General features: G+C 40.4%; 1 protein-coding gene across 1 annotated transcript; it reads left to right on the plus strand.

Moving 5' to 3' along the window:
• The first annotated feature begins 21,447 nt into the window (after positions 1 to 21,447).
• Qrfprl (pyroglutamylated RFamide peptide receptor like) lies at positions 21,448 to 100,155 on the plus strand. The gene is given in 6 exon segments (NM_001109239.1): positions 21,448 to 21,948; positions 81,359 to 81,517; positions 89,498 to 89,559; positions 95,253 to 95,488; positions 96,724 to 96,821; positions 97,951 to 100,155. Coding segments are annotated over 6 exon segments (1,248 nt in total). The 5' UTR covers positions 21,448 to 21,611; the 3' UTR covers positions 98,307 to 100,155.
• The last annotated feature ends 44,024 nt before the right edge of the window (positions 100,156 to 144,179 follow it).

A 144,179-nucleotide genomic window follows, 5' to 3' on the forward strand; every position in this document is an offset into this window, starting at 1 on the left:
TTCACATCTCTCCTCACAGAGAACATAGATTCCTTTCGGCTCACATTCTCACCAACCTTTGTTGTCATTTGTTTTCTTAATGATAGCTCTTCTGATTGGAGTGGGATAGTATTTCAAAGAGGTTTGAATAGGTAGAATGATGCCGTGCTGAAACCCACTACTCTGTGTGCTAACCTAAAACTTAATTTAAAAAGGAAAATGAATTCTCCAGCAATTTGAAAAGTATTAAGTGATTTGCAGGTCTAGATTTGTTTAAACTATAAACATCACTTGAGAGAAAGAAGTTTAACACTCTTTATGTGTAAAAGACTCTTGGTATAATCCTATTGGCCAAAGGAGGTTTCCCTCCTGTTTAGTGAATGCAGTGGTAACTCACTTCACACTTAATGAAAACAAATTAGAGAAGATTTTCTGCTCATTGTCTGCTCATTGGTCTTTAAGCAGTATATAATTTCTTGACAGTTGTTTCTATCCAAAACGCTGCAACAGATTCTGGCTGTGTGCCTAGCTAAACTCAGAGGATATGCTGGTATGTGCTCTACATGGAACATGGGTTATAGGGCTAATCAGTGATGGTGGTCTCTTTCTCAGATTCAGCTGTGATAATGGGCGAAACATTTTTCCTTCCATTGGACAATAGAACTGTTCACTATCTAGACTCCAAATTGGAGACAGATTTCTTATTTCATGACATTCAACATTTTCAGGAAAATGTAGCATTAATAACTATTTTTATAGTGGTGCCTCCAAAATGGCAGTGGGGAAGAATTTCTGAATAAGCCAATAGTATTTAGGCTATGCTATCCTAGGGATATCAGCAGTTATGTGGTGCCCTCATGATAAGCCAACCCAGAGGAATAATAACAGCTTATGATTATAATCTTTGCATGGGGCATACACATTCTGAATAGAGCAGACTTACCCTTGTGGTTTCAACTGATCTTTTGTCCTGGTGCAGTGGCCATTATCTATTAGTTTACGTGGTTTTGTGGATATTCCCATAGGATGAGAATCCATCAAACAAGCATCATGGATTCAATTCTATCACAACCTAAATTGAAGCCTCTGATTTCTCCCACTTAGGAGTATATCTGAGGTTTGTTTAGGTGTCATTAGTGGATTAAACTTATCTATGACTTTGTTATATAATTGCCTGTTTAATCAACAATACCCCATTATTACTAAAATCAAGGGAGTCATTGTATAAGTGTTTCTCAAACTTGATTACCCATATGTCTTCAGGGGGAACCTGATGCCCACACTCATCCAAATTGACTACATTAGTATCTCAGAGGATGGGAGCCCAATTTCATATGCATTAACATTTCCCAGGTGATTCTAACATGTAGCTGAAGTTGAGAAGTACTTGAAACAAACAGACTGTTAAATGAAAGTGTAATTTAATAATATTTACAATAATAAGGAATCACCGTGTCCCTGCTTTGTATCATGCAACAGTCTCTGGTTCTCATAAATTATTTTGCTATTATCTGTTTTTTACCAATATTATTCATATCCCTCTGATACTATGCAGATCTCTATGTCAAAGCTGCCAAAATAAGGCACAGAAATGAGCTTGATTGAAGTGGCACACATTTTAAGTGAGTCATGATTCTTTTTTTTGCTCCATCAGTTTGTCTGTGAAGCTCTATTATTGTCCCTCTGTTCGTATATCTCCAGGAGTGTAGTTGTGGCTGGGGTGACAGCAGGCACTCCTGAAACGCTTACATTAAAGGTTAATTCCTTGTTGCTTCAAACACAGAAATGAGTGGCAGATACGGGAATCCATCTGCAACAAGCAGCTCTGATTAGAAACTGCTTGGCCTAATACCATTTAGAAACTGTTATGCTCTGTGAATAAACCTCTTTACTCCTCACCTACAATCTTGGGGTAAATTGTAAATTGCTTCCTAGGAAATCTCTTTGACACTACTAGCATGTTTTGTCATACACTAATTGAACATTGCTTTCCAGCATTCTCCATGGGCCTCCCATCTGTTTCCTTGACCACTGGACCTTAAGACACTGAGAAGAGATCTGGTTTAAAAAAACCCAGATGTGTGGAATGAAACAGAAAGGGGCTCTCCTAGTTGTAGACTAATAAGTGGGCACTCTGACTGCCATTTCTGCTACGAATCTATAGACTTCTTTATTCTAGAAAGACACTGAATTCCTATAAGTCCATTGTAAGTTTACAACATTGCATTCAATATGCCTACTAGATGCCACTGGTTAGCAATGCAGCACACTGTAAAGAAAGGGTTGTTAATTTCCTAGATTATGAATCTCATGAGGAACCTTGACTAACTGCACTTCCTGAGATCCTGGGAAGACAGCACCACATGTTGTGCGTCTGGAAATTAAAATACTGTCTTATCTGATTGGGGCTTGCTTTCTCACATCAGGGCAACCATGTGCAGGGACTAACTGTCTATTCACAGTGTCTTGAGTGACTGACTGGCTCCCTGATGTGGAGTCCCCTCTGAGGACTTCAGCTGATGTCACTGAGATGCTGCTGAACTGTTGCCAGCTGTGATAACCTGGAGTCAGTCTTCCGTGAGGCACACAGAGCAGTTCCTCCATGTAAAGCTGCACGTACACTATGTCATTCTTGATTGACCTTTTCCTGTATTTCCAAGTGGCTTGTTAACTTGTTTCATTGCTATACTTTATATTTCAGTTTTACGAACTGGGCCTCTGTTTCCATTTTCTTTATACTTACCTTCATAGCCAAGAATATGACATACCCCTAACTCAAGGCAATGGTCCTTTCCAATTTTCTTAAGTCTCATTGGATTCTGTCATGCCTAATGCTAGCTCCCACTCTGAACTTTCTTCCTGCTGCCTGAGGCCTATAATATCCATTGCTTCATGGTCCCATGTAGGACTATCACCAGGAAAGCCATTGTCCTACGGCCATCTTCCTATTGCTGTCAATGGCATTGTTTCATGATCCCACATCTATTACCAGGCTGCTGTGATCATCTGAGACCTTCTGGAGAGTTTTTACTTTATTATTTCCTGCTGTGTTTTCTTGCTCTGACTTAGTCTACTTTGAGATTCTGGGGTATTTCCAAATGTCATTGTTCTCTATCCAGACCTATCCTGTGGGTCACTTCAGTCTGAGGTTCGGTAGATTTCTCTGCACTTACACTAAGCTTTGTAATAAATTATTTATATTCATATAGAATTTGGTTTCCACTGAGCTATGTTACATACTTTTATTTCTTCTGCTTCCATGGGGGGGCAATAGATGTAGCTGATTCCTTTATTCAAGGGTCCAGATATTATTTATAAGTCATACAAGCACCTTATTTAAAATAAAAAAAAAACCTGAGAAGCTAAAATGTCTCAGTGGGTAAAAGAACTAGCAGAAAAAACAAAAAACAAAATGCAAACATGACAACCTTGGGTTTAGTAACCAGAACCTGAAACCCACTGTAGAAGGACAAAACCAACTCATGACGCTGTCCTCCATATGCACTGTCTGTGGCATGCTCAAGTTCATGTGAAAGAAAAATTTAAAGAGCAAATCTTCAGGCATACATTAATCCTTAGGGCACCAATAGCACAGATTGTCATTTTTCATGCACGCTGCAGTCCTTATCCTCTCTCCAGGATCACTGATGAGTCTTCAATATAATACAGATTCATTATTTATTTTACCATATAATACCCCCACTCCCACTCCCACCCCCACGGCTTTGTCAATGCCACTTGCTAAGCAGTATTCATTCTTCAGGCTGTGGCAGAGAACTGGGGTTGCACTTGGTTCATTCTAAATTAAATCCAAATGCAGCAGGAGAGATTGGACATTGATCGAATAATTCTAATGAAACTTTCAGCTTGGTAATCTTGGACTTAGAAACATTCAGACTTCTTCATTTCACAAGAATGTTTAAAAAAAAGGCTCAGCCACCTAGAATTAGCTACTGTATCCTGTTATTCCTAACACATAACATTCTATGTACCATATTTAGGGAGTACTGATAAAGGACAAAAAATTCACTACAGGTCCATGGAGAGGGGCTTTAACAGGAGCAGAGATAGAATACATGGATATGGGGAATTAACAGTGAGGCATAAAGTGTGGTACAGGAGTAGAATGCTGGGAAAAGAGAGGGACTAGGCAGGATAAACAGAGCTCTCTCACTCTCTCTCCCCCTCCCCCTCTCTCTTTGTGTGTGTGTGTGTGTGCGTGTGTGTGTGTGTGTGTGTGTGTGTGTGTGTGTGTGTGTGTGTAGTCTCTGCAAACACCGGGACAATACATCTCAGTAGCCAGTGTTGGTTCAAACTTCAAAATGTGAAAATAGACAGTTTATTTTAGGCATACTTAAGCATAGCACAATTCTGGAGAAGTTTCCTGATGAGAACACAAACCTGTTTGTACAACAGTGCTTGAGCATTTACATTGAAACTCTTTATAAACTGCATATGAGCTCTCCCATAAAGATGGATTCTATTGACTGAGAAACAATTCTCAAGATAAGATTCTAGGGGAAAGTGACCAAGATAAACCTAAACGTTTGTGGGAGTTAGGTATAGCCTGGCCCCACAAATAGCAGAGAGGGAATCCGGACTCTGTTTCATTTGGAAAGTATGTGTGATATATCCCATAAAGATGTGTTCTATTCACTGAAAAACAATATTCAAGATAAAGGTCTAGGATGCAAAAATCTGGGATAAATATAAAGGTCTGGGGGAATTCAGGTGTTGCCTGGCCCCACAGATAGCATAGGTCACCAGGCCACTAACTGTACCTTCAGTGCCTTCTGGGTAGAGAGCAGGTTATAAACCTCTTCTGTTGAAGAGATGACTCTTGCATGTTTAACATTTTTTTTCTCTAAGAGCTTGTCTGTGAGAACAAGGATGTTGTGCCCTCTGCATAGAGATTTTTCAAAAGAGCTGTATGGGGACACACATTGAAGAAGCTTCCTAAAATATATCTATACATATATAAAAATATTAAAAATGAAATTAGCCAATAGTGAAGTAATAATGTCCCCACCAGAGACCAGAGACTAACAAGTATAGGGCCCAATACCTGAAATGCATTACTTCTTTTGGATTTACTGGCCAATAAGGTCCCACTGACCTCTAAATATTTGAGGCAATGGCCAGTGCTTCTGGCTGCCCTCCAGAATTTGACAGTAAGTTAACCTCTTCCTGAAGATCTCACATACTTGAGTGACAGAACATGGAGAAATCAAGCTGCAACTGACATAGAGGCTTCATCCTTACTACGAGGTCTCATGGTAGTAGCAGGTGTTGTGTGCACTAATGGAGAGGGGGAGGAAGGAAAGGGAGAGAAGGAGGGGGAAAGCCAGAGAGGCATGGAGAGGGTGAGGGAGAGGGAGGGGAGAGGGATAGAAGAAGGGGAAGAAGGAAAGGAAAAGGGAGTGGAGAGGAAGAAGGAGAGTTGGAAGAAAAGGGAGGATGGAGGGTCAGGGAGAGGCGCAGGGGGAAAGGGAGGGGGAGGAAGAGGGCAGAGAGGGGGGAGGAGAGACAGGGATGGAGGAAAAGAAGGTGATGGGTAGAGGGAGAGAGGGAGGGAAGGGGGAGAGAGAAATGGGGGAGAGGGAGAGCAGGAGTAGAGCTAGAGAACAAGATCAAGAGCAAGGGAGAGGGAGGAGAGGGAGATCTCTGGGGAAAATGTCACTTGGTCCTTCAGTTAATGTGATGGATCAGTCTATTAGAGTTGAATTCAAAGTCATTGTTTTAAAATACCCGTTTTAATTTTTTTTAGGGGAATTTAAAATTTGGGAATATGTGCACACCTGGTTATTCTGGACTTCTTATTGCCAGAAGATTTTTAGAGATAGCTCTTCAATTGTATAAATTTTCTTTATGCTTTACTGTTTCCCAACCTATTTCCATCTCAATGTAGAATCAAGAGTTTACTTACACAATAGGCCAACCAAGCTTACTCTCTTAATTCAGCAGCAAATCTACTCACTGCTGGACAAATCTTGCACAGAATACAAGGATCTCATTTTAGTAATCAGCGGAGCTTATGTCACTTATCTCAGATAGAACACAATTCTTGGGTCAAAACCTGGGAATGACAATTCATATTCGGGGCTGGTAGTTTGGGACGTGAATGGTTTCATGTTTCTCTAAATGTGTCAAACCATCAGAAAGCAGCACGCCCGCTGTAGTTTGACTTTGAAAAGTCCCACTCACATATTTGAACACTTAATTTCCAGCTGGTGGCAGTGCTTTGGAAGGTTATACAACGTTTAGGAGGCAGAGCCTTATTGGAGAAAGTAAGTCTTTAGAAGTAGGCATGGAGGTTTTATAGCCTGACTTCTTCTTTTAAGTTGCTACTGGTTTGCTATTTATTTATTCCCTGGGACAGGGAAGTAATTATTGCACATTCTTCATGTTATTCTGCTTCTCCACAGAAATAATTTTTTTCAGAAGTATGATTTGAATTAGGCCATCAGCTTACAAAACAGAATGTTTAATCTTAGAAATAACCACTATAGAATCTTTACTCCCATTATGTACTTCATAGTTTCTTATACAAAAAAATAACAAGGTAAATTCTTTCCCGAGGTCAGAGCTAGAAAAGCTGGCCTCTTCTGGCATGCTGGTTTGTCTCCTCGGTTTTCACATAGTGAAACCTGTGTTGTTTCTTTATATTTCCCTTTTGGTCAGAGGTTGGAAGCTGTTGTATGCTATGTTCCCCCCAGTTTGTAATAATGTCCCCCCTAAACTTCCTCTGTGAGGGAAGGAGATGCTATGCTACTCTCAGGAGGTAAGCAAAAGGAGAAAACTTGGAAGAATCTCAAAGGGCCCTACCAACACGGTAAAAACAAGTTAAACAGTTGCTTGGGGTGGAAACTCTGACCAGCTGAATTTCAGGAAGAAGAGACGTTGGGAGAGCTGAGCTTCCTGCATGCTGTATACATAGCTCCATGGTTGCAGTTTTCAGTCTGCAGGTTGCAGTCATTGGTGTTGGGTGGGTTTTCTGGTGATGCCTGCTCCTGATAAGTAACAAGGCACCCGTGCTCCTGTTAGTAATCATAAAATAAACATGGATTCACAAAATTGGACATTAGCAAAAATCATTACTGTGGTCTGTCACAGGTTCCCTTTCAGGGGGAGAGTAGGCTGTGTATTGTGCTACCCCAGGAAAGGTCTGTTCCAATGATAGTTAAGCCCATTACTCAGTTGCTATAGCTCCCTGTAATCTACATTTACAGGTGCAGTTGCCTACTTCGCTTTTGGACCAATCTTAAGTCATCTTCCTCTTTTTCTCTTGTTTTGTCCTTTTATGTTTTTAAAGTACTTTGCTAGAAGTCAAGATTGGCTGCAATCTTAAAGGATGGATTACTGCTCTTCCATGTATAATCTGAAGTAAAATCCAGTTGAACTATGTGTTTATCTGTAAGATGAAACCTTTTCATCTGTAAGGTAAGATGGTAAAAGCTCATTTTCCCCTTAATGTTTCTCTTTTTCTTTTATTTACTTCCTTCCTCAGTGTTAGATTGTTTCCATTTTTACTCCAATTAAATATTCTTATAATTACTCTTTTGAATTCATCTTGGATTTCACCTAAGTCAGTCTCATCAGAATTAATTTCTATGGAGATGGTATTTGGTGTGGTTTTTGCTTGTTTGTTTCTTGTGTCTCCTCCCTGGGGCTTGCATGTCTGGGATCATCTCACTGGGTTGTTTTTATATCCAACAGTCTCATATCATTGACGTACTTGTAATTCTCGTTTTAGATTATATTGCAGTGGGGTTGAAGTGTCACTCCCTCCAAATAATCTAGAATATTGAAGAAAGAAAACTGAATCAAAGGATGAATTTGAGATATTGTTATGATCAACAGTGATTAAAGAATATGAAAGTTAACGACTCTGGAATCAGTCTGGAGGTTCCTCAGAAAATTGGACATTGCACTATTTGAGGACCCAGCTATACCGCTCCTGGGCATATACCCAAAAGATGCTCCAGCATACAACAAAGACACATGCTTCATTATGTTCATCGCAGCCTTATTTATAATAGCCAGAAGTTGAAAAGAATCCAGATGCCCTTCAACAGAGGAATGGATACAGGAAATGTGGTACATCTACATGATGGAATATTACTCAGCTATCAAAACAACGAGTTTATGAAATTCGTAGGCAAATGGTTGGATCTGGAAAATATCCTGAGTGAGCTAACCCAATCGCAGAAAAACACACATGGTATGCACTCACTGGTAAGTGGATATTAGCCCCAGAGCTCAGATTACCCAAGATACAATCAACAGACCAGATGAAGCTCAAGAAGAAGGATAACCAAAGTGCGGATGCTTCACTCCTTCTTAAAAGGGGAAACAAAAATATTCATGGGGGTTATGGAGGCAAAGTTTGGAGCAGAGACTGAAGGAATGGCCATTCAAAACCTGCCCCAAATAGGTATGTAGCATATATATATATATATATATATATATATATATATATATATATATATATATAGAGAGAGAGAGAGAGAGAGAGAGAGAGAGAGAAAGAGAGAGAGAGAGAGCGCCACCAAAACTAGATAAGATTAATGAAGCTAGGAAGTGCATGCTGACAGGAGACGGATATAGCTCTTTTCTGAGAGTCACAGTCAGAGCACGTCAAATACATAGGTGAATGCTAGCAGCAAACCATTGAACTGAGAATGGGATCCTCATTGAAGGAATGAGCAAAAGGATTGAAAGAGCCATAAGAACAACAGTGCCAACCAACAGAGATCTCAGGGACTAAATCACTATCCAGAGACTACACATGGACAGACCCATGGCTCCAGTTGCATATGTAGCAGAGGATGGCCTTGTTGGGCACTAAGGGAAGGAGAAACCCTTAGTCCTACCAAGGCTGGAACCCTTAGTCCTACCAAGGGGGATGTCAGGGTGGGGGATGGTGGGAAGGGGGGTTGGTTAGGGAAGGGAACATTCTTATAGAAGGAGGGGAGGGGGATGGGATAGGGGGCTTATGTCCGGGAAACCGGGAAAGGGAATACTATTTGAAATGTAAATAAAAATATCCAATAAAAATAATATGAAAGTTATTAAAAGTCATATTTTTGTAAGAAATGTTCATTTTCACAAGGCTCTTTGGTGGTCTCTCTCTGTTTTCATATCCTCAATCTTCATTTGTCTAGTTTCAGATCAGGTCCATTCCGATGCAATGTAATATCATGAACCTATTTCTTAGTTTCTACATTGTTTTTGTCACTAGTTCAAGCCAATGTGGGGATTCCTGGGGTATCACTTCAGGTGGCTGGGGAGAATCTCCCTCCAGGCTCATGGGTCACACTTTCAGTGTCACCTCTACACTGGTGCTGATCCTGTGTTTCTCTGAAGACAGTGTCTTATATGTGTAGAACCAGATCCCTCTCTCCCTGGCACTTCCTGTTACCCTCAACCTGAGCTCTGTAATGCACATGGACACTGGTTTCCTCCTTGACCAGTCTCTTCCTTTGTGGACATGTTACCTGGCCTATGCTTGGTTTTCAGTTATTTCTTACAGGACCCTAGAGACAGCTCTGCCTTATGCTGACAGTTTTATTCATGGCATCATGGCATGTGGGGGCTTCTACCCTACCATCTTACCCACAAGTCCTATTTTAACCTGTTGGCAATTGTAAATCTAACCCATGAATACAAAGTGTCCTCTCACTTGTCTCTTTAATGTCTTTCAATAAAAGTTCGTACTTATCTGAACGAATCACCGTGTTCTTGGTAAAATATAGCCTTAAGTATTTTATCCTTCCTGGTGTCTTTGTGCAAAGAACTACTTTTCTGTTCAGATTGTTCATTGTCAACACACAGATATGCAGTTGATTTTTGAATTGCTTTTGTATCCTCCAACTTGCAGAACCTACATATCAGTTCTACGACTTCATCCAATAGTTAGATACAATTATTTTTAAGCAAAAACCACCTCCAGTTATCTTGGGGGCAAACTAAAATCCTCACTATATACGATTGAACAGTCTTCTTTCCCCCTCTTCTGTAGGCACTTTCACTCACTCAAACATACAAATTATTTTATACTATCCGGAAGTCTTTATTTCTAGATATTTCTGTATTTGCATATGTGTTTATAAGTATAACTCTCTTATATTGGAATAAATATTTGTTCTCCAGCAGTATTGATGATGATTTTATAAACTTTTCAAGTGCCAGTGGATATAATGTCATCATTGTTTTTCATTGTGTTCTACTATGCTGTCAGTAATCTAAATGCCCGTGCCCTTGTATCCTCATTTGTCAACTTCCATTGTGGAAACTGCAGCCAAGGAACCACTTATTCTTTTCTTTGTCACCAGTTTGGCTCCTTGAAGCTGGAAACTCCTATCTGGAAATGTGTGGTGCGATCCATTTGATACTTTCTTGGGCTTCTATCAGTCTCACTTTGTCACTGAAAACTGGACTTCCTACGACCTCACAGTACATGTGATCTTTACTGAAAGAGTTCACATAAAACACACAGAGTATAAGTAGTTAATTACATAATAAAATGCAACAGCTTACAACCATCTGTAGCTCCAATTTCAGAGGATCCGATAGTGTCTCTTGGCCTCCTCAGGCATCAGGGCCATGTGTGGTACACAGAAACATGTGCAGGCAAAACACCCATATTTGAGAGTGGGGCAGGAGCTATCTCTAGCTTAACTGATGTGCTGCTTGAGTTGACTTCAGGATCCTCCTTAAAGAAGAGTTAGACACTGTGAAAGTCCAAAAGTACTTACTGGAAGAGGTTAGCAATTAACAATGCAACAATTGCCTTTCTTAGTGTTTAGGGCACAGTATTGGGCCCATAAAAATAAATAATTCTTATGCTGAGCATAAAAAGGCCGAAATAAAAGGCTGGCCAGAAGCAGTTACAGAGAATAAAGCATGGTTTCTTAATGAGGGAAGAACAAACATTAATACATCATTTAACTGCTCATTTAATCATGTATTTAAGGTTGCTTCTGTGTTAATTTCCCCAAAGGTTTGTGGGATGTATTTCTAGGGTATTTTCCTTCTAAATTCTAACAGAGGATTGATAAATTCAGCCCACAAGTCCTAGTATGGACTTGTACAGATGCCAGGAAGGGATCCTTACACAGAATAATTAGTTGTTCCTGAGGGCCTTCCTGTGAATTCTAACTAGCATCTGTCTTCTCTTTACAAAAACAATCTTCATGCTCACCAAGTGAGTAACACATTCTCTGTTAATATCAACTTTGATGGCCTGTTAGAATCCACTGAATCTATTGGCAAATTGGTTTAAAGATGGATTGATCACATCAGGGAAGAGACTGCATTTACAAAAGGACATCCATTAAGCACCTCAACAGGTGTTAGGCTGAGATTCAAATGAAAGCTAGTATGGACTCTAAGGGGAGGTAGGAAGAATTGCTTGACTCGGCTTCATTTATGCATGTTTTCTAGAGACTTTGTGAACCACAAGGTTGTTACAAATAGCCTGTCCCTCAGTTTAGTGAATGTTCCTTAGAGATTTTTTGGTTATGTTAACAGGCAGAACACTACAGGTAGAAAACATGCACTGACAGAATAGCTTCAAAGCCTTTAAGGGTCTGTATTATAGCACATGATTCATGTTAAACAACCCTCTCTAATGTTACAAAATGTCTGCACGGTACCAAGGATCATTAATGTGACTAAAATGGAGATGTTTTATTCATTACGAAGCTCATGCATTACAGAAGTCAAGATTTTCTTTTCCATACTTCAGTCTGAAATGTATTTGAAAAAATTAAGGATCATTGATTATAACCAACAGAATATCCCAATTTACTTCTAAATGATGGGAGACTGATTGCTGCCTTCAAAGATTACAAAACCAAATAGTAAAGGTGAAACAAGTAAAATAAACTTCAATTTATAATGTAAGATACAAGCCTAAAGGCATATATAACTTTTATACAATTATATGACTTGAAGACTCTTCTAGAAATGCTTGCTTAAGTTACTTTTTATACTCATGAATTTATCAATTACCACATATTGAGAGATATTTTTCTTCCCTACAATAGTGATAACTGGTGAATATTATCATGTCCCATGTGGCATACGCACATTTTTCAAGAAGATAAATATCCTATATTTTCTCATCTTTTCTTAGTTCTTCTAGGATTTCATATATAATGAATAAACTTAAGTCGGATTAGCATATTTCATCTCTCAGGAGGAATGAGGTCTTCAAAATGAATGAAGATAATATCTAATTCCCAGAGGTTTAACTGTAGCTTGAACTATCTGGAAAATCAAGGAAGGACCATTATCACTTTGATGAGACCTTTGGAGGCCAAATGGAGGAATATTCATGTGAAGAACAGCCTGAATAGCTTCAGCAGCTTTAAAAAAAAAGCTACAGTAATCATGTTTTTAGTTCTTTGGTTCTCAGGGTTACTTTATGGTATAAAATCTGGTAATATTTTATTGAAATAGGGTGAAGAACTAGATGGGCTCAGAATCTAATTCTGGACTTTATATGATTGCCAGCTAAGATACACACGTATGGCTAGATGCTGTAGAAATCCACTAGCTACTTTTAAAAAATATATAATGGCTGCTATAGTACTTAGATTCTGTGTAAGTTACTCTCAAATTGCTATATAGACACCAGGACTAAGGCAAATTACAGAAGGAGGAGTAATTTGGACTTACCATTTCAGAATGTTAGTTAGAGCTCATGACCATAATTATATCAGGGAGCATTGAGGAAGGCAGGTATGGCACTAGTGCAGTAACTGAGAGTTTACATCCTCGTCCACTGAGAGATAGCTAACTGAGAGATAGCTAAATGGTGCAGGTTTTAGAAACATCAAAGCCTGATCCCAATAACACACTCAATTCAACAAGGCCACACCTCCTAATCCTTCCCAAGCAGTTCTACCAGCTAGGGACTAAGCCTATGTGAACCTATGGCATCATTTTCACTGAAATCCCTACAGAGTCCCTTTCAAAATATAGACCAGTTCATTGATTCATTTTGTTTTGTGTTATTACCAATTATTTCATGGTATGACTATTGCCTACTATTGGGTGTTTAAGACCATATGGGTGGCTGGAATTTAAGGACTGTGCTTTGCTATTTACCCAGAGTTTTGTAGGGTCTTTTAGGTTTTTGTCATCTGTTGTTCAGGGTCATGCAGACCATATAGCTTCAGTTGGTAGTACTGAGGAAATTTCCTTTTGTAATGACTGTCTTCTTTTTAGAATGTGTCCTGGTTAGAATACAACCTCTGATGTCTCCAGGACCTCTCTAACCAAAGGATGGTGACTTACTGGCATCTAGAACCATTTTAGAAGGGCCCATTGTCCTGAGAACTGGCAACTGAGAGCATAGACCAAAATATTGGTTGTCTTTTCAGCTCCTTTGTCTTCAGAACAGATTTTGGCTTCCAAGCATGGTTTCTGAACATCCAGAAAGCCATTTTTTTCTGTCCTGACAAAGGAGCTGTGGCAAGCGGCTTTTAAAAAAGATTTATTGGGGCTGGAGAGATGGCTCAGTGGTTAAGAGCACCGACTGCTCTTCCAGAGGTCCTGAGTTCAATTCCCAGCAACCACATGGTGGCTCACAACCATCTGTAATGAGACCCGATGCCCTCTTCTGGTGTGTGTGAAAACAGTGACAGTGTACTCATATAATAAATAAATAAATAAATAAATAAATAAATAAATAAATAAATAAATAAAAGATTTATTTTTGTTTTTTATGTTTGTGTATTTTGCCTGCTGTATGTATGTACAGTGCATGCATACCTAGTGACCAAAGATGCCAGAAGAGTGTCCTGTACTGTAGTAGCAGAAGATTGTGAGCCTCCCGTGGGTGCAAGGACCTGAGCCTGCATCCTCTGCAAGTATAGCAAGAACTCTTAACTGCTGAGCCATTTCTTCAGCCTGAAAATAGCCTTAAAATACATCTTGGCTTTGTAAACTCGGTTTGTTTGGTAGTTAAAAGTCTATCAAAGTCAAGGGGAAAAAGTATTTATTTTAAAAAGATCAAGTTTTTAAATGTTAATTCATTTTTATTCTTTTGTGTTTGTTATTTTTGTGGTTTTGTTTTGTTTTTGCAAATGTCACTAAGAGTGGATCAATATTTTTGGAAAATATTACTATAAATAGTGAGTTTCGTTTCAGGGATTCAAATATCAATTTATCATACTTTAACATGAGGAATTTTAAGTAGTAGTCTTATTACAATCCATAGCAACATCTTTCAGAGCCTTCTTTCACAGCCTTTAGCTAGTTTGTTTGCTTTTTGTTTTTTCCCTGTTTAATAGTTCTGTCTGTCCTGGAACTTTCATTGTAGACCAGCTTGGCTTCAAACTCACAGAGATCTGTCTGCATCTATCTCTCAAGTGCTGGGATTAAAGGCATGGGCCACCATATCCTACCATAAACTTTAAAAAACAAAACAAAATATGTTTTGACCTTGTGACTCATCCTAATTTCTATTTTCTTTTTGGAGTATTTCTTGACTTGTAGAGCAAAACTATATTTTGCCATGTAAAAATGTTATGACAAAGCATTTTTTTTGTTTTTTTTTAAAGATTTATTTATTTATTATATATGAGTACATTGTAGCTGCCTTCAGACGCACCAGAAGAGGGCATCAGATCTCATTACAGATGGTTGTGAGCCACCATGTGGTTGCTGGGAATTGAACTCAGGACCTCAGGAAGAGCAGTCAGTGCTCTTAACCTCTGGGCCACCTCTCCAGCCCCGACAAAGCAATGTTTTAAACCAGAAATGTATCTATCTAGCTTTAACTGTTAGGTATCTTTTTAATATTTCCTGGTTTCTTTCTGTCTTTCCTTTACAATATTTTTTGGTGTAAGTTGAGTTTTTAAAACCACCAGCACCTATACATAGGGCATGTCTGACCAATTTTTTCTTTTCTTTTTCTTTTTTCATTTTTGGTTGTTTTATCTATCTAGCTACAGAATCACTGTAAATTTTAAAATATCAGTTACTAGGACTACTCTAACACATAGCAGTCATTGCATGGCCAAATTGTCCATAATCATCAGGAACTTTTATATTACTTGAGATAATTTCTTTAGTAACTTACAAAAGGGATAGAAATAACAACGTTTAAAGTCAGTTAAACCGTTTTTTCTTTTAAAATTTAGAATTTGAATTGTCCTAATCATGGGGAACACTTATGAATGGTGAGTTCATGGGCACATCAAAGGGGAATTAACAACCTAGTAGAGAAAGAAAAAATACAAGGTGCTCATGGAGGAGGCAAGCAGGTGATCTGAGGCACATAAAAACAAATACAGGAAAGGGAGAGATCTCATATCCAGGTATAGAAGTTCATACACAAAGGACCTCATAAACATAAAGGGACAGATAATTCCATGACCTCGCTCCTGTAGGGTTGTCCTACAGGTGAAGGCAGGTACAAGATAGAAGGAGGCCTTTCATTGGATGAGAAGGAAGGATGGGCAGGAGAAAAGTTTGAGGGATAAGGAGGAGACTGGAATGGAAGGAGACTGGAGGAGACTGCGGAGAAGCGGCGGAGAGAACATGGAGGCTGACGTTAAGACTCTGTGTATTTACAGGTTGTTATGAATATTCTTAAGGGATGGATGAGTACAGCGCTTTGTATGCTTAGGTGGACAGTTATATCTTATCGACTGGATCAGAGGTTATTGTGTTGTTTGTTCTTTCATGTAGCTATTTATGTTTAAGAGAGTGTGTGGCGTCTAGAGACACTGGGTCACCACAGAGTTGGGATGTGTGTTTCTGGCAAGATGTCTACCAGATATCTTGGGGCACTGCAGTGCTGGATCTAGTAGGGGAAAACGAAAGTCATTTTTAAAAATAATTTTACAGCAACACACCCCAAAGAAAAGGAGACCATAGTGTGATAAATGTAGAAAAACTATGGCCAGTACAGGAAAGAGGCTCCAGTGGGTGTTTTTGAGGACTCATTCTGCTCTCCCCTTGGCTCCTTGCTCTTTAGCTCTTCATGAAACATCTGCAGACAAAAAACACACTGTGCAGACGCAAATATAAACAGAGTCTATTGTAATGTGGTGCCCAGTGGATGATGTTGAATAATGCCCAATAAAGCACTGTATTAATCTATGCTCTAGACAAATATAGGAAAATTTCTAAATTCTTAGTCTTGTCTAAGTGATTGACAGGCCCATTTGATTTGAGTGTTACAGGAGGGGTACTGTTATGTCCTTAGCAGAAAGCTTCCTGATAGACATCCTTTAGGGCTCAGGGCTCCTGGAATCAGGTGTAGATAGTTTTCTGTCTTAGTGTTTTTTCTATCAGTGATCCTCCAGGTAGTCCAAGATGTCACACCTCTTCCCAGAATCAGAAAGGAGTAAGGTCCCATTCCTGTGATCAATAATTAGGATCCTGTTGTTTCAGTCATTGATTATGAAGGAGGGACCCACCCCCACACCCTCCAAGCCTGATAATACCCAACAGCTCACAAGCTACAGTTATATCATCAATTCTTTATGTGCTGATCAGAATTCAGAACAGAGAACTAATTCTTCTATGGGAAATAAGTATCCTTTCTTTTACTCCATCTTCCTCCTAGACCAACTTATAGTATACTCTGCTTTCTCTAAAAAACAATTTATGGTTATGATTACTTTAGATTCTTAGAACACAACTTCTCTGCTTACTTGTTGAGCTAAGGATATTATGGATATATAACCATTCTGTCATACTGACAGGATCAGAGGCTGTTTCCTATAAAGTATCAAATAGGAAATATTTTTTGCTTTGGGGTGATTTCACAAATGAGCAGCTGATATGCAACTATTGTATAATAGCAATATATGTGTAGGTAATATATGAATCAATGGGCAAGATTATCCTAGTAAAATGTTAAAAGTTTTATAAACAATGAAAATTGAGTTTTATGAAACAGCAGAGAGAAATTGATCTCCACACTCCCAAAGCTGGATGGAGTCTTAGATCCCTCTGGGAATATAATGACACTTGACTTTTATATCACCATGAGACCAGGTAGGCAAAAGGTTATGTATACCTGAGAAACTAAGAAAACTGAAGATGTAGCTTGGCACTTGCGCTTCCTGATAGTCAGGATGCCCCCTTGTGGTGTCAAACTCAAGTGCTAAGAGAATTTCCTCAGTTGCCCCCCTCCCCCCCACACACACACACTAATTTAGGCTTTGTAGATATGGAAAAACTAGCTTGCTGTTATATATGTATGTATGTATATATGTATGTATGTATGCATGTATGTATGTATTTTGCTTTTTTCTTTGAGACAGAGTTTCTCTGTGTAGCCCTGATGTTTTGTAACTTACTTTGTTGACCAAGATGACCTTGAACTCAAGAGATCTGCCTGCCTCTGCCTCTGCCTCTGCATCTGCCCCTGCCCCTGCCCCTGACCCTGCCTCTGCCTCTGCCTGTTTTGGGATCAAAGCTTAGTACTACCATGCTTGTTGCTAAGCTTTATTAGAATTTTATTTGCATTGTGAGTACTGATATGCCTCAGAATAATTTCAAATGAGATATTAGGGGAAAGTACTCTGAAAGGGAGAACTAATTCATGATTGGGGTGGATAAGTCATCTCATAAATAATCATTAAACACCCTCTTTTATCAATAGCCACCTGAGATTTCTTACTGTTACCTGTCCTGGCTCAACTGTCTGGACTATATTGTCACTTTGCTGAATGAACTGGATTCCTCACTTCAAGAAGATAATAAGAGAAAAACTGTAATCCTCCAATATTTAAAGTCAAGGAAGAGAGGACAAAGAAGACATGGCTTAAAAGGGGATATAGAGGGCTGGAGAGATAGCTCAGCAGTTATGAAAAACTTTTGCTCTTCCAAAGGACCAGGGTTTTGTTGCCAGTACCTACAGTGGTGGTTTACAACTCTCTATAATTCCAGGATATTGGATGTTGCTCCCTCTTCTGCCTTTCACTGGCACTAGGTACTTCTGTGGTTCACATCCATGCATGCAGACAAAACATTCATTCCCATAAAATAAAACTAACAACTCTAAAAGAAATTTAAAGAATATGAAGTAATAAAGACTAAGATGTCTTAGATATAGTAAAAAAACAGGAGTTCTGAATTCAAGACCCTCAGGAAATCCAAAATAAGGTAAGCTCAAGAAGTCAGCATGAAGGCAGATGCCCTGTAACTGCTGTGGCAGGATGGAGATATTTTTACAGAGAAACACTCGTGTCCCTCAAGCTGTCTATCTGACTACTGAAACAATATGCCTCAAGAAACTAGAGTTCCTCCAGTGAGAAAACCAAAATCCTGGGCTAGCCAGAGATTGACAACTTGATGACCATTTTCCACGAGTCAAAGATGGTCAATGGAGGTTAGGACAGTGCACGGACTAGAGGCTACTTAGCTATGTACTACTCTGTCTTTAACATCACATCAGGATCCTGAACACAGACTGGGGCTTCATTTTCTTTCTTCACAATTGGATACCATTGAATAAATCCCCCTTTTCCTTCTTTTCAGTATTACTTGGCTCATTTAATTAATTTATCTAGGACAGGTGGCTAAACTTAGCTTGTTGGGGCATAGGCTAGAACCCCAAGTCTGGTAATATCAGCAAAACTTATGAAAGACAAGGACAATAAAGTCTTAATACCAAGAGATGACATCACACCTGCAGAAAGAAACAATCCAAGTAACAATAGGTTTCACCTTAGAGACCACAGAAAACAGACTGAAGTCAGAAAGTCTTTTTCAAATATTGGGAAAAAAAATAAAAAAACCTTCCAATCCAGACATGTCCATAGCAAATGTTCTTCATATACAAAGGGGGAAATTGGGGCATTCCTTACTAAAGAAAAACAATGAGAGATTTTGATTCTAGCATTCTTAAGTAGAATGTCTAACTAAGCAAAAAGAAAATAATAAAAAGGATTATCTAGGGTTAATCATGCTTATTAGGAAGAAGTAAAGGCCTTATAACCCAAGTTTGATCACTAGATCCCACAAGGAGGACTGAGAGAACAGACTCTTGAAAAGTTGTCCTCCAACCTCTTTGTGTATGTTTGTCAGTGTGTCTGCTTGTGTGTGTGTGTGTGTGTGTGCATGTGTGTTTGTGAGTGTGTGTATGTATGTATGTGCATTGTGGGTCTGCACGTATGCGTGTATGTGCGTGTGTGTGTGTGTGTGTGTGTGTGTGTGTGTGTGTGTGTGTGTGTGTGCTTTAAAAAGAAAAGAATTATTCAATAGGAAATACTGGCATAACAAGAAGGAACAGTAGAAACAAGCAGAGTAGGAGTAAATTCAATAGATTTTCCATTTCCTCTTAAGGATCTTGAGCTTTCTTAACAGGTGAATATAAAATTGCTACATTAATGGGTCATTCTAAATGGCTGTAGAAGACATATTTGAGACAGTTATACTTGGAGAAAGCTAAAGAGATGTAAAAAATAAAATTTTTACATTTGGCTCAAAGTAGTACACTAACTTCGCAGAGTGTAATGAGTTGTGTATATTTATGGTCATAAATAAACTATTGATATACTTTTGGGTCCTCTAAATAGTCCCATTGGAGGGGGCACCCCAACTTCAATACTCAAACACTCCCCTCAGCTTTAAAAAGCCAGATAAATCAACATTGCACTTTCTTAAATGTGAGTCAAGGTCAGAGAGGAGAAGGCTGAGAACAGGGCATGGCAGCCAGACAGGCAGTTAGTGTAGGGATCCGTAAGCAGCTCTGTCAGAAACATCCTCAGGCCTCTAGTGAGCAATGCAGCCAAGAACTCTTTATCTTCTGGATGAGTCACCTATCCAAAGACTCCATGTGAAGGTGGGAACTAGAATGCCAGTTCAGTCACCAAACTCATCTACTGAAAAGCTAGTTATGTTTGGACCAGATCTTTAAGTTTTCATGGCAAAATATGTTGTGTCCTCCCCAAGTTTGGGCCATTTTCCAAAAGTGCACACATGTGTGTAGCATTAGAGTTTTATTTTGAACTATAGGGCTCCCAGAGCTTCTTTCTGAATTTCTTCTTCTCATGAAGCTAGAACACAACTGGTGACCCCGGTTTCAATGGTCCAGAATCACCTCAGTAGGTACAAAACATAAGGACGAAAGAAAGCTGAGGAGAAAAGGGTTTATTTTAGTTTCCAATTCTCAAGTCATACTCCATCACTGAGAGAAGTCAGGGCAGGAACTCAAGGAGAAAGCCTGAAGGTAGAAACCGGTCAAAGCATGAAGCGGTTCCACTTACTGGCTTGCTCTCTCATGGCTTGCTCAGCCCGTTTTCCTATGTCATCCAGAATCACCTGCCTGTGTTGGCACTGCCCACAGAGAGCTGGGCTCTCCCACATTAGTCTTTAACCAAGAAAATAGTCCCAGACTTGCTTATAGGCCAACCAATGTACGAATTTTCTCAACTGTGGCTTCCTCCTCATGTGTGCTAACCTGATAAAACAAAACAAGACAAGTAGCCAGGACAACATCATAGACTAGACACACTGCTTGGTGCTTCCTATAATAAAAGTGCAAACTATATCCATACAGGAACCAGTCCATGTTTCTTCAGGGATAGATCAAAGCCGGAGACACCTCAACTGTTTTACAAGGAGGGAACAGTTAAATAAACCAGTTCATGTTAGCCATATATCCCATAACTTGGGTAGATTTGCAATACACCTCACAACTTGGATAACTTTATAGCATATTGTGTCAAGGGGGAGGAGATCACATATAGACAAAGTATTCATTATCTGATTCTGTTGATATTATACTCTTGACAGATGTGCAGAGGTTAGAGATGATGAAGGGAGGAGTGTCACAATGAAGTTCCAGAGTGAGATCTGGGTGGTGATGGAGTTTTGTACGTTGATTTAGGTGCCAGTTTTAGGAATCTAATCCTGTTTATCATAGTGTCTTGTCTGTCTGTCTCTGTCTCTGTATCTGTCTGTCTTTCTCTGTCTCCTTCACTCCATCTCCACCCCCCTTTCTTTGTTTTACACACACACACACACACACACACACACACACACACACACACACACACACACAGTGTCTACGTCAAATTTCTAGATTTGTACTGTCTCATACTCAGTTATGACACAACAGAGAAAACTGTATGTATGACAGCAACTTCTCTTCTGTAATTACTATTTCAGTGCTGAAAAGACTTAAACCCCATTTTGCCATGGGTAGTAGTGGCACATACACGATTTTACAAGAGGAAAACCAAGAGGCTTTCCAAACCTCAACAGCAGTTTTTGTCTTAGCATCATCAGCCTGGGCTGGGGCAGCATGGCTCTGGGTGGCTACAGCAAGGCAGGACACTCCATGCTGGGTGCTTTGCTGCAGGAGGCGGCCCTCCAGGGGCTGGGGAGTGTGCGGAAGGGCGGGGTTCGGCTCCACTAAGGTCCAGAAAACTGGACACTGAGCCTCGCGTGGCGCTGCGAGGTTTCTGAGGACCGCAGCGCCTGGCTGGGAACTTTCTTAGAACTGCAAACAGTTTGGCCGGCAGCTCTGACTTTGCTTTGGTCACTGCTAGCCTCTCTCCCGCGGCTCGCACAGAGGCGCAGCTTCTGGCTTCTCTCCCGTACCTCCCGGACCTCGGACGGCCCCACGCGCGGTCAAGGCGCCTACCGAGCCCAGCATGTCGTGGAACTTGACCGCGGAGCAGCTCTCGGCGCTGCTTCAGCTGCACAACCTGACGCGCGCGCAGTTCATCGCGCGCTATGGGCTGCGGCCACTGGTGCTCACCCCGCAGCTGCCTGCACGCGCCAGGCTGGCCCTCCTGCTTGCTGGCCTGCTCATCTTTGCCCTGGCGCTCTTCGGCAACGCCCTGGTAGTCTATGTAGTGACCCGCAGCAAGGCCATGCGCACCGTCACCAACATCTTCATCTGCTCCCTGGCACTCAGCGACCTGCTCATCGTTTTCTTCTGCATCCCTGTCACCATGCTCCAGAACGTCTCAGACACCTGGCTGGGGGGTAAGGAAGTCCCCGCTAGGCATTCTCCTTTCTGGTCACCTTTTGTTTCTCCATGGAGAGAACCCCTGAATTGTTGGAACTTCTCTGCAGGGCTTACTTGCTGAGGAGGTGTTTGTTTCTTTGTTTTATTTTCTTTGCTTCTTCTGCTTGGAGCCAGCATCTCTCTTTGTCCCATAGATATATTGATTGTGGTAAGCTTTAAGTACAGTCCAGGGCAGCGTGATTCTTCACTCATTTCGACCTCTCATCATAATTACAAGGTTCCCCTCACACGCTGTTTAAAACAAACCATTACAGTTTTAACATAATCTTTCAAATAATAAAACATTCCAAAGGTCATTTTTTTCTCCTTTCTCCCAACTTCCAGGCTTCCTTTCCAGTTATTTATGTGACTCCCAGACAGGTTTTTGCATGTATTAACTAATAACACACAGAGTTAAATCCTTTCACAACAAATATACATTGGAGTAAACATGTCTTGGTTTAGTAAAGGATACGCGGTGAAATTGCTGTTCAGTAGAACAAGGGGTGGGACTGGCAAAGAAATCACATAGACTGGAGGTAATGAGAGAGGCAGTGCGTTGAACTGAAAAAAGGTGGAGGCTGTGTTCTAGGGGCCTCTGGACCAGTGATAATGTTTCTCCCCACTGCTCTCAGAGCACCTTAGGAGGAAATAACAATCCTACCCTTGCTTTCTGGAGGGCTGTATCCTGTGGATACATTGACATCCTTAGAAAGTGGTTATAAATGTATGAGAAATGGATCCTTATGCTTCCTTATGCTGCCATTTCTGTCCCTAGGCTAATGTATTTAAACTACTGCAGGCTCTATCGTCCCACCTTACCTACTACCACTAGGGAATTACCAGCGAATACCTTCAATATTGCTGTTTTTCATGAACTTGAGTTGCACTAATTGTTGGGGATAAGGATACTAAATTGCTGTCATTTCATCTATCATATATTTTCTTAAAAGCATCAAATATTGAGTACATAGCTTTGGCTTGAAAGTGACCCAGAGTATAGAGATCAGTGTAAATAGATTATTGGCTAGAAGCATTTTATGCTCACTGATAAAATAATTGCATTTGGCATTCTAGAGTTACCTGAGATAGCTAATATCATCAATCTAATGGAGGGTTTTGGATTATCAAATACTACATTTTAGGAGAAGTCATAGAGTTACTTCTTTTCCTGCACATACATGTATTTAGAAACGTAGTTGTCCTACTGAGTGGTTACATCACCACCGTGACACTGACCACAAGCACTGAGGATCTCTGCTGGCCGTGGAAAGACCAGGTTTACTACTTTGCTCGAACACAGGCTCGTTGAACATGTCTGGGCCCTGATTTTTAAATAACATGATAAAATCTGAAGAACTTGGTGAGAAGAGTGAGGCAGATCTTCTGTGCCAGGCCAGGTTGAGGGATGTTGTCCAGGAAGGTCACAGATCTTCCCTATGAGGGAAGTCTGAGGATTCTCTCAAACTTTCTGCTTCCCTCCTACTCTGGGAAAGATATGTCATTCTAGATTCCAATTATTAACCAAGGGTCATATGATATTCTTATATTTTATAGAGATGGTGCAAGAACAAAATGTGTTGGAAAAATTGGTTTGTAAAACGTGATTATCCCCAGTTGAGCAGAACATATTTCTAATTTCAGTACTGAGAGAAATAGAGAGGCAGCAGGATTTTATGTTTCTGGCCAGCCTGGGCAGCTTGGTGAAACTCTGTCTCAAAATCCAGAAACAAATCAAAAAAGTTGTCATACGTATTAAGAAGTATTATGGATGGCCTCTTCTTACTTATCTAGAATAAAACTTATAGAATAAATAATATCCCATATATTGAATGACCAACAGCAAAACTTTAGAGGAGGAGAAATTGTCTTCAGAGTGACTGGACAAGGATATGAAAGAGAGGTATCTTGTATATTATACGTTAGGATAGTATTGCAAATTTCCTATGATAAATTAACACAGGTCAACCAAAACTAATGAGAGCTGAAGCTAACTCTTAATTTATTCATCTGATAAAGTGATTAAGATTCTGCTACATGGTAAAGGATTTTTCCTTGTGATCATAAAAACAAAGAAGCTGATATCATCTCTTGCAGGGATTCTCAGAGAATAGAATGTAGCCCAAGGGAGCCAAGACAGTATTTAATATTTAGAAGAAGATCCAATTTGCTCTTGGACCATGGGGGAGTTGGGAAGGATTTCTGAGGCTATGTCATTTGAACTGGGTCTTGAGGAATGATTCCGATCATTTTCCACAGAGAAGAATGATCTATGCTGTAAGCATGGTCCATCCACAGTTTGGGGAGAGAAAGGTCTGATGTTCTAAGAACACTGTGTAAGGTGATTCAGAAACACACAGCTGATATGTGGAAAACGGTAGGAAATAAGGAAAGAAGGCTACTGTAACTGGGGAGGAAAATGTTATATAAAAGTGAAAAATATAAATACCTCTCAGATGCCTCCAGGGATAAAGTGGGGCGGACAATAGGAGGAGGGAGGCTGCTTCCTGGATGGGCAATGAAGCCTCCTCCAGAGCTGTGGGCAGGGCTGTCACATTTTCTAGTGTAGTCACTATTTCCAATTCTTTCCCCCTTTCTTTTCCTAAGAGAAACCATGAACATAGTTTTTTTTTTTAATGATACTGCATCTAACTCAGATTTAAAGAGAAAAATGCACTTGAGCAAAAGAAAGCACCTGTGTATCCGTGGCCATACATAACCCATAAACTCTGAGTTCATGAATTTGCTAACCATTTCTCTCCTAACCGTTTTTGACAGCAACAATCTGTGGATGACTACCTTTCCATCTAGTTCACTTCTCTCCTGTCCAGTTGGCTTTCCATTGCTGGAATACAACAACTCTGAGAGGAAAGGGTTTGTTTGTCTCACATATCTGGGTCTCGGTCCTCCATAAAGGGAAGTTGGGACGAGAACTCAAGGCTGGAGCTTGGAGGAAGGAACTGAACAGTGGGCAGAGAGGAAAACTGTTTCTTCCCAGTAGGCTTGCTCTCTCTACTTGCTTATCCCACCTAAGAACACCTTTCCAGGATGGCACAGCCCCCAGTGGGTTGAGTCCTCACATCTTCCACTACAGGAAGTGCCCTGCAGACTTGCCAGCAGGCAGTCTGACGGAAGTACTCTTTTCTTTTTTTCTTTTTTATTAACTTGAGTGTTTCTTATTTACATTTCGAGTGTTATTCCCTTTCCCGGTTTCCGGGCAAACATCACCCTAATCCCTCCCCCTCCCCTTCTTTATGGGTGTTCCCCTCCCCATCCTCCCCCCATTGCCGCCCTCCCCCCCCCATAGTCTAGTTCACTGGGGGTTCAGTCTTAGCAGGACCCAGGGCTTCCCCTTCCACTGGCACTCTTACTAGGATATTCATTGCTACCTATGGGGTCAGAGTACAGGGTCAGTCCATGTATAGTCTTTAGGTAGTGGCTTAGTCCCTGGAAGCTCTGGTTGCTTGGCATTGTTGTTCATAAGGGGTCTCGAGCCCCTTCAAGCTCTTCCAGTTCTTTCTCTGATTCCTTCAACGGGGGACCTATTCTCAGTTCAGTGGTTTGCTGCTGGCATTCGCCTCTGTATTTGCTGTATTCTGGCTGTGTCTCTCAGGAGCGATCTACATCCGGCTCCTGTCGGTCTGCACTTCTTTGCTTCATCCATCTTGTCTAATTGGATGGCTGTATATGTATGGGCCACATGTGGGGCAGGCTCTGAATGGTATTCCTTCTGTGTCTGTTTTAATCTTTGCCTCTCTCTTCCCTGCCAAGGGTATTCTTGTTCCGCTTTTAAAGAAGGAGTGAAGCATTCACATTTTGATCATCCATCTTGAGTTTCATTTGTTCTAGGCATCTAGGGTAATTCAAGCATTTGGGCTAATAGCCACTTATCAATGAGTGCATACCATGTGTTTTTTTCTGTGATTGGGTTACCTCACTCAGGATGATATTTTCCAGTTCCAACCATTTGCCTATGAATTTCATAAAGTCATTGTTTTTGATAGCTGAGTAATATTGCATTGTGTAGATGTACCACATTTTCTGTATCCATTCCTCTGTTGAAGGGCATCTGGGTTCTTTCCAGCTTCTGGCTGTTATAAATAAGGCTGCGATGAACATAGTGGAGCACATGTCTTTTTTATATGTTGGGGGCATCTTTTGGGTATATGCCCAAGAGAGGTATAGCTGGATCCTCAGGGAGTTCAATGTCCAATTTTCTGAGGAACCTCCAGACTGATTTCCAGAATGGTTGTACCAGTCTGCAACCCCACCAACAATGGAGGAGTGTTCCTCTTTCTCCACATCCTCCCCAGCATTTGCTGTCACCTGAGTTTTTGAAGCACTCTTCTTAATCAAGGCTTCTTCCGACCAGACGACTTTAGCTTGCATCAAGTTGGCACAGAACTAAACTTTCACTTCCCTTCCTAGCGACCACGGCACCTACTGAATAAGCCTTTCCCCCAAGTCCTCAGGTCATGTCTGTGCAGCTGTAAATGGCACTGTATGAAGCTATTCTCAGACCTGCCTGAGTAGAGACTCTTAGAAATTGCTCGGTGTCAGTCCAAGTAACAGTAACTCTCAGCTCACATCCAGCTTGCTCTGACTTTTCGAGGCTGTGGTAGATAACAACTATATGCAGGGATCATGTCAGGATGTCTTGTTGTGGGCCTGAAATTATCTGTAGTGGGAGTATTTACACCATAGATATCAACAGCCACAAATTAGGCCTGCAGAACAGAGGGCCAAACAAATGAAAACACCAGTCAGCCTCTTCTACGGAACCGTGGGGCAGAGATGTTGTTTCTTTTTGATATTACCAATGACAGCTGAGTCACTAAATCTGTAAACATGAGACAATTTGCCTGAGTTTAGGAGATGCACCTGATTTGCAGCAGTTACATTTATGTTCAGCGGGAGGTGAGCTGCTGTGCAGTGCCGTTCATCAAACCAAGTCCCATGCTGTTGTCTTTGGCCCACTCATCACCACAACCCGCCCACCCCCTGCCCCAATTCTCAGAGCTAGCAGGAGAGGAGCTTCTCTGCCTTGGGGTACCTTCAACAGCATATTTTTATATCTTTTACTGAGATGGGTTCTGGGATGTTCTGTCTGCTTTCCTTTGAGTCTGTTTGGTCAGATATCAGGGCTGAATTGGCCTGTGACTATCGTGGGACTATGACATTTACCCGACCTCCTTTCAAGACTCTCCACGTCACCTCCCTTTTCCTTCCCTTTGTATCTTGCTTTGCAATGTGTTGAAGACCAGTTTCACTAACCAAAAGTGTTTCGTTTCTAGATAAATTCAGAATAACTGATTTTGCTCTCACCAATTCTCCAGGGTACTTTCTTCTGGCTTCCTATTGTTCCCTTCACATTTCTATAACCCTTTACTCTTAACACATCTGTCTTAATGCACGAGCACGGAAGCAGCGTGGAATCTCTTCCTTCATATCTTGTCCTTCCGACCAGTCTCAACTACAGTCACACAGTCTGAATCACACAGGTATTCAGCGTTTTGGCAGGTGTGCTGTAGATGCGAGAAAGCAGTGTTCTTGTAGAATATTAAGAAGGGGAGGGAAGTGTTCAAGGAAGAGCTGGGGGAAGTGGGGTGAATTTGTAGCGCTCAGGGTTCCTTGAGTGCACAGCAGGACTCAGCAGGGGATGTTCAGAGCCTGAGGGGCTGAGACTGGGGACAAGGGTGGGTTAAGGAGAGAGAGGTAATAAAAGCTTCAGACACTGCTGGGCTGTTTTGAAGATCTTCCAGAAGGAAGCAGAAAATAGGTTCTAATTCTAGCTACATTTTAAATGCTAGGCATTAATAAATTGAGACAGGAGTGTTTGGGAGAAGCCTGCAGTGGCCTGTGCCCATTTCTTGCTACCATGGGTACAGCGCAGACTAGGGTCAGGAAACGTCTTTTGAACACAGAGCTCAGTGACTCCTCCCACCCTCTTGTGTGGGGAGTGACATTAATTTTTCGAATAATGACTGGAAAACCAACCCAAATCAATTTCAAAACTGAAGACATTCCAAAAAACAAAACAAAACAACAACAACAACAAAACAAAAACCAAAACCTAAGTGGTGGTGGCAAGCTCAAGAGTACTTATCCCAGACGGTTTCCTTTTGAAAGGTGCTCGTAGGGAAAGTAGAGGTAGGACATTGAATTTCCCTATGCCTGATCTGAGGATTCTCAAACAAGGAATGGTTCTTACTTTTGACAACACAGAACACCTTGAGTTTTACAAGATCTAGATATACTGCTTCCTACCCCTACACATACTGAACGAACTGGCATGAGTGTAGATACTGTTACTATGCTTTCAAAGTCTCAGAGATCAGGAATTATGATTTACAGCTAAGACACAGAACCACAGAGACAGCGTAAATGCCTATAGCACCAACCCTGTCAAAATAGTGAAATGATAGGTGCAATGCTTTAAATAGCCCAGTCCTGTCCACATGTACCAGCTACATTTTGATTTTAATTTACTTAAGGAATAGAATTAATTTAAAACTGCTTACAAAATGCAGACGGTGGTGGATATAAGGAGCCCAGCAAAGATTCACGGCAATTGCATCACATGCAGACTGTTCTATCTTTACTGAAGCCCTGAACCATTTTGGAGTCTTTCAAGATGACTTTACAATACTCAACTCAATCTCTGGCCACACGCATACATGCACAGGTGAGCATATTCTGGCACACATGCACACATACCACACCACCACACATGCATCATATATACATACCACGGGCCACATATACTTCAGAGCGCACGCACACACACACACACACACTCACATACACACACACACACACACACACAGAGGGCAGGGTGGGGAGAGGGAAGAAGATAGAGAGAGGGAGAGAGAGAGAGAGAGAGAGAGAGAGAGAGAGAGAGAGAGAGAGAGAGAGAGAGCGGGAGGGAGAGAGAGAGAGAAAGAGGTTGGAATTCAAAATACAGAGTAGAATAACCTCCTTTCTAGAGAACTTAACTTTATAGTAATTAGCCCACCTCATATCAAGGTTTCCAGTCTATTTTCCCTACAGGTGGTAGTGTAGGTGGATGATGCAGGAGGATGCTTCTCAGCCTTCATCAGAACAGTACCTGCATTTCCTATTAACAAGCAGACCTTTGCAAGTGATTTCATGTGAGGTATGTAATAAAATTTCGCTCAAAATGGGGGGAGAGAGAAGAGAGAAGAAGAAAGTCTAAGCCATACACAGAGTATATTGTATTCAACTAGTTTTTAGAAAATGGTATTAATTGGCAAGACCTGTTCAGAGCCAATTTCTAACTTCATTACTTGGAGAGGTGTTATAAAACATCAGGTATGCTTGTTATTAGTTCCCCTTTTTCCTATGACACTTTGCAAATTCACATATGATGACATTGTTGTAATATCAGAACAACCGTGGGTTTTCCTTTTAAAATCTGTTAACAGGAATGACGGCAGCTATTGAGAAACAGTCTTGTTTAAAAAGAAGTATTAAAAAGGGAGCAACGTGAAGGACAGCAGCAGAGTTACTCTTGAAGTGAAGGGAGGAACCGGGCCATGTGGTGAGCCTCTGGAGGCTCTTGGCCACCCTCACATTTTGCAAGGCTATGACACTGTAAGTCAAGAGTCACTAAGTTTTCCCGAGAGACGGAAGCAGCACTAGCAGCCATCAGTTTTTCTTTGGGAAGGCCTATCCACCTGGCTCAACTGTAGTTAGGGTTACATCATGGGAGAAGAGGGCAATGGCCATCTGCTGGAGGTGAGCTTGTGGGGTCCTGTGATGGCCATCTGCTGGAGGTGAGCTTGTGGGGTCCTGTGATGGCCATCTGCTGGAGGTGAGCTTGTACAGAGGGCTGGACTCACTCCTACCTGTATAACGTGGGTAGAATAGGTAGTGTAGACAGGGTTTCTCTGCCATGGCACTCTGGCTGACTTACAAGTTTTCACCCAGACTTCACAGCTTGCAACGTCCAACCCAAGTCTTCACAGGATTTCCAGAGATACCTCCAGGAGCAAGACACTACTCAAGATTGGTTCTTGTCCCTTCCTCTGGGAAACTACTTTCAGCCATCTCCCTACTTTGGTTTCAGTTGCTTTGAGAACTTCTCACCTCAATGCAGGCTGCACAGTGGCGTGGACTACTCGGCTTGTGACTGTATTACCTCAGGTTTGCTGTCTTCCACCACAAACCTGCTGGGGAGGGATGCTGGACTGGAAGAGAAGTTTCGCTGGAGGATGAGAATATGCAGGGTCGTCCAATGTGTTTCCTACGGGAGGTCACATGCATCCTTGGGGCTGAAGATGGTCTCTAAGATCCTCGAACATACATCCTCTGCCTTTGATTTCTTTGATGTTCTTCTTCATAGCCCAAGTCCCAAAGTAGGCTTTTTGAGATCAAAATGAACCCCTGCCAAACTCTCCTACTCTGGGGTGGGTAGGCTCTCTGACACTCCTTTTCTGTTTATGTCCTCAGTTGTGGACCAACGCCTCTGCTCAGTTTCCCTCACTGGCTTTGTTTGCTGAAGCATCATGGTTGGTTAGTGGATGGAGTTCGGTACCTTCTCTGGCCAATTCCCTTTCAGCCTGTGGTGTCTCTAGAAGCTGTGCTCACTTCTATTCACATCTGAACACTCACTGCAGGTTCCTGATGTATTTGTACTGAAGTACACAGATAAAGGCTTATTGTTTGATGTGATTTCACAAAACTAAAATTAAACAGACTACATCTACTCTTTCTATGACTATGTTTTTAAGAAATGTATACTCATACCGACTAGACTGCAAGTCATTCATACAATGGAAATCTAAAAAGATAGTCTGCACCTTTCCTGGGAAAAAGACAAATACGGTGTGGGGCAGAAAAACAAATGTGTCTTGTGGGATCACACAGCCTTGGCTGTCAATTCTGTTTCCCCACTTATTGCCGTATTAACTAGATTCTACACGCCTGGCCTTAAATCATTCCCTGTTAGAGGACAATGCAGAGACGATTTGTAAAATGATGCTCAAAGCTGTCCCCACAGTGCCAGATGAAGCCGCAGAAGAGTTGTATGGCAAAGATGTAAGTTGTACAACTTGCTGAATTTTAGCAAAAAATTCTAATGCGTATCCAGTTCTTAGCATTTTCAGCTTTAAGATGAATGTAACATTTACACCTCGGAGCTGGAGGGAGGAATTGCTCAGTGGTTAGGCTCACTTCTTCTTTCTCTCTCTCTCTCTCTCTCTCTGTGTGTGTGTGTTTGTATGTGTGTGTGTGTGTGTGTGTCTGTGTGTGTTTATTGGATATTTTATGTATTTATATTTCAAATGTTATCCACTTTCTTGGTTCACCCCTCTCTCATCCCCCTCTCCCTGCTTCTATGAGGATGCTCCTCCTCCCACCCATGCACTCCCACCTCAACATCCTGGCATTCCCTTATACTGGGGAAACAAGGCTCACTTATTCTTACAGAAGACAAGAAGTGGGTTCTAAGCTACCATGTTAAGCAACTCACAAACACCTGTAACTCTAGCTCCAGGGGATTTAACACCCTCTTCTGGCTTTCAAGTACTACACACACACACACACACACACACACACACACACACACACACACAGAGACATAAACATGCACACACACACACGATTAAAAATTAAAATAAATCTTAAAATGTTATTTGTATTTGTCACCTTATAGCTCTTTCAAAGCCGAGTTTGATGGCTCATGGTTACAATTCAAGTATTTGGGAGGCCGAGGCAGCAAAACTGATGCAAATTTCAGGACATCTTGAGTTATTGAGTGAGACATTGTGTAAGTAAATGGGGGGGCTGAGGGCTGGGGGAATCTTCAGTATATGCATGAGAAGAGAGCAATATTTTTTAAAAATTCCTTGTGGGACTGAAATACATTTACAATCTGTTAACAATAGAACTTGGCAAAAGCCCGTGTTTGACATTGAGGTAACTATTTAATAATTTTTTAAATATTGTTTCTTCACCTGTACTCTTGGGAAAACATATGCACTTGGAAGGACTGATATGAGAGAAAAGGATCTCATGCATTAAAAGGGCTGAGCACTTATGAACACCTCACTGAAGGGAGACTATACTAGTTACAAAGTCAAAATGTTACTTTGTATCTATTTGGTTTATTTTTGTGTACAATAGATTTTTATCAAATAAAATGATTTTTAAAAAGGAACGTGGGACAAGGATGAAGCTCAGTTGGAAGAATGTTGTTCCAGCATGGTTAAGGCCCTGGGTTTGACCATAGCATCACATAAATCAGGTACACTGGTAAACACCCATATTCCTAGGAAGATCAGAAGTCTAAGGTCATTCTCCACAACATAGTGAGTTCTAGGCCAGGATGTCTAGGCATAAGAAATGGCTCTGTAGTTAAGAACACTGACTTCCAGAAGAGCCAGGATCAGCTCTAGCACCTGTATAGTGGTCACCTCCAGTAACTCCAGTTCTAGGGGACTCAACAGCCTCTTTTGACTTTCCTTAACACTGCCCAAACAATCATGCAGGCAAAACACCCATATACATGAAGACAAACCTCAAATAAAATAAAATGACAAGAGGTTAAAAAACTGTCACTATATAGTTAGTAATTTCTTAAATGTGTACATTATATATTTGTACAGAACAATTGCTTTAATCCTATCCATCTACAGATAATTTATATTAGCATATTGAATACTTATACAACAACCATCTCTTCTAGTCTGAAAGTATTAGGATCCCAACTGGTCCTTTTTACTTAGAAAAAAGAACATAGTGCCACTTTCATTTATAGCAGAGGCAGGGACAGTTCCCTAGAGCAGGATAGTGGGGTGGTGCTGTGAAGGCTTGTTGGGGTTCACATTGCTTCAGTAATACTTGCAAGACTTCTGTAGCTTTCCAGACTGTAACTGATAATGTCGACACACCAGATGAGCTGACTTGTTCTCACTCTTTTAATTGAGGAAAGTCACTTGTGACAACACTGCCTCCTCCACCCTGACAACACACACTAAATCTTCCATTAAAAAGGTACAGGATCATTTTTTTTTTTTTGTGAATGTTCTTGCCACCTGATTCATGGCCTGGAGAGGGGAGTAAGATCTGCTGTCTTTGACCACCCGGTCTAGGCTACTGTGAAACAGTACTGGTTCCACGATGTTGACTGCTTCTCCCCACAGTGCATAGGTTTTCTCCATCTGGACAGTCATGGGTGACCTGACTATGCACAGCAGAGAAGAGATAGTAACAGTGAAAGAATATCCAGCTCAGAGCAGAGCTTACCGTGTACTAGGTACATCATCTTCATTAGTGAGGAAGGGGGCGCTCTAAGGTACTATGTGAGTAATTACATGTCCTGTGTAAAAAGTCACTCAGAAGTGGGTGATTTAAGAAACCGTTGTTCACATTCTGAGAGGCAGCACATTCATTTTGGCTAAAATGAAGGCTTTTTACACTGTTCTCTCTGGAATCACTCACGACACTACATTCAAATAATGACCTGTTTGGCACTCATTATACTTGTCACAAGCAAGGGGCAAACTATCTCTGCCCTAGGTAGTTTCCTTCATCAGGAGAACCCACAGTTTTTTTTAATAAAGATTTATTTATTTTATTTTATGTATGTGAGTACACTGTCACTGACTTCGGACACACCAGAAGAGGGCATCCAATCCCATCACAGATGGTTATGAGCCACCATGTGGTTGCTGAGAGTTGAACTCACGGCCACTAGAAGAGCAGTCAGTGCTCTTATCCACAGAACCATCTCTCCAACACCCCACAGTTTTTTTTGAATGGTACTATTTCAAGCAGGTTAGCACCAATGTTTTGCCTCCCAAGATTTGAAGATGAACAGTGTTAAGCTGGGCATAACTCCTTTGATCCCACCACTTGGGAGGCAGAGGCAGGTGGATCTCTGAGTTTGAGACCAGCCTGGTCTACAGAGTGAGTTCCAGAACAGATAGGAGCACACAGAGAAACTCTGCCTCAAAAGACAAAAACAAAACAAACCAAAAAAATGACCCCCCCCAAAAAAACCCAACTAAACCAAACCAACTAAACAAATACCAAAAAAGAAGTTGTTTCATGTCATCCGGTGACAGAGCAAGTCATATTCAAAGGTCTGAGCAACCTACTTCTTCATGAGAAAGGTAGTCATATCTATAGAGGGGAGGGTGGAATTTGTAGCCTTCGGTTCCCCGTCTTATAGTAAATGATCTGTGCTCACTCAGGAGGGAAGTATGGATGCCAGGATATAACCTGAAGAATGTGCTCCAGTGTGAGGTTTTTTTTTTTTTTTTTTTTTTTTTTTTTTTTTTTTTTTTTTTTTTATTGAAAACCAGTATTTTTATTAAAAGACTGAAAACAAAAGCAGTACATTTAACAATGTTCACATCTTGAAAAACAATGTCAATTTTAGAATTTGTAATCATTACAAATATTTTTCTTGATAGAGGCTCAACTGAAAACATCTCTTGATACATAGTGCTTAACACATGTTTTTCAAAGAAATTTTCAAAGTATAGGAAAATATGAAATGATTCCAAACCCTTGGTTTGAGATAGAATACAAAATTATAGGCAAACAATCTATGAAAAATAGCATAATAATAAAGACTAATAATAATTACTAATTAATAATAATATAATGATTTTTTTAAATAATAAAATGATGATGATGAGAGGAAACCTTTAATAAAATTCAAAAGACAAGATGAAATACTGGAAGACAATAACATACAAGATTGATGATTAGACTTGATGCCAAAGTAACCTTTATTTCCTCAGAAGGAGGGAAGAAACAAATACAGTACACAAGTTGTGAGAATACATGGCTTGGGCAGAACCCAGAACATTTTTTTCATCTTCTCTAACTCTCACCCTGTCTTGTCCAAGAAGCTTCTAGCCATCATTCATATGTTCTAGGCCTAGAATGTTTCAGCTTCTGAGACTAACTGCTGAGTACACTGACCGTTTCTAGTTCTTTCTGAACTCTGGCTGGCTGGTTCAACTCAGCTGTTCTTTACTCAAACTCTTCTTTAAGCTGACTGATTCAATCTTGCTTCTGTCAGCTTCTCACTTAATTGCTCTGCTTGACTAACTCTGGCAGTTTGTTCTAATCTTCTGGATTCTTTGTAGTCTCTGGCTCCAATTACTCCCACTGACCTGCACTGAATTGAATAAACTGACCGCAATTGACTGCCTCTTTTCCCTGTTCTGCCCCTCAATTAGATGTCATTTTAAAACAATGGTTGTTGATGGATATTGATCACACTGTGAACATGATGAAGTGTTATTTACTGAAAAAAAACTATTTCTAGTTATGATATTGTTCCTTATCACACACCTTTAATCCCTCTGACTGGAATACTGACATACAATTAGTATATACTTTTAATCCCAAATGATGAAGGTAAAATTAGTTTGTAGACAGAAGCATCCATGTTTAAAATAATATCCAATTGAGTGACAGACAAAATGATGAATCAGGAAAAGTCTTGACAGAATAGGATATGTCCAATTCTCATGAGAAGAAAGAGGAAAGGGAAGCTACTTAAGAGAGAGCAGCATAGAAAGAGAAGAAAAGTAAAATCCACTTTTACCAGAACAGTTTTACAGAGTCAGGTTGAAGAGAGAAAAAGCTAGACACAAGACAGAATGAACCAGAGAATGAGAAGGAGCCAGAAAATTACAATAGATTGCTAGAGTTCAGTAGAGGCTGAGAAGCAAGTTTGAATAAGTCAGCTTGGAGAAGTGTTTGAACCAGAACAGTTGAGTTGCACCAGACAGACAGAGTTCAGAAAGAACTAGAGAGAATGAGCTTATTCATCAGTAAGTGTCAGAGCTGAAACGTTCTAGGCCTAGAACAGATTATATAATGGCTAGACGTTTCTAGGACTAGGCCTAGGTTAGCAGATAGAGGCAATAAGCCTCAGAGATGACAATTGCCTCAGGAAAATAAAAGCTACTTTTAAATATGTCTACTGCCTTCTACAAATTAAATTTACCTTAAAGTTATGTATGTGCCAAGGGAGTGTTTGTATTCCAACCAGAGTATTAAAGGTTTGGAGCATGCCTGTATTCCAACCAGATTACATAGACATAGTTCTCAGCCACGTTGCTGGCTAAAAAATTTGTCTTCGCTTGAAATATATGAAAATATTTATTTTATGAGATTGTTCACTCCTTTCTTGAAATTTCCTGATTATTTGCTTTAGAATGCATTGCAAATAGCAAAATCTATGGATGCTCAAGTCCCTTAAGCAAAATAGTCAGTATTTTTAAATTACCTATGTACCAGGAGATATATTCCTTGAATTAATATCTGGGTTTCTTATAATGCTTAATACCATGTAAATGCTATATAAATAGGTTTTGGTACTGAAAGGTTTTATGGATTTATAATCGAGAAAAAGGTACTTTTTCTGTATGTCCTAAGAGATGGTGAAATAGAAAGGAATCGTGATTCTGGGTAAAGTGTTAGAGTAGAAGCTGTATGTCTGGCCTGGTGAAGGGGACTCCAAGCTGATCACAACTTCAACTCTGCCACCCTCTTGTATGGGGTAGCATATGGAGCATACACAATCATCAGTACTGGTGAAAATGGAATGGCATGTCTACCCTCAGAACAAACCTCACAAGATGCAGTCAGTTACAGGGTTTGACAAGACAGCGAACCCTTCAGTAATGTAAACCTAAAGAGAATCTCACTGGGCCAGTATGAGGTTTTAACTGTAGTGGTTGTACTAGAAAGTTCTCTCTGTGGCTCATCACCTGCTGCCAGCGCTACCTGTAACAGCTCTTCCCTTGCAGTTAGGTTCTGTGAAGTGAAATGTCCACATTCTTAGAGCTTTTATGAAAACAACATTTCTGTTAACTAACTTTCCTTGGCCCAGCATTTACACCTGTGTACTGTACACATGCTCTGTGTTGACTCAGGACATGGGTAACTGTAGCGCTGCCCAGTAGATGATACTTCATGCATGGTTTTAAATGTTTCTTTACTGCAACAATAAAGAATGTATTTTAATAGCAAGTATTTTATTGAAATAAAAGCTAATCTGAGTATTAATATGAGCCTGACTCAACAGTGACTTCACCAGCATGTTCTGAGGAAGAAACAGGAGTAGAATCTGAGACTTTCTTAATGGTAAATTAACAAAGCCTTAGCAATTAGTCATAGCTTCTGTTTAAATAATTAAATCAGTATTTAATGAAATAAAAGAAAACTCCAGGAGAGAAGTACATTCAGTTACATTTATATTACAGAATAATCACAAAGTATAATCTGTTGGCAAGATGGTGGTTGATTTAGTAAACACATTCAAAATTCAAATTAAATGTATATTTTTAGCATTGAGAAAATAATACATCTGGGTAATTTTATGACATTGTTATGACTTGCTTATCTAGTTTTCATCCCACCTCCCAGTGTATAAGTACTGTAAGGTCAGAAGCAGGTATTTATAATCTAAAATAACCTGTTGAACAGTTCTTAGCATAGATTTTAGACACTTGTATGAATGAATTCATGAATATCATTTTTCCATTGTAGTCATATTTGAAGCTTTTGGAGGGGGTCAATATTCATTTCTATGCTGACCTATGGAATTGTACCTGCTTTTTCTGTATTTTCTATAGGCTTTATTTAGTTGCAAGGAACAAGGATTCAATTTACTTCAAGTAGTTGATGTTATGAGATGGCTAATTTTGTGTCAGTAATGAAGGAGGGTAATGTTTTTTGAATATGAGGCAAGAGGTGTCATGGAAACTGAAATAGAACAGCTCTGTGAAGCTCAGCAGAAGGAATTTGCCATCTTCAGGCTCAACCTCGAATGCAATTTTGTCCTACTAGGCAGCGAGCAAAGGACAACATATTAAAGTCTATCGCTATTTATCACCAATTTCTCTATTTTGATTTCTTCTGTCTTGTTGGATTTCCTAGCGTCTGCATTCATGGAAGGGTGAGTAAATCCTTGGCCTCAAGAGTTTGCTAAAGCACAATGTAAAATTCAACTGAAGTGTGGTTCAGTGAATAGCACTATGTAAATGAATTTTACTGTTTAATTATTTATTGGGAGGAAATTTAGAGGAATTTCAATTTGTTGCTCGTCAGAATCCTAGTCTCCCTCTCTTACTTGAATATATTCAAGTCTTTCCTGCCATGCTCAGTGCCACCCTGCAGCTCCACTTTGTAAGGCTCAAAGCTCATGTGTCTTCTCAACCCACCAGTACAACACAGAGCTGGTGTTCCGACTGGGGCCTGCCTTGATTGTAGGGGGACCTCAAGGACCCACAGCTCCTTAAAGCCAGCTCTGCTTTTCATCCTATTTGAATCCCCTTGATTAAACAAGCTCATTAGGTCATCCTTTGGACTTCTTGGACATCTGATTTTTCCCCTCTGCTATAGTACAGGACATTTTCATTCCCCTCCCTTTGTCCTTCTCTTTACTCTTGACCTCTCCATCCCCAGCTTCACTCATCCAAATATCCCTTCCTGCTTTCTTGACATCAACTACCACTTATTCCACCCACCTGGTTAATTAAATCACCAGCACAGGGAAATCACCATCAAAGATTTCCTTGAGTTAAGAATGGCAGGAGGAAAAGAGGAGGAAACCAGAACTACTCAGACCATGGTGTTAGACTTCGAGCAAATACAAAGGAAACAGTTTAAAGGCACAGACTCCATTTTGCTGCATGGTTCCTGTGCTCTCGTCCTACCCCAGAGGGAGAACTTGACAGCTCAGAGCAGCTTACAGCAGCTTAACTGGCTTCACAGTGGCCACACTGCAAAAGAGATCGGGAGAGCTGTACTGTGGCAGTTCTATTCCACACCCTGCCCCCAGCTTATGGGGGTCCCATGTGGTCTTTGAAATAATCCTCCCTAGAAAGGCTTTCAAAGATCACCAGAGTGTGCCTTGATAATCTTCTAGGCACTTCTTAATCTGTGCAGTTAGCATAATGATTAGGTATCACAGGCCTTAATGAATGTTTTCTGTCTCTGTATTACTATTTTCTCAAATCCCTTTGGCACCATTCATTTTCTCTACATCTTTATGAATTCAGCTTCTATTGCAGCCTCATTAGTTTTTTCTTCTTCGTTTCAAGAAAGACAATTATGAAATGATGGAACCGAGTTTTCAAGTTGATTGGACGAAGAGAGCTTCACATCAAGTTTGTGTTGAGGGTGTTTACCATGTGGGGGCAAAACCCAGAACCATCCTGCATTGCAGGGGGGAGCCCTAATGTGGACTACCGTCTTGGATGCATAAGGGAGAAGTGAGAAGGCAGTGTTAGCCAGCATGCTTCTAGGTTCTGAGTGACTCTGAGTGTCCCTGCTGCTCCTTCCAAATGTCAGACTCCAGCTTCTTCAGCCCTTCACCACACATTCCTTACTTACCAGTGAGTGACTCTCTGCAGAGCCCCCATGTTTTCAGTGTCAGATCAGAACTACTGTGGTGTCCCATTTCCAGGGCTGGAAACCTGATTCTCGGCCTTAGAACCATTGAGATGGCATTGCTAGAATGCTTTGCTCAGTTGTATAAGTCAATGCAAAGAAATCCTCTTTGATAGCTGTATTAGGCAGGGTTCTCTAGAGGAACAGACAGAATGAGAGAGAGAGAGAGAGAGAGAGAGAGAGAGAGAGAGAGAGAGAGAGAGAGAAAGAGAGAGAGAGAGAGATTTGTTAGACTGACTTATAGGCTATGGCCCAAATAGTCCAAAAGTATCAGGCTCCTGATGGAAAATTCAAGAGTCCAATAGTTGTTCAGTCTATAACGGGGTCCTTAGTAATTTCAGAATCCTAAGAATTTGGCTCCTTTAATACAAGTGAAGGAATACCTCTTCAGTAGGATGTATGAGATAGCCATGAGAATGAGGAGAATGAGGGCAAACAGAAAAAAAAGTAAAAGCTTCCTTCTCCCAAGTATTTCAGGTGCGGCCCAGATATAAGGTGGGTCTTCCTACCTCTAGTGATCCAATCAACTAAAAATGCCCCTCAGGTATGCCCAGCCAGTCTTCGTCCACCTGAGTCTGAGCTAAAGTCTTGTGACTAATAGATTAAAGCCTTTTAAAATCTATTAACTGAGCAGATGACTTCTGCCAACTCAGACAGCATCTTGTTGCTGTAGAAAAGCTCCCCCACCCTGACTTGCTGTACCTTCCTCTCTGATGTCAGTCAATGTATTTTAAATTGCCTTGATGTATGACTTTCTTTGTTCTGTAAAACTATAAAAACTTTGTGAAAACTGCTTCCATGTTGGATCAGGGACTTTGGAGTAACCCCAATATCTGTTCCTGGGCAATGGTGACTCCAAGTGCCTCCAGAATAACCTCTCTATTACTCCCTTAAAGGACATCTGTAGTCTCAGCACTGACATAACAATGCCTATGTCAACTGTTACTACTTACCTAAACTGGCTTTACTGCTCGAAGGGCAGTATGTGCTGAGCTACTCTTCAGGGCAAGGCAGGAGGATTACTGGCACTCAGGAGGTAGAGTTACAACACAGTGCTACATCCTCTCTCTCTCTCTTTTCTCTCAGAGGAGAATTGGATTTGCTTCACCCTCATGAGATAATCTGAAAAGGGAACATGTGTTTGGGGTGGGACTCAAAGGAGAAAAGACACTAAGGAAAGGGAAGGTGCTGTCATGATGAAACCATCTCATCTCAGTTAGAACATATAGAATGCCTTCTCCAACATGGTTTAAAAAAACAGGTTTTTTTTAAATTCTGGGACAATACACTTTGGGGAGTGGTTAGGTGTTTGGGGGGATGAATGTACATTATCAGTTGGGGCTGAGGTGCTAGAAATTGTTCATTTACATGAAGAGGAATTTCAGGTGCTTGCTGGACATATCCTTATAGGGAGAGAGGAAATTAAGTCTTAATTTAGCCGAGAGTCTACCTCAATGGTGGTGGAAGTGGAAGTCACAGGGATATGTACACCAGAGGATACAGGCCCAGAACAGGGAGGGAACAGTCTTTACTCCTGCCAGTCTCAAGATGAGACTTCTGGGGTTTGGACACATCTTGACTTCACTCCGGCTTTAGGCCAGTTCCTCCAGTCACACTTGCCCTACATATCCCCCCACCTTTTTTTTTTTTTTTTTATAAAGAGAAGATGTCATCATAGTCATCAGACGCTATGCCGGCAACAGTTTGATATTGAACCAGAACCCAATTGGCAGTGATATTTACAATGCTACTTATCTGCTGTTTTAGAATTTGGATGTGGCAAAGTACCAGGAAAAGTATGACTCTTATGGCCTGTATGGGGTCAAGGAGGGGGAGAAGCTAAGCTATCAGAAGGTTTGAGTGCCATGGGGTGTGAGTGGTGGGCTCATAGCATGCCCAGAGATCTCACCTGAGATCTTTGAGCATTTGTCTTGTTCCACCAGCCCAGATTGATTGACACAGAAGCAATATTCTTCCCTCAACACAATGCAAGTCCCTCCCTGTTCACCAATCATTACTTCCGAGGCCCTCCAGTTTTGGAGAACAATACCCTCTAGAGATCTGTTGTTGAAAGGATTCAAGACTGTCCATATTGGAAGCCACAGCTTGGCCAAGCCTGCCCTGGAGTTCGATGACCAGAGGGCATGGATGAAGGCTGCTCCAGTGGCTTCGGTGGTGCCCAGTCTGATGAGCAGAAGGATGGAGGTCTCTCTTTCCATTTCCTCCCAACTGTAGAGAGAATTCTTTGGGATAATAGAGATAAACCTGGGGAACAATCATTATGGAGGTGCAGAAACCTTGAAAATGGGATTTAATGCAAGAACCAGTAGTGTTGTTGCACCAGAGAAGCGGGGATGGGCATTAGTACATATTGGCTTCATGACAGGGATCATATAGGATGAGAATTTGAAGAATGTCCTATAAGGAGAAAGGGGAAGGGTAGATTGAAGAGAGAAATGTTTTGTGATTTTCATGGGGGTAAATATCCATTGGGTTCACGGAGTGAGATGCTAATGAGAAAAGCTGTCAGTAGTGGCCAGGAAAGTATAGGAAACATTGAGAGGAGTAGGGTGGGAGGTCTAGGGGAAGGCGATCAACTGTATATTGGACATATTACAGTCAGGAGCAAGTAGCTTAGATCTCCTTCTCAGTTTGAATTTCCTGTTGAGGAATGTTAATGTGGGTAACAATTGATTTGGAGGCAGGGTCAAGCTGGCAAGACACATGTTGATTGGCTGTCGGATATTTAGCATAGCCATTACATAGAGCTTACCCATGACTTCCGTACTCCATTGTTCATCCCTGGGATCGTTGATTGAAAGCTGAAAATGAGTTTTAAGGTTGGTGAGCATGGTGACATCATGACTGGTGGATTCAGTTTGGCATCCTCAATGTCTGCAACCTCGATATATGGATGCCTCCTGGAGGCAGTCACCTGTACTACAGTAAGAAAAGCAGAAGAAAGAGCTGGGGATAGTGGAGATGGAATTGGAGTGCAGAGGAATTTCAATCCTAGTCTGGCATTTTTCAAGTGGGCAGTCCTGGGTTCTTATGATTTTGTTGTGTCCATTGTAGGCCTTCCTAGGAAAGAATCTCCAGTGGTGGTTATTGGGAGGGTTAGGGGAAGGCTGGGCAGTAGCAGAATTAGAATGAAGAATAACAAAGGCAGTCAAAAGGAAAGAGGAAAGGGAAGCCTGTGGAGGCCACATGGATTGGGCATCGGTCACCGGATCATGGGTTTCGTTCTAGGAGATCTTGTTCTGTCAGTAGTAGTGACTCCTCTACCTCTTCAGGCCTTTTGCTCTGAAAACATAGAAACCTTTATGAGTAACACTGTAGGTATATTTCTGCATTAACATGTGTATAGAATGTATGGTGTGTACAAATCAGCTCATGATTGCTTTCACTCTAAGTTTGAGCAGGTGATAAGCATCAAACTTTGTAAGTTCATTTGAACTGCATTTCTTGGTAACTTTTAAAATGGACTGTAAATGATCTGACCTCCATTAAATTTATTGAAGACTAAATAATAAAAGCAAAATAAAAGAGGTCAAAACATATCTCCCAGTTAATTTTTGTACCAAGGTTTTTCTGAAGTAACATATTAGGTAGATTGGTAAATAAAAATGAAATAATCCATAGTTCATTTGACCTGTGCAAGGTAGATCCAAGATGATTTTTCTGAAGCTTCAAATATTTTTTAAGTTTACTGAAACCTATACAGTAGGGAAGGCAATGGATTTAAAAAGAACTTTACAATCTCCCAGTTATGTTTTTATAATATTAAAATAAAGTACTTTTGAAGAGTAAAGTCAGAGCATAGCTGTAATGTTAGAAAGCAAACTAACCAAAATACAATTGAGTTCTGGAGCCAAGCAAACCATTTGAATGTCCACTGGCCTTTAGCTGAGAGGCAGCTAAGGAGCAAGTGTGTGCAGTCTGCCCAGGGGACACTGGGTGGTTTGTCCGGCTGTTCAAGTGACCCTTTCTGTTATCACCCATGCCTGGCCTGGATCAAGGGTCTGTACTACTAACTTGTGGCTCAAGTTACTTTGGTTTCAAAAACACTTGGGCTTAGAAGATGTTTCCTAGGCGCAATAAGAAGTCTCCAGGATGCTGTGCATTTCCCCCCTATTGCATGAAGTCAGTTTCATGGGTCAGAAACTTTGGTGCCACTTTTCACTTAGAACACGGTTGAAAACACAACCTCAGTCAACATCCCGAGTGTGCATGGTTAGGTTTCCCACGAGCACTTGTTTCATTTGCTTCTGAAGACTATGGGGCAGATTATTGTTTTCCCATGTACAGGTGAGCTCTAGCTGCTTCTTTTGGCAAATCAGTGTGGCTGCATAGTTCTCATGCTTCCACACTGTACCCGCAGCATGGCTACTGAAGTCATTAGAACTTTTTGTTGGCAGTGTCTATAGTTCCACATCATTATGCCAACAGTTGGTATAAACTTTAGTACACTGTCTGGCTGGCTGTCGGCCTGTCTGACTTATTTACTGACAGACATTTGGATGACCAAAGTTAAGTGTTACCTTTCATATTGTTGTGACAAATAAGCAAATTAAAGGAGGAAAGTTTTGGGTCACAATTTTGTTCTGTTGTATCAAGGGAGGATGGTGATTGGTGGTTTGGTCTATGTAGATCGGAATGTGAAGGGTAGTTTGTTCACATGTACGCATATCATGAAGTAGAGAGCTGGGAGTTGGGCTAGACCCTTCCAGGCATATTTATTGTAGGCTGTGTTTGGCTCTAATTTCCAAAGATGCCACAGCCTCCTAGAATGTGCCAACAGCTACAGACCAAGTGTCCAGCCGCGTGAGTCTCTGGAGAATTTTTTCACATTTAAATCTTAGCAGTAAATAAAAATGTCTTCAAAGCAAATGTAGCCTTTATGGAATTTTTTACTCTGGTATATTTGTTCACTTTTCATTGCTACAATTAAATACCTGGGTCTCAGTGGTGTTTTATTCAACTTACCATTCTGAGGTCCAAGGACCCACATTTAGTAATGGCATTCTTCCTGGTAAATTCTCCAGATAAGGCAGGGTATGACATCACAAGATCACAAGAGTCAGGGAATGGGTGTGTGTGTGTGTGTGTGTGTGTGTGTGTGTGTGTGTGTGTGTGTATGTGTTCTATGATCTTTCTTTCCCTCAAGCTATCTCTTCTCGGTAGTCATGGAGACCTTATGGACTTGTAACCACCTTGGAAGGCCACACTTCTGCGAACTCTAGTCAGATTTGTGGCAGAAATATTGTAGTCAGATTGGTATCCAAGAGATATTGCAGAATTCATTCTTCTGGAGAATGCCATAATCTGAATAAAGGAATTTAAAGCTAGGAGTTATAATCTGGTAGTGAATTAGGAAGTATTTTGGTGAGCATTAGCCATTTAAAAAACTAAGTATATTAAAACAGAAAGCTTCAAACAGCATAGTCATATAAACTTTTAACTGCAAATACACACTGCTACACGTTTGCTGTAATTTGAACCTCAAATATCCTCCAAAATTCTGGTCATGTGTTAAGGGCTTGGTCCTTTGATCATCACTGTTAGGAGATTTTTGAACCTTTCTGAGGTGGGCATTAGGGGTAGGTCTTGGGCCACTGAAGGCATGACTTAGAAGGGCATAGTGAGAGCTCAGCTCCCTTCTTACTCTGTAGCTCACTTCTTGGCATGATGTAAAATAGATTTTTTTCTTCAACATATTTCCCCCATAATGGGCAGTCTTGCCCCCAAATCAAGAACCCACTTCTTCATGTACCAGAAGCTTCAAAATGAGGCAAAATTAACCTTTTTTATTTCTGTTAATTATCTTAGGCTTCCGTTAGGATGATGTAAAATTGGTGAGTACTCCCACTTATACATATACCATGGTCATAATCAAATCCCTAAAGGAATCATCAAATGCACTTGATGTAGGAAATTAAACCTGTCTTTGAAGACTAGCATGAGACCCAGCCCAGAACTGCTGCCAGCCGGCTGGAGGAGTCCATTAGCCTATGTGGACTTCCAGTCAGTTACAGCTGCATCCTCATTTGACCACAAAAAGGAATTTCAGGACAACTTAATACAAACAGATTTGGAGTTTATTAGGAATAAAGTTTGACATAGATTTAAGCATAGGGCAGTTAATAGGAAGAGAGGCTCTTTGGGGACCCTCTCAAAAGCCTGGAAGAAGGCTTCTCAAAGGGCAGCTTTTTTACTGAAGTCATCAGTTATGGGCTTTGGGAATTACAGTGCTCCAAGGGTCTCTGAAGGACACCTCTTTCCATGTGTGTGTGTGTGTGTGTGTGAGTGTATGTGTGTGTGTGCATGTGTGTGTGTGTTTGTAGTGTTTGTATGTATATATATTACATATATTTACAAGTATTTTTGCAGATATCATATATTCTACCAGAATGCTAGTAAAAGCCACCAAAGCATACGTTGAACTCTGCCATAGATTTGAGTATGCATATCTTTGAGACCTGATGACGTGGTCCTGGAACTGCAAGGTATACGTACCCAGATCTCTAATAATGCCACAGGTTCTCTCTTATGCTGCTGTCAGCATTTCAAGGCATTTGGTTTTGTACTAACAACTGCCCTTATCTTGGCATTTGCATTTAGGTGTGGGATCTCTTGAGCGATAAATAAACATACTGATGGCTGTGTATTGAGAATCTGCCAGAGATGAAAAGCATGACTCCAAACAAGTAACCAGTGGTGAAATGGACAAAAAGGAAACACAGTGTTAGATTTTAATTATTGGCTATATAGTATGACAGTAGTGCTTAAAAGGGAAATAATGAAACCAACACAAACACAAAGCAAGGATACAACTGATAAGTTTAGTAAGTGAAGCTTCTGTGACCCTACCAACATTACAGGCAATTGACCCTGCTGCTGGTGCCTGCCAGCACTGGGTAGTAGGACTTCATTGCTGAACATACCACATACCCAGTTTGCAGGACATGGAATGGTCAAACTGGAATTAAGCTGGAATTTTTATTCTTTCTGGTTAGCCCCCATATTGACAGGAACTACTCTGTAGGATATCCATCAGCAGCAAGGTTACTTAGCTGTGGTCCCTGCACAGTACATTGCTAACCAGTTTCTAATTGAATGTGAGGCGACTCCAAAGGAGAGACTTCCTATCTGGCACTATAAACCTGACCCAAATCACATAGCTAAGAGGCCACAGACCCTAGTATAGAAGCCACTGCTGCCAGTTTGTAAACCGGCCATGATAAACCTACATGTTCATAGAGGGGCTGCTGCCAGCCAGCTTCGGTTGGAGAAGCTTCTGATTGCGGTGGGCAGTGATACCCAAACAGATGCATAACTTGTGGAAGTGCTGAAAGTAAGTGACTGCTGAATACTTAGCCATGAGTGAGGCATCCCTGTCACTTCCTGCAAGGTTCAGAGGACATCATGGAAGAGGAGGCAGAAGGAAGGTAAGAGCTGGATGAAGGGATAGTATGACAATGAGTGCTGTCTCCTGGGCACAATGATTTCTTTGTATTCGTGAATTCTTGGAGTCACGGATTTAGCATTCTTTGGACAAGATCTATTTAAGAGTGTGCCCACCAAAATCCTGCCATGGAGAATGGTAGACTCACGAGAACCCATCCCTGCCTGGACACCAGGAGGCAGCTACTGGTTGCTGGTGGAGGAAGAGACATTTTCTTCATTGGCTTAGCTACTTTGAAGCTGCCCAGGATCCTGCAGATAAAAACTCAAGTCCTTATAAATAACCTCAAGGAAACACAGAAAAAAAATAACAAATAAAACCTCATGAAAATAGAAAGATGGGGTAGTTGGGGGAAGGAAGGAAGTAGAAAGTGGACGAAAGCGGTTAGCGTGGTGAACATGGTTAAAGAGACCATATACAGGAATGAAAATGTTACAACAAGACATTGTGTGGAATTAATATATACTAAAATACTTTGTAAAAGAAATAGCTTGTTTTGGAATAAAATCCTTATCAAAGTGTATAACCAATGTAAAATGTGCAGTTTAATATGTTTTATGATTACAGTGAATTCTGTTTTCACATAAACAATCTATATTCACAGCAAGGTATTTTAGATATTTATTGTTTGTGTAAAATACTTGCTTCAGAAGATTAGCTATGTGGAGTAGCTAGCAGACACTCCTGTGTGCAGTCTCTCTGGATGTTGAAATAATAGGTCCACCAAAAGGCTCTCTCCAGTGATCTTTTCATCTGTGTGGACAGAAAATGTCAGAAGACATAAGAGAGCAAGGATCTGGCTCTGGATAAGGAGTGGCCAGGATAGGAAGGATGGCAGGAGAAATAGAGACTGGATAGGATTTAGAGCTGAGTCTAAAGAAAAGTAGAAAGCTATAAAGTACAGGGAAGAGAACCCACAGGCCCTGGTCACAAGAGGCGTTTGAGAGAACTGGCAAGTCTCCAGCTGTGACAGGCACTGCTACCAAGAGCTTAGGAATCACAACTTCCAGACATGGGAACAAGCCGCAGCACCAAGCATTATTACCAGCTGCAACCTAGCTCCCGGAGCTGCTACCTTGTGGACTCAGGGTACGAATATCCTCTGCCTGGAAATCACCTGTAACACTAAAGGCACCATGTGCTGCCACTCACCTTCCTGAGACCAGCACTTGAAGAGCAGCTGATAAACTACTGCAAACTCCACATCCATCCTGCTCTCATTTGAAAACAGACATCTATTTTTTTGTCCTTGCATAATTGGCATCAATGGAAGGGGAGGCCCTTGATCCCCATGGAGGCTCCTTGTCCCAGTATAGCGGGATGCTAATAGGGGTGAGACAGGAGTTGGTGAGTGGGTGAGTACCCTCTTAGAGGCAAAGGGGAGGGGGATGGGACTGGGAAATGGGGACAACATTAAAAATGTAAAAAAATAAAATAACCAATTAATAAAAAAGTAAACAAAACAAACATCTGAAACAACCACAATAATAGATAAAATAAAATCAAACATATCAGAATAGGACAAAACAAACAAAAAGAAAAACAAAGAGGCAAAGAAAAAGCACAAGAGACACATAGACATGGAAATACATACATTGACACACACAGAAATCCCCTAAAACCACAAAATTGTAAATCAGAATGTATAAGTAAATATCCTATGGGAAGAGAGAGAGGAAGGGAGGAAGGGGGGAGAGAGAGAGAGAGAGAGAGAGAGAGAGAGAGAGAGAGAGAGAGAGAGAGTAGAGAAAAAGCCTGAACAAAGCTCTTAAAACAAAGAACCTCAGGAGGAGAAGCTCATGGTCCTACCAAGGCTGAACTCTCCACTCCCCATCCCTCCACCCCCTACCCCCTTGACCCCCTACCCCCTCCACTCCCCACACTTCCCACTCCCTGTAGGAGAATGTCAGGGCGGGAAGGGAGAGGTTGAGGAGGGGAAACATCCTCATAGAAGAAGGGGGAGGGGACAGGATGGGAGAGGGGCTATTGGGTTGGCCATCTACTGCTGGGCTTGAGGCCTGGTTTGCATAGCGAAACTCTACAAAACCCAGTGATATTCTGTTGGAGAAAACTGATTTTTAATTTGTGAGTGGTTATCAATTGGAGATAGCTTGTACTCCACAGGTTTCTCTGGGCTGTGAGGGGATTAATGACGCTCTCTCAGGACTGAGAGTTACAATGTCTCTCCTTGTCCAGCTGTGGGTCTCTGATTCTGTCTACTAATGGAGGAAATGTCTCTGATGATGGCTGAGCAAGACACTGATCTGTGAGCAGAGAACATCATAAGGGGTCATTCATTACTATTTTCCTTTAGCAGAACAATAGTACTTGGTCTTCTCTAGGTCCCTTGCCCGTCTAGTCTCAGGTTCTGGGCCACCTAAGCAGGTATAGATTCTATCCCATAGAGTAGGCCTTAAATCAAATAAAGTATCAGCTTGTTAGTCCCACAAGCTTTGTTCTACACTAGTGCACCAGCAGGTAGGTCACTAATGTCGATCAAAGTATTTGTATCTGGGTTGGTGTATACCTTTCTTCTTTGGTATCTTACAGAATACCTTCCAATATCATGAAAACTAGTCAATAGGAGTGAAAGCTGTAGGTAGGCATCAGCTCAACTTCTCCATGTTCAGTGAGTTATTTAGACACTGTCTTCAGCAATAGGGCCTTACCACTAGTTAGCAGAAAGAGGCCTAGAGTCTTGGCAATAGCGGGGGTGGGGGGAGTTAGGGTTCCCATGGGGCCCTTTTGACCAACCACTTGATTAGATGTAACCCATGAACAAGAGGTGTCATTTGGTGACCATAGATGTCTAATTGGGCCTCTGTCTCCTCTGATATTTGGAGATTCAGTTTCATAGATCACCTTCATATCCATATGCATTTTAGGAAGCTTCTACTATATTAGTCTTCTATGTAAGACTTCAAATGGCCCATCATTTTAGCTCTCCCTCACTATTCCCTTCCTAGCCACCCTTTTACTTACCTCCCCTTCTTTGATCCTCTCCTTTCAGTCTCCTCCATTCATGCATAACTGTACTATTTCTCCTTCCTAGGGTGATTTGATTCACCCCCAGTCCTTTACTTTATACCCAATTTCTGTGCTTATATGGATTGTAAGCTACTTATCAACTACCTAACAGCTAACATCCACATATAAACTACTATGCATTATGTTTGTCCTTTGGGGTTTGAATTACCTCACTCTATGGTTTTGTTTTCCAGCTCTACCCATTTACCTGTGAATTTCATGATTTTATTATTATTATTTAATATTATTAACAGTTAAATAATATTCTATTGTGTAAATGCACCACATTAAAAAAATCTATTCATCTATTGATGGATATCTAATCTGTTTCCAAATTTAGGGTACTACAATTAGGTCAGTAATGAACATGGTTGTGCAAGTGCCTCTCTAGTAGGAAATGGAGTTCTTTGGGCTTACAAATGCTATAAATGGATCTTGACATAAATGCATTCCCAGCTTTCCAAGGAACCACTCTATTGAGTTCTATAGTTACTGTACAAGTTTGAATTCTCACTAGCAATGTACGATTGTCCCCTTTACTCCACATCCTCTTCAGTGTGAGCTGTTATTTTTCTTATTGATCTTGACCATTCTGACTGGTATAATCTCAAATCTCAAGGTGGTTTTGATTTGCATTTCTCTGATGAGTAAGGGTTTTGAACAGTTCTCTCAGTACTTCTCATCCATTTGTGTTTCTTCTTTTGAGAACACTGTGTGTAGATAGGTATCACATTTTAAAGCACCTTGTTTTGTTTTCTTAATGTTGAGGTATTTTTTTAAGTTCTTTATATATTTTAGATATTAGGCTGTATTAGATGATATTAGATGATAGATTAGATTAGGTGATAAAAAATATCTTTTCCCATTTAATAGACTGATGCTTTGTCCAAATTATAGTATGCTTTGCCTTTCAGAAGCTTTTCAGTTTCTTGAGGTTCCATTTGTGAATTGTTAATCTTAATTTCTCTGCTGAGAAAGTCCATTTTGGTTAAAGGCCAATGAGTAAAAAGCCATTCCTCATGTTTACTTCTATAAAATTCAATATAATCGCCTTTATGTTGAGGTTTTTGATCCATTGGGAGTTGAGTTTTGTGCAGGATGATAAGTATGGTTCTATTTTGCATTCTTGAACATGCAACCATCCAATTGAATAAGCACCATTTATTGAAAGATGCTGTCATTTTTCTAGTTTGTATTTCTGATGTGTTTCTAAAAATTCAGGTGTTTGCATACGTGTAGATTTATTTCTGGGTCTTCAATTTGATTTCATTGATCAGTATGTCTGTTTTTATGCCAATACTATACTGTTTTAATTGCTATATCTCTGTAGTACAATTTGAGATCAGCGTGATATCGCTAGTAGTTCTTTTATTATTAAAGACTGCATTAGTAATCCTGTGTGTGTGTGTGTGTGTGTGTGTATTTCCATATGAAGTTGAAAATTATCCTTTCAATTTAGGTAAAGAATTTTGATAGGGATGGCACTGAATCTGTACATTGCTTGTGGTAGGATGGTGATTTTTATTATGTTAATCCTACTGATCCATGAGCATAGGAGATATTTCCCTCTTCTTCTGATATCTTTTTTAATTTTTTTCTCCAGAGACTTGAAGTTTTTATTATACAAGTCTTTATTTGCTTGGTTAGAGTTACCAAGATATTTTATCCTATTTAAGGCTATTGTGAAAGCTGTTACCTTCCTGATTTCTTTTTCCTTGTGTTTGTTATTTGTATATAGGAAGACTAATTGACCTTTCTAAGTTATTTTTGTATTCAAATTCTATGCTAAAAGTATGGATCAGTTGTAGCAGTTTCTTGGTATAATTTTTAGGGTCACTTATATATACAATCGTATAATCTGCAAATAAAAATACTTTGACTTCTTCCTTTTCAATTTGTATGCCATTGTTTTCCTTCCGTTGTCTAATTGCTTACACTGAGAATTTAAGTACTACTCTATTGATTAGATTTAAAAAGAGTGGAAAACCTTGTCTTGTTGATTATTTTAGTGGAAATGCTTTGGATTTCTCTCCATTTAGATTGGTGTTGGCTGTGGGTTTGTTGTCGATTGACTTTATTATATTGAGATATATCTCATATCTCTGATCTCTCTATGACTTTCATCATGAAAGGGTATTGGATCTTGCCAAGCCTTTTTTGCACCTAATGAGTTGATCATGTTTTTTTTAATTTAATTTGTTTATATGATGGATTACATTTATTAATTTATGTATTTGAACCCTACCTGAATCTCTAGGATGAAGCCTACTTGATGATGATGGGTGATTTTTTTTGATATATTCTTAGGTTCAGTTTACAAGTATTTTATTAACAAATTTTGCATCTATGTTCATAAGAAAAATTGGTTTGCAGTTATTTTTCTCCTTTGTGTATTTTTAGGGTTTAGGTATCAGGTTAACTGTGGCTTCACAAAAAGAATTGGGCAGTGTTCGTTTTGCTGTTATTCTGTGGACTACTTGAGGAGAATTGGTTAATCCTTCAATGAAAGTCTGGTAAAATTTGCACAAAAATTCTGGCTCTGGGAATTTGGAGAAGGCGAGAGACTTTTAATTACTGCTTCTATTTTACTGGGTCTATATAAATTGCTTATTTGATCTTGATTTAACTTTGGTAAGTAGCACATATCAAGAATCATTTCTGTTTCTTTTAGATTTTCCAATTTGATGGAATGAAGGTTTTAAAAGTATGTCTTCATGGTTCTTTGGAGTTCCTCAGTGCCTATTATTATATCTCTTTTTTCATTTCCAATTTTGTTATTTTGAATCTTCTCCCTTTGCCTTATGGTTAATAAAAGTTTGTTAATCTAATATTTTTCAAAGAAGTAACTCTTTCTTTAATTGATTCTTTGATATTTTTGTTTTGTTTTTCTATTTTTTTTATTTCAGCCCTGAGTTGGATTTTTCTTGCCATGTACAAGGACATGATTTTCTTTTTCATTCTAGAGCGTTCAGGTGTGACATTAAATTACTAGTATGAGATTTTTCTATTTTTTTAAAATAGTCACTTAGTGTCATAAACTTGCCTCTTCAAAGCACCTTCATAATATCTTATAAGTTTGGGTATGTTGTTTTTTATTTTCATTCAGTTCTAAAACAATTAATTTATACCTTGATCAAATTTTTATTCAGTAAAGAGGTGTTCAGTTTTCATAAATTTGTAAGCTTTCTATCTTTCTGTTTTTGTTGATATCCAACAACAGTCCGTGGTGGTCTGATAGGATACAGGGGCTTACTTTAGTTTTCCTGTATCTGCTGAGATTTGCTTGTTTTGGAGGATGTAATAAGTTTTAGACAAAGTTCCATAAGGCAATGAGAAGAAGGTATATTCTTTGGTGTTTGGATGAAATGTTCTGGAAATTTGGGTTTCTAGGGTGTTGGCTGGTAAGAGAAAGGTCTGGGGTGAGAAAGGAAAATGGTGGGAGAGGATCTGCATGGCTCCCTGGGTGTCTGGCAGAGAGGGAGGAGAAGCCATATCTAGGGAAGGTCTACTCCAAGATGGGGATTAGCTCAGGGATTAGGGGGTGGGAAAGAGAGTGAATATCATCTACCTGGCTGGAGAAGTGACCAGTGGGATTCCAGGGAGGGAGTACAGCAATGAGAGGATTTACACTTCCAAGCAGCTGGATAGCAGGACAGCCAGGAATACATACAGAATGTCTGTGTGAACCAGAATGCCTAACGACATAGACGAGACTTACAGGCACTTCCTTCTTAAGAAAGAAACAAAATGAACAAATCGAAAAAACTTGGAAGAATAATTACAGAGGACAAAAACTTTTGGAAGACAAAGGTCCTTGTGGTAAGTTCAGTTGTTAATGTTAAAAATAGCAAGCAAAACCAAACCAAACCAAACCAAACCAAACAAACAAACAAAAACCCAAACAAAAACTCTGAGTCACAGTGGAGAAGAGGGGAGGGAGATGATGCATGTTCATGGCTTCCTGACAGGACCTGTGTCCACATGTTGCACATGCATAATTCCCTAGCAGGAAGCATGTCCTGCAGTTTGCTTGTACCAGCAAAGCTCAAGAGAGCTTCTGTTATATCTTCTAAGCAAGCTAATGAGAATCTAATTTTAAGGCTACCTTTGATGCTCAGGAGTCTTTAAAGGACACTGCTAACTTTTCTACAGTTCTACAGGAGCAAACAGTTCTGGTTACTCCCAGAATTCAATCTTCTCAAAAAGAATTGCTGGCAGACATGGTCCAGGGGCAAAGCAGGTTACCCAGAATAAGTCCTTCTATTAAAGAAGAGCAAACAAAGGAGATAATACAGAAAGAAGTTAAAAAACTCAACAGAGACAATTCTTATCCTGACCTCAATTGACCCAGTAATTAAGAAACTTGGAGATGTGTTAAGCCCAGGAAAGTGGCCTGAGTGGCCCAGAACCAGAGAAGCTTTTGGAGCAATGCCAGTACTGGGCTGCTTATTAAAGTGGGATGAATGTGTATATCATCATGCGTTTCATCTCGCTGAAAACAGTGCTTGTTTGTGCATCTACATTATGGTGCAGGGAGCTAAACCAGACTGGCCCTTTATGCATGTGAATAGAATTCCAAGGCTGGCACCAGCTTCTAATGGTCAGCTCTGCCAGTACTTCCCAGCTAGAAGGAAATGGAATGTCCTTCCTACCATTCAAATCACTGTAGGTTTAACACTCATTATCTGATACCAGACTGTACAAATTGTCATCTCACCAAGACATGCCTTGAAAGGGATTCAACTTCCAACCAGAAAATGATAGCCCAGTCCTACTGGCAGATAATCATATAGTTTGAAAGCTTAGCCTGTGAAAGATTCTACAGAGCTTACCATGTTGTTGAAATTTAGAATATATCACTTTCATAATGTGAATTTTATTGCTCTACTTAATACCTAATTTTTCAAGTTTGTAATAGGTTTTGTTCACTTTGACTATGAAAAAGTTTAAAGAAGAAGGAAATTTATGAAACCTTCAAGGCATGTTTATTCATGGTTGTTCAACAACAGTGGTCATTGGTACTTCAGCGCAGGGCAGCAGTGCTGTGGGGAGACCTGTGTCTTCCAAACCAGCATTGCCTTCAATTTCCCCAAAGATGACTTGGTGTTTTCTACCCACCACAGAACCAGCAGTAGTCACAAATGTCAAGGCATCATTGAACCAGCCATTTTGAGTCGCTTCTTAATGTCTAATCAGTTTGTTTTGAGAAACATGGTTAAACTCAGGCCTCTTGATTTGAGTGCTACATCGGCACTCATTTGCTTTCAGTAAGAGACGACAGAAGAGGGACCAAAACCAAAACTGATTTTACATGACACACAAAAATCTAGGGCCATGAAGTGGCTGGCAGGCATAAAGCCCTAGTATGTTCAGAGAGTGGCTATGCTCTCAATGCTCTGTGTCTCAGAAAAGAAGAGGAGATGGATGAGGGGAGAGAGGAAAGGTTGGCTAGAGAGGCGGGGGGACTGGGGTGAGGGACGCCCAAGCCCTCACCTTGTTTCAGCACTAAGTGTTAAATCAGGATTGATGAAGACAACATGGAAATAAAAGAAAGCAGAGAGGCTTGTCTAGGAGCAAAATTGGTCTTTAAATCAGAATGACTGGCCACAGTCTCCATGGAAGTGAAACCATGTGGGAGTGGCATGGGACATTGAAGCTTTACAGGACTGAAGTGGGGGAAATTGGGAATGGAAGAATACACGTGCAGATCAGTTCTCCTGTAGTCAAGGTATTGCTATCCACAGATGATATGATAGTTTAATAAGAGACTCCAAAAATTCTACCAGAGAATTCTCCTAGCTGATAAAACACCTTCAGCACAGTGGCTGGATACAAAATCAACTTAAAAAAATCAATAGCCCTCCTTCAGACAAATGATAAATGGGCAGAGAAAGAAATTAGGGAAACAACATCTTTCACAAAAGCTACAGGTAATATAAAATATCTTGGTTTAACTCTAACCAAGCCAGTGAAAGACCTGTATGACAAGAACTTCAAGTATCTGAAAAAAAGAAACTGAAGAAGATATCAGAAGATATAAAGATTCCCTCATGCTCATGGATTGGTAGGATTAACGTAGTAAAACTAGTTGTCTTACCAAAAGCAATCTACAGATTCAAAGTAGTTCCCATCAAAATTCTAACACAATTCTTTACAGATCTTGAAAGAGCAATTCTCAACTTCACATGGAGGCATAAAAAGCCCAGGATAATGAAAACAGTCCTGAACAATAAAAGAACTTCTGGGGGAGTCACCTTCCCTGATTTCAAGCAGTACTAAAGAGCAATAGTTCATGGTATTAGTATAAAAACACATGGGTAGATCAATGGAATTGAACCAAAAACTCAGAAAAAAAACCATACACCTATAGATACTTGATTTTTGACAAAGATGACAAAACCATACAATGGGGCAGGGAGGGGAGGAAGCATCTTCAATGAATGGTACTGATCTCACTGGGTATCTACATGTAGAAGAATGAAAATAGATCTGTATTTATCACCCTGCACAAAACTCAAGTCCAAGTAGATCAATGACCTCAACAAAAAATTGGATATACTAAATCTAACAGAAGAGAAAGTGGGAACTACCCTTGAATGAATTGGTACAGGAGACAATTTCTTGAACAGAACACCAACACACTAAACACTAAGAGCAACAATTAATAAATGGAACCTTATAAAACTGAAAAGCTTCTGTATAGAAAAGAACCATCAACAGAACAAAATGGCAGCCTACAGAATGAGAAAGGATCTTCACCAATCCTACATGTGACAGAAGCTAATATGCAAAATATAAAGAACTCAAGCACAAACCACCCAAATATCCTCCCCCACCAAATGTTGGAGAAGCACTTAAAGAAATGTTCATCATCCTCAGTCATCAGGGAAATGCAAATCAAAACCACTCTGAGATTTCATCTTATACCCATCAAAATGACTAAGATCAAAAACTCAATGTGCTTATTTTGGCAGCACATATACTAATAAAAATCAAACAACAGCTCATGCTGGCAAGAATGTGCAGCAAGAGGAACACTCCTCCATTGCTGGCAGGAATGCAAACTGGTACAGCCACTCTGGAAATCAATTTGACACTTTCTCAGGAAACGGAGAATAGTTCTACCTCAAGACCTAGCTATAACACTGCTGGGCATACACCCAAAGGATGTTCTACCATACCATGAAGACACTTGCTCAACTCTATTAATAGCAGCTTTGTTAGTAATAGCCAGAAACTGGAAATAACTCAGATGTTCTGCAGCTGAAGAATAGATACAGAAAATGTGGTTCATTTACACTGTGGGATACTACTCAGCTATTAAAAACAAATGCATCGTGAAATTTGCAGGCAGAGGGAACTAAGAAAATATCATCCTGAATGAAGTAACCCAGACCCAGAAAGACATGCATAGTATATACTCACTTCTAAGTGGATATTAGCCATAAAGTACAGGATGACCATGCTACAATCCACAGACCCAGGGAAGCTAAGTAACAAAATGGCCCCAAGGAAGGGTGCTTGACTCTCACTCAAAAGGAGAAATAAACTAGATATGGGGGAAGTGAATAGAGAGAGGAAACTGGGTGGGAGAGAGGTTGGGGAATGGATGTTGGGACCAGGTATGGGGGGATAGTGTGGGAGAGAGAGGACTGGGAGAGAGAAGAGAAATCGGTGGGGGATAGTATCAGCTTGAGATCTGAGGATATGGGGTGATCCTAACTGAAATTCCTAGCACCAGGGAATATGGAGCCTGAAGTGTCCACCTCCTCTAGCCAGACAAGACTTCCAGTAGAGAGAAGGAGACACCAGGCCATCCACAAAACTTAGACCAAACTTTGCCCTGCCTATAAGATGTGCAGGGATAAAGATGAAACAGATTTTTGGAATGGTCAACCAATGACTGGCCCAACTTGAGACACACCCTCTGACACTATTAATGATACGTTGCTGTGCTTGCAGACAGGAGCCTAGCACAACTGTCTTCCTGGGAGGTTTCATACAGCAGCTGATGGAAATGGATGCAGAGAGCTACAACCAAACACTAGGCAGAGCTCAGGGAGTATCATGAATAGTCAGGGAAGGAAGGATTGAGAGGGCTAGACGTATCTAGGATACCACATGAAGACCTACAGTTCCAACTATCCTAGGCCAATGGGGACTCACAGAGACTAATCCACAACCAAAGAACATGCATGAACTGAACCTAAGCCCCTTAAACACATTTACCTGATATGGAGCTTGATCTTAATGTGGGTCCCTCAACAAATGGAGCAAGAACCATCTCTGACTCAGACTCTGTTGCCTGCCTTTGGATCCCTTTCTCTTAGTTGGGCTGCTTTGTCTGGCCTCAGTGGAAGAGCATGTGCTTAGTCCTGATGAGATTTGATGTTCTAGGGAGGGTTGGCATGTAGGTGGTGGACTTCCTTTCTCTAAGGAGAAGGGGAGGAGATATGAGGGAAGGGGATGATATGGTGGATCTGGGAGGAGAAATAGGAGTGGGGGCATAGATTGTGATGTAAAGTGAATAAATAAATAAATAAATAAATAAATAAATGACAATACATTTTTATTATCACATTCAATGTATATATTTTTGGAGAAAATTGACATCTTTATAGTGTGGTGACTGTATGATACTGAGTTAAGTTCATAGTGGAAAATAAGATGCTTTAAGGGTTGTTTCCCAACACTTATGCTAATGAGCATACTCCTTTGTACAGCAGAGGAGGCACTGCTGGTACAATTTAGTTATAGATCTGTTGGTGAGGTATGGATTATCCAGGGGCTCATTGTAACTAAGAAGGACATTTATCAAAGGAAGAGGCTGACAGGGACATGTGAAGATTGTCTGAGAACTTGGGCTGATGAAGAGGAGCAGATGAGATTGTCAGTGTGGCTACTTTTTGACCAACAATAGTTGACATAGGTCAACTGACCTACAACCAGGACCATTCTTGACTTAAGAGGTGACTGGGACTGAATCTCCTACTACCTCTTCCCAACATTTTCAGCCACTAACACTACACCAATGAAATACTGAGTCATGGAAGTGAGGAAAAGACTAATCTATTTTGTTTAATTTGTTTTAAATATGGCTTCCAATGAGGTTTGTGGATGATTAGAGCACTGTGTCTTTATTAGATGCTTGTCTTTTGTGCTGGAATGATATTAATATCACTAATGGTGACACTCTTCAGTGTTGTTTCAATTTGACTCCAAGCACAGAACTTGTTCCTCAAAGGAAACTATTTTGCTTTTAGTAATGGACTCATGGATTGTATATAGGTCTGTGATGAGGGGCCCCAGAAAGCATCGTAGAAGAAAATGAGAAATTTTGGTGGAACTCTAGATGTAGAGTCTCAACTTTCTCTCCTTCCCTCTCACTCTCCCTCCCTCTCTTACCTTCTCTGCTTATTTGAACATACATGTTACACAGTGTGTGTGTGTGTGTGTGTGTGTGTGTGTGTGTGTGTGTGTGTGTGTGTGTAGTCAAAAGAAATCTCAGATGTTGGTCCTTCCTTCCCATTTTGTTTGAGACAGGGTATCTTTTTCAGAGATTCTGTTTTTGTCTCCCATCTTCCTGGAAGACTGGGTTATACAGTGCACTGTTGTGTTTGGCAATTATGTGGGTTGTGGGGCTTCAAGTTCAGTGCTGTCAGGCTTGCACAGTAAGAGCGTTACCCACTGAGCCATTGCCTCAGCCCTGGATGCCTTTTAAAAACTAATTTGGAGGATTACAAGATGGCTCAGTAGTTAGTACTTGCTTGCTGTTCTTGCAAAGAATTAGGCTGTGTTCACAGCATCCCCATGGCAGTTCACAACCATCTGTATCTTCAGAGCAACTGAAGCCTTCTTCTGATTTCCAAGGGCACTGGACACACTCATGACATACAGATATACCTGTAGGCAGAACAACTGTATACATAAAATAATATATAAATCTTTAAAAATTATTTGGACTGAGGCATAGTTACCTGTTCTGTTTTTATTTGCTTTGTTTTGTTTTATTTTGTTTTTCTTCATTTTGGTATGTATCAGATCTTCTGAGCTCTCAGGAGAAAATGAAATCTGCATACCAACTGTGGCTAGAACTCTGGTTGGATTTACTTCAGTAACAGAAAAGTCCACTGGAATTGAATGAAATAATAGAGCCTAGGAAGTTTTCTTACAGTGTACCGTGCTGATTTGTCTGCTAATGTTTCTGAAGACGGCTTGATTTCACTCGCCTGGTGTGCTGTGAAAAGCCCATGCCCACAGTGTATTGGCATGGCCATAAGTTGTAAAGATATGCTTTCTGAGAAACATTGTTGATATGCACAATAGTTGTGTCCTGTTTACATCCTGAGGCACCACTTATTTCCTATTCTTGTTTGCTTGCATACGTGTTTGGTTGGTTTTGGAGACAGTCTCATCAGTCTCACTAGTAGGACTAGCTGGCCATTCAGTAGGACTAGTTGGCCATTCAGTAGGACTGGCTGACCAGGAACTTGTGATGTTGTTGCCTTGGACTCAGTGCCAGGTTGACAAGTATAAGCCACCCAGCCCAGTTACATTGCCAACTCCATTTCACAGCTGCTGGAACTCAACAAGCCATTTGATGTCATAACATCAGATGTAGCTTTATACATAAAAAAGTTATACGTTCATGTTTTGGCATGTATTTTCCTTACGAAGAACACTTGCTGAAACATAGGCATTTATGGATTATTTACTAAGCTGATTTTTCAATTAATTAAAGTTATTCTAGCTTGTTCCTTCATGATTAAATCATATTAATTTGAAAGTGGAGTTTTTTCCAAAAACACAATAATTCTAATTATATAGCTTCAGTTATAAATAACTATAGCCATACAAGGTCTTACTCAGGGGCTGATAAATGGCTCAGATGGTGTGTTTGCCTTGTGAAGACCCAAGTTCAGTTCCCAGAATCCACATAAAGAAGGTTAGACACACTGGCACACATCTGTTATCCCGGTATCCCTAAGATGAAATGGAAAGTAGAGTCATTACAACCACTCTGGAAATCAATCTGGAGGTTCATCAGAAAATTGGACATTGCACTACCTGAGGACCCAGCTATACCTCTCTTGGGCATATACCCAAAAGATGCTCCAACATACAACAAAGACTCATGCTCCACTATGCTCATAGAATCCTTATTTATAATAGCCAGACGCTGGAAAGAGCCTAGATGCCCTTCAACAGAGGAATGGATACAGAAAATGTGGTACATCTACACAGTGGAGTACTACTCAGCTATCAAAAACAATGATTTTATGAAATTCATGGGCAAATGGATTGAACTAGAAAATATCATCCTGAGTGAGGTAACCCAATCACAGAAAAACACACAAGGCATGCATGCACTCACTGATAAGTAGGTAGTAGGCCAAAAGTTGGAATTACCCAAAATACCACAGACCATATGAAGCTCAAGAAGAAGGATGACCAAAGTGTGGATGTTCCACTCCATATTCATAGAGGGGATATGGAGGAAAACTTTGGAGCAGAGACTGAAGCATTCAGAGCCTGCCCCACGATGGGTATACAGCCCATATAAATACAGCCACCAAAACTAGATAACATTGATGAAGCTAAGAAGTACATGCTGACAGGAACCGGATATAGATGTCTCCTGAGAGGCACAGCCAGAGCATGTCAAATGCAGAGGTGAATGCTAGCAGCAAACCATTGAACTGAGAACGGGATCCCCACTGGAGGAATGAGAGAAAGGATTGAAAGAGCTGAAGGGGCTTGCAACCTCATAAGAAGAACAATGCCAACCAACCAGAGCTCCCAGGGATTAAACTACTACCCAAAGACTATACATGGACTGACCCATGGCTCCAGATGCATATGTAGCAGAGGATAGCCTTGTTGGACAATAGTGGAAGGAGAAATCCTTGGTCCTACCAAGGCAGGACCTCCCCAGTGTAGGAGAATGTCAGGGGGAAATGGGGTGGTTGGGGAGGGGAACGCCCTTATAGAAGAGGGGAGGAGGATGGGATAGGGGGCTTATGTCTGGGAAACTGGGAAAAGGAATAACATTTGAAATGTAAAGAGAAAAATTCAATAATTAATTTAAAAAAGAAGGTAGAGTGAGAAGAATGTCCCAGTAGCTGATGAGACAGCTGGCTTAGAGCATACAGTGTGGCAGGAACAAGAGAGACCATATCTTCAAAATGAGACAGACAGAAAGAAAGTTGTCTTCAGATAACCATGTCAGAGCCTGTTACACAAATCCATGATCAAGTCATACACATTTGTACGCCTGCATGTAACTAAAATATGAAAGTTTAGGTGGAACACTCAAGTAACACTGTTCCTAATATTCATCTCTTATAAAGATTTTGTCTTTCTTTCCTATAATGTAGGTGGCTAGTGATTTCTACTCTGTCTTCAACTCAATTCTACTTTAAAAATGATACTTCCTATTACTAAAAATTTAGAAAATAATCCAGAAGTGATAATAATTCAGCATTCTTGTGGAGAAAAAAATCACTTTGAATTGTGGAGCTCAATCTCTGAGATTATTAGATATTAGATATTAGATATTATAGAGTAATCTTATTTTACTGAGTATGCTTGGTACTGCAGAAATGTTTAAATTGTGTATTAAATGATTTATTAAGAACCCCTAGGTCTTGTACATATTTAAATTATGTAAATAAGTAGGTAATAAAGAAAGCAATAGAAGATAGTCGTCCCATATTATCATTCATTATGGCTAAATAGCACATTGATTTCTTTAATTCGAACACATTATGTTCCCACCCCCATTTTATTGCTTAAGGCCCAAGTAAGCTAGATTTCCTCTGATTAAAGAAGTGGCTAGCTATTCTTTTATTGTATCTTCCCTGAACCACCAACCTAAGAGCATGCAGGGATTGGACCTAGGCCCCGACACATTTGTAGCAGATGTGCAGCCTGGTCTTTTAAGTGAATCCCCTAACAATTGCAGTGATGGCTGTCTGTGACTCTGTAGTCTGCCATTGGATTCCCTTCCCCTACCTGGACTGCCTGTTAGGCCTCAGTGATAGAGGATGTGCTTTTCTGCTGGGACTAAATGTGCCAGGGTAGAATTATTCCCAAGGGTAGAATCTTCTCTTCTTGGAGAAGGAAAGGGTGTAATGTGGGGAGGGGTTTGCAAACATATGACCAGGAGGAGGGGATGGAGGGCTGACATTGGGATGTAATATGAATAAAAAAATAAATTATGAAAAAAGAGAAGTGGCTATTTTTCCTATATAAACCTGAAAGCAGTTATTTGTGTGGTGTGGAGTTCTCTGGGTTTGATAAAACCTTCCTTACTGAAGGTGACAGAACAGTCCACGTGACCATGGAAAGTTAAGGTTTATTTAAATATGGAACTGCAGCATGGCTGTCTCTTGAGTAATAGAAAGAGGATAGCCAGAGGCATTTATGGAGACTAAGGCTGCCTTGGTTGCCTCTTGGAGACAGAGAGGAGCAAAATGAGGAGAAGTTTTGCCAGTTTTAAAGAGAGCATTTGGGGAGGAAGCTGTAAGCCAGAACAGCCTGGGAACCAACTTAGCCTGGGAGATGAGCAGAGCTGAGAGGCCGGTGGCGTTGGGGCTTTGAAGTGTGCTACAGGTATTCATCCATAGGGACTGAACAAGCCTGAGGGTGAGCATGGAACATTTATGTAAGCAAATGTCCACTTATGTGAGATAGGAAGAGATAATGGGAACAGCTTGGCAGACAGAGCCCCTTTTGCAGGTTTGTAAAGAATGTTTGAGTGTAGGCTTTTATCTCATCACCAGAAACTGTCAGCCGAAGCAGAAACCAGACTGTCATTTTGAGACAGTCAGTGACACTGACATCTTGGAGTTTGGGACCTAACACTTCTTATTTCTGACATAGAGGAGTTTCTGTCAGTTGTAGTAAATGTTCAGTTCACTCAAAGTTGACTCTCCAGAGGAAAATCCCATTGCATCTCCACTGTTAAAAATAAATAGCCCTTGCACAAGAGCAAATCTGACTCACTAACACTTTAATTTACATAGTCATTCTTTGACTTTTGACATTAATTCTGTCTACACAAAACTACAGCTCCCATCTTTAAGAGAATAAGAGGGAGTTTATTCTGGACCCATCTTGAGTAACCATGGCTCAGACACAGATTTAGCTTATCCCAAATTCCATGTTCCAATATGGAAGCAGTTTCATGAAGTTTTATAGGACAAAGAAAGCCATAAATAAGGGTAAATTTAAAATACATTGCTGTGCACATCAGAGTGATGGACACAAGCAAGATGGGAGAGCTTTTGCTCTAGGTCCAAGATCACATCTGTAGCTTTTGGATTGGTAGAACCTGGTGATCTGCTAAGTTAAAGGCTTTTTCTCCATTAGCCACAAGATATCAGCTCTGACACAGAGGTGGCCAGGGAATGGCCATTCTGGAGGGCTAGAGCTAAATGCTACTGCAGTTCTCACCAGTCAGTCTCTGCAACATAGAGAGCTGTGCATTTGGTACATGTACATAATGAACTGCATAAAATCCCTATATGTCCTGTATTTAAAAGACATTTTGAAGGTCACATTATAATACATTTTGTTGACTCAACAGCTTCTTTCTAATGCTTACTCTGAGCATTTCTTTTCATTTCTAAGTATATATTAAAAGCAAACCCCCACCCGACTACTTCACAATGAGTTACTTTAACATTCTCAGCACAATTAAACCATTATTTCTGATTTTTATATTATTGTCCTAATGTTCAATGCATGCTCATTTTAGTCCATTATTTGAATGGTCTAATTTCTTGTCATTAGTGGGAACTAGAAAGTCAATTCAGTTACTTTTAATAGCATTTTTAGGTCTTAGAATAATAAAAATTAGAGGCTACTATTATATTTTATTCTGGTGTATTAGTCTTTTGGCACAGATACACCAAAGACATTTTTTTACAATGTGATTGAAGGAGCATCCCAAGGACAAATACAGAATTCCTGTGAGCTTCAGGCCCACTAGTTGGAAACCTCCAGGTGTGGAATCCATGAGGTCCTTAGGATGGGTCCATCTGTCTAGACCGAGCTGCTTAAGCCACTCGTTCCCAGAGAAAGATACTTCCCTACTCTACTCTTAGATGCTTGAATTTTACAGGTTTGTCTAAGTCTGGAGGGCAGGATCTGAGGACAAAGTGGGGACCCTGCAGTGGTGAGCCAAGATTTTGTAGTGAATCTGTTATAGGTCATTAATATAGCAGACATATTCATATAATGTTCATATAATGTGAGCTTTTCTAAGCATGCTCCTTTGGTTGAATGAGGTCTAGGTAAGGAAGGGCTTCCAGACATTTTTGGTGCTGCTGTTTGTATGTTAATCCTTGGAACCTTTCCTTCCTCCACATTTCTTGTTCTGCTGTCTCATGTGGGCAACCAGGAACTGTTGGACAGTGAAAGTAACATTTCAGAGTAAAGGACTACCAGACTGATGTATAACATTTAGAAAGAAGAGCTTTTGTTTGTTTTGTTATTTTTTATAGAAGGGAATTTAGAAGCAAACATTAAGTTGTAATTTTACTTTAATGAGATATTTTAATAGATATTTCTTCACTTGCTATGTTCCCCGTGGGATTGTTGTCTTCTGAGAGGAATGTGTCATCCACTGTAGATGAGTATATAAAAAGAAAAATGGGGCCAGCAAGATGGCTCAGAACGTAAAACTCACTGACAAGCCTGAGTTGGATCCCTGTAGGCACCTATAGTGGAAGGACAGAATGGACTTCCTCACAGAAAATGTTACCCTCAAACTTAATAAAACATTCTGAAAAATTCATACACACACACACACACACACACACACACACACACACACACACACACATTCTCAAGCTGTCTTCCAAATGAAATTGGAAGAACATCAAGATCACAAGTAATTGCCTTGGAAAACATGGCTGTTATTCTCAAAGGGAGGTCTGTGCTAGGGTTAATGATACAAGAGTAGGATGCAGTGTGCTACCTCATTTGACTCAGTGTGAGATGTTCCCTGCAATTGTTACTTAATAAAAAAGACTGTCTTTAAAGGAGCCAGGAAAGATGCTAAAGGGTCGTTTGGTGTCATGTTGCGAAATCAGATGTTCAACTTCATTTAGAAAATTGGTCTGCAAAACTTAGGCACAGTGATAACCTGAAATGTGTCAAACAAATGGATATCACTTGTAGGCTACAAAGCGAGAGTGAACAAACTTGACCCTGAATGTTGCGCCCTACAATAGCTTCATTTTTCCTGTACCACTGTGCAAAGAATTCTGTAAGCATAACTTGAGACTGAAATGAGGTGCAGCTCTTTAGTTTTGTAGCCTGAAATGACAGCTACGTCTGAAAATCCATCTAGAGGATCCTACCAGGATGTAAAGAAGATAAGGAATGTACCAATTTACCCCCTTCGATCCATTCATCCATCACTGCCCTTCATGCTTACTGTGAATGAAGATATCTTAACTCGTTCCTGCTTCCCCTTTCTCAAGTCTTCAGTTTTCTCTCTTTTTCATGAATTACTGGTCACCTGTTTCCCTATTTCTCTTGCATATTTTACCTGAATCTCTTTACCTGTTTATTAATTTGTATGTGCTAGCTACTTCTGCTTTGTTGGAAACATGTTACTAATATAGAGCAGACGAACACAAACTGTTTAATATTTTTTAAGAATCTTGTAAGAGTTTTGTAACCAGAGACAATGTCAGGTCCAAAGGAAACTCCAACTCCCCTTAGTTCTAAAAGCAGTCCAAATATCCAGAAAGTGTTCCGCTGGCCTACAGGAGGATTTCTGGGGTTTAGAGAGGAGACAGCATTCCTCAGGAACATGTTAAACTGGTCCCTACTACTAAAAGAAGTCATTTTTCTTATCTCTGGCAGAAGGGACATATGGCTACCTGTGGGGCCTATCAGCTTATCTAAGCCCATGCTGGCCTCCTGGATCCCTCAGTGTCACAAATACCTGTTACACAGTTCAAAGTCCATGCTAGTATCCTGCCCTCCTTTACCCTAAACTCTCCAGCTCACAGGCTTCTTCCCCTAGCTATTTATTGTCCTTACCCTGCCATTCTTGATATTCTCTCAGTATCTCTCTCTGTGTCTCTCTGTTTGTCTCCGTCTCTGTCTTTCAGTCCCTGTCTCTGTCTCTCTCTGCTTCTGCTTCTCTCATGATGTTGTCTCCATTCTCTATCCCCTGCTGTTCTCTCCTCTTCCACAGATTGCCTTGGCCAGGTCCAGTCTGATGCTCTGTTCAGTCTACTTTTTTCTTTCTCTGCCATGGACTCTTCTAGATGCCTCTGGTTGTTCTCTCTCTCTTATCGGCAATAATCTTCCCTTTAACTGTAACATGGAGTGATTATGCTGTCAGTTTATACAGGAAATTATTTTAAGAATATTACATATGAAATGATAGTCTTTCTGTGCTTTGATTATACCCAATAGAATCTATAGGGAATGGGATATTTTAAGGGATCAGAACACATTTTCACAGAGACTGCCACACTTTCAGAGATAGGTTACTAAGGTAAACGGCTGTTGCTTGCTTCAAGAATGTAGTGACCTTGCAGATCAGAAGCAATCTTCATTGAAAAGACTTTTATGAGCAAGAGAAGGTGCTGATCAGTGAAAATACAGGTGCTGAGAGTACCTATAAACAAGAGGAATCAGAAGACAAAGGCAGCATTTCTATACAAGGGGATTTATTCTGTAAACATAAAGGATCTGATTAACAGGAATGCCATGAAAACTACAGGAAACTGGCTGCTAGATGTGAAGGGATCACTAGGGCTAAGAAGAAGGAGAAAACAAACAAAACCCCAAATTAAACAAAAAAAAAGAAATTTGTATGCTTCTGCATGCCCTTATTTCAGAATTCTAATAGTAAAGAAATCAATAAAGGCTTCCTAGTAATACACCAGTAGGGTCATAAAGAAATAAAAAGCAGGGTGACAATGCTTACTCATTAGCACTAGGAGTGCATGCCAAGAGGGAGTGAAGCCAGGCCCTCCACACTCTCATTTAAAGGGAAGGCAATATTGAGTATTCCATTATAATAACCATTTTCAAGTAGCTTATTTTGCTCATTTTTCGAAAGTTACTTAGAAAAGACTTGTTAAGAGCAAGAGTAAAATACAAGAAACACATTCACCGATGCAAGGACTGCAAACTGGTGCAGCCACTCTGAAAATCATTGTAGAGAATCCCCAAAAGGCTAAAAAGAAACCTGCCACACCACAGAAGCACACATGGCAATCAGCAGGTTGTTAAGGGCAATGACAAAATGTTTACGCTGTTTCTCCAGGTCACTCTGTTTCAGGGAGCAAGTGAAGTCATGATTAACAAGTAAGTCATACAAGCAGTGCTCTCAGTAAATCACCAAATAAATGAACAAATCAGAATGATTGGTGTTTTCTACCTTATTTAACTTCATTAGCTCTATCATTCCTTGCCACATGCCCAAAAGACTTGACATTCTACTCCAGATATTGGCTCAATTATGTTTATTGAAGCTTTATTCATAATAGCCAGGAAATCAAAACAACCTAATGACCTTCAGCAGATGAAAGGATCTGATAGGGCTTAAGTCCCACAGCTCTTTTTTGTTTTTTAACCTTACTTGTTTTTTTAATGGTATCTCTCTCTCTCTCTCTCTCTCTCTCTCTCTCTGTCTGTCTCTCTCTCTCTGTCTCTCTCTGTGTCTGTCTGTCTATCTGTATGCATGTATGATTAAATTTCTTGTGATTTTTTTCTTAGTTTTTTTTTTGTTGTTGTTGTTGTTTCGGTTTGCTTCATTTTATTCTGGTCATTGTTTATTTATTGACTTGTCTGGCCTGTTTGTTTTCTGAAGAGAGAGAAGAAAAAAGGCATGGAGTTGGATGGATGTGGACATGGGAGGATCTAGGAGGAGAAAAGGGAAGAGAAATCAGAGAAGGGAAATCATGATCAGAATATACTATATGAAAAATATTTTCAATAAAAGTATTGTATATAGGGAATACTATTCAGCTATAATAAAAAATTTAATAACAAAATTTGTTTATAGTGGATTACAGAACTAGAAAAGATTATATTGAGTGAAGTAACTCAGACCCAGAAAAACAAATGTCTCATGTTTATACAATATGAGGTTCCAAGCTACAAATGTGCAGATGTGATCATATAACTAGGGAGACTGCAGAAACCAGGGAAGTAAAGAGAGTATATTGGGGGGTGTAGGAGTGGGAAGCAATAGAGAGGGAACTATCATGGTACAAGTGATCTAATTTGGGGAAAAAGAGCCCCTCATTAGGGAGGGAGGAGATAAGTACAGAAGAAGTATGGGGGAGAGTAAAATAATAGTAACATTATCTGAGAAAGTCATAAGGAATCACATTATTAACTACCATCTTAAAATATCTATAATATATACAAGTGTATATATTATATAATATATAATACATAAGTATTTTTGAATGAGATTTTCCCATTTGGGTTCCCATTGGTAACTAAAAAAAATCAAACAAAAACCTCAATCCAGAACAAGAGAGTTGTTGGTCAGAGCTGTCCAAGAGATGCCAGAAGCATTACAGGTTATTGCTATCACCTTTGGTTGCCAGGGGTAAAAGTTAAAGTCCTATTGGTAAGGACTCCATGCACTTCAGAAAAAGGGCCCAGAGGCCCTTGAGCTATAATTGACTTCAAAGACTTCTCCCTGAGGGCTATCTTTACTGTACCAAAAGGTACCATGCAGGCTTCCTGAAGGAGGGAATCAACCAACAGAGCTACACATCAACAGAACTCTAACATCTATGAACCATATCAATGAGCAGCATGCCATGAAAACTCTACAGGTGCAATAGTGGCACCACATACTTTGCTAGTAACCAACAGCTCTCTAACTACAATTAAGAAAAGCTCAACAAAAGTCTTCCATTAGCAGCCTTTATGTAGAACTCTCAGTTCTGCCTGTACCGTGCTTGCCTAAATGCTGCCATGTCCTACCTTGATGATAATGGACTTAACCTCTGAAGTTCACTCCCTGCTACTGACTTTTGTGAAGTGGCAGGAAGCCTACTCCACAAAAAATACTTTAAAAATCCAGAAAACAGATTTATCTTTCTACTCTCCATATGTGCCCCAGACCTAACCCTGTGGCACAGACCTTAGGACTCAAATCCTGCCCAAACAGAGCTGGTCTCACAGGAGTGCAGTCACTCATAAATTCACAGTTGAGACCAACACTTTTGCTCCAATAATTGGCCAAAGAAGGACCCATCAGGAGATCACTGGACATAGGAATTGTGGAACAGCCCAAGACAGGTTGTTTCCGGTCTCCATCAGCATCCCAGAGCTAACCCTGTGACATAGGTCTCCACACCCAAATCCCACCAATAGAGAACTGGTCTCCCAGAAGTGCTGACACACCTAAGATCAAGGCTCACAGGCTTACAGGCTCACAGGAGGGATAGGCTCCAGTCAGAGACAGAAGGACCACCTGACACCAGAGATATCCAGATGGTAAAGGGCAGCCAGAAAAATGTAAAAAACAGAAACCTAGGCTAATTTGCATCATTAGAACCCAGTTTGCCCAGAACAGCAAGTTCTGGATACCCTCAACACATCAGAAAATCAAGATTTGGATTTAAAATCATACCTCATGATAATGTTAGAAGCTTTAAGAAGGACATAAATAAATACCTTAAAGAAATACAAAAGAAGCCAGGCAAACAGGTAGAAGCCCTTAAAGATAAAACACAAAAATCCGTTAAAGAATTACAGGAAACGACAACCAAAGAGGTGAAGGAATTGAACAAAATCACCCAGGATATAAAAATGGAAATAGAAACAATAAAGAAATTGCAAAGGGAGACAACCTTGGAAATAGAAAACCTAGGAAAGAGATCAGGAGTCATAGGTGCAAGTATCATCAAAAGAATACAAAAGATAGAAGAGAGAATTTCAGGTGCAGAAGATACCTTAGAAAACATTGACAGAACAGTCAAAGAAAATGCAAAACAGAGAAGGCTCCTAACCCAAAACATCCAGGAAATCCAGGATAAAATGAGAAGACCAAACCTAAGGTTATAGGTATAGAAGAGAGAAAAGATGCCCAACTTAAAGAGCCCATAAATATCTTCAGCAAAATTGTAGAAAAAAACTTCCCTAACCCTAACCTAAAGAAGATATGCCCATGAACATACAAGAAGCCTGCAGTACCTTAAATAGACTGGAGCAGAAAAGAAATTCCTCCTGTCACATAATAATCAAAACACAAAATGAACAAAACAAAGGAAGGCTATTAAAAGCAGTAAAGGGAAAAGGTCAAGTAACTTATGAAGGCAGACCTATCAGAATTACACCAGACTTCTCAACAGAGAGTGTGAAAGCCAGAAGATCCTGGGCAAATGTCAAAGAGACCCTAAGAGGACACAAGTGCCAGTCCAGGCTACTATATTCAGCAAAACTCTCAATAACTGTAGATGGAAAAACCAACATATTCAATGACAAAACCTAATTTACACAACATTTTTCAACAAATCCTGCTCTACAAAGAATAATAGATGGAAAGCTCCAACACAAGGAGGGAAACGACACCCTAGAAAAGGCAAGAACACAATCTTCTTTCAACAAACCAAAAAGAAGATAGTCAGGTAAACATGATTCCCCCTCTAACAACAAAAGTAGCAGGAAACAATAATCAATATTCCTTAATATCTTAACATCAATGGACTCAATTCCGCTATAAAAGGACATAGACTAACAGACTGGATAAATAAACAGGACCCAGGATTTTGCTGCATACAGGAAACAGACCTTAGTGACAAATATAGACACTAATTTAGAGTCACAACTGGATAGTGTGAAACTTGTAAAAGGCTGAGAAAAAATTTTCCAAGCAAATGGCCCCAGAAAGAAGCTGGAGTAACAATTCTAATATTGAATAAAATCAACTTTCAACCAAAAGTTACCAAAAAGCATAAGAAAGGACACATACATTTCAAAGAAAAAAATCTACCAAGATGAATTCTCAATACTGAACATCTATGTTCCAAATGCATTGACAACCACATTCACGAAAGAAACTTTACTAAAGTTTGAAGCACCCATTGCACATCACACAATACTAGTGGGAAATGTCAAGACCACGCTCTCATCAATGGATATATCATGGAAACTAGAGCCACAATGAAACTAGCAGAAGTTATGAAAATATATATTTAACTGATACCTGAAGAACCTTTCATCCTAAAAGAAAAGAATATACCTTCTTCTAAGTACCTCATGGTACCTTCTCCAAAATTGACCATATAATTAGTCACAAAACAGGCCTCAACAGACACAAGAAGATTGAAATAATCCCATGGATCCTATCAGATCACCAAGGATTAAGGGTGGTCTTCAATAACAAATCAGAAAGTCCATATACACAAGGAAGCTGAGAAAACTTCTACTCAATAATAACTTGGTCAAGGAAGAAATAAAGAAATTAAAGACTTTTTAGAATTTAATGAAAATGAAGGTACAACATACCCAAACTTATGGGCCGCAATGAAAGCAGTGCTAAGAGGAAAACTTAGAGCTCTGAGTGCTTTCAAAAAGAAACAGGAGAGAGCATACACTAGCAGCTTGACAGCACACCTGAACACTCAAGAACAAAAAGAAGCAAATACACCCAAGAGGAGTAGACTGCAGGAAATAATCAAACTCAACAAGAAATCAACCAAGTAGAAACAAAAAGAACTGTACAAAGAATCAACAAATCCAGGAACTAGTTCTTTGAGAAAATCAACAAGATAGATAAACCATTAGCCACTAACCAAAGGGCACAGAGACAGTATTCAAATTAACAAAATCAGAAATGAAAAGAAAGACATAACAACAGAAACTGATGAGATTCAAAAATGAACAATGACTTTATGAAATTCGTAGGCAAATGGTTGGAACTGGAAAATATCATCCTGAGTGAGGTAACCCAATCACAGAAAAACACACATGGTATGCACTCATTGATAAGTGGATATTAGCCCAAATGCTTGAATTACCCTAGATGCACAGAACACATGAAACTCAAGAAGGATGACCAAAATGTGAATGCTTCACTCCTTCTTTAAAAGGGGAACAAGAATACCCTTGGGAGGGAATAGGGAGGCAAAGATTAAAACAGACACAGAAGGAACACCCATTCAGAGCCTGCTCCACATGTGGCCCATACATATACAGCCACCCAATTAGACAAGATGGATGAAGCCAAGAAGTGCAGGCTGACAGGAACGGGATGTAGATCTCTCCTGAGAGACACAGCCAGAATACAGCAAATACAGAGGCGAATGCCAACAGCAAACCACTGAACTGAGAATAGGTCCCCCGTTGAAGGAATCAGAGAAAAGACTGAAAAAACTTGAAGGGGCTTGAGACCCCATATGAACAACAATGTCAACCAACCAGAGCTTCCAGGGACTAAGCCACTACCCCAAGACTATACATGGACTGATCCTGGGCTCCAACTGCATAGGTAGCAATGAATAGCCTAGTAAGGGTACCAGTGGAAGGAGAAGCCCTTGGTCCTGCCAAGACTGAACCCCCAGTGAACAGGATTGTTGGGGGGAGGGCAGTAATGGGAGGAGGATGGGGAGGGGAACAACCATATAGAAGGGAAGGGGGAGGGGTCAGGGGGATGTTTGCCTGGAAACCGGGAAAGGGAATAACAATTGAAATGTAAATAAGAAATACCCAATTTAGTAAAGATGGAGAAAAAAATCATCAGATGCTACTACAAAAGCCTATATTCAACAAAACTGGAAAATCTGGAGGAAATAGACAACTTTCTAGACAGTTACCAGGTACCAAAGTTATCAAGATCAGATAAACCATCTAAACAGTACTATAACCCCTAAAGAAATAGAAGCAGTCGTTTAAAGTTTCCCAACCCCCACAAAAAACACAAAAACAAAAACAACAAAAGCCTAGAAACAGATAATTTGCGTGTAGAATTCTATCAGACCTTCAAAGAAGATCTAATACCAATTCTCTTCAAATTATTCCACAAAATAGAAACAGAAGGAACACAACCCAATTTGTTCTATGAAGCCATAGTTATACTGATACCAAAACCACACAAAGGAGAACTTCAAATCAATTTCCCTTATGAATATCAATGTCAAAAATACTTAAAATTCTCACAAACTGAAGCCAAAAACACATCAAAATGATCATCCATCATGATCAAGTAGGTTTCATCCCAGGGATGCAGGGATGGTTTAATATACAGAAATCCATCAACGTAATCCACTATATAAACAAACTAATAACGATTAAAAACCACATGATCATTTCCTTAGATGCTGAGAAAGCATTTGACAAAATTCAACGCCCATTCATGGCAAAAGTCTTGGAAAGATTAGGAATTCAAAGCCCATACCTAAATATAGTAAAAGCAATATACAGCAAACCAGTAGCCAACTGTAAACTACATGGAGAGAAACTTGAAGCAATGCCATTAAAATCAGGGACTAGACAAGGTCACCCACTGTCTCTTTCTACCTATTCAATATTGTACTTGAATTCCTAACCAGAGCAATCAGACAACAAAGAGGTCAAGCAATACAATTTGGAAAAGAAGAAGTCAAAATATTACTATTTGCAGATGATATGATAGCATACTTATGTGACCCCAAAAAGTCTACCAGAGAATTCCTGCATCTGAAAAAATCTTCAGCAAAGTGGCTGGATATAAAATTAACTTGAACGAATCAGTAGCCTTCCTCTACTCAAAGGATAACAGGCTGAGAAAGAAGTTAGGGAAATGACACCCTTCACAATAGTCACAAATAATATAAAGTATCTTGGTGTGTCTCTAACCATGCAAGGGAAAGATCTCCATGACAAGAACTTCAAGTCTCTGAAAAAAGAAATCAAAGACAATCTCAGAAGATGGAAATACCTCCCATGTTCATGGGTTGGTAGGGTTAATGTAGTAAAAATGTCTATCTTGCCAAAAACAATCTACAGATTCAAAACAACCCCATCAAAATTCCAACTCAATCTTTCATAGAGTTAGAAAGAGCAATTTGCAAATTTATTCCAAATAACCAAAAGCTCCAGATAGCCACAACTATTCTCAATAATAGACAACTTCTGGGAAAATCACCATCCCTGACTTCAAGCTGTATTACAGAGCATTCATGATAAAAACTGCATATCATTCATACAGAGACAGGCAGGTAAATCAATGGAATAGAAATGAAACCACATACCTATGGTCACTTGATCTTTGTCAAAGAGCTAAAACCATCCAGTGGAAAAAAGCAACAAATGTTGCTGGTTCAACTGGAGATCAGGGTGTAGAAGAATATAAATCTATCCATTCTTATTGCCCCATACAAAGCTCAAGTCCAAGTGGATCAAGGACCTGCACATAAAGCCAGATAAATTGAAGCTAAAAGAAGAAATAGTGGAGAAGATCCATGAATACATGGGTACTGGGGAAATTTTCCTGAATAGAACACCAATGGCTTCTGCTCTAAGATCAATAACTGACAAATTATACCTCATAAAATTGCAAAGCTTCTGTAAGGCAAATGACATTGTCATTAGGACAAAACAGCAACCAAAAGATTGGGAAAAGATCTTTACCAATCCTACATCTGATAGATGGCTAATGTCCAATATATACAAAGAATTCAAAAAGTTAGACTCCAGAGAATCAAATAACCCTATTAATAAATGAGCTGCAGAGTTGAGCAAAGAATTCTCAACTGAGGAATACTGAATGGCTGAGACGCACATAAAGAAATGTTCAACATCCTAAGTCATCAGGGGAATGCAAATCAAAACAACCCTTAGATTCCTCCTCACACCAGTCAGAATGGCTAAGAACAAAAACCCAGGTAACATCAGATGCTGGCAAGGATGTGGAAAAAGAACACTCCTCTATTGTTGGTGGGATTGCAAGCTGGTCTAACCACTCTGGAAATCAGTCTGGCCTTTTTTTCAGAAAACTACCTGAGGACCCACCTGTACCACTCCTGGGCATATATGCAAAGGATGCTCCAACATATAACAAGGACACATGCTCCTCTACGTTCCAGCAACCTTATTTATTATAGCCAGAAACTGGAAAGATCCAAGATGTCCCTCCATAGAGGAATGGATACGGAATATATGATATATTTACACAATTGAGTACTACTCAGCTATTAAGAACAATGACTCCATGAAATTCATAGGCAAATGGATGAAACTAGAAAATACCATTCTGAGTGAGGAAACCCAGTCACATAAGAACACACGTGGTATGCACTCACTGATAAGTGGATATTAGCCCCAAAGCTCAGAATACCCAAGGTACAATTCACAGGTTATACGAAGCTCAAGAAAGAAGACCAAAATGTGGATGCTTCAGTTCTTCTTAGAAAGAGGAACAAAATATTTATGGGATGGGAGGGTTTGAGAGATTTGAGAGGAAGAGAGGAGGGGGAGGGGAAAAGGGGGGTTAAGAGCAGATATGAGAGGATAAGGGGATGATAGACAGAGGGTCAAGAATTTGAAAAGAGGTGTGTAGCAATGGTTGCTGGGGAACTGGGAGTAGTCACCAGCAAGTCCCAGATGCCAGGAAAGCAGGAAGCTCCCAGGACCCAATAGGGATGAGATTAGCCGAAATGCCCACAAGGAGGAGGGAGAACCTGTACTGACCATATCCAGAGTTTAGACAAGGGCCCCAGTTGGGGATGCAGCCACCCCCTCATCTCCAATTTTTTAACCCAGAATTGCTCCTGTCTAAAGGAAATATGGAGATAAAGTGTGGAGCAGAGACTGAAGGAAAGGCCTTCCAGAGACTGTCCCACCTGTGGATCCAGCCCATGTGTAGACACTATTGTGAATGCCAAAAAGTGCTTGCTGACAGGAGTCTGATATAGCTGTCACCTGAGAGGCTCTGCCAGAGCCTGACAAATACAGGCAAATGCTCACAGCCAACCTTTGGACTGAGCACAGGAACCTCAATGGAAGAATTAGGGGAAAGACTGAATTGTTTGTAACTGCATAGGAAGAACAACACTATCAACCCCCCTCAACTTCACCCTTTGAGCTCCCAGGGACTAAACTACCAACCAAAGAGTATACATGGAGCAACCCACAGCTCCAGCAGCATATGTAACAAAGGATGGCCTTATCAAGGAGAGGCCCTTAGTCTTGGAAGGCTGGATGCCCCAGTGTAGGGGAAAGGCAGGGTGGATGTGTGGGAGTGGGTGGGTGGGAGTGGGAGCACCCTCTTAGAAGCATGGGGAGGGGTGATTGGATGGGAGTTTGCAGAGGGGAAACCGGGAATGGGAATCGCATTTGAAGTGTAAATAAATAAATTATCCAATTTTAAAGAAAAAGAAAGAAAGAAAAGTTCAACAAGGTAGAGACCGTGCCTGGTACTCAAAATCTAGATAACTAACCAGTGCTAATAAAATCATGATTATTGGAAGAGAAACCACACCAATAGTTTACTAAACCACATAATCCCTTACAACAATCTATAAAGATTTGTCCTTTTACCCACAGGTCTTCAGCCTTCATCAAGAAAATTTCTTATTGCAATACAGGGAAACTAACATAAAACAACAACGAAAAGCAAAAACATAAACAAAACCCACAACCCATCAATACGTAAAGTTTTGGAGCCAGATTCCAATGGATACATGTAGAAAATACTTTTCACACCTTTGGCTCAAGGAACATTGTGGAAGAGAGGATGAAGGGCTTGTAAGAGCTAGAGTCTCAGGGAGTTTGCTGTGATATTGTGTACCCTAGTAATTCCAGAAGCTACACCTGTTAAAATTTCACCAACATAACCACTCAAATGTGAGCTGAATAGGACACCACGAACATGCCATGTGCATAGGGAGAAGTCATTCCTACAGAAAGAACTACAGGCAAGTGAGTAAAGCTGGGAGCAGCTGGGGTAACCCTCCCTAGGGAAGATCACACCAACTGGTTTTCTAGTGCCAAATGGTCAGCCCTGAAAACATACATATAAGTTATATTGCATGGATTCAACAGGTTATATTTGGGAATATGTATGTTTATAGCACTACATTTATTCGTGAAACAACAACTGCTGAAAAGAGAGGTCATGTATTTGAAGAACAGGGAAGGAGGAAAGAGAAGAGAGAAATGTTGTAATTAAAATATAATCTTAAAAATAAGCCAAGAAACAAAGAAAAAATGTGCAGTGATCTATCCACTACAGAAAAGATGCAGCAGCTTTTAAAAAACCAAAAAACACAGTCACTAACAGGGTCACTAACAAGCTTAGAAATAGATTTGGGATGTTGATCTTAAAGAAGATAGCAGTGGAGTGGGACAGTTCCATTAAAAATTCTATTGTTAATAACCAGGACAACATATGCTCATAGAAACAATAGTGATACAAACAAATATTATGGAGATAACCAACTTCTCTCTGTTGGATTTCATGCCTGCTACTTCAAATCTGAGTAAGAACCCATGGTTGGGGAGCTAACAAGGATCATCCTAATACTGTTTTTATGCTAAATGGACAGAGTACCAAACTGCCCTCTAAATTCATATCTTGGTTTATAAATGAGTCAAGCTCTGAGCCTTCATCAGAAAAGTTTCTCTGTACCTCAGATGGTGGTTAACACGGAAATTCACGATTGTCAAAGTACAGAAAATAAGTAATAGTGGAGTGCTCAACCCAAGATGGGACATCTGTACACCACCTTCCACCCTGAAGTCTTAGCAACCTTCAGGGGAAAAGAAAGACTATAAAAGCCAGAGGTCAGGTAGGACTGGGAAAGGTAGGGCACAGCAGGGTCTTTTCACCCTTGAATTCATAGCAACTGTCATTGCCCTGTACAATGTTTGCATAATATCAAGCCACTCAAAACTCCAGCCTAGAGAGAGTAGTTCCAGATCCCCCACTCCTGACTAGGGGAACTATGAACAATTGTTGGCTTCTGGAGAAAAGATAGCCAGTTTTCTTAGAGGTGCAGTTTCTGATAGGTCACCACAAACCCAGGAGTTTATACCAGGACAAAATGGTCCCAGTGGGTTAATTTTTTTAAAAAATAGAAAACTAAGTTGGGGGATGTAGAGAATACAATGTATCTTGAAGGAGGGATAGAGTGACTATGATTAAAGCACATTATAAGAATTCTCAATAAATTTTAAAATTAAGAAAATATGTTTTGTTGTGAAAGTGGTTGGCTTCATTGTGAAGAAGAATGCAGTGTTGTCCAGAGAAACAGGGAGAAAAACAGTTTTAATGTTGAGAGGCAGGCTCACATTCTCATTCAGGCTGGCATGTTCCATTATCTGCTCTCTGTAATCAGGACGCTCAGGAAATCTGGTGGTGAAGTTCCAGTACAAACCAGAGGGGCTGAGAACCACTTATCTAAGGAAGGGGGAGAGGGATGTTTCAGAGAGCAGTTTTGTTTCTTCAACCTTACTTTTTGTTCAAGTACTCAGTAGATTAGATGTTGGCTATCTACACTGAAGAGAGATGATCTTTATTTAGTTCATTTATCAAAAGGTTGATTTCTTTCAGAAACACATCGCTAGTTATAGTCAGAAATGGTGCTTCACCAGCTGTTCGAGATATTCATTATCCCAGTCAACCTGACATACAGAATTAATCATTATAATGGCACTTGAAGAGAGATTTCTGTGAATTATATGAGGAAGTTATTTTAGAAGGAAAATTTCAAGTATAGAGAAATGCCATTCAAAGGCTTCAGATGGATGTGTACAAAAAAGTAGGCTGCCTTGGAGATGAGAGTAATTTGTAAGAAATTCTTAAAGAATTATGAAATATCTTTAAAATTCTGTGGTTAAAGTGGATTGACCTCATTGTGAAGGTGATCACAGGAATCCAATGTTATTTGGAGAAGCAGAATGGGTATAGCATGAGTTTGAACTACAAAAACTTTCAGGTCTCCTCTGAGTTGCTGGATCTCTGACAGCAAATAGTTAGGAAGAGATAAGAAGGTTACATGCTGCTGTATTCAGTCAGTGCTGTCAGAGCAGGGTTCTCAGCCTTCCTAATGTTGTGACACTTTAATATAGTTTCTCATGTTGTGGTGACCCCCACCCATAAAATTATTTTTGTTGCTACTTTATAACTATAATTAATGTAAATCTCTGTGTTTTATTAGAGTCTTAGGAGACCCTGTGAAAAGGCCATTCAATCCCAAAGGGTCATAACTCACAAGTTAAGAACCACTGCTCTAGAATAAAAGAACCTATAGAATAAACCTTTCTGTGTATCAAAAGGGAAATTATTAGAGTGACAAACAGGCTGATCCAACAATGGCTGGATGTGAATGAAAGTCTCAGAGTCCAGTTATTGCTCAGTCCATGAAACTAGATGTCTCAGCTGGTCTTAAATATGTACCAGAAGAATTGGGCTCTAATGACAGTGAAAGAATGGACTTGCTAGCAATGTGAGAGATAGCAAGCAAAGAGAAGGTTCTTCTTTCTTCCATGTCCCTTATATAGGTTTCTTGCAGATTAGATCTGGCTTAATGGCATGTTTTTCTACCTAAAATCTATAGATTAGTGGTGGATCTTCCTATTTCAAATTAAACAGAAACTTCTTATTTCTTAATTCCACATGTGGTCAAGTTGACAACCAAGAATAACCATCACAGACACACCAAAAATAGCAGACATGACAGAATACAGCTTACGACCCCAATGATAAAGGGCCAGGAGGGACAGATAAATATCTAACACGTTTAGCAATGTATTTAAATACTTAAAAATGTTCACACAGATCAAATGATGTGTGTTCCCAGTGTAGCATCATGCTCAGTCACAGCAGAGAAAATACATTCAAAAGAATAGTGCTAGGAGACTTATATAAAGCATCTGGCAGAAGTCCAAAAGAAAAGTAAAAAAAACAAAAGCTTCATTTTGGGACTCTGGTAGCAGTTATCCCATTGCTATGACTTCGCAGAGAAGCTATAGGGGAGGAAGCAGATGACTCTGCATCTAAGACCCCTTCCTCAAACAGGAGTCATCGCTGTTGTCTTTTATTTTATTTTTGAGTTGAGGTCTTACTGTGTAACTCAGGTTGATTTGGACTTCAATATGTAACCCCAACTGAACTCAAACTCTGGATCCTTCTGCATTTATCTCCTGAGTGCTAGGATTGTAGATATGTTCCATCATCTCTACCTACTCATATGAACTTGTTCCTGCCTATTATCAGTAGCCAGGTACAGATTTGTTCTCTCATTGTTTTGGGAAGCATAATTGCTTGACATTTAGAACATGAAAATCAGTCAGAGAAAGAAGATATAAGTCCAAATACACTTTTTCAATTATGTTGTGTCTGCAATGTTATTATAATTATGAAGCCTCATGCAGAGAGAGGTTCAGAATTAATCTATTGTGACAACTAATAAGAAACAGACTGAATGTCATTGTTTTTCATATATAATATTTTTCTTTCTTTGCTATAGGTGCCTTCATTTGCAAAATGGTGCCATTTGTCCAGTGCACTGCCGTTGTGACAGAAATCCTTACTATGACCTGCATTGCTGTGGAAAGGCACCAGGGACTTGTCCATCCTTTTAAAATGAAGCAGCAGTACACCAATCAAAGGGCTTTCACAATGCTAGGTATGTTTGTCATTTTGTGTCACTGTCACAAAGCACCTGAGTTGAAGAACTTAAATAAAAACAGATTCATCTTTGCTTGTCATTTCAGTCTATGCTGTCTTGGCTCCGTTGTTTCTGGACCCTTGTGTGGTGAGGTAGATCATGTGATGGGAGCATTGCCAGAACGGGGTTCATACCCCATGCCAGTCAAGAGGCAGAAGGACAGAAAGCAATGGACTAGGGAGAACAATGGCTGGTAACCTATACCTTGCATCCAGACTTACCTCTCAATAATTGAACTCAATTTTATCAATGGATTAATCTGCCTTTGAAGTTAGAGCCCTCACTTCTGAAGTCTATTAGCTGATAGCCAAGCCCTTACCATAGGAATCATTAATGTGCATTTCAAATTCAAAGTGTAACACTCAGTAAGACCACCAGGTATATCAACTGTATGTTAATGCCACTACAGAACAAACCATATCTAGGCACTTTTAGTAGTAGCTTCTCACGATGTATATTAGGATGTGATTTGAGGGTACAGTCTTTTCTTTTGTTTTTTTCATTTTTATTAACTTGGGTACTTCTTATTTACATTTTGATTGTTATTCCCTTTCCCGATTTCCAGGCCAACATCCTCCTAATCCCTCCCCCTCCCCTCCTTGGTGTTCCCCTCCCCATCCTGCCCCCATTTCCACCCTCTCCCCAACAATCACGTTCACTGCGGGTTCAGTCTTGGCAGGACCAAGCGCTTCCCCTTCCACTGGTGCTCTTACTAGGCTATTCATTGCTACCTATGAGGTTGGAGCCCAAGGTCATTCTTTGGGTAGTGGCTCAGTCCCTGGACGCTCTGGTTGCTTGGCATTGTTGTTCATATGGGGTCTCAAGCCCCTTCAAGCTCTTTCTGTCCTTTCTCTAATTCCTTCAACAGGGGTCCCGTTCTCAGTTCAGTGGTTTAATGATAGCATTCGCCTATTTATTTGCTGCATTCTGGCTATGTCTCTCAGGAGAGATCTACATCCGGTTCCTGTCATCCTGCACTTCTTTGCTTCATCCATCGTATCTAATTGGGTGGCTGTATATGTATGGGCCACATGTGGGGCAGGCTCTGAATGGGTATTCCTTCTGCCTTTGTTCTAAACTTTGCCTCCCGATTCCCTCCCAAGGGTATTCTTGTTTCCCTTTTAAAGAAAGAGTGAATCATTCGCATTTTGGTCATCCTTCTTGAGTTTCATGTGTTCTGTGCATCTAGGGTAATTCGAGCATTTGGGCTAATATCCACTTATCAATGAGTGCATACCATGTGTGTTTTTCTGTGATGGGGTTACCTTATTCAGGACAATATTTTCCAGTTCCATCCATTTGCCTATGAATTTCATGAAGTCATTGTTTTTGATAGCTGAGTAATATTCCATTGTGTAGATGTACCACATTTTCTGTATCCATTCCTCTGTTGAAGGGCATCTGGGTTCTTTCCAGCTTCTGGCTATTATAAATAAGGCTGCTATGAACATAGTGGAGCATGTGTCTTTGTTATATGTTGGGGCATCTTTTGGGTATATGCCCAAGAGAGGTATAGCTGGGTCCTCAGGTAGTTCAATGTCCAATTTTCTGAGGAACCTCCAGACTGATTTCCAGAATGGTTGTGCCAGTCTGCAATCCCACCAACAATGGAGTGGAGTGTTCCTCTTTCTCCACATCCTCACCAGCATCTGCTGTCACCTGAGTTTTTGATCTTAGCCATTCTCACTGGTGTGAGGTGAAATCTCAGGGTTGTTTTGATTTGCATTTCCCTTATTACTAAAGATGTTGAATATTTCTTTAGGTGCTTCTCAGCCATTTGGCATTCCTCAGCTTTGAATTCTTTGTTTAGCTCTGAACCCCGTTTTTAATAGGGTTATTTGTCTCCCTGCAGTCTTAACTTCTTGAGTTCTTTGTATATTTTGGATATAAGCCCTCTATCAATTGTAGGATTGGTAAAGATCTTTTCCCAATCTGTTGGTTGCCATTTTGTCCTAACCACAGTGTCCTTTGCCTTACAGAAGCTTTGCAGTTTTATGAGATCCCATTTGTCAATTCTTGATATTAGAGCAAAAGCCATTGGTGTTTTGTTCAGGAACTTTTCTCCAATGCCCATGTGTTCAAGATGCTTCCCCACTTTTTCTTCTATTAGTTTGAGTGTATCTGGTTTGATGTGGAGGTCCTTGATCCACTTGGACTTAAGCTTTGTACAGGGTGATAAGCATGGTTCGATCTGCATTCTTCTACATGCTGACCTCCAGTTGAACCAGCACCATTTGCTGAAAATGCTATCTTTTTTTCCATTGGATGGTTTTGGCCCCTTTGTCAAAAATCAAGTGCCCATAGGTGTGTGGGTTCATTTCTGGGTCTTCAATTCTATTCCACTGGTCTATCTGTCTGTCTCTGTACCAATGGCATGCAGTTTTTATCACGATTGCTCTGTAATATTGCTTGAGTTAGGGATAGTGATTCCCCCAGAAGTCCTTTTATTGTTGAGGATAGTTTTAGCTATCCTGGGTTTTTCAGTCTTTTCTTTGAAGACACCCAACTGGTTCTGTTCTTTCTGTCTTAATCCTGGAAATGTGTCATTTTGAATATTTAGTTTAATCTATAAGCTTGTAAGCATTTATTTCATCTAACAAATGCTAATATATCAGGAGCATTGCTACAGTAATATTCATTAGACCAGGAGGCTATTACTTTGAGGTAGCCTTTAAGCTTACAAAAGCAAGTAGATTTTGCCAAAGAGAAAGAGATGTGCTTTTTTTAAAAAAGAAATTGGAAAAGTAACTTACTTTCCTGAGAAGTGCCAGGTATTCAGTATGTGTTACAGAAGGTAGGGGGGGTACTTGGAAGTCACGTAGACTCCTAGAGATGCCTGACAAAGACCAATGCATTCCTCTTCATAATTTCATTACTGAAGATTGGAAATGTTTAGCTTACTGTAGCTGTGCCCAATGTGTAGTGACAAACAACAGCTTTAAGGATGTGTCCTGAAGCCTAGCACAACAGAACAGAAGAGTTTACTACTCACTGATAACAAAAACTCAATGTGCAGATGTTCATCATTGTTTGGCTCTGTCATTTCTAAAGGCCCAGAGCTGTGATGAGAAAAGAGAGGAACTTGACTAATGTTCATGTGGCAGGAATAAGCAGAGTTATTCTAATTACAAGAATGGACCCAATAACAGAATGTAGAATCATAGAAAACACTCCTGAAGTCTTTGTAACCCAAATTTTTCTTTTTAAGCAGTTGGAAGTGAGCAGACAAATCTACAGGAAAAAATGTCATTAGTTACTGTAAAATTTATATCGTATCTTATTTAAAATTAACTCAAATATCTCAGGGCTTCTAATAATTAACAACTTTCCAATATGCCAACACCAGTGTATAGGTGTGGAAAGAGTTTAAAGTAAGGAATACATGGAGAAGGAAGGGTATTAAAAAGGAAGAGAAATAGGGTGAATCTCAATGTCACAAAAGCGAAGATGGTAACAGGCAACTAAAGCTGTTCCAACTAAAATAATTCAGAGAAAATAGCAATGCTTGAAATCCAGGTAACTCATCTCCCTGTGGGGTCTGCTGCGCACTCTTCCCTGACACTTTCTGTCACTTAATATCACGGACCATGCCTGCCAGTCACACATTCTGTGCTTTCTGCCTAAAACTGCCTGGACTCCAAGCTTATGCTGAGGGAAGCATCCAGGCTTTCTCATCCTGATAATGTAACTAAGTGCATCAGTAACGTTCTTCTCACCCAAAGGGTTCTCTATCTGGAAGGTCAGGGGCCCAGGAGAGGCAATGAGTTTCATTCAATTAGACTCAGTCCCTTCAGAATTTGATATATTGGAAAAATGATTGGGCAAAAGATATGCAAGTGGAGTAGAAGAAAGGTTTTATTGATGTGGAGACAGAGACACCCAGACTTAAAAGCCTTTAGAACTGACTTGGATCACTGAATCATGGTGACATTCTATGGGTAATGTCAATTTGTGTATGTCTTTCTAGGAAGCTCCAGTCATAGATTGAGTTTCAGTTCCTTGAAGCTATAAGTAATATCCTGTTTTCTAAACAATACAAAAACAGTTATAAAAAAGGACAAATAAAAATTTATTCCCCTCTTACTCTGTTAAGATTCATAGCCTGAAATGGCCTTTAGTAGTTAATCTATTTTTCTTTGCCAATGGCACATAATTAAAGTAATTTCTTTCAACAGGCTCACAAAGGACAAGCAACATGCAAAGAATGCTGTTTTTCGTTTGTGTTTGTTTTATTAATACCCATTTTCTAAGTAAGTAAAATGCTGCCATATAATAGTGCCCAAGAGAAATTTATTTTTACGTTTCTGAGTAAGATGATGACAGAACACAGTAGCTTCTTTTTCCACAATATCAAACTTTGCAAGAAAAAAGAGAGGGAAATGCTCCACTCACACACTAGCTTCAAAAATGTATCATGGAATAAACCCAACCAGGGAAGTGAAAGACCTCTAGAATGGAGCCTTAGAAATGCAGAAGGAAGAAACTGAGGAGACACTGGACGTGGGAAAGGTCCCCATGCTCATTCATCCATGAGTTAATATTGGGAAAGTGGCTTATATTATCAAAAGCGATCCATGCAGTCTATACAATAATTCCCATCAAAATCCCAATGACATTTTTTCAGCGAACTAGAAAGAGCAATGTTAGAATTCTTATCCACAAAAGGTGCAGACTAAAACAAGCAATGCTATGGGTATCTCAATATGTGACCTCAAGTTATATTACAGAGACACGATTGAAACAGCCCAGTGTAAGCAGAAAACCAGGCATAGAGACCAGTGGCACAGAAGACCCAGATATAACCCACATCTCTTTAGGCACGTAATTAAATTTTTATTACATTTAGTTATTTCAGCACACTGCGTGTGTGTGTGTGTGTGTGTGTGTGTGTGTGTGTGTGTGAGAGAGAGAGAGAGAGAGAGAGAGAGAGATCATAGAATCATTTGCAGAAATCAGTTCTCTTCTCCTTTGTGGGTTCTGGAGCTAAAACTCAAGCCATCAGACTGAACAGCAAGCATCTTTACTTGCTGAATCATCTCTGTGACCCCAGCCACGTGTGAGAGAGGAAAGGTGGCCTCTATCAAATGATGTTTGGAAAAGTGCTTTCTATATGCTCAAGAGTGAAACCACACACACACACACACACACACACACACACACACACACACACATTACACTGCTCAAAAATAAATTAAAATGCATTTAAATAAGTAAGAATAGATCCTGGAACTTAGGAATTGCTGAAGGAAAACATAATAAACCTTTGCTTGCAACATAGTCCAAAATAGTCCTAAGAGCTGACAAATGTGGTTATGTGAAATAACATTCACCAGAGTCTGTATGGCAGCCTACAAGATGGAAAAAGCCTGTGCCATGTACTCATCAGATGGGACTAATATCTACAACATATAAAGAGCTGCAATATTTAAACACTAGAAAAGTTATCCACACATTCATGGGCTAAAGACCTCAATAAACAGTTCCCAAAAGAAACAACACTAATAGCTGATAAATACTTGAAAAGGTATTCATCATCCTTAGCCATGGAGAAAATGAAACTTTAAATTGCCTCAGATTCCATTATGCTGCACTGAGAATGGTCAGCATAAATAAAAAAAAGTGCACCAAACAGTGATGAAGATGTGGGTAAAGGAACACATCACTGCTGTGGGATGTGAAACTGCAGTCACTAGGAAAATCAATCTGCAGCTCTCTCAAGAACATATAGCTAACATGTAAACAGAGTTCTCATGTGCCCCAGCTATGCTACTCAGCCATATTCTATATACCCGAAGGGCTCCAAGTCAACACCCCACAGGCATGCATCCATAATTGCTTTCATTCACCAAAAATAGGTTGTGAGAACAGCCCAGATACCCATCAACACATGCACGGATAAAGAATATGTACATTTACATTTACAAGGGGAATTTTTCAAATGATGAAAATTAAGTTATGCTATAAGGAATGTAAGATTTAATGATTATGTTAAGATATCTGCTTTTCCTTTTATAGCCACATTTCCAGACTCTCTTCTCCTCTCTCTGTACGTGTGTGTTTCTGTTTCTCTCTCAATCTCTTTCTCTTTCTCTCTCAATCTCTCTCTCTCTCTCTCTCTCTCTCTCTCTCTCTCTCTCTCTCTCACACACACACACACAGAGAGAGAGAGAGAGAGAGAGAGAGAGAGATTTTTCTTTTCTAGTTTTTAATTTCTATATATGAGATGAAGAATACATTACTGCTCTGGGGTGTGAAACTGAAGCCTCTAGGGAAATCAATCTGGAGCTTTTTCAAGGGAACAATACCATGTGCCCCAGCTCTGCTGTTCAGCTATATTCTATATACCTGAAGGTCTCCAAGTCAACATCCCTTACAAAAGTATTAGGGGTCTTGCTGTTGGGGTATGGTATGCTAACACTGGGTGTAGGAAGGAACCAGCTGGAGTGGAATAGAATATTGGGGACAGCAGTTGGGAGTGGACCTGATGTACAATGACAACTAAGCCTAAATAATGTAAACCTCATAGATTAATGTAAGATACATGTTTTTGGATGCTAAAGAGATTGCTCATCAGTTAAAAGAACATTATGCCTTTTGAGAAGACCTGATTTCAGTTTCCAGTTCTAGGTCAGATGGCTAACAACTGCTTGTAACTCTAGTACCAAGGAATCTGATACTTCTGGCCTCCAGAGGTATTTGCACACATGTGTCATTCATTCACACACACACACACACACACACACACACACACACACACACTACACATAGATACAAATAATAAAAAATAAATCTTTTAAAATGATACATGTATGTTAGACTTGAAGAATAAAGAAGGTAGTCTGTAAAATGTCTAAAAGTTTTTCATTTCAGCACTGGAGAGATGGTTCAGGGGTTAAGAGAACTGGATATTCTTTTAAAGGACTGGGATTTGATTCCCAGCATCTACATGGTGACTCATAACTGACTTTAATGCCAGTCCCAGGAAATATAGCACTCTTTCTTGGGTGCCCTGGACATCAGGTATGTACTTGGTTGTACATTCATACAAAATACCTATACAAATTTATAAATTTAAAAATTTAGGAAATTATTAATTGGTCCAACAAACATGGATCAATTCCTACTAAGGGATGAAAATTTTCCTTAGATTCTCATTTGGAGAAACAAAAATGTAAGTGGATTGTACTTGCCTCCATGACTTTAGGGGAGGTTGAGAAGACATGAGTAGTGTCATAATGTGGTAGACCCAGAGTCACTAACGAAGTAGTTCATTAAGAAATGACAACAACCTTCAAGTCACCTAGGGAAGGTGACTTCTGAGTTATCTTGGAAACAGATGAACAGTGATGATAGAGTAGCCCATCCAAGGTATAAATATGATGTGGATCAGGACAGGGCATTCTGGGATGCAGGAAGGGACGTGAACCATACATGTCCTTCCCCAGTAGAGTCTAGGTGGGAAGACATGCTCTGGTGACAGGAGAGAATAGAGACCTGGTTAGGCTGTGCTATAGAATTTGGATTCTTACCTTCTAAACAATACAGTCATATAAAAGAATTTTTAACACTTGAAAAATGTAGGGGCTGGAGAGATTGCTCAGTGGGTAAAGGTGTTTGCTGTGCAGGGATGAGGACCTGAGTTTTGATACCCAACACTGACATAAAAAGACAGGCATAAAATGTGCTTGCAATTCCACATGCGATAAGGTGGAAAGTGCTAGATCAGCAGACATGATGTTCTGCTCTAGGATTCTCACACACATGGGAGAGCACACACATAGATGCACAGTACATGCTCCCCACACACACACTGAAAGACCAGAGATAACTGCTGTACTCCATGACAGAGAAGATGGGGACACTGGAGACCAGTCATTTTGATGATTGGAGACTTAACCCATACAATGCCACACTTTATAACTGTCATATTTTTTGCAGGTGTGGTGTGGCTGGTGGCCATCATCATAGGATCACCCATGTGGCATGTGCAGAGACTTGAGGTAAACTCAGGCTTGAAATGTATTCTCATGCCTCTTCCTTTTCATTTTCCTTCTTTCAAGAATATTGTGGCAAAATTTTGACATCATCTATTTCACTGGAATCAAAACATGTTTGAAAATTTTTCTTCTCTGTTGTGTAAGTCTACTGGATTGCTAATATTTAATGTTAAATTTACAAAAAAATAAGTTCCAAATGACCTTCTCCATTTTCTTAGCTTAATGTGTTCTTTCTAGAATATCTTAGTCTTGTTAGGTATGACTGTTTTGACTTTCTTTTAATTCACCTAAAATTATAAGAGAGTGTCTCTTTGCCAGCTGATTTTCCTATTGTCCTAACCACTGACAAACTGAAATGTAAATTAGAAACATGTCCAGTTCTTGAGTTTCTCCATCTTTCTTCTATTTCCACATCTTTTGTGAGATTCTTTTCACTCTTCACATGAGTAAAGGAACAGGTAAGGACAGCAGTTCTGGACAACTGAGCCTATCTACTGAGGTGTACGTTAGCATGGCTTGTAGTTTAATACAGGCATCTGTCTTCAAAGAGACTAGGGCACCGTCATACAGCCTGGAATGTAATGTATGTATGTATGTATGTATGTATGTATGTATGTATGTATGTATGTATGTATTTTAAATCCAAAACACAAGTCAAACTTTCTTTTAACTGCATAAAATTCAAGCCCCCAAAACAGATTGCTGTGATGTCCAGCCAGGGAAAGTGATTTTAATGGAAGTGGCCTGTGGGGGACTTTAAAGAGAATGATACTCTCAAAAACAGTAAAACAATTAGAATTTAGAAGTAAACACTTAGAAGGGTAGCTTACCAGATAGCAATCCTGACCCATTATAAGAAACCAGTTATACAGAACACAAACAGGAGTGTTTCTCTCAGACTGAGCCTAAGGGATTCACACTTGTAATCTCAGCACTGACGAAACTGTAATGGGAAGATTCGCTTTGAATTTAAGGCCATCATGGCTGCATAGTGAGTTCTGGGACAATCCTAACTATACTGAAAGACACTGTCTGTAGAAATAAACAAAAACTATAAGCACACACATGCACGCACGCACACACACACACACACACACACACACACACACACACACACACACACAAGCTAAGCAGAGATAGGAGTAATGTCAACCACCAGTCTAATTTTAGGTAAGACGATGAAGCAGTTTTATGCTGAGCACTGAAGAAACAGCGCAGCGATGAAGCAACCTTCCCCCATTTCCCCATCCCCCCATTCCTCCCATCACCATCTCAGATAGAAGGTACATATACCCAAGACCGCACCTCCTGACCAACATGTAAGGCTTCATTCTGCAGGGGGAATAGGCATTACCAAAACTATCCATCCAGTCATTAAACAACAAACAAAACGATCTCAAAGGACTGATGAAGTGACTTGGTACCCAGAGCTACTGCAGTAATGGAGAGTCCACTTCTGAACCAACAGAACATTACACAAATAAAACAGCACAGTGTGACACACAGAGGCATGAAACCAGTTTTGACAAGCACAAATATGGTGCGGCTTCTATTTCAAGGCTTACTGCACCAAGTCTGGGTTACCATTGTGTAGTATCGGTATGGTGACAGGCACAGTAAGGTTTAAGTGTGACCTGTGCACAAATAGACCCATGCTTCTAAACATTCTGTGCCCAGCTATGTGCTAACTTGGGAGGTTGTGGCACCTTTCCGAGATGGAGCATGGATGAAGCATACAGATAATGCATATAGATTATGTCCACCCTGTGCCACAACTACCCCTCTGCTTCCTGTCTTTGATCGGTGTAAGCAGCCACCGTGATTCCTGCTCTCACGTCCCTGACAGCCTAACCTTCTCCAGGATGAAATCACGAACCCAAACTGTTCCTCCCAAAAAGTGATTCCTGTCAGGAATTTATTTGTCACAGACAGAAAAGTAGCTCATACGAGGACCAGTGGAACTGAATTGGGACACTAGAAATCAATGTTTCTAATCGGTTGATTTCAGAAAGGATACCATATCCTGCAACAGAAAGAGAAAAGTTTCAAGTGATCCTGCAAAAACCTGCAGGTTCAAGTGAAGGACAATGGCATCCTACTCTGCCCACCATTCAAATTAACCCAAACTGTATTTCAGACAGAACACCGAGCGGTAAAATCACATACAACTCATAGAAGAATGAAGAAGCAGAAACTTGAATTAATTTGAATTTATCTGTAGTATGTTGTTCTAAGGATATGTCAGGGAAATAGCAAGCCAGGGGAAAAGTCCTTACACATTGCCAGAATCTTGCATTTTAAAGTCATATGATGATTGTTGGGGGTAGGGTGGTAATGGGGGGAGGATGGGGAGGGGAACACTCATATAGAAGGGTTAGGGGGATGTTGGCCCAGAAACCGGGAAAGGGAATAACAATCGAAATGTAAATAATAAATACTCAGGTTAATAAAGAAAAAAAGAAAAAAAGAATAGCACATGCAGGTGGAGGCTAGAAAGGTAGCTTGGTGGTACAGTACAGATTTAGCATGAACAAGGCCCTGGGTGTGGTCCCCAGCCCTAAAAAAAGAAACACAATATAAAAATGTAGTTAAGAAAAAAGTCCATGTGCAGGAAAATAAACCTTGGAGATGAGAAAGTATTTACTGACACTAGCACTTTGTAAATTATTTTTAATTAAAACTGTAAAAACACCTCTGTAAGATAATGCTTTTTAATAGAGGAACAACATAAGCTAATTTGAAATATGTGCCAACGTCTTCATTATATTTTAACACAGAGAACCTAGACAAAATTGAAATCTTGCAGAAGGTTTTGATAAAGTTATTTGTCTTAAAATAAGTGGAATGTAATTTATAATGCAATGTGTTCCTTTGTACCTTGTTAAATGGAGATAGACAAATGAATCTTTTCAGGGCACACCATGTCCTTTAACGGGGTGAGAGAGCGATTCCAATGTTAGAGTCCTTGTTCACCAAGTGAGGTGCACCCCCCCTCTCTGTGTGCATGGTGTGTGTGTGTGTGTGTGTGTGTGTGTGTGTGTGTGTGTGTCCCCAATATATTGAGCGATCTGGCCTCTGAGAGCAGCAAGTGGCTTTACTCTGTTGCCACCTTTGAAAATGTCACCTGAGAACTTAATGAAATATATATGAAACGTCCAGCAGGCCCTGCAACTCAAGTCGTATAGATGATTAAATTCTTGTGACTTATTTCAGTCACAAGAACAGTATCCACTCTGCCACAAGATGCCAAGGCCAGTGCCGTGGTCACATAAAACCATAATAAGGATCTTGTTAAAACTTGATGATCATGCTGGCAGCACACATATAAAAATTGGAATCACTTAAAAATCTTGTTTTTCCCCTAGCTTGAAATGCTTGTGGGTTCCTGGGTTTGTCACCTCGTCCTCACACCTAGGCACCTCTCTCCGAGAGCAATACAGGGAGGAGAGAGGACTGAGCACAAGGGTGTAGTCCAGGCTGATTCTTTTCTGGGATTCCCGATAACATCTTTGAGGTTCTGAATGTGTCTCCATTCTCCAGCCCTTTACTCATCTCAACAGCCACTGCGGCTGCTTCCTCCTGCTGGTGGCCCACCTATACCAGCAGTATGTTTTATAAATGAAAAAAAAATCTAGTTTCCATCCTGGACTTCCTTTCCTGCACACATAAATTAAACAGATCTTTCATTTTAATAATTTTTATCATATATTCTCCGTGTATAAATCATTTAATTTGTACAAAATGTGTCTGCCTGATCTAATAGGCAAAGCCATGCTTACTGCTAAACACCAGTCAGATCTGATTTGCTTCTTGTCAGGAAAAAGTCAGATTTCAGTTTTGAATTAGATACATTAATGTGCACCCCAGAACCATGCTCATTCCAAAACTCTATTAGAGAGAATGGAATTGAGTGTAGGAGCCAAAGTCTGCTCCCAGAAGACAGGCAGCATCAAAAGCAGCCATTCCCGATGATGCTGTCTTACTCTGGTTTCCCTGGGTTCTCTCAGCAGTGAGTTGACTCACAGCCTACAGGGGTGTAAATGAGAGAATTCAACTAAAATTGTCCCTAATTTTCCCCTCAGTGAATAAATATATGAATTTACAGTACTTCAGACCTTATCAAAATGCTGTGACTCCCTAATTCTGGACTGCCTTGAATAGAAGTTTACTCAGGATAGGGAAAAGCAGAAGGCTTGCTCAGTGGATGTATGATGCCTGGATCAGGACATGAGTCATTCGACTTGTCCTCAGCAGCAAGGCTAAGCTTAAGAGGGATATGGCTGGCTGAGTTGGAGTAGTTGGTGGTGGAAGTGGGAATATAGTTAGAGCTCAAGTCCAGTCACAGTTGTAAACAGTGGAAGATTATAGAGGCGTTTGCTCAGGAAAAAACAAAATCAGGGTCGGGTGCAGTAACTTCTTTGGAGTGCATTTGGCTTGCATGTGTGCAAGGCCCCAAGTTTGATTCCTATGGCCATAAAAAATGACAAAGAGAATATGAAACTGGTTACTGTGAATCCATCTTAAGATGTGTTTGGGGATAATTTGCTTGTCTCTGGCACCATATGAACCCATGTAGAGACCATTTAAGATGTGCTCATACATGGCCTAGGATGTGTCTGTGCATGGGCCATTATGGTCACTAACACTAGGATGTGTCTATGCATGGCCACTATGGTCACTAACCCTAGGACGGGGCATGGCTGCTATGGTCACTGGTCCTTGTGGGTGCTACCCTCATTGAATCAGAAATAATTTCATTTTCACAAATATTTTCATTAAGCTTATTGGTCATAAGTGTTATCATTCCTAGTTGCACTCATGAACAAAACCAACTCAAATCTTCCTAACTTTTGACTTGATGCTGAAGACTGGTAATTAAATTTGCTGGGAGGATAGGCAGAAATCTACCATCTGGAACTCCACAGTGACTGAGATTCAATACGTTCTCTACTCTTCATTCCTGTCCCAGAGATAAGACTTTACTTGGCATATATTTTAACTGCTTACTTTCCCCCCAAAGGAGCCATTAGCATTTGGTACTACCTATCATTGTTGTGGACAGTGAATTTAGAACTTGGAAGATGAGTTCATTGGAAGATTCAGAATATCAGTTATTAAACACATACAATTAAAATATGTGTATATTGGAAATAGGCTAAATCCAGCATCTCATTCACTTCAGTATTTAAATGCTCTGAGCTGCCTTTCCTTTGTAAAGACAGTCTTGTGAGTCTGACATGAAATGATGGCAGAAATACAGCTAGGTTCCTCTTACTCTAAAGCAGATTGGTGCTTGCCAAGGCTATTTTACCAGAAATTAAGAAAGCAAATGTGTCAGCTGGATAAATATTAAACTGGCTAGCATATGATGCACAATATTTTCCCATGTATACTCTCTCAGCAAACTGAAAACTTGCAAACAGTAGAAATAAAAGTTGAAAAAGGTTAAATTAACATAGCAAATGCAGTCCTGGGTTCCATTTAAAATCAAAAAGTAAAAAAAAAACCTTAGTGGTTGAGGAAAGACCTACAATTTTTAGCAGGATAACTATAGAAATTGATTCAAATTTGAAAATTCAGCAGCAGGTAGCATCTGGGAGATCTTAAAAGAAGTCCCAATGGAATGACTTTGGGCTACGTCTTTGCTTTGGATGCTAATTCCTGGGGTTTGTAACTGAATTGTTCTTACTGCAAAGATTAAGTATGACTTCCTATATGAAAAAGAACACATCTGCTGCTTGGAAGAGTGGAGCAGCCCCGTGCACCAGAAAATCTACACCACCTTCATCCTCGTCACCCTCTTCCTGCTGCCTCTGTTGCTGCTGTCTGTCCTCTATGGGAAAATCGGTTATGAGCTTTGGATCAAGAAAAGAGTGGGAGATGGCTCAGTGCTCCGAACTATTCATGGGAAAGAAATGTTCAAAATAGCGAGGTCTGTTTATGCTTTAAAATGTGTTTTATTAATTGTCTTGGAAGGGGCAGTTGCGTGGGTAATTCAGCCTTACCATCATTTATAATTCAATTTGCAAGTAAGGGCTCCTTCGAAACAATGACACTGTGGGGTGGTGTCAAGACCCCCCTGTCCTCCTCCTTCACTGCCAGCAATATCAGTAATATGCAGAAAGCCTTGCTTCAGAGGACCCTAAGAGAACTCACATGTACAATGGCACACGATTACACCTGTCCCTAGTTCCTCCTACTTGAAAACAATATTAAAAAATACTGAGACTGCCTGAAAAGTCTTTGAAACCCTGGAATGGTACGTATTCTAAATGGTTATGATTGGTGCCTGGTATTTTAACTCAAAGGCAGTGCTACCTCATTTTAGTGTCAATTTCAAAAATACTTTATTGCTGTATTTGCAGTTACCATGACACAATCTCTGTCGAATGACTGCTAAAACAAACAAGCAGAACCTTGCCTAGATTAGTGAGTTGATGGTAGTTCATTAATTCTTCAAGTGTGCAGTGACCTCTAGTGCCCAGTTTGTATAAAGAAAACTTTGCTCTCAATATACAATAGAGCTTTGGGACAGGGAGAATACTTCCCCAGAAAAAGAAAGGGTTACCAGACTGAAATGACAGACTGTGAACCTGGACATTTGAGACTGAAAGCGACAAGCAAATGTGTGAATCGGCACAGATGTAAATCTAGTTTCTGAGGAATGAAGAAATTGAATCTATGACTTACTGTATTAAAAAGTTATAGTTCTATACTTGAGGTTCAGCATATTTTATAAGTACTGATGTTTGGCTATCAGAGGTGTGGACTGCTTTAAACACATGCTAAGCAAGTGAAATTCATGTCCTTGAAGAGACATCCCTAAATTCAAACCTAGAGGACATCATTTATTAACCATGCTACTGTGAATTAAACCTCTCTTTCTCAGTTTCTACCTCTGGCTTATTGGGAAAATGAAAGACATACTGTATGTCTGTACTGTAGTAGAGTTCCAGATCTATGCTAAACACGTCACAGGGAAGGGTAAGGTTTGAATACTAAAGATGGGGAATGCTGATAATCTTCCCATAGCCTCAGGAACTCCATTAGTGCGTGAAAACATGTGGCTAAGTGGAGTAGGCTCAGGTAGTTATAATGCATTTGCTATCAACCTGACATGTCTGCGGACACAAAGTTAACCAATGCAATGTTTGTTTGTGGGTCTAGAAAGAAGAAGCGGGCTGTGATCATGATGGTGACAGTGGTGGTTCTCTTTGCTGTGTGCTGGGCACCTTTCCACGTCGTTCACATGATGATTGAATACAGTAGGTCTCTCTCTCTCTCTCTTTCTCTCTATCTCTCTCTCTCTATCTCTCTCTCTCTCTCTCTCTCTCACATATCTAGTTCTTTTTTTCACCAGAACATATGTGAAGTCATTGATTTCTCATTGGCTGCTGTCCACTTGGATAATCAAATGTCAAATACTGAACATTGCTTTTGTACCAGGTCATCACATGCTCGGTGACTGTGCCTGACTAGGACTAAGTTATTAATAATTACAAAAGACAAAGAAAACTCTGCATGTTTCTCAGATCTTCTCCCTCTTTCCCTAAGCTGTCTAGCATTGGAGAGACACCTTCAGAGCCTTTTCTGTTTAGAACCTTGCCATGCACTTTGTGAACTTAATGTATCTAGGATTCAAGTCAAGTGCCTAAGTGCAGTTACCCTTTATGTGTTCTTGGGGGCTCAGCATGATTGTGTTTCTAGGGTTCAGGAGAGCATTTGAAGGGTAACTGAGCTTTTAGGGTATATGAAACTTGGTGTCTTAGGGTTTTATTGCTTGGAAGAGACACTGTGATCATGGCAACTCTTCCAAAAGCATACATTTAACTGGGGCTGGCATACAGTTAGAGGTTTAGCCCATTATCATCGTGGTGGGAAGCATGACCTCTTGTAGTCAGATATGATGCTGGAGGAGCCGAGAGTTCTACGTCTTAATCTGCAGGCAGCAGAAAGAGACTGTTTATCTCTCTAGGCATAACTTGAGCATATATCAGGCCTCAAGGCCCATCTCCTCAATGACACACTTCCTCCAACAAGGTCACACCTACTCCAACAAGGCCATATCTCCTAATAGTGCCACTCCCTGTGAGACAAGCATTCAAATGCATGTGTCTATGGTGGCAATACCTACTCAAACCGCTACACTCGGTATCATTGAGTTGAAAATTGTTGAGTTCTAAAGTATATACCAGGCACCAGCCAAAGCATGGATGAATGAGTACATATTACAGACGTACTTTTATTCAGATGCCAGGTCTCTTTGAGTCATGAGAATGTTTCATATCATTAGCCACTTGCACAAATGCAAATCTTTATAAATATACATGAGACAACTTTAGAGTTATTTCTTGATGAAGTCGGTAAGCATTCTAAAGTATTACTTTATTTCAGGTAATTTTGAAAAGGAATATGATGAAGTCACAATCAAGATGATTTTTGCTATAGTGCAAATAATTGGATTTTTCAACTCCATCTGTAATCCCATTGTTTATGCACTCATGAATGAAAACTTCAAAAAGAATTTTGTGTCTGCAGTTTGCTATTGTGTAATAAAAGAAACCCCCTCTCCAGCACAGAGGCATGGAAGCTTGGGAGCCATTGTGATGCACAGAAGAGTGAAGTTAGCTGTGGGAGAGAATCCTGTAGAGATCAAAGGGGAAGCATTTGGGGGCAGCAACATGGACATCAAGTGGTGTGAACAGCCAGAGAAGAAGAAGAAATCTCAAATGGCTTCTTGTCCTCTTTAGTTCTGAATTCCTGAGAACTCTGCTGTAGACGTGGACACTGACTGTCTTCAGAATGAGGACCTGTTGTACTGTAATCTAAAGAAAATCATTTCGAGACAAAGTCAGAGAGCTTTTCATATTTAAAATGTTGACAAGCACTCGGAAGTCAGGGGCAGGGAGTTCAAGAGATTAAAGTCATCCTCAGCTGCATGATAAGTTTGAGGACAACCTGGGCTACAAGAGACCCTGTCTCAGGAAGCCATTTTAAAACAACCATACTTACTAATGATAATGACAAAGTATTTTTCCATCGAAAACACATATTAGCCGCAATTTTGAAAAATTATTTAACCACACTTGTGATTAATAGGTGGAGTTTAGAAACAATTTTAATGTGTTTTTATTGTATGTATGTGGGTGATAATCTGTGTACCACATACATGCCTGCATTCCCACAAGGGCAAGAAGAAGGCACCTAGTCCCCTGGAGCTAGAGTTACAGATGGTTGTGAGCTGTTGCGTGGATCCTAGGAATCATGTCCGCCATAGGAGCAGCCATCTCTCATTCTCTCTGCTGAGTTTTCAATATCTTGTGTAAAACTCAATGGTCTTAGATAGTAATTTTCTTCTGTATGGTCAATGTGAAATGATTTTCTCCATATTGCTAAATTGAATGAAAGCATTAACAATGCGCTTTCTTCCTAGAATATTAATCTAGTAGATGAGCATCACACATGACTGTCGAAGTTATGCCTCATTCTTTTGCAAAGAAAGCTTGTACCAAAGTCAGTAAGTCCAAGAAAATGGAGAAGCAGCCAAGCATGAGTGAAGTCCAGCCCTCCATTGGTTGGAGCTGCTTACAGCTCAAGGGACCATTTCTGTGGTTACTGGCCTCTCTCTTACCTCCTTTTCAAAAATCTCTGTTTCTGTGCAAATTGACACTGATATCTGCTCTACTTCATGAAGTCACTATGAAACTAAATGTGAGACACATGGAAAATAATTTTGCAGTCTAGAGCAGTCTTGCATTCTGAAGCATTGTACTGCTCATATCTCCAGCCTCTTGTCTCCCTGCTCTGAGTTTATCCTTGACCCTGTCCAACTTTTCCCTCATACGCATATCTTGTTTCTCTACTGAAAGGAATAGTTTAAGGGGCCTCATGTATTGACAGGGTATATATATATATATATATATATATATATATATATATATATATATATATTTAAAATATAATTACTTGAAATGAACTCTACTGGTATGAAAGATCTTTCCTTATATAAATGTAATATATTGATGAGGGTATATGACATTTTGCGGTTCCATGATTGACCCAAGAAATGGGTGAGGATACTCAATAGATTTATATACCCCCTGAAACTTCTTTGTTCTTCTAACTCCCACATGTCACAGACTCAGAGGCCACCATCAGAACACATGGCCCTTTCCTCTCCAACATCTAATACTTTCAAAACCTTGTCGTAGCTTTGTAGCCTAAATGTTTCTTCTGCCTCCACTTTCTAGCCTTGACTCTTCGCAGCTGATAACAAAAATGTCAAGAACACTCAGGCTGTTTTGTGGTTTAAGCTTTAAGACCTGGGAACCAAAAAGTTCAAGCTTCTAGCTCCTCAGTACAGACTGTGAGTGTCAGTGAAACATGCATGGAAACAATGAAGATGAAATAATGTGTGGTATTAGAGGAGAGGAAATGCCAACATGACAGAAAAATTAACAAATCGAAGAGAAGGATGGTGTTTTATGTGTGTGAGAATGGGTTGTTTAGGTCATATTGTGAGCTGTGTGCCTGTTCTGCTTAGCTATCCTGTTACAAAGCATTAAAATAAATCTAAATCATTGACTTTTGGTTACCTTCATTGTTGGCCATATCTATTTGACTACTATTCCAAACATGATAGCAAAAATTATGTAAGTCAGCTGGTAAAGCCTCTCCATTATTGAACATTAAAAGGTTCTCAAGTAGAGCAGAGCTGAGTTTTCACTATTTAGATACTAGAAAATAGTGAATATTTAAAATTGTGGCTATCCTATGAAAGTGTCTTATGCCTAAGAATGTCAAATACTTCTTCAGATGTTCACTGACTAGATAGATAATCTGTATTAATCCCCCAACTACATATTTAACCGTTAGTTCATTTATTGATTGGATTATTAAGGATGTTTAACTTGGGAAGATCCTCACTGATTCAGAACATTAATGTCATTTTATCAAAATGGCAGAAAATTAAAAGATTTTTGTACATTCCCCAGTCCTAGAAACACTCCTTTATATTTTTCTAATATGCAAATTGTTTCTTAATTTAAAATGTTTAATTTAAACATTGATTAAAACATATTAATTCTTTTGTCCTGGGAGCATAATTTTCAAAAAGAAAAATTAGACACTTCATTGAATGGAGATTTAAAAGGTGAAGCATTAATTTTTTTTTTTGGCTAAAACACAGGGAATTAAACAAAAATAAAAGCTTGCCCTGAAATTGCAGCCTGAGTCATTAAAGAGAAAAATGTTCAGATGAAGTGGACAAGCTAACGAAAATGACCTGGGACTCCAGAGAATTGGCTCCTTTGGAATGAGGAGTGTTGGAGATGATGAAGAATGGGAATCGTGAGCAAGGAAGAAAGTAACAGCAGTTGATCCTAAACCAGGAGGCAAAAAGGCCTGAGATAAGCAGAGTTGCTTTTGAAGCACTAAGCATCCTTCGTCAGAAGGTGGTTTATGGGGCATTAAGTTTCTGTGTTCTGAAACTTTTGAGAGCTTTGAGATATTTCTGCCTTCTGCTATTTACTTACTATCCTGGTTTAATTTTTATGGACATTTCCTCTTTTCCAAAATGGCAAAATCTATGTAATACAAACTGTGCTTTTCTAGCTTACAAATCAGACACCTGGACCTGTAACTATTGTCTTCTCACTCTCCCTTCTCCTACGCCAGCAGCCACCACCCTCACTCCCTTCATATGCCTCTGACTCCTTTTATTTCTTCTAAGGGCTTGTTTAAAGAGACAGGCTTATAAGTGACGCAATTGGAATGCATTTCTTTTCTTGTTGTTTTTCATGTTCCCCTCTGATAGTACAGGTGTCACAAGTGAAAGAATTGTTTGCTAAGAATCTGACAGCAAATAGATGATGGGAAGTCTATACAGTGCCTGGTTTATTCTCAATTTCAACATTTCTGACATAAACGTATGACTGCATGTATTTCTGATGTTTCCTCCAGGTGTTTAGTGTACAGTGTCAGTTTGAGAACTTTTAATAGGCATGCTGCCAAAACAGCCAATTACCTTTTGGATCTCCCCATGATTTTTAACTCTCTACTACCCTTCCTTAAACTCTTTCTGGGTGTTATCAGTTTTCTTCTGGAACCAGACAGGGATCTGGTACCTGTGTCATCTCTCAGTTTGCTTCTGATAAATGCTTTCCCTCTACAGACTCTGTTTGTCCTTGGTTTCCAGAATGCTTCTACCCATCAGTACAAAACGAACTTGATATATGAAGCAATAGCAAGTGAACTGATGGTCTTGGCTGAGCAGTTTCATGTTAAATAAGCCAGAGTTTGGCCTCTGCTTGGTGCTTCTGCAATTTTACATGTACTGGATTGAAAGTCCCACAGTGTCACTGGCTGCCTTTGGGGTCCCTAGACATCTGTTGTAAAGAGGAGTTGAGCCTTCAGCCTCTGAGCTGCGTGTATGAGGTATCGAGACAGATATGAATCCTGTGGTCTTATGGCTGTATGTCTGTCTCTCGGTATGCTTGTGCTGTGGGTTGAGTTGTGCTTCCCCTCTTTAGAGAAATGGGAAAGTTAGAGGGGAGTAAAGGGACAACAGATGATCCATGACATAGTCCCTATGTGCAAGACCATCCCAGTGATGGATTTTCCCATGGGGAGCCAAACTTCTTAGCATGTTGGTTTGCATATTTCAAAATGGTGGTTTTTCTTTTCTTTCTGCCATGCGGGCTTTATCCTCTCACTTTATTGCAAAACATTGTGGGACTTCTTGGAGGTAAAACCCATATTCTGTCTCTCCATCAGCACTGCAGAAACGAGTCATTTCCCGTTTATTTTAGTAGTGTTAGAACATTTAGCTTGTGCACATTTAATAAAATGTCAGAGTGTTCACGAGAGCCACCATGTTCAAAGGGCAACAAATGCATAAAAACAAAGCTTACTAAGAATAAGATTCAAGTTTGGTCTCTGAAATGTGATGTCTAAGCAAGCCAAGTTGGTAGAGACTCAGAATCAGCATAAGTTCACAGTGAACACTGCGGTATTCTCTTCTCTGAGGTGATTGCCAGATATATGAAAGTTTGCTTGTTGTTTGCTTCTTAAGAGAATTAGCCTCTCTGGATTTATTTCTTCTTTAATAGCATCATGCAACATTGTTGCTGCAAGGGTTTACATCACAATGTTTATTAAAATCTATTTGTGTGGTGCTTGCAAATTACGCCTGTCTTAGGCTTTCCATTGCTGTGAAGAGACACCATGACCAAGGCAACTCTTAAAAAGGAAGGCATTTAGTTAGGGCTGGTTTACAGGTTCTGAGGTTCAGTCTATTATCATTATGGCAGGAAGCATGACAGTGTCCACGGAGGCACAGTGCTGGAGGAGCTGAGAGTTCTACATCTTCCTTCAAAAGAAGCCTGGTGCAGACTTTCTCACAGGTAACTAGAAAAGGGGTATCAAAGCCCATCCCAAAGTGACACACTTCTCCCAACAAGGCCACACCTCCTAACTGTACCATTCCCTATGAGCCAATCTTGTTCTAACCCCCACAATACCTATATCTGGATTAAAGAGCAGGTTTGGTGCTGGGTTACTTTGATTTTCTATGTATCAGGATGACTTTAAATCATGATCACAGGAAAGAAAAATTCCAGCTCTTGAAAGCATAAACGAGTGATGCGTGTGGATTCACACTCTAATGGGTAAGGCAAATTCATGTGTGTTGAAAATTTTTTCTCACTAATTTTTGTGATAGAGAAAGGGCATGCATGTGGATCATTAGGGGACTCAGTTCTTTCCTTTTACCATGTGGGGACCAGGGACCACAGTCAGGACTTCAGGCTCCACAGGAAGTGCCTCAGCTCTTGAGCAGTCTCACCAGCCCGCAGCAGCGAAGCAAAGGAAATTGACTGTGTCATTCATCTAACAAGATAAGTGTTTTCTTTCAGGTCACAAGTTCATTTGATAGGTCAGAGACTCTAAATTATTAATAGAACAAACAGACAAGGTAATTGTTTTTCAACTGATAGAGAGACGTGTTTTGATAGAAACAATATTTGAAATAATATGGAATTGATAGCAATGACGTTTGAGTAAGAACAGCAAGTGGGTATAGGAGTAGGCAGAATGAGCTCATTCCATAAGCCACTAAAAACAACTCTGATGACCTGTGCTGGTACTGTTAGAGTGGGAAACACTGACATGACACCCGGGGCCCTGACATTGTCTTCTGCCTTTTTACTGGAGCCTGACTCTATATCTCTCTTCAAGAGAAGAATAATTTTATGAGTTAGTATAACTACTAGGAAGAAAAAGATGCTGCCATAGCCTCACCTCATACAACACACCAATATAAACTAAAGCTTCACTTAAATGATTTGGTGCTACTACTAACCACACTATCCTGACTGGAGGAAACCCTTAACCTTGAAAGCCTTCAGCCAGTCCTGTGGTTGGTGATGGGCACTGTTCTGAGCTTCTCAGATGGGCAATGCTACCCTACCAAGTTTGTGCTTTGTATTCTCTTTCTACCAATAATTCAAAGCCATATTCCTTGATCAAAGTGTGTTTCCATTAGGACTATTTTTCTGCCAGGGGCAGAGACAGGCCATGGTAGGACTGGCAGGGAGACCTAGAAGTTTATTTGACTTTTCCTCTGAGTCATCGCCTGTGGTTGAGCTTCAACAGGAGTTGAGCTTTATTCTGTTTTCATGGTCTTAGCTCTTGCCTAGTATGTGCACTGTGTCCATATTAGACCCTCAGCACCAACAAAAGAAAACAAATAAAAACAAAAGCGTGGAAATAAAATGGAAAAAGATAAAATGATAAAACATCACTACTAAATCTCAAAAAGGAAAGTTATAACAAGCAGCTCCCCTCACACCCGACAGAGCATTGTTAGCCAGGCAGTGGGGTTATGGTAAAAAGCACAGTGTAGAAAGAGAAAACTAAATGTTTCTGTTTATAAAATATTCTCAAGTACACACACACACACACACACACACACACACCTAGAAGCAAGTAAATATACAGTTATAAGATAGAAGGTTAACATTCAAGTCAATTTTATATTTTTTGCTAATGAGAGAAACATGTGTTTACACAGAGAGATTTACTTCAAGGAAGCTCACAAGATGGAGAGACTTTTTGAGTCAAATCCAAAGGTCATCTTCTGGAAGGCTGGGAGAAGCTGATTAGTAGTTGATTAAATCCAAACAGAGTCTACCAGAGAAACACCTCATGCTTGGTGAGGCTTTTAACTAATGAGATCCACTTGCATTATTGCATAAAGAATCTGGAAATGGACACACAACTGCTCAGGCAATGCTAACAGAGGTGAGAAGGTAGTTCAGGACAAAGAGGAGCACTTCAGTAGGGGCAGAGAAACAGCTGACAAGCCACTTTCAAAACACCAAGCCTCAAGCCTCAAACTGAACCCTGCAATGTGTGCAGAATTTAACTTAAAATGAATTATGGGATTAAATTCAAATGTATAATGATACAACATTAAAAAAGACAGACATACAAGCCAAGAGTTCTTTGATATGCCCCCAGAAGCATGTCTTAAAAGGGAAAATTGGGAAATTGACAAGATAGAGAAAGATTTCATTAAAGAGGATGGGAGCTCCCAGATAGAACAGATATTTAATGTTCTGAGTCATCAGGACATTGCAATTTAAAAGCAAACTTAGTAGCTTTTCTACACATGCATCTCAATGGTTAAATAAAACATAGTAGTAATGCTGTATGCTGATGAAGATGCTGAGAAAGACATCATGGGTCCACTCCTCTGGGATGCATAGAGCTATACAGTCTCCAAGGGCAGCAGCCTGACTGTGTCTATAAAAATCAGGTTTGAATTGTACTCACTGGTGTCGCCATTTAAAATAAAATCATTTAAAATAGCAAATATTGGGGGTTGGGGATTTAGCTCAGTGGTAGAGCGCTTGCCTAGCAAGCACAAGGCCCTGGGTTCGGTTCCCAGCTCCGAAAAAAAGAAAAAATGAAAAAAAAAGAAAAAAATAGCAAATATTGGATTGGACACTGAGAAACTGGAAGTTTTGTATTGCTAGTGGTTCCTCCAAAAAAATAACTGTCAAGCTTTCATGAGATGAACATATGATGAACAAATTCCATGCCTAAGCACCAGACACAAAGGAGCAAAAGTAGTGTCTCCACCAGGTTGCTGTGCACCACACTCATGGTAACATATCAACAGCCAAAGGGGAGGGCAGCCTAGCTGGCAACAATGAACAAACGAGCAAATGTCATACACGCTTGCAGTGGTGTGCTGCCCAAAATTTGGAAGGGTGGACTCCTATCCATGATACAAACGAATTAGCCTTAAAATACACTGAATAAAAGGATCCAAAGAACAAATACTGTAGAGTGCTTTCTTCTTCCCCTCCTTCTCTCCCTCCCTCCCTCCCTCCCTCCCTCCCTCCCTCCCTCCCTCCCTCATACCCGTTCTCCATTCCCATTTGTCTTTCATGCTGGGAATCAGATGCAGGAAAATGCTGAACCACTTAGCAACATCCCTAGGCTTGTATGGCTCCTCGGACACACAGTCTAGAATGGGGCAAGGGAGGGTCTGAAAACAAACTCAGAGTCTCGGGGGTGGAGGTGCTGCAGAAGGACCACGTTCTGGAGATGGGCGGTGATCATGAGCACTCAGTAATGCGAGTGAACTTGGTGCAGTTTAACCACATACCTAAAGCGACTAAACTGGTGGACTTTATCACGTATGTTTAGCTGTGCACATCAAGGCAAAAACTAGCCGGGCTGCATCTGTGAGATGACGCAGTGGGTGAATGCACTTACCTGACAACCCAAGTCTGTTCCCTGTGGGCTACATGGTACAAGTAGAGAAGAGACTGCCCAAAACTGTTCTCTGTCCTCCACACACATGCTGTGGCACACATGTGTCCCCATTCTACACACACACACACACACACACACACACACACACACACACACACACACACACACACACAAAGCAAGTAAATAAAATATAATGAAAAATCTAAACCAGCAATTATCTGAGACTGAGCAACCGCATTCTGGGATTCTTGAGAACTTGTGCTCAAATGGAACAACACACAAATATTGAGGGATCCTTCACCAGCAACAGTTTAAACTTGAACTCAATTGTTCTCTAAGGGATGACTGGTTACCTAGTATGTGAATATCCTTAATATAATAAAGGTATGCTACTAATTATAACTATCTATATAAATATGGACATGGTCAACATTTGATACGGAACTAAAAAGTAAATTGCTTCAATAATAACAAAAGTTCATAACATTTATAATCTATTATTAGCTTATACCCAGGAAATGGCTGATGACAGTGAGCAGAGGTGAATTTAAACTCACTTTAGGAACGATGTGTTTTGCCCATGAATCCCTGGCAGTTCCCAAGGTACTCTGTGTTAATTTTGACACAGCAAGGATGGGAGAGTTAATAAACTCCTCGCGAGGGCCTGAAGCTTCCCACCTGTAAACCTTTGACCAGTTTACACTACCAAGCATGTATTCTCTCCCATGGAGGAGGCCTCAAACCTATTTAGACATGGTTGGTCACGGAAGAACAAGTTTTAAAACTGGCACTACTTTTAGGTTTTTGCACCTTTCCCCCAGACCCCAACATAGCCACTAGTCTACATGGAAGCCAAGTTACCACATGCAGAGGACATATAAATCTTTGCTGGCCGAATAGCCATCCATTTATGTGACTGCATAGATGATGTCAGATGACTTGGCCTTGGCCTTGAAGTCATCCTGGCAGTGAATCAAATAGAAGTCTCCTTGGGCAAACATGTGAATAGCTCACCTATTTTCGTTTTCAAGGATGGTGTGGTGTTCACTCTATAGCATTAGAAAATGATGCTGCATCACCCAGCTCTTGATCCAACATGGTGGATTTCTTTTTGCTGTTGCTCTCAGGAAAGATGTTGGGTTTTGATTATTTTCCCCTACATGAAAAAGCACATAGCTCTATTTTGTACCAACAGTCACTCACAGGCACAAACACAGCTTCTAAGTTTTGTATTTGAGGTCAGCCAAAAAGGCATTACCTTCACATGGTCTGTTTCAATACTAAGTAGACAGACCCAGGCTCAGCTTCAAGCTGATGACTAAGAGCCATATCATCTGGAGATTATGCTTGGTGGCAGGTTTGACAAGACCAAGAGATGCCGTTTCCGGGAATCATTAGTATCTTGCTATGACTCACTGTGACTTTGGACAGTTCCTTCACCTTTAAATATCAGAGACAGTTTGTCCACATACTGCAACCTTTGAAGAACAGGTGACTAAGCACGAAGAATGACAAATAGCAATAATTCTTCTGACTGTATTCACATGACCCAATATGATGATATCAACCTTTAATTAAACTCTTTTTACCTGATGGTCCTCACTTTAAATAATAAGTATTTTGCTCCCTCTCTTTGTTGGGCACTATGGTAGGTGTCTGAGTGATAACCTTGCATATGAAAACTACAGTAAGAAAAGGTTTTTAACCACTTGGCAAGTGCTGGTTTTCATGAAGACTTTCCGTGGATTATGGGATCAGAATCCAGACTGGAGGGAAGATTAGGAGAGAGGAATGGGAATGAGGGTGTAGATTGTGTACAGACCAAGATAGGGGTGGTTAGAGGAAGCAGTTTCATACAGTTGTTTTTCTGTATTTGATTGATGGGCCTCTACACTTTATTTTTATTTTGTGTTAGTATTAGGATGGAGACATATACTAAGACTAAGATGTGTGAATGGAGACCGTCGAAGGAAACAGTATAGCCACATTTATACTTTGGAAAAGCACTAGAGAAGCTACATTAGGGGAGGATCAAATGAGCAAAGCTGTTGCTGATAGCTACTGAAGCAGAGAGCTATCCCAGTGACTTTCTCAATGCTAAGCCTCCCTCAGGGCCTGCTTCTTGTGATGATGGCTCTTATTTTTTCATCCATGTGTATCCAGTGGCATCATACACCCTGTGTTAGTCTGTGGGGCCAGCATCTTTCCCCACTGTCTTAGGGTTTCTATTGCTGAGATAAAATATCAGACCGAAAGCTACTTGGGGAGGAAAGGCTTTATTTCAACATACATTCAACATCCATCATTGAAAAAGGCACGGTAGAAACTCAAGAAATGAGCCTGGAGGCTGGACCTGAAGCAGAGGCCATGGATGAGTGCTGCTTATTTGTTTGTTCCTTATGGCTTGCTCAGTTCGCTTTCTTATATGGCTAAGAAGTCTGAAACCCTGAAGAAAGACCAGCAGTCTCAATTATCCTGGACCCCCGAGATCTCTCAGACACTGGATCACCAACCAGGTAGCATACGACAGCTGAAATGAGGCCTCCAACACATAGACAGCAGAGGACTCCTGGGTCTGGGTTCAGTCAGAGAAGATGCACATAACCCTCAAGAGACTGGAGTCCCCAAGAAGTTTAGAGGTCTGGTGGAGTAGGGACATCCTTGTGGAGATTGGGGTTTGGGGAGAGTTGCAGGGAGGAGGTATGGGATGTGGAACAGTCAGTGGGGGGGAGTGGATCGGGAGGGTAATAAAATCTGAAGTGTATAAATAAATAAATAAATAAATAAATAAATAAATAAATAAATAAATAGACAAGAAAGAAAGAAACAAAGAAATGAAGAAAAGAAAGAAAGGAAAGAAACCCTGATGAAACACCAATTAACAAAATGAACCCACAGGTTTGCTTATTGACAGAACTAATGGAGGTATTTTCTCAGTTACTTTAACTTGTATCAAGTTGAAAAACAAAACAAACAAACAAGCAAACAAAAACTCAAACAGGACAGGACACCCTTCCCTCCAGAACCCATCCAACTGACTCAACATTCCACTTTCTCCCCCTGCCTTTCATTTAATTCTGTTAACTGTTTTGAATGAGGAATGAAAAATAATTTCCCTGCTGATTCCACAATCACTACTTGTGAGACAAGCACAGATCACAACAGCCCATTCCTCCTGAGTAGCTATCAGTCCCTGAGCTCTTCAGGACGGGTAGTCACTGGAAGTAGACAGGATTATTCCCTGTAAAGCGCACCAGATTTTCAAAAACAAATTAGGCAACTTAGTCATAATAGTACTTACATAGGGAGCTGTCCTCAGTAAATGCCTAGAAACCAGACACTCCACTTACACTGCAGGTCTTCATTGCAAAATACAGAAGGAAGCATAAGCCCATGGGCTAGGTTTCACTGTGAGTGAAATCTGTTGCTAGCACTTAATATGCATATGGCACAGCTTATGATAATTAGTCCCCCGGAGTGCTAGATGGTTACCTCCTGTATTAGTTTTGAAGATCAATTAAAATTATACATGTAAATTACTTAGTTCAGTGCCTGGCCTGAGGTAAGCAGTTAAATGATGTCAGATGTGATCAAGAGTTTCAAATATTACAAGCAGCGTAGAAAGACATAGGCAGAAAATAGCCTTTCAAGTTAGCTGAAATGTGAGCAGCTTATAATTGACATGGATACATTGTTTCAACTCTGAGCAGGAGACCTTATGTTCTCATCTGGCCTATCATGTTCTCAAATATCTGGCCCCGAGAGATGTATCTCTAACCTGATGCAGAAGGGGAATAAGGCAGGAAGAAATCTCAGTAATGTGGTTTTGTTCAGCATCTTCAATGAGCCAGGTTTCATGAACTACATGCTATAGGGCCATATTCTCTTAACCCTCAGGACTGCTGTATATAAAACACAGGATGGACTCTTGTTTTGCTGTGTTGAAATTCCTAGTATTATTTGATTTCTGCCCGAGGAAAAAGAATACAACTGCAAATGCAGGTATCAGTTCTCATTCATACATTTGGATGAGAAATTATAAATTCTGCACAGTTTAAAAGATCTTTAATATTATAAAGAAAATCAGCATCATTTTATTACATCTTTGCCAAAAATATACATGTAACACCTTTTGGTAAAATTTTTCGTGGCATAGTCTGTAATCAGCCCTTAAGTTTTTATACTTATTATTTATGCGGTGTTCAAAATTGTTCCAATTTCATTCCTAACTATATTGGCTTTGTACCTTTGCATGATCTGCATTTTGACTGTGGGCTCAGCCATCTAGAGTGGGTCAGGTGTTTGACACTAGCTAGAGTCATCTGGGAAGAGGAAATGCCAGTTGAGAAGTGTCAGCATCAGATTGCCTCTAGGCAAAGCCTATGGGCATTTTTTGATTTAAATAATTGGTACAGAAGGACACAGTCCATTGTGGATGGTGCTAGCCCTGGACAGGTGGTTCTGGGTATAAAAAATAAGGCTGAGCAAGCTCCGGGGAGCAAGCCAGTAAGAGGTATCCCTCTGTGGTCTCTGCTTCAAGTTCCTTTCCTGGCTTCCCTCAGTGATGGATTGGAACCTGTTAGCTAGATAAACCCTTTCCTCACCAAGTTGCTTTTGGTGATGGTCTTTATCTCAGTAAGATTACTGGGGCCAAGCAGCTATATTTGGTTATGGATGAATCTGAGTCAAGTATCTCACTCGAGTGATACTGTCCCCGCTGTGCTGTTCTCTTGAAATTCTGCTTTTATAGCTAGGATATACCTAGAGGAACCTGGAAAGGCATGCAAACCAGAACCCAGTCACTCTCTTTGTCACAATTGAAGCTGGCTAGCAAGCCAGGACCCAAAAAGCCAACTAGTCAATTACCCTTTAATTCTATGCCCAGAAGCTGGGATTATTATGGTTGAATGTCATGAGGAGTTACAGCTTTATAATACATAACCTTACTGAAGCCGTGGACAAATAAATTAGATATTATTTCAGCATAGTTAAGTAACAACCAACTTTTATTATTGATTTAGAAAAGCTCACAAGGAAAACTATGGGCAATGCTAGTATTTTATAATATCCTTATTAGAAAAGGAATTAGTTTTGAACTCTCAAAGACGAGAAGTTGTGAAGATGAAAAAGAACTTCAAGTGACATAATAAAGAATTTTATTGATTTCTACTAAGAAGTCTAATATCTCCAATTCTTACTAAATTTAGATTTCTCTGTTGACCAAAGAATATTTTAACGCCTTCATCAGAGACTTCAATTTCTCATCTTATATGAGTTTCTAAACTCACAATGAAGTTGCATTCCCTTGTAAGTTGAAAACATTATAAGTCAAAATAATGCTTTTAGCAGAGCCGACAGTCATAGCTCAGTCCAGACTAGCTTACATACTCTCCGAACCCGAACTTTTCATTGCTCTAATGTTGAACAAACTTGTCTGGCACAAAACCTATTTTATAATCAGTTTTAAATATCTTTGTGAAAACTATTGAAAAGGTCAAGACTCAAACTTCAAAGTATGGTTTCTACTAAATATGGACAGCTTCATGATATCATTACAAAAAAACTCTCCAGTTGAGTCATCATGACCCAGTGACACTTTGTAGTCATGCTTGCTTCTGAATACTCATTAGATTAGGTTATCTCATTTTCAATAACAGTATCTCTAAGTGGCCTTATTCATACATTTATCATGATAATCTGTCTTAGGCCAAATTCAAAACAGAACTTCATTCCTATAAGAGAACTACACTGCTGTGGTGATTATGTTTACTCTACTGTGGAGGATGTCGTGCACACTTGTGTCTGATGAAGATTTTAGACTGAGCTAGTGAACATCCCACAGTCAACATCATCCTCACAGTCAATGTTGCTGTTGCTCTTAGAGTCTCTGAGCCTGCACCCATGATTTCTGACTCCAGCACTAAACCACACATGTTCTCAGGAGACAGCACCAAGGCATTCTATCTCTACATCGACAGTGGGCCATAATGTTTATTCCTTCAAAATATTATTTTATATATATATATACATATATATATTATACATACATGTAAGTATATAAGTATATATATAATATATTATAATTATAATTATAATTATAATTATAATTATTATATACTTATATAAGTATATAAGTATATATATATAATAAATATATAGCTAAATTTGTGTACTGACATGGTATTTTGTTTTAGGTGAAATGGAGACATACCTCTGCTTTTGTTGCTTTCTGTTTAGATTGTAACATTTTTATTTTCTCTTAGGAGAAAGAGACCTAAGGTCAAAGGGAAACTGAGTATAGGCAGCAGCCTAAGTGATCTCCTTTATCCATTGGCTTACTTATTTGTGTTGTGGCCTTTGTCTTGTGAAGTCAGAGAGGAATAAGGTCTCTCTCTCTCTCTCTCTCTCTCTCTCTCTCTCTCTCTCTCTCAAACACACACACACACAGAGAGAGACAGTCAGTCAGACAGACAGACAGACAGACAGACAGATACACACACACAGACAGTCAGAGAGACAGACAGGCAGACAGACAGACAGATACACACACACAGACAGGCAGAGAGACAGACAGGCAGACAGACAGCAGGCACACACACACACACACACACACACACAGAGAGAGAGAGAGAGAGAGAGAGAGAGAGAGAGAGAGAGAGAGAGTTGTGACTATACGGTTCACTTCTGAAGCTTTGAGACATCATTAAATCACGATATGAACCGTGCTACTGTAATTCTGAGAAGAATTTCAGCAGATATCTAAACTTTCAATTGTGTTTTCCAAAGAACACTGAACCATGAGATTGACAGTGGCACAAAGAATTCAAATCAAACAGCTTTCAGGGGAAATAGCTTGTTATCAATTTAGTGTGGGTTAGGTTGTGTTCACTGTTATGTGGAGACATAATCAGAGCTGCTTGTGGGTATCTTCACTGTCTATTGAGAATAAATCAACCGGATTGGAGAGAGGTATTTTTAATACAAAACTCTATGTTGCACATTTTCCATTACAAGTTATTTTAAGTTTTACAAAATTTGTACATAAACATGAATGTTTATTTGTTGGCACAATAAACTGCTGTAGGGAATAAGGTGTGCATTATTGTTGGTATGTATACAAAGAGGTTGAACATCTGTGCTGTAAAAGACACTTATAAAAGATGACATAACTGAGCTTAAGTCCAAGTGGATCAAGGACCTCCACATCAAACCAGACACACTCAACCTAATAGAAGAAAAAGTAGGGAAGAGTCTCGAATGTATGGGCACTGGAAAAAATTTCCTGAACAGAACACCAATGGCTCATGCTCTAAGATCAAGGATCGAGAAATGGGATCTCATAAAGCTGCAAAGCTTCTGTAAGGCAAAGGACACTGTCACTATGAGAAAACAGCAACCAGCAGATTGGGAAAATATCTTTACCAATCCTACATCTGATAGAGGGCTAATATCCAAAATATACAAATAACTCATGGAGTTAGACTCCAGAGAACAAAATAACCCTATTAAAAATGGGGTACAAAGAATTCACAGCCGAGGAATACTGAATGGCTGAGAAGCACCTAAAGAAATATTCAACATCCTTATTCATCAGGGAAATGCAAATCAAAACAACCCTGAGATTCCACCACACACAAGTCAGAATGGCTAAGACCAAAAACTCAGATGACAGCAGATGCTAGAGAGGTAGTGGAGAAAGAGGAACTCTCCTCCATTGTTGGTGGGATTGCAAACTGGGACAACCTCTATGGAAATCAGTCTGGAGGTTCCTCAGAAAATTGGACATTGAACTACCTGAGAAACCAGCTATACCTCTCTTGGGCATACACCCAAAAGATGCCCCAACATACAACAAAAACACATGCTCCACTATGTTCATAGCAGTCTTATTTATAATAGCCAGAAACTGGAAATAACCCAGATGTCCTTCAACAGAGGAATGGATACAGAAAATGTGGTACATCTACACAATGGAGTACTACTCAGCTATCAAAAACAATGACTCCATGAAATTCATAGGCAAATGGATGGACCTAGAAAATATCATCCTGAGTGAGGTAACCCAAACACAGAAAAAATACATATGGTATGCACTCATTGATAAGTGGATATTAGCCCAAATGCTAATTATCCAAGATGCACAGAACACATGAAACTCAAGAAGGATGACCAAAATGGGGGTGTTTCACTCCTTCTTTAAAGGGGGAACAAAAATACCCGTAGGAGGGGATAGGGAGGCAAAGTTTGGAGCAGAGACTGAAGGAATGGCCATTCACCGCCTGCCCCACATCTGGCCCATATGTATACTGTCACCAAAACTAGATAAGATGAATGAAGCTAAGAAGTACATGCTGACAGGAACTGGATATAGATCTCTCCTGGGAGATGCAGCCAGAACATGTCAAATACAGAGGCGAATGCCAGTAGCAAACCACTGGACGGAGAATGGGACCCCGGTTGGAGGAATTAGAGAAAGGTCTGAAGGAGCTGAAGGGGCTTGCTACTCCAGAAGAACAACAATGTCAACCAGAGCTTCCAGGGACTAAGCCACTACCCAAAGACTATACATGGACTGACCCTGGGCTCCAACTGCATATGTAGCAATGAATAGCCTAGTAAGAGCACCAGTGGAAGGGGAAGCCCTTGGTACTGCCAATGTTGGACTTGGTACTGCCAAGTGTAGGGGATCATTGGAGGGGTAATGGGGGAAGGATGGGGAGGCACCATATAGAGGGGTTAGGGAGCTGATGGACAGAATTCCAGGAAAGGGAATAAAATTTGAAATGTAAATAAGAAAAACCAAATTTAATAAAAAGTAAAGAAAAAAATGACATAACTGGTAAGACTCAGAACCCAGGCTTGCTCCAAGTCCTTTACCAGTGACCTTCCTATGTAGTATACCATTTTCAGTATTTAATACATACTTTCATTTTGAGGACCTGAGGTTCTAGAAAGACCACCTGTCTCCCTGTTAATTAATTTTGAGAGATAGGGAAAACCTTTATTCCCATATCAGCAGCAAATCCAAAATGTTACTCCCTCAAACATCATTTTTTTAACTTACTATTTCCAATATTTCCTTTCTTTGACTCTCATAAATTAACTCACTATTTTCAAACCCTAAACCACTAAAGGGCCAAGAGCCTGATGACTAGCCAGGATTCAGGCAACATTATTCACACTAACCAGTCCCAAACTGCTCACCTTACATTGTCCATTTCTCCTACAAAGGAAAAAATCATATATAAAGAGATGGAAGAAAAAAGGAAGAGAAGGAGGAGATGGGAGGGAAGGAAGGAAGAAAAGCCTTCTGTTGTCTAATCAGTAAACTAGTACCCAGATCTTGCATCAATTTTTTGAATGCTTATTTTTTTGTAAACCACTGAATGCCTTTAGTACTTCCCAGATGTGCATGGGTGTGGTCCTTGAGCCTATGGTTCTTATAATCTTTTTGCCCTTTCGTTCACAGAATAGCATGAACTTTAGGTGCAGGAGGGGTTTTGGATATATTCATTGGCACTTGGCTTTACAACTCTACATTTTGATTGGTTGTGGTTTTCTGTAGTGGTCTTTCTTTGTTGCAAAGAAAAGTTTCCTTGATGATGAAGACCACAATTGTCTTTGGTAGTCATTATAATTAGAGATCATGATTAGGGATTATGTTTAGTAAATTAGTGGCTATAGATTCTCCTTCAAGCATGACTTTGCTAACACTGAGTAGCAAGATAGGTTTCCAGTGCCTTAGGTTCCCAGTGCCAGGCATGATTTCCTTCTTGTTGAGTAGGACTTAAGTCCAATTAGAGAGATGTTGGTCACCATCAAGGTATGGGTGCTACTACTGCTGCTGTAGGATTATTGTGCCATGCTGGTGTGATTCATAGAGATCATAGTTGAGTAGGATCGCTTGTTGCTTCCCTTGTTTGGAAGCTTGCACTGTGACATCTGATATCATGGAAGCTACTACTCAGGAAAGGGGCATTCAGGTCAGTTCTAGTTCAGGGGTCTCTGGGTCCTGTGACTGAAGCACATGATATGTTCAGAAATAGGGTTTTACCTTCCAACTCTGCAGGAGAGCCAGGGCAAAAGCAATAGGCTGTGTGTTTTCGGAGTCTCATAGACAGGCCTGGCCAGCAACTCAAAAGAAGACTTCTTTGTGTCTGGTACTGGGATTTTGTTGTGTGATCTTTGGCTCTTAGAGGAAGCACTATTAGCCCAGATGAGAAAAGTTCACTAAAACTGTATATGGGTATTTATATGCTGAATTACATATATTACAGTTTTTGTAGGTATATAATAGTATGATTACATGTGCATTTTCAGACATTACTATTGCTGTTTTACCTGTAGCCCTCCTTAAACTGTATGTACCTCCCTGCTCCTCCCCTGAAGAGATCTGTAGGGCTCGTGTGCCGGGGCTCTTCCATGGAAGATCTCTCACCCAGCTAAGTTTGTGGGTTGGGGCGAGGGGGGAGAGAACTTGTGCAGGGAGGGGGAACAGCTTTGGCCGCCCCCAGCTGCTGGTCCTTCTTTGCACCACTGCCTCTTGGGTTGCCCAGCTGGGCTGAGCCAGCAGGAGACTGATTAGGGGTACAGGGGAGCTTCAGGAGAGCAGATCTCTTCCAAAGCAGTGGTGTTACAGCTCTTATGACAGAAGCTCTCAGATGATGGAAAAATTCCTGCACCTTTTAGTTCTGAACACGGCACTTAGATACAGTTTTTTTGGATGGTTCTGTGTTTGACAGCAGGTACTTCCTATTGGTTTGGCCTGAGAGCTTGGGAAGACCTCATCTACATATTCAGGGGTGTGGTCCTGTTTCTGTCATCTGTCTTGAGCTATGTAACCTGTGGTCATATCCTCACCTGTGGAGGAGGGGCTTGAGGCATTGCCCTACATGACTGGTCTGTCTCAAACCTCTCTACAGGGGTTTGTGGGGGTGCTGCAGCTAGTGAGGCCCTGATCTGGGAGGCTGGGATGCACCTGCCATCCCTTTCAGGTTCTCCAGGGGTGGGGCGATTCTACCTGTCTCGGTCAGGAGTCAGGGTACCTTTCACTGCCCACCATCCCTCAGAGATCCATCCACTTTTTCCGTTTTCCCTATTTGGTCACTATATTCTCCCATTACCCTTTACCCTCTCTCCACTTTCTTCCATATTTACCTTCCTCCTTTCTCTAAGAAGCCCTTCTTTTTTTCCTTTTCCCTAATCATATTCTTCTCCTTCCCAACCCCTCTCTCATATTCTGGAAATGGTCCTGTTTTACTTTCCTGGTTTCTGTAGTTACCACAGGCTATGTACTTATACCCAACAATTTGGAGCAAAGAACCTCTCAAGACAGAAGGTTCAATGTTTGTCTGTTTGTGTCTGGGTTCCCTCACTCAGTATGATCATTTCTAGTTACATCTATTTTCCTACAAAGTTCATGATTTTATTTTTCTTTACAGATGAATAGAATTCCATAGTGTGCATATATTATCTTTTCATTATCTATTTCTCAGTTGAAGAACTTCTGAATTACTTTCACTTTCTAGCTATTGTGACTAGAATAGTAACAGACATGGCAACTATCTGTGGAGTACGGTATTGCTTCCTTTTGGCATATGTTAAGGAGCAGAAGAGCTGGGTCATGTTGCACATTTATTTTTAGCCATTTAAGAATAATCTACATTAGTTTTCATAATTGCTACACCAGTTTGCAATCCTACCAACAGTGAATGAGTGCTTCCTTTTCCTTTATCTCCCATAGGTGTTCTATTGATTTGGGACATTCTGACAAGGGTAAGATAATATCTCAGTTATTCTGATTTGCGTTTTCCTAATCACTGGAGACAATGGTCATCTTTTTGGATTTTTAATTTATTTTTTATTTCTTAGCCATTATTTTTCTTCTTTTGAGAACACTTTGTTAAGTCTCAGGCTTATTTTTTGAATGTATCATTTGTTTTTTACTTATTTTTCAAGTTTTTATATATTCTGGATATCAATTCTTGGTCAGATTTTTAGGTGGTGAATTTTTTTCTATTCCTTTGGCTCCTACCTCAACCTATTGTTTCTTTGGATGTATAGATATATTTTAGATTTATCAAGTCCAATTTGTCAACTGTTGACTTTAATACTTGGGCAAGTATAGTCTTGTTCAGGAAGTCCTTTCTGACATCTATGTCTTTTTCTAGAAATTGTTTCAGGTTTTACATTAGGTTTTTGATCCATTTGGAGTTAGTTTTCTGCATATGGATATCCAGTTTTCCTAGGACTATTTGTTGAAGATGCTTTTATTTTTTTCCCCATCATTTTTGTCATTCTTTCCAACTACTAAGAGGCTTAAGTTGTGTGTGTTCCTGTTTGAATCTTTAATTTTGTTCCACTGGTCTTCATATTTTTTGTGCCTCTACCATTTTGTTTCTATTACTATTGCTCTGTAATATATCTGAAGATCTGGAATAGTAATTTTTCCAAGTAGTGTTCTTTTCTCTAAAATGTTTTTGGGTAACTCCAGGTGTTGTTGTTTGTTTCTTTGTTGTTGCTTTGTTTTGATTTTTGTTTTTGTGTGTGTGCTTACATATGAATATAAGGGTGTTTTTTCTATTTTTGTGAAGAATGAATTGGGAATTTTGATTGGAGTTACATTAAATCTGTAAATAGATTTTTGGCAGAACGGTCATTTTTACAATGTTATTTGTACCAATCCATGAGCATGGGATGTCTCATTTTCTAGAATCTTTCTATATTGCTTTCTTAAAGTTTTCATTGTAGAGATTCTTCACATTTTTGGTTAGATATTTTTTTCTTTCTGAGGCTAGTATCAACTAAAGTATGACCATGATGTTCTCTGTATGTCTGTTGTTGATATATGGAATATAATTGATTTATTCAAGTTAAACTGTATTTTGCCAAGTTGATAAAATTATTTTAATCATTTCTAGAGGTTTTCTCTTATAATTTTGGAGACAATTAATGTATAATACCTTGTCATATGCAAATAGGAATAATTTGATTTTTTCTCTATTTGTATTCCATTAATTTCCTTCTCTTATGTTATTGCTCATAAAGGCATGATGGATTTTTGCCAATGGCATTTCTACATCTATTGAGATGATCTTGTGATTTTTGTCTTTAAGTAACCTATTATATATAGTGACTTGCATACATTGAACTATTTCTGCATTCAGAGATAAAGCCAACTTGATCATGGTATATACCCTTTTTGATATATGTCTTTACTCTGTTTGCAAATATTTTATTCAATATTTTTGAGTGTATGTCCATTGGGGATATTGGCCATTAGTTTGTTTTTTATTTGTTTGTTTTATATCTTTACATTTTTTTGATATCAAAGTAATACGGGCTTCATAGAGTGTGCACCTCCCCCATGTTTCTCTATTTTCGCATAGTTTGAAAAGGACTGGCTGTAGATCTTCTCTGAAGGTCATGAATCTGTATGGTTCTGAAACTTTTTAGCCAAAAGAATTTTATTACTATTTTAATCTTCTCATCTGTTATATTTAAGTTCTTCTTCATGCTTTGGCTAAACCTAGAAATTCATGTAGTTCTTTAAAGTTTTCCAGCTTAATGGAGTACAGTTTTTTTAAAGATATTAGAAAATTTTAAAGATTTTTAAAAAATATGTGTCCTTATAATATTTTGAATTTCTTTGGTGCTTGTTGTAATATTTCTATATTCAATACTAACTCTGTTGACTTGAGTCCTCTTCTTTTCCTTTGCTTAGTAGGGACAATGATGTTTCAATTTTGTTTCTCTACTTAAAGAACCAGCTGTCATGTTCATTGATGCTTCCTATTGTTTTCTTTGTTTCTATTTCATTGATTTTTAATCTGATTTTTGTTATTTTTTTTGCTGTAAACTGTGTAACAAAGTTTAGATTTAGTTTGTTCTTGTTTTTTCATCTTTTTGAAATGTATAACTAAGCCATTTATTTGTATTCTTTCAGTCTCTTTTTCTTTTTAAAGTATGGTTTCTCTGTATAGCACTAGCTGTCCTGAAACTTACTCTATAGACCAATCTGGTCTCAAACTCAGAGATCCACCTGCCTCTGCCTCCTGAGAGCTGGCAAACACTGGGATTGAAGATGTGAACCACCACTGTCTGGCTTCTTTCTGACTTTGTAATTAATAATTTATTTTTTGTTTTCAGTATATCCTTACCACAGTTTTCCCTCCCTTCACTCCTCTCAGTCCTCTCTCCCCCATTTCCGTTATCTCTTAGATTCACTCTTCTTCCATTTCTATTCAGAAAATATCAGTTTTCTCAGGTATATCCATAGATCACAGCTTCAGAAGATAAAATGGGACCTCATAAAATTGAAAATCTTCTGTAAAGCAAAGGACACTGTCAATAGGACAAAATGGCAACCAACAGATTGGGAAAAGATCTTAATCAATCCTACATCTGACAGAGGGCTAATATCCAATATATACAAAGAACTCAAGAAGCTAGACTCATGAGAACCAAATGATTCTATTAAACATGGGATACAGAGCTAAACAGAGAATTCTTTTTTTTTTATTTTATTTTTTTTCTTTATTAACTTGAGTATTTCTTATTTACATTTCGAGTGTTATTCCCTTTCCCGGTTTCCGAGCCAACATCACCCTAACCCCTCCCCTCCCCTTCTATATGAGTGTTCCCCTCCCCATCCTCCCCCCATTGCCACCCTCCCCCCAACAATCACGTTCACTGGGAGTTCAGTCTTAGCAGGACCAAGGGCTTCCCCTTCCACTGGTGCTCTTACTAGGCTATTCATTGCTACCATGAGGTTGGAGCCCAGGGCCAGTCCATGTATAGTCTTTGGGTAGTGACTTAGTCCCTGGAAGCTCTGGTTGGTTGGCATTGTTGTTCATATGAGGTCTCAAGCCCCTTCAAGCTCTTCCAGTCCTTTCTCTGATTCCTTCAATGGGGGTCCCGTTCTCAGTTCAGTGGTTTGCTGTTGGCATTCGCCTATGTATTTGCTGTATTCTGCCTGTGTCCCTCAGGAGAGATCTACATCCGGTTCCTGTCACCCTGCACTTCTTTGCTTCATCCATCTTGTCTAATTAGGTGGCTGTATATATATGGGCCACATGTGGGGCAGGCTCTGAATGGGTTTTCCTTCTGCCTCTGTTTTAATCTTTGCCTCCCTATTCCCTACCAAGGGTATTCTTGTTCCCGCTTTTAAAGAAGGAGTGAAGCATTTGCATTTTGATCATCTGTCTTGAGTTTCATGTGTTCTGTGCATCTAGGGAAATTCAAGCATTTGGGCTAACAGCCACTTATCAATGAATGCATACTATGTGTGTTTTTCTGTGATTGGGCTACCTCACTCAGGATATTTTCCAGTTTCCTCCATTTGCCTATGAATTTCATAAAGTCATTGTTTTTGATAGCTGAGTAATATTCCATTGTGTAGATGTACCACATTTTCTGTATCCATTCCTCTGTTGAATGGTTCTTTCCAGCTTCTGGCTATTATAAATAAGGCTGCTATGAACATAGCGGAGCATGTGTCTTTGTTATATGTTGGGGCATCTTTTGGGTATATGCCCAAGAGAGCTATAGCTGGGTCCTCAAGTAGTTCAATGTCCAATGTTCTGAGGGACCTCCAGACTGATTTCCAGAATGGTTGTACCAGTTTGCAATCCCACCAACAATGGAGGAGTGTTCCTCTTTCTCCATATCTTCTCCAGCATTTGTTGTCACCTGAGTTTTTGATCTTAGCCATTCTCACTGGTGTGAGGTGGAATCTCAGGGTTGTTTTGATTTGCATTTCCCTTATGACTAAAGATGTTGAACATTTCTTTAGGTTTTTCTCAGCCATTTGGCATTCCTCAGCTGTGAATTCTTTGTTTAGCTCTGAACCCCATTTTTTAATAGGATTATTTGTCTTCCTGTGGTCTAACTTCTTGAGTTCTTTGTATATTTTGGATATAAGCCCTAAACAGAGAATTCTTAACTGAGGAATCTCACATGGCTGGGAATCACCTAAAGACATCCTTAGTCATCAGGGAAGTGCAAATCAAAATGACCCTGAGAGTCCACCAAACACTAATCAGAGTGCCTAAGATAAAAAACTCAGATGACAGCAGATGCCAGTGAGGATGTGGAGAAAGAGGAATACTGCTTCACTGCTGGTGGGATTGCAAGCTGGTAGAACCACTCTGGAAATCAGTCTGGAGGTTCCTCAGAAAATTGAACATAGTACTACCTGAGGACCAAGCTATACCACTACTGGGCAAATAAGCTGCTCTAACATATGACAAGGACACATGCTTCACTATGTTCATAGCAGCCTTACTGATAATAGCCAAAAGATGGGAAAAGCCCAGATGCCCCCCAACAGAGGAATGGATACAGAAAATGTGGTGAATTTACACAATAGAGTACTACTCAGCTATTAAAAACAATGACTTCATAAGCAAATGGATGGAACTAGAAAATATCATCCTAGGTGAGATAACCCAGTCACAAAATAACACACATGGTATGCACTCACTGATAAGTGGATATTAGGCTAAAAGCTCAGAATACCCATGGTACAACTCACGGATAATCTAAAGCTCAAAAAGGAGGAAGACCAAAGTGTGGATGTTTCAGTCCTACTTAGAAGAGGAACAAATAATCACAGGAGGTAGAGGGTTGGAAAGATTTGGTAGGAAGAGAGGAGGGGGAGGAGGAATAGGGGAGCAGGATCAGGTATTGGAGGAGATGGAGGAGATGTACAGAGGATCAGGAAGTTGAACAGAGGTGTGGAGCAATAGGGGCTGGAGGGCTGGGGGTAGCCACCAGCAAGTCCCAGATGCCAGGAAAACAAGAGGCTCCCAGAACACAACAGGGAAGACATTAGCTGAAACACCCAACAAAGAAGAGAGAAAACCCTTAGAGACCACATACAGAGGTTAGGCATGGCACGGGGTTGAGGGATGGAAACACCCACCCACCTCAAAAATTTTAGCCCAGAATTTCTCCTGTCTAAAGGAATTATAGGGACAAAGAGTGGAGCAGACACTGAGGGAAAGTCCATCTAGAGACAACCCTTCCTGAGGATCCATCCCATACACAGACACCAAACCCAGACACTATTGAGCATGCCAAGAAGTGCTTGCTGACAGGAGCCTGATATAGCTGTCTCCTAGGAGGCTCTGCCAGAGCCTGATGGATACAGATGGGAAAGCTCACAACAAACCATCAGACTGAGCACAGGGACCCCAATGGAGGAGTTAGGGGAAGGACTGAAGGAGCTGAAGGTGTTTGAAAACCCATAGGAAGAACAACAATATCAACCAAAAAGACCCCCCCCCCCAGAGCTCCCAGGGACTAAACCACCAACCGAAGAGTACACATGGAGCGACTCAAGGCTCCAGTTGCATATGTAGCAGAGAATGGCTGTATATGGCATGAATTGAAGGGGTGGGGGGAGAGCTTGGTCCTGTGAAGGCTCAATGCCCAGTGTAGGAAAAACCTAGGGCAGTGAGGCCAGAATAGGTGGGTGGGTGGGGAACACCCTCAAAGAAGCAGGCAGATAGGAATGGGATAGAGGGTTTGTGGAGGGGAAACTGGGAAAGGAGATAACATTTGAAATGAAAATAAATAAAATAACCAATAAAAAAAGAAGATACAATAAGACTACATGTAACCCCTCATATCAAGGCTGGGCAAAGCAGTAGAGTAAGAGAAAAAGGGTCTCAGGAGTAGATGAAAGACCCAGATCCCCCTCCCCCACCCCAACGTTAGGAGTCCCACAAAAACATCAAGCTAAGAACCATAACATATATGCAAAGGACCTAGCGCAGACCCATGCAGTTTCCAGGGTTATGGCTTTAGACTGTGTGAGCCACTGTTGAGCTCTCCTTAGTTGATGTCTGTGAGCTGTGTTCTGGTGTTTTCATGAATGTAGAATCTTAGAGCTAGAAATTGCCTTCATAGGACTAATTTCAATGTGTCCCAGAGGTTATTTTGTGTTGTGTTTTCATTTTCATTTAGTGCCAAAAAGTTTTCCCCCTTTGAGCCATTTATCTTTTAGTAATGAACTATTGAATTTCTATGAGTTTTCATATTGATTGAAGGTTTTTGTGCTGTCAATTTTATTGCATTGTGGTCAGATAGGATCCAAAGAATGATTTGAAAATCTTTTTGAACTCGTAAAGATTTGTTTTTCTGTCATAGGATGTGGTCTACTTTAGGAAAGCTTCCATGTGGTATTGAATAAAATGTGTATTCTTTGTTGTTCTCAGTAGAATATTCTGCAGTAATCTGTTAAATCATTTTATGTATGATGTCAATTAATTCTGATACTTCTCTCTTTATATTTTGTCCAGATGATCGATCCATTGGAGAAAGTGGAATACTAGTAGGTTAATGTTAATCTGTGTCTTTTAATCCAGTAGTCCCACTCCCCTCCCCCGTTTTTTGATGAAATAGGGCCCACCAGAATCTGGTGCATATACATTTTCTTGGTCACTGCTCCATTCATTGGAATGAAGTAGCCCTCTTTAGCTCCTCTGATTAGTTTTAATGTGAAGTATATTTTGTCAGATATGAGGACAGTGATGCCTGCTTGCTTCCTGGTTTCATTCCACTTGTATACTTTTGTTCATCCTTTAATTCTAAGGCAGCATCTATCTTTAAAACTAAAATGTATTTCTTGGAGGCAACAAATAGGTGAAATTCATTGCATGCTTCATTCAGTTGGTCTCTGTTTTTTGAGTAGAGAATCGAGGGCAGTTAAATTAGTATTTAAAGTTATTATTCAAATGTATGTGTTAGTTGTGGTATATTGCTGATTTTTGTGTTGTTTGTGTTCTCAGTGGCGTTTTGTGATTTCATGGTTATGGCTTCATATTTCTTTCCACAATCTCCTGTTAGGCTTATTCCTCTCTTTGTTGTGAAATAGTGCTTTAAATTTTTTAAGCTTTGATTGTTGAATGTAAAAATGTTTAGCTGTTCATGCTGTGGAAAGCTTTTCTTTCTTCTTCAATCATGGTAACTACTTTTGCTAGTAAATGATTCTAGGTTTGCCATCACAATTAAGACTATTCCAGGTTTTTCTAGCTTTTCATGTTTCCACTGAGAAATAAGTTTTAATTCTGAGAGATTTTCTTCATATGTGATTTGTGTTATTATTCCTCTTGAAGTTTTTGATATACTTTTCATTATGTATACTTGGTTTTTTTTTAACTATGATATGCTTTAAAGATTTTCTTTCTTTTTTCATTTTTGTCTTGCCTATTTGGTGTTCCGTATGGTTGTGTCCTTCCTTAGTTTGAGGAAATTTCTTCTATGATCTTATTGAAAATCTGGTTTCTGCTATTGACTTGGTGTTCTTCTTCCTCATCTATGCCTATCCCACATTTACTATGTGTTCCTTTCCTGTATTTATTTCTTCATTTATTTGTAAACATTTTCATGTTCCTTGATTATGTGGTCTAGTTCCTCTGCTTCACCTTTGAGGCAGGATATTGTATGTTCTGCTTGATTTTATTCTAGTTGTAACGCTTTCATCTGAGTTTTCTACTTGAGATATTGTATTCAATTATATCTTAAGTCCTCTTCAGTGATTCTCCTGACTAAATTTCATTACTGAGTCTTCAATTATCTCTGTTATTTCCATTAGTCTTATGTGTGCTTTTTTTGGGCATCACTCAGGTATTTTATTCTCCTTAAGTTCTACCTCCTTGATTTCATTGAACTGTTTCTCTGTATTTTCTTTAAACTCATTGACTTCTCCAATGATGTTTGTGATGTCCTTTCAGTTTCTGTGTCTTGTAGTTTATCTAGGTAGTTCTTCTCCTTGGCAGGCATATCTCCAGGACTGGTAGTTTTTAAAGAAAAGATTCCGACTTGATATTCATATTGTTGGTATTCCTACAATGAGATTTGGGCATGTGAACTTTTTTCATTAATTCTAAGTTTGTTATGAATGGAGCAGTTAGGGAAGAAAGAGTCTTATCTAGAGGTCGGAAATGTCTTCAGTGGGCTGAATTCAGATTAACAGAGGGGACTGGGCTGGTGTGCAGAATGTTCTTACTGTTCCAAGTGTGGAGTGTGTAGTAGATCTGCTTGGATAGAAAGGTTTGATGTGAAGTGGAAGATTCTTGGTTTGAGAGGTAGGTGATGAGGATACTTTTCGAGCCTAGAGCTCCTGTTCAGTAAAGGCAGGGAAGGTCAGAGTAGCCTGTGGAACATAGGCTAAATCTGGTGAGTTGAGGAAAATGTATGGATGAGGAGGTCAAATATACTTATTAGGTTAGACCCTGAAGAAATACATAAATTATATAGGAAGAAATATATAGGAAGAAATATATAGGAAGTTGAGGTACATAGCAGGACTGTGGAGGCAACCCAGAGGGATTTGAGGTAGTCACAGGCAGAATAGATGTTGGTGAAAGCCTAAAACTTGGTTGTAGCACAGTTGGGAGTGGTCAAGAAATGTTGGATCTGTGCTAGATCTGACAGATTGTAGAAAAACAAGGATGAGGTGGTCCGGGGTACTCACCAAGGAAGATAGACATTGATGGGTAATGTGGAAATTCTGGGTCTGGAGTGGGTTGGGAGTGGGAGGCAATTAAGAAACTTTTCTTTTTGCCAGATTCTCAGACTGGCCTGGAAGTCACAACATAGGTGAGGCTGGCTGGCCAATGACCTCAAGGAATGCCTTCTCTTCTTGCCCCTGAGATCACAAGCCTAAAACACTAGGCCTGGCTTATTTTACCTGAGTTCTGAGGATTGAGTTTTGGTCTTCATGTCTGTAAGATAAGTTGTCACTTCTATTTTTTAATGGCTCTTGACACATATATAAATTATAGCGTGAAAATGTCAAAACATAGGCTGAGCAGATGGCTCAGCAATTAAAGTGCTTGTCTCAGAAACATGAGTCCTTGAGTTTGGGTCTCCAGTAACCATGAAAAAAATAAACATTCCAGGCATGGCTGCACACATGTCTAACACAGCTGATGAAACATGAACAGAGACAAGTGGATCTCTGGTACTTACTGGTCAGCTGGTGGAGCCCAGCTGATAAGCTCCGGGCTTAGTGAGAAACTCTGCATAAAAAAAATAAGATGAGGAATGGGGGATGGAGAGATGACTCAATCTGTAAGAGCATTTTCTGCTTTGCCAGGGGAATAGTGTTTAATTCCTAGCCTCCATGTAGCTTCTCACAACTATCTGTAACTCCAGGTCCAGGAGATCTGATGCCATCTTCTGGCACTCAAAGGTACCAAACACACATATGATACACAAACATGCATGCAGGCAAAACACCCATATACATATTTTAATTAAAAATGAGTGAGGAAGACTCTCAATATTGATCTGTGGCCCCTGTATACTAGCATATGCATGAAAGCACACATCTCTGCACACACACACACACACACACACACACACACACACACACACACATGTAGGCACCCACAAATAATAATGTGCAAGCCAAGTGATGAAGACACCAATGTGGACCTCCACCCTCTATGTACGTGCACTATCTCACACATATAACATATGTACACACATACAAGCATGCACTCACACTAAAAGCATTAGAAATATTTCCACAAAAGGTAAGTTATTTTTTCTTAAATATTCAAAATATGAGAATTAAAATGAAAAATAATGTTAAACATTCACATAAAGAAGTTAGCAAAAATAACACTTTAATTAAGTTTCTTCAATTTTAGAATTCAATATCCATTTGGCTGCCAATATAAAATGTAAGGGAAGGCTCTGTAGCTAAGGTCTTGTTCCCCAACTTGATTCTTGAGTTGTCGATGTAAAAGGAGGGGCTGGGGGGAGTGGGTTAGGGTAGGGGGAGTAATTACTGGCCAGAAGGTACAGGTGGGGCTTCCAGTTCCCAGGAGGAAAAGAGAAGCCCCAGGGAAAGAGAGGGGCTTTTTCTGACATGCTTTGGAGGAAAGAGGGTGCTGCAACCATCTAAGGCCTCAGGGTGTTGGGAGGGTGTAGCTGATACAAGCCACTGAGTTTAGGGTGGAGGGAGAGACAGAGATAGTAAATCATAAGGTCATGTATTTCCGGGTGGGAGGTTTCTGTGCCCAGCAATTGTGCCACGAAAGGCAAGCTGTAAAGTGACAAGCTGAGTGTCCTTCTTTGTCTGCAGATTTAAGGGTCTCAGGAGTGGTCTAGTAACTCGACCCCTCTTGGAGAAAAGGCGGGTAGAGAGAGAGACCTAATTGGGGCTGGCAGCAGCAAATCCAGGAGCCAAGCCAGAGCAAAGTCGGTTAAAAAAGGGAGCTGGGAGGGGCCAGAGCACAGCATCCTCGGGGCAAGGCAGTAGCATGATTTTATTAACTACACGTCAACAATAAAAAGCAATTGTCTTGTTAGAGTTTCATTGAAGAGACACCCATGACCAAGGTAGCTCATAGATGGTAAATATTTCATTGGGACAGCCTTAATAGAGGTTTAGTCCATTATCACTGTGGCAGGAAGCAAGGAAGTGTGCAGGCAGACAAGGTGCTGGAGGAGCCCAGAGTTCTAAACATTCCACCAACAAGGCCATACCTCCTAAAATGGGAGGAGCATATTCAAACCACTACAATTATTCCCTTTAATTATACAATTATACAATTATACAATTATACACATTGACCTAGCTAGCATTAACTCTCAACTGGACACAACCTAAAACCACCTAAAAAAGGATTACTTAGAATATTTTTTTGATAATTTCATGCATCATGAATTTCATTAAATGCATTTCCACTTCCTCCTCTCCACTCCTTTCCCACCACTGGCAACAGTGGTGTCACAATGCCTGGCAAATACTATCTCGCACCAGGCAGTTAGTACCACTGGTTCTCATAATTTTCCCAGCCTCTCTCTGGAGATGATTCAAGAGCAGTGAAAACAGAGTTTAGAATTGAGTAATTGTCTTTATCAGATTGGTCTGTGGGCATATCTGCAAAGGATTGTCTTGATGAACAATTAATGTGACTCAGCCTTCTGCTGTGGGCAGCACAAACCAACAGCAATATCCCTCAGCAGGTATTTCTGGGTCACAGAAGGAAGCTAGCTAACTGAGTCTGAAAGAGTCAAGTCTGCAAGCAGAATCCTTCCTTGTTCCTGCCTTGAGTTCCTGCACTGGCTTCCCTTAGTGATGGACTGTCACTGATGGACTGTCACTGATGGACTGTCACGCTGCTTTGCTGCTTTGGCCATGGTGTTTATCACAGCAAGAGAAGTTACACACATGCTATTTCTAGACCTGATACAGACACACATATACTAAGTGAAAACTGTTTAATTATTTAATATGAATCAAAAATTGTTACTCTGGCTGGAGAGATGGCTCAACCATTAAAGGCTAGGCTTACCACCAAAAGAATTGCTAACCGAGAGTTGTATACAGCAGCTGTGGATTCCTTGGTGATCCACAAAATGTGCTTCAGCCATTCAAATTAGCATAGAAAAGTCAAGAAAACTAACACTTGACTACCAAGAAACAATCCTTAACTGCTCACAGTGTCTGGCACTTAGTTGAGGAACTGAAGACTGTAATTATTTGTATTAACAATAACAAAGGTTATTCGTGGCTGTAGAAGTTTTACTTCTGGTTTTATGGTTTTCCTTTGGTCTGTGTTGCAGAGCTATTTTATGACTAATTTAAATAAGTAATCATTTCAATTTTTCTTATAAATATACCTACGTCTGCATTGTAATCCAATTGAAAGACTAAACGGTTATCAGTAGCTTCTATTACCATCTTCTGTATAAAAACCATCTTTACAGATAAGATAATTATTTTATTACATGTATTTATATCTATATTCATATATGCAATAAAATATATACCTCTATATAGATATAGACTGAGATGAGACAGAGGTAGAAACAGAGACAGAGACAGCAAGAGAAGAAACACACAGGGGAAGTCAGGGCAGCTTAGGCTGGTAGGAACTCACGATGTAGCTGAGGATGAACTTGATCTCTTGATCTTCCTGCCTGCACCTCTAAATCTTCAGATTACAGATCATCACTATGTACAGCTGGTAAAATGTTTAATTCTGACATAGTGGCAGTGTGGCAGGAAGGTGAGTGGTTATGTGGAGAGGCATAATTCTGCCGTTCCAAAAGGGAGTAGCAACAGAAATAAGACCGTTACTATCTTCTCGCTTTTCAACCCAAGGCACCATATCTGTTTATAAGTTAAATACAATGCCTGACACATAAATATGTTGTGAGAATAGGTTTCCTTCCTTCCTTTCTTTCTTTTCTTCCAACCAAACATTCTGTGAACTACACGTTCTTACATTGGGACCCATTAAGGAAACTAAAAAAGGGGAAATGTATTGTAATATTTTAAAATTTTCTTTGACCTAGAAAGCTCTCAAAACCTTAGGTGGCTATGAATGATTACTATGGGACTCAAAAGGCAGAAATCGTGCAGGGGTGGAAAATCATCATCAAAGCAGAGCAGAGTACACACAGCCAGAACATGTCAAATACAGAGACAAACGCTAGCAGCAAACCACTGAACTGAGAACAGGACCTATATGGGAGGAATTAGAGAAAGGATTAAAAGAGCTGAAGGTGCTTGCAACCCCATATGAACAACAATGTCAACCAACCAGAGCTTCCAGGGACTAAACCACTACCCAAAGACTATACATGGACTGACCCATGGCTCCAGCTGCATAGGTAGCAGAGGATGGCCTTGCTGGGCACCAATGGAAGGAGAAACCCTTGGTCCTGCCACGGTTGGACCTCCAATGTAGGGCTTGTCAGGGGGCAGTAAGGGGGGGTTGAAGGAGAGGGGGAACACCCTTATAGAAGAAGGGGAGGGAGAGGGGAGAGGGGGCTTATGGACAGGAAACTGGGAAAGAGAATAATATTTGAAATGTAAATAAAGAAATATCCAATAAAAGAAACCTAGTAGTACATGAAACAGTAAGGAAAAAATTAAAAATAAAATAAAATAAAAATGAATGCAGGCATGCCCATGCACACATCCCACAGCCTCTGCATACAGTGCAGCTATCAGCTGTTACAGGGCTCAGCCACAACTGGCTCTGCTCTTTTCTGACTCAGAGCAGCATAAATGACTTCCTGCACTCTACTGAAATGAGTTCTCTCTCTGCCCACCCAGTACTCTGCAGCCTGAGAACCTACTTCCTCTAAAGAAGTTGACTCACTGCTTTCCTTTTACTAAAAGATTTCTTGATCCAATTTCAGAGGAAAAGATAACTAAGCTCTTTGGCAACTGCAGCAGTCTATAACGTTTGGGGGTCAATGGGATCTCAGTGATCAACTGAGAAAGAAGTAACACATTGTTAGCATTGTGCTTTTTATTTCTTAGCCTGAGGTATCTAGTAGGAATATTATCACCCTGTTACAGGGTAGTCCATTTAACTTTTTCAGTCTCTCTGTCTCTGTCTCTGTCTGTCTCTATCTCTGTGTCTGTCTGTCTGTCTCTCTCTCTCTTTCTCTCTCACTCTCACTCTCTTTGTAAAAGTGTGTGTGTGTGTGTGTGTGTGTGTGTGTGTAAGAACTTCTCCAGTACTAGATTACCCTCTAGAACTTACCATCTTAGTATCCTAAAAGGTGCCAGAGTTCAGACATCCAGACAATAAAAAAAGAGTCTCACTTGTGTCAGTTAAACCGTATTGCTGGCGATACCTGAGTCAGAGAGCATGGACTATCTGGGATTATGTCGGAGACTTCATCCCTGCAGAATAGTTTTCATAGTGCTAGAAAGTTAAGTGCACTCTATCAGAGGAGGAAAGGCTTCACAAATCTTACTCAGCTGTGAATCTTGTGAGCTACAATAATGACTGTCTTTGCACATTACTTGGGTATCATTTGCAATGACTTTTGTTCAATAGTGGCATTACTATTATGGGTGTAAACGACAATTTTCTGATTGGATTAAGTCTGGTTCCATAGGATAAAATCCATACTTGTTACCATTATTGGGCTAAGAACCTGTGGATAGTCACATCCTAAGCCCAAGGGGGAACCTATTACTATAAATAGACTCCTAGTAGCTTGTTATTTTAATAGATTAATGCATCTTTCATTCCTCATCAGCAAAGCTTCTATTTGCATTAGATGGTGATTAACACAGATACTCCACTGGCCTAGGTGCAGAGGATAAGACACTTTGAAAAGTTCAGCCCTAAATGGAGAATGCACACCACACTTCCTCCTCCTAAGACTTTTGGAAGAGGGGCTGGAAAGAGTCTAGGGGTGCTGCATGACTATTATGAGAAAAGATTAACTTCTGGACACAGTAGGGAACTTGCACGTATAAATTCATACTGACTGTCATAAGATGGAGAAGACTTTCACAAGCTCAAGCAGCCTAATTCCCAGTATGGTATGGGGAGTCGGGATGGATTTAGGCACATAGGAATTTATGGATGTCAGAAGAGGACCTCTGATCCTCAGTAATTGGAGTTACAGGTGGCTAAGAACAGGCTAAGAAGCTATTAGTGACTGATAAGTAGAGAGGGGAACATTCAGTGTTCCCCAATAGTGCAGCCCCTGATGAGTTGACCGTGCTCCAGTGGTTCATGTCTAAGAACAGTTGATAAGCAAAAGTTGGAATTGAGGAAATGAAACAAATAAGAATTAAAAAGGATGTAAGCTTGGGTAGTAGGGAGTATGATCAAAATACATTGTACAAATTTCTCAAAGAACTAATAATATATATACTTTAAATGTATCTTAAAAGTTACATGAAGTCTATATATTCCATTTGAGAAGTCCTTTGGTTTCCCCTGTCTAGGTACAATGCCACCACATCTTTAAAGATGGCATTGAAGACCTAGAAAAATTTTTGAAAAGTCATAAGATCAAAGAAAATTAATATAAAAGCCAAACTTTAAAATAAATCAATATTTCAACCCTTTTTACAGGTAAGTTAAGCTATAATTTCTGGTTTGAAGAAAGAAGTAGTATTTCATATAAGTTCATAAAACTATTTCACAAAGCCTGGAATTTTTTTTTACCTAATTACAAACTCTAAGAAAGCTGATGAATGTCGATTAACAATGTGTAAATTAGTTTTATCTCTGGGCTCTATCAACTACTATACACAATCTTTTACTAATTTAGTGTATTTCATCCATTAAAAAATAATTTTCTTAATTAAAATTATAAATTACTATATAGCTAAGCCACAGAAACACTAATGATATAATTTAACACACTTAAAATCAAAAGTCAATTTTGAAGGCTGAACAAATGGATTAGCAGCTAAGAATGCTTACTGTTCTTGCAGAAGACATAGATTTGGTTTCCAGCATCCACATGCCCTGCTCTAACCCCAGTTGCACGGGGATCAGAAGGCCTCTTTGTAACATCATATGCTCTTGCATGCATGTGATACACACACACACACACACACACACACACACACACACACACACACAAAATCAAATAAATAAGAGTCTATTTTGGAGGATGTGTTTAACTTCATTACACTTGTAAAACTCAAAAAATAAAATTGGTATCTCGAAAATTAAGTTGTAATTATATAAAAAAGAGTAATAAGAAATACCCTTTGGTGAATATGGTCATGTCTGATACTTTCTGTCTATGAATTTAGCTCTAGTTTTAAGTAGGTTGTATTCATGTCTCCACAAGTATAGCCCAACAGCCTTGCTTACAGCATGTCTTGGGACCATGGGAAGCCCACAGGGACCACATTGTATTCACAGGTGTGCAAGCTGTGACACATTCTTGACTGATGAAAGATGGGCCAGTGGGAATATTTCCTCTTCTCATACCTTACATGTTGGTCAGTTCTTATGCACAGCATGGGTTCACCATGCAGTCCTACTCCAAGGAGTATCCATTGTCCATAGCAATAACCAGTTAATAGTTGTGTTGGCATTTCTTCCTCCATGCTGTGACTTTCTCTGTTAGTTATCTTGGTGTGTGTGTGTGTGTGTGTGTGTGTGTGTGTGTGTGTGTGTTTGCATGTGTTCTACTAGGAACAGACTACCTACCACAGGCTCTTCAATTTCTAAAGAAAATAATTTCTTCATTAGTTGTGAGACTAGCAAATACAACACAAAGTTGTTACCATCCAGCAAGAACTGCTGATGAGTGTTAAATAGGAGCATTCATTTTCCACTGCAGAATATATTTATTGCCCTAGAACAGACTTTAACACCTTACATAGTCAAGTATCACCTTGAACTCCTGACCCTTCAGTCTTTATCTTGGTGTGGGGATTATAGGCATGTGCTACTAATCTTGGATACTTTGGTCTTTTATCACCAAGTTTTGATGGAGTGGAAGATGGATAAAGCACTTTCATATTTGATGTTGTGAGGGGACTTTATAGTCTACATTGTAGAAAGGCATTAACTGACATATGTTACCACCTAGCATAGCACATACACATTGCTAATGGCTTGTTGAGTTAACTCTTTAGCATGGAGGACTCTGGAGAAATATGTAATTGATACCAGTGGACAATGGGCTCAGTTTCTCAAGAAGTGCTTGAGGTGAGACATTCAGAGAACAGGGATCAGTTCAATAGGTAGAAAAAATGAGAGACGCAGACATCACACAGCTGAGAATATGGCTGAATGCTTGAGAGCAGAGGGAAGATGAAGCCTTTGTTCTCCATCCCAATGGAAGGGGGCTTCCCAAAGCGAGGGTTAGCCTATCATCTTTTCAGGCCATTGGGTCTCAGATTGAAGCACAATGTAAACTTAATTGTTGCCTTCAATCATTAGTATCAATGCTGATCCAGCAATTATTACAACAGAAGATAGCTGAGGGTTGCTAGGAGTATGGATGCCTTGAATTGGGGACTGTGAGGAGCTGTCCGAGGAGCTGTCCTCACAGAGATGTGAGGAGCTGTCCGAGGAGCTGTCCTCACATATGTGAGGAGCTGTCCTCACAAACTCCATTACAAGATGGCACCGGCATCCGGCAGAACGCACCTAGTAAAAAGGGCAATACGCAGGCGCCTGGTAACGTCCCTACTCAAAGGGACACGTACGTTTTGGTACGTCATCTGGCATAATTGGCAGCGACCAGTCAGAGAGTGACACGTCCTAGGCGAGGATAGTTTCCTATATAAGGGACGGTTATTCCTCACTCTCCGTCTCCGCATTGTAAGCTTATGCTCTCCCTCTCAAGACGCATTAAAGCTTTTCTGTAGTAGGATCCTGTGTGTGCCGTGTCGTTCCTGCTGGCGAGACGTAGCGCGGGACATCTGGTGCCGAAAACCCGGGAAAGACCTCACCATCGTCAGCACCTTCGGAGATCCCTTGGCGACAAGGAGGATTCAGAACTGCAGGTAGATACGTTCGGAGAGGCAGCCCTCTCTTGGACTTTGGTCTGGGGTTGTCACCACCTTGGGAAGGATTTGTTGAGGCTATAGTATTTGTCCTGGGAGCCACACTATTCTTTATGTTCTGTTTTCACCGTTTTCGCTGTTAAAAGGACGATCACAGCAGCTGAAGGCGCGTCTCAGTCTCTCGTATATAAGTGAGCTTCGCGCAGCTCCCTTTTACCTTCGATTTTGACTGTTGAGGAACAAGGACGCGATAAGACCGACGTAGATAAGCGGCACCGTCCGGGGAGGCGCGTGTAAGACTCCCGTACATAAGAGAGCAGCGTGTCCGTCTCTACCCTTTCACCTCACGCCTTGTCAGACGGACGTAGATAAGCTGCCAGCGTTCCTGGCCCATCATGGGATCCTCACAGTCTGTGGTCATGGCCTTGGAAACAGTGTTAAAGCAGAGGAACATCAAAATTGGAGGAGGAACACTTAAAAACTTTGTGAAGGAGGTGGAGAGGGTGGCGCCTTGGTTTGCCTGTTCAGGCTCGTTTACGATTGCCTCATGGAACAAACTTGGAAAAGACCTTGACAGAAAATTGGCGGAAGATGATCTGCGCCTAGGGACCAAAGCTATATGGAAGCTGGTTAAGAATTGTTTAAAGGATGAAACGTGTAAGGCAGCAGTAGTAGAAGGACAGGCCACTCTCGAGGTAGTCCGGGAAAGTCTGTCAGAAACCGAACGTAGTGAGAGGTTGGGCGCGCGCAAGAAAAAAGACGTCCTAAGAAAGAAAAGGTGCCCTCCCGGTAAGTCCAAAGACAAGGGAGTGTTGAAATTTTCAGATTCCAGCACTTCCTCCTCTACACATAAACCAGGAAGGGGAGCCAGCCTATACCCTGTGAAAGAGCTAGAAGCGCTGAACCTCGACAGTTCTGAAAGCTCTGAAAATAAAACCTTAGACTCAGAGGAGGAGGCTGAGCTAGTGCTGTTAGTATAGCTGTGGCCCTGGCCTCTCCTTTAGAGGCCGCTAAAGCCTTTCATGGCAATTTCCATGTCACCTCAGAAACTTTACGCCGCCTCTTCTCTATAACTAGAAAAGAGGCACGTGATATAGTCACCCAATGCCAACAGTGCTGCCAGTTCCTCCCAGTTCCTCACATCGGGGTCAACCCAAGAGGAATACAGCCATTGCAAATCTGGCAAATGGATGTTACTCATAATTCTACTTTTGGAAAATTTCAGTATGTGCATGTATCTATAGACACATGTTCTGGCATTCTACATGCCACCCCACTTACAGGAGAAAAAACAACACATGTCATTCAGCACTGCCTTGAAGCATGGAGTGCTTGGGGAAAGCCAAAATGTGTAAAAACTGACAATGGCCCCGCCTACACATCTCAAAAATTCCGTCAGTTTTGTGCTCAGATGCAGGTTACCCACCTGACGGGCCTGCCCTACAACCCTCAAGGACAGGGAATCATAGAGCGTGCTCATCGGACGCTCAAATCATATTTAATAAAACAAAGAAGGGGAATTATGATAGAACTCCCCCCAACACCCCGAGTGGCCACTGCTCTGGCCCTTTTTACCTTAAATTTTTTAAATCTTGATGAAGCTGGACAAACAGCGGCTGAGCGACATTGCTCAGAGCCCAAGAGGACAAAAGAATTAGTCAAATGGAAGGATGTATTAACAAATGAATGGAAAGGCCCGGATCCTGTTTTAATAAGATCCAGGGGAGCTGTCTGTGTTTTTCCACAGGACAATGAAAATCCCATATGGATCCCAGGACGACTTACTAGGAGCATCACAGCAAGTGATCAAGAAGGGACTGGGACTCCTGCACCTCCTCACTCTTCTTCCATGGATGCCAGCAACGGTGCAGGGCGAGCTACGATGGGGAATAATGTCAACCTTTCCACTCCCGATGCCGGTGATGTACCACTAACAGGGATTTAGGGTTGGCCTATTTACCTAAGGATCCACAGGTTGAACGACTAAAAGAAAATAGGACTATTCCCCTTAAGGGCAGCCTTTGTTTTGGCATATTCAACAAAACATCTTTTGATCTCCCTTGCATTATGTTATATAATCAATCTTCTGCTTGGTTAAGGGAGGCCACATGGGGAACTGGTGAGGAGGACATTGTGGCTAACGCCACAGTTCTCTATGGTGGTGGCCTTACATTGGGTTAATGGTAGCTGCACTGATCTTACGCCCATAGCGATGCTACTTGGAGGAAAGGGCGAAAAGGGACGGTTGTCATTTTCCTGGACGGGGAACATCAAACCTGCTGCCTCTGTCTGGACAGCTACTCATATAAAATATCGCAGTAGTTACCCGCATGCCTCGCTTTATCCCGATCCCTGTTGATGCCCCGGGGACCATGACCTTATTTAGAGGAAAAAGAGATTTTGGTACTTCTGCAATTATTGCTGGCATTATTGCTACGACAGCAGTCGCTCCCTCGGTTACTGCCTCGGCATTGGCCTTGTCAAATTCAGTACAGACAACCCAAACTATCAACGATTTATCGGCCACCATCTCTGTGGCTCGGGACAGACAGGCCTCAGCCAATACTCAGATATAGGGAGGCCTTATGCTTGTCAACCAACGTATAGATCTGGTCCGAGAGCAATTAGACATTCTATGGCAACTGGCCCAGCTTGGCTGTGAGCAAAAACTCCCAGGCCTTTGTGTCACCTCCATATAATATGACAAATTTACCCGAGCTGCTAATCTGTCTAAGAGTCTTTCACAGCATCTGTTACAGAATTGGACCTCGGAGTTTGAACAGACACTTCGGGAGCTGAGAGCGACCATCATTCAAATAAATTCTACCCGACTGGACCTGTCTTTGACGGAGGGATTGTCGTCCTGGATCACCTCAGCAGTCTCTTATTTCAAGGAATGGGTGGGAGTGGGACTTTTTGGAGTGATCCTCTGCTGTGGATTAGTGTTACTCCTCTGGTTGCTTTGCAAATTGAGATCTCAAACAAGAAAGGACAAAGTAGTGATCGCCCAGGCGCTTGTAGCCCTTGAACAAGGAGCGTCAGCCGATATCTGGTTGACCATGCTCAAGCAACAGGTCGCCGGCTGGACAGCTCTTGCACTCCTAGAACCTCGGTTCATTGCACAGGATTAGAGTGTCCGGCTTGAGCAGCCCATGAGGGGTGACGAGCTTAGCATCGCACAGGGAAGTTCTACCAAATATGCTCCCTGGAAGGCATGTCATTTTACATGAGGGTTTCTGCCCCAGTTTTCCCTCCCTCGAAAAATGGCAGTGCGACGGGTCGGGAGTGCCCTGGGTCCCAACAACAGCCTAAGGGTATCTCTCTTGTACAGGTTCGCCAACTTCGTACGAGGATATGACCTCTGTCTTCACCCTCCTATATCTGGGTGTCCTGTTTGCTTTAAAAAAAAAAAAACAGAAAGGGGGGAGATGTGAGGAGCTGTCCGAGGAGCTGTCCTCACAGAGATGTGAGGAGCTGTCCGAGGAGCTGTCCTCACATATGTGAGGAGCTGTCCTCACAAACTCCATTACAAGTTGGCACCGGCATCCGGCAGAACGCACCTAGTAAAAAGGGCAATACGCAGGCGCCTGGTAACGTCCCTACTCAAAGGGACACGTACGTTTTGGTACGTCATCTGGCATAATTGGCAGCGACCAGTCAGAGAGTGACACGTCCTAGGCGAGGATAGTTTCCTATATAAGGGACGGTTATTCCTCACTCTCCGTCTCCGCATTGTAAGCTTATGCTCTCCCTCTCAAGACGCATTAAAGCTTTTCTGTAGTAGGATCCTGTGTGTGCCGTGTCGTTCCTGCTGGCGAGACGTAGCGCGGGACAGGGGACTATGGGACCATTTTGGAGATTAGCCACCAAGCTTCCATAGCACTTCTTTCTGAATCCTTGGGCTCACTTCCCAAAAAACAACTTTGCTGTAGATGGAAGGGTTTTGCTTCCCCTGAGATTCATACAGTGATTCTCCAGCCAAAGCAATGTTGGCAGTGGAACTCTCAATAAATCATAGTGATAAACCTCATGACCTCTTAGTGTCCTGGCAAGGAGAGACCTCCTCTCTCTTCACACAGCCAGGAATCAACCTTCCAGAGAGCAAAAAGGGCTTCCTGCATCTTCCCCTCGAACATCCAGCCTCCAGGCTATGAGAAAGTGCATTATGTTAAGTCACAGAATTCTTATTTGCAACAGCAGCCCAGGCTGGTTTTGCACAGTCTTCAATCACAAAATCCTTCCTTGAGCTTAAACTGTACTGGGTAAGTTGAATGATTCTCTAATAACTTTAATGGGGCAAATGAGTGCTTGTAGGTACTGATATGGAACAAGTTCTGAAATATATTATCAAATCCAAAAAGGTAAAATGCAAAATGATTCTATTAGCATGTCATAAAGCTGACAGACTAAAAAGAAAACTTAATGATGTATACTAGTCATGATTTCAGGGAAGAAGATGAGTTTATGTTTCTGATTTTATGTAAGTACTATTTGAAATTTTAAAACACATTCCATGTTCCTTTAGAAAACAGTTTGATTTGATTTGAGATTTGATGCTGTGAGCAATTTTTATCTTCTCTATAATTTTCTGCCTGAAAAATCTCATAGTACTTCAAAAAATTAAATGTACCAAAAGAAAGAACTGAGGACATTAAAAAATAAAACAAAACAATAATAAAAGCAATCCTAAGTGAAGACAGTGTGATATTGTCTCTCCAGGTGGGAGATGCAGAATTAAGCCAATTACTCCATGAACGGAGGCGTGGGAAGGGATGGTAGAAATAGGTACCCATGCTCAAGGACACAGCATACTTCTCGGGACTCGTGGTTCTGTCTGTGAGTCCATTCTCTAAACACCATATTGAAGCCGGATACATAGAGAAATAGCCTGGAAGCATATCTTTGAGACAATCTGAGTTCTGACTTAAAGCTTGGGAAACTGCCTATGATCTTCCTAACAGCACAGACAAACAAAACAAAACCCTCTTGTCTTGAGAAGGTTAAAAACCTGTCTTGTAAATGTTAAAAAACAAAACAAAACTAAAAACTCCTTTTGTCGTAAAAATGAGAGGTAACATTGATAAACCGGGTGATAAGTGAAGAGAAGGTTTTTAGCACCCTCTTTCCCAGTAAGAGACAGTGAGATGGGGGCCTGCATAACCGGAAGAAGCTGTGTAGTTAGTGAAGGTGCTGGAGACAGCAGCCACTAGGTGGCACCAAACTGCAGATGGGAATCTGGATCGATTCTGTTGAATGCACAGGTTTCGGGATCACGAAGGCCAGTTCTGTCACCTGGAATGAAGCTACTCTATCTTTACTTTGACTTTGAAAAGCAGACCTGTGTGCTCATGGCAGTCCATTGCTGTCATAGTTATCAGATAACTCTCATAGATGAGTGATTTCTCACTAATATTAGCACATTAACATGAGGTCAAAATTTACAGTTCTACTAAAGTATTTGTCTTGCCAACTCCATTAAACTATTGTCTTAAGAAAGAGACGAGATGGACCAGATGCTAAATGTATTCTTAAAAATCATTTTTCAGGAGAGAAAAGGTAAAGTTTTAGGAAGTCAAAGCTGTCCTCTAATTTCCCATAGTCCTTATTACGTGGTCCATCTTGTCATCAAGGTAATGGGTGCCTAATCCATTGCATCTCTAGAAGGCTCTGGGCTCTGAGTGTGGCTATGCATCCATTCTGATATTCGAGATATTAGGAAGTCTCACAACACAATTGGCACTGCTGTCTGGACATATATAAAATTAATATTGAGTCAGTAAATGGATTGATACCTACACTATAGCGTCACATTCCCTTCATCCCAACATAATCCACACCCCTGGCTTCATTTCATTTATAGTAAACACAAACACGAGATTAGATCAAAACCTTGTTAAGATGAGGAAAATGGACAAAGCATAATTTAAATAGTGGCAAAAATGAAAAAAAAAAACAGAATAAAATAGGCCTCACTGGTTTAAAAACACAGAAGCCCTCTGAGAGAAGCTGTAGTCCTCAGGACTGGTATCTATCGTTGGGTTTTTATTTGTGCCTTACAGTGAACACACAGTATGTACCTTTCCAAACAGAACTCATGCAGCTGAATGTGCTTAAGACCACCATTGTCAGACAGGGAACATGACCCATAGCTTTGAATTCTGTGCAGACTACTTCATTCCACTTAAAGACTCTCAACTTTTTTCTATAAACTGGATTTAAAAGTAAATGATAAAAAATGTCAATCCGTGTAACTCCTTTCTCCTGCGGTAAAAAGTCTTACTCTTGTTTCGTCTCAACACACTTTTTTTGGGATAAGTGAGGCCCTGTATTTAAAAAAAATACTAAACCATACACATTTATTTTCTAACCCAATTAATTATTTTTAAAATCATCTTAAAATTTCATTACAAAACTCTTTTCTCCATCTCATGTTTTCTTTCTCCCTCAAGTAAAAATAGAAAAAAAAATCTTTTGGTGTGAATGCCTTCATGGCTCCTGGTTCAGAGTGGCCCTTTCTCAGAGACTAGTTTGTCTTTTAGATTTTATCTTTATCTTAGTTATGCTTATGTATGCTGCGTGTGTATCTGAAAGGGCCTGAGAGGGCTCTGCATCCTCTGAAGTTAGAACTGGAGCTGGGAGCTGGGTGCTGGGTGCTGGGAGCAGAGACACAAACACGTCCACCTGCTGAGCCATGTCCTCAGCCTCTTGGGCATCCCTGCCCGTTGAAGGATGGTAGTAATCTAACTGGCTGTGGGTACCACTCACTTATGAAGTCATAGCTCTGGAAATAATTTGTCTGGAGAAATAAAAACATGCTTACTGAACTGTGACCTATGGATATCAATATTAAATATTAATGAGGGAGAAAACATTTTTCCTTAACTTCATCAGAATGTCTACTGTGGGATACTGAGAGGAAGTCTAATGACAAGAAGACATATCGTGTAAGAGTGTAAGAGTGTGGGACCATCTTTCTTTCTTTCTTTTTTTTTTTGGTTCTTTTTTGGTTCCTTTTTTCGGAGCTGGGGACCGAACCCAGGGCCTTGCGCTTCCTAGGCAAGCGCTCTACCACTGAGCTAAATCCCCAACCCGGGACCATCTTTCTTAAGATACTTCATGCCTCTCTTCTTCATCGTCTGCCTGTGTAACCCATCTGCTGTTCTCTCTTCCACCTCCCAATGCAGTCGTGACTCACCTGTGGTTCAGGGAGCTGACACACTACTCTAGTCTTGGGGCTTTGAGTGAGCATATCAGAAGTTTCCTGACCAGCAAAGTACCAGAATAATATTAACCCTGGTATTGATGCCTAAATTGTTTTTCTCTCCTAGGTCCCTCCACTGTGACCTTCACCTTCGATCTCCAACAACACTACTTTTATTGAGATCCCAGATGAGGCTCACACCTTTGCAATTAGAGGGCAATTTTCATGTCCTTTGCATGTCTGGGATATTTACACATGTGGAGTATTTACACAGATCTTCCCTCTTCTTTGTTGTATGATTTCTGGGGCACCAGCTTTGTTCCCCCCACCCCCGACACACACACAGCTAAGTACATGCCTTATTCTAGACTTTTGCTTACTGACCTTTCCTTATCTTTTAACCCTGGAGCAAACCAGAGCTCACTTTGTAGCCTTCTCTTCCTGGATGGTGATCTCTACCCTTGACCTCAGGACTTTCGGATCAGCTTCCAGCCAATGTGTATTTGACCTCCTGCCTGGTGCTCTCTATGTCACATACATGCTTAGCTGTAATGGATTGCAAACTGAACCCGAGGTCTTCCTCTTTAACCCTTCCATTCCTCCCAGCAAAGGTTCCTCATCAGTGACGGACAGCACACTCTTCCATGCACAGGCAAAGCCTTGCCACTCATCCTCCAGGTCTTCTGTCACAGCTCTGTGACCTCAGACAATACTCTCCTGCTTCCTCTGGCCATCAAACCCATGAGTCTGAAGTAGCCGAGGCCCATTTTGGTATCTCTGCTCCTTCAAAAGCAGTTATCAACACAGAATCTAGAAGGATTCTAACGAAACAAAATACTGCAATGTTATCACACTCAGATCCTTCCTGGTCCAAGATCTTTTGGGGAAACAAAGACCCATGAAGGTTCCTAGGTCCTGTATAATCCACTTTTTCTTACTCCTTGTTCTATGACCAGACTTTTTCTGGAGAGATGCAGCACATGCTCACTCCACATACAGAGTCCATGACAGATCCAAGTACACATCCGGCCGAAGTCCAACTTGATAATGGGTTGTATAGTGATTACTTTATAGGAATAGGGCTGGGGGCATGTTATTCACATTAGCAGAAATGACTCAAAGACAGCTGCATTACCTCAGCCTACCTGGCATGGGGAGGCATAGGGACTGCTCACAAAACCCTGAGAGCCTGGAGCACAATGCACAGCCTACAGGCAGCTCAGCATGTTGGTGGTGTCCTTTCCAAGTGATCTAGTTGGTCTAAACCTCTTCCAGGCAGCTCACCTGGGTTCTCCTTCTCCCAAGAAGCTGGTCTGGTCTCAGTCTGCTTTACAGCTTGACTTGACTAAGAGTGACCCTTATCCATCTTCCTTT

The sequence above is a fragment of the Rattus norvegicus genome, chromosome 4, assembly GCF_021556685.1.
Source record: "Rattus norvegicus strain SHRSP/BbbUtx chromosome 4, alternate assembly SHRSP_T2T, whole genome shotgun sequence".
Classification (NCBI taxonomy): Eukaryota; Metazoa; Chordata; class Mammalia; order Rodentia; family Muridae; genus Rattus; species Rattus norvegicus.